Consider the following 121896-nt stretch of genomic DNA (forward strand, 5'->3'; position numbering starts at 1 on the left):
TTCAGCATGGGTTATGAAAGGCAAATTGAATTTGACAAATTTATTTACCATTTCGAGGATGCAATTAATCTTCCCGCTAACCTTTCTTGCTGCTGCATGGATATACCAGGCTGCTTCTGGAAACGGAACACTGATCAATGTGCATGGGGTTTCCCAGCGGCTGCAGTGACACATGGCTCAGTGGGAATGTCAGATGTAACAAGTAATGGAAGTCAGCAGATGCAATGGATTTCCGAAAGGCCTTTAATAATCTGAGGTAAGGGCAGCACAATAGCTCGGTGGGTAGCACTGCTGACTCACGGTGTCAGGGGCTCTGGTTCAATTCCACTGTGGGGTCACTGTCTGTGTGGAGTTAGCACATTGTCTGTGTGGGCTTCTGCCAGGTGCTCCCATTTCTTCCCTCAGTCTAAAAATAAGCAGGCTAGGTGAATTGGCCATGCTAAATTACCCTTAGTGTTCAGGGATGTGTAGGTTATGTGTGCTTGCTGTGGAAACTACAGGGAAGGGTTGGGGGATGGGTCTGCGTGGGATGCTTTGCGGAGGGTCATTGTGGACTTGATGGGCCAAATGGCCTGTTCACACACTGTGTGGGAGTCTGTGAGGTGAGAGTGACCGCCATTGGCATCAAGGCAGCAGTTGACAAGTTATCAAACAGCCTAGCAAAACTGGATCAATGGGTGTTGGGGAAACCTCTCCACTGATTGGAGTCATACCTGGTACAGGGGAAGATGGTTGTGGTTTTTGGAGGTCAGCCATCTCAACTCCAGGGCACCTCTGCAGGAGTTTCTCAGGGCAGTGTCCTCAGCTCAACCATTTTCAGCTACTTCACCAATTACCTTCCCTCCATCATAAGGTTAGAAGTGGGGATTTTCTCCGATGATTGCACAATGTTCAGCACCATTTGCAACTTTTCAGATACTGAAGCAGTCCATGTTCAAGTGCAATGTGATCTGGACAATATCCAGGCCTGGGCTGACAAGTCGCAAGTAATATTTGTACCATACAAATGCCAGGCTATGACCATCTCCAATAACAGACAACCTAACCACTGCCCCTTGAAAAGCAATGATATTACAATCATTTAAACTCCCACTATGTTCAAACTGAGGTTGACCATTGACTGGAAACTGAACTAGACTCACCACATAAACACAGTGGCACAGTGCAGCAGTACAGTGGCTAGCACTGCTGCCTCACAATGCCAGGGACCTGGGTTTGAATCCATCCTTGGAGTTTGTCTATGCTCCCTGTGCCTGTGTGGATTTCCTCTGGATACTCTGTTTTCCTCCCACAGTCCAAAGATGTGCAAGGCCATGGGAAATGCAGAGGTACAGGGATAGGGTTGAGGGTGTGGGTCTGGGTATGGATATTCCTTGAGGATTGATGTAGACTCAATGGGCTGGATGGCCTGCTTCCACACTGTAGAGATTCCATGATTCAACAACAACAGGATGGGAGCTAGAAATATCGTGGTGTGTAACTCATCTCCTAATTCTCCAAAGACTGTCCATCATTTACAAAGTACAAGTCAGGAATGTGAGGGAATGCTGCCCACTTGCCTGGATGGGTGCAGCTCTAACAACACTGAGAGGAATGGCATTATTTGTTGATGCTCTGATTGCAACTCCTCCATTCAGCCCAGGTCAGTCTCCAGCAGAACCTGGAAAGTATCTAGACTGGAGAGGCTGTATGTGTCACATAAAACAAAAGAAAGCCCAGTCACTATTCTTAATTAGGAGCAGCACTGCCACCACTGTGTCCTGCATCACAGCCCTCATCACTGATCAGTAGTTGAACTTGACCAACTACCTCAACACAATGGCCACCAAAGCAGAGTAAAGTCTGGATACTCTGTGAAAGGTCGCTCAGCTTCTGCCCCCAAAATAAGCCTCAATGCCATCAATATGGCAGTCAGGAATGTGATGGAATGAAGGTAAAGTCATTGTCCTATTGGACAACAAGGTAGCTGTCTCATTACAGAAAGGCAATTGGTTGTGGGGCACCATACCTCAGGTAAGGGGAGAGGGTCCTGCATCGTAACCTCAGTTGGTGCAGGAATTGAACCCACACTTTTCGCATTGCTCTGCAACAGGAACCAGCTGTCTCCAGCCAACTGACCCTCCTATCCATAACACTCAACTAAACCTGTGCGCAACTGCAACAAAACGTTAGCTGCCCAACACTTTCCAGGATAGAACGATACGCTTAACCGACGCACTGACGCTGTGCCTAATATCAACCTTCACCAGCTCAGTGTGTACCATCAGCAAGATGCCATGCAACAACTCACCAAGGTCACAATGAGAACAATTCCCTCTCTTGCAAAGCTTGCCACTGAGAAGATCAGGGCAGTAATGTTATGACAAAACTACCACAGCCATGTTACTCTCCACATCACAAACCATTCAGACCTGTAACCACCGTTCCTCCTTTGTTGCTGGCTCAGTTTCCTGGAATTTCCCACATGGTGGGAGCATTTTCACTGCACAGACTGCAGGCATTTGTGGGAAAGGTTACCAGCCTTTCAAGGCAACTAAGGGAGGGGGCAGTCAATACAGATTTGTCAGCATCACGTACGCCGCAAGGTTTACTTTTGTAAATAAAGTGGCACAAGTTAGCGTGCATGAAATCTGTCTGTCAAGTCAAATACAGAAAGAAAAATCATAAGCTCTGCAAATATGTCAAACTATCTTCAAGGGCTGGATTTCTTCAATAAACAGCTTGCTAGTGTCTGCAGAAGCTATGCTGTAGAAGAGATTGTGGCAGGATGTTGTGGGAAGATTTGGCATCAATTGAAATGAATTTATTAAGTGCAATGAGGTGATTTAAAAATTGAAATTCTTTGCTGGTTGAATCCTTTCAATCTCAAGTGCCTTATCTTTCTAACTCAGTCATATCCGTGCATCACTCTTCCCTGGGTGCTCCATCAGGGAATGAGGCCAATCATTCTGGATGGCTGAGCATTACATGAAACAAGTTGTGCTCTTTAGTAACTCTCCCTCATGTATTGAATAAAGAAGCAATCATTTAGTGCTGCTACTGTCTAACTCATTCTTGCCTCATTCTATACTTGGCTGCTTACATCAGATCACTTACTGCATGAATAGTTCAAATTCCCCAGGGTAAGTACATTACATTGCTTCACAAAGTTCTCTAGATTTTTCCCACCTGTTTTCCTTTATTTATTCATCCATGGGAAGTGGATACCACTGACTAACCCAGCATTTATGGCCTGTTCTGACCCAAATTTGTCCAGATGGCAGCTGAGCACCAGCTACGTTTGCCATGAAGATTAAAGCAACATGAATATTAAAGTCACTATGACTAATGCACTGCTTTTTGACATGCCCCGATCTAGTCTCTTTCCCTCCGAACAGCTACTGCTTGGGGTCCTTTAGACTATTCACACCAGTGTCTTCCTTGTGTTGTTAGTTTTTACCTGCACCATATGGATTTTACATTCAAGATCATTTCTTGTTATTGTACTAATTCCATCCCTAATCAATAACGCAACCTCACCAGCCTGCGCTTCCTGCCTGTCCCTTTGAAAAGTCATAAATCATAGAAATATGGAAAACAGGAGCAGGGGGAAGCCATTCAGCCCTTTGAGCCTGCTCTGCCATTCTTCACAATTATGGCTGATCATCTAACTCAACAGGGTAACCCTGCTGTCTCCCCATAGCCTTTGATTCCATTTATCCCAAGTGCTATACCTAGTTGCCTCATGAATACATTCAATGTTTATGAATAGCTGTGTTCAAGTAAAGAAGCATTAATTTTAGCCTTTTTACCCAATTATTTCCCTGTTGACCCAATTTGCTTTTTTTTCTGTTTATATACACAAGATACTGTGAGCATCACATCTGAGTATCTGCCCTGAAAATTAACTTCAGTGGAAATTTCAGCTGTACCCAAAGACCAATTTCAAATGCATTTTTGGGTGCAATTTCCCTCAAAGCAGAAACTCCATTCCAGTGTTATAATAACTAGCCCATACTGCGCTGGGCGTAAGAGATGCAATGTAGGACATGATGAATACTTTACTGACCGAGGACTGTCCTCCAACCATTTATTGAGCATCACACAGAACAGTGCTGAGAAGCCACATTACAATACAGGCTTTGTTGAGCAATTTTTGAACACAACATAATTTTGCGGATGAAAGAATGTTGTTGTTCATTATCACTGGTGCCAAATGAGTCGCTTCCTTCTGTATAATTAATGAGACTTGGCTCCTGCTCGTGGTTACTGATGACAATTATTACAAGCTGCTGCTGGGGGTGGGTGCAGGGAGAGGGGTTGATGTGGATAATAATTGCAGTTTTTATGTGGAGCTGAAGAGAAGCCAACTAACTGCAAGAGAAAATCCAACAGTTCTCAATTCCCTATGGGCTATTTGCAGCAATTACTCACGTGGCTTTTAGTTTTAATGAATAGGCAGTTGTTTGGTGTGATTGTGTGCATTTGTTGGTTCAGCAACAGAATTACAGGTTTAACAAATCCAGAACTATCCACAGCTAAAAAAAAAAATCAAATGTAGCACAACACTGGTCTGTGTGCATTTCAGATGGAAGCAAATTATTAATGTTGCCATCCAGCTGCTTTCTCACACAGTTAGATTATAATCAGAACCGTTAGTGCCAAAGCTACATTTTACCGCCAGAAGCAAGTCCGCGGGTAGCTCACCTTAAATGTTTCTGAGGATCTGGATGTGACATAAGGAGGATATGTCATCTCCCCAGTACTAAGTCATAGAGTCGTATAACACAGAAACAGACCTCTTGGTCCAACCAGGCCAGACCGCTCCTGATCCCAAACTAAAGTAGTCCCACCTGCCCACTCCTGGTCCATATCCCTCCAAACCTTTCCTGTTCATGTACTTATCCAAATGTCTTTTAAGGATTGTAATTGTGCCCACATCCACCACTTCCCCAAGCAGTTCATTCCACACGAATCACTCTCTGTGTAAAAAAGCTTGCCCCCATCTCTTTTTTAAAACTCTCTCGTCTCACCTAAAAATGTGCCCTTAGTCTAAAATTGCTCATGCTAGGGAAGACACACCTCCCATTAACCCTATCTACATCCCTCATGATTTTGTAAACCTCTATATGGTCACCTCTCAACATCCTACGCTCCATTGAAAAACGTTTTGACTGCCCTGCTATAAGAAATACGGAGTTAAATTTGAAAGTATGCAAAGAAGATTTATGAGGACCTTGCCTGGACTAGTAGGCCTGAGTTATTGGGAGAGGTTGGCCAGGAAAGGGCTTAATTCTTTGGAACGTAGGAGAATGAGGATGACCTTATTTATAAAATTATGAGAGGCATAGATAGGATGAATACCTATCAAACCTTTCCTTAAAACTCAAACCTTCCGTACCCAGCAACATCCTGGTAAATCTCTATTGAGCCCTCTCCAGCTTAATAATACCCTACCAATAACTAATGGATGACACTGAACTGTCTCAGAGGACACGCTGAACAGGGAGAGAGATCAACAGCAGATGCTCAATATGCCTTTAAGTAACATGCTCATGATACCATTTCTGTAGAATGGCATGTAACCTAATGGTGTTAAGCTCACAGTCTCCATCTTACTGGGTTCTGTTCTCCTGCAGCATTGAGGGAAGTGTGTTTCCAGCACGCCTGAATTGCTTCACTTGAGCCCAGACTCCCAAGTGCTTGTGATTTTAATGTTTATTGGTAGGTACCAGGCCCTGTAATATTTGATTTTTTTAAATTAGAGTCATGGAGCAATGCAGCATGGAAACAGGCCCTTCAGCCCTAACTAATCCATGCTGACCACGGTGCCCAGTCAGCTAGTTCCAATTGCCTGCATTTGAACCATATCCCTCTAAACATTTCTCATCCATGTACCTATCCAAATGTTTTTTAAATGTTGCTATTGCACCTGCCTCAACCATTTGCTCTGGCAGCCCATTCTATTTACGCGCCACTCTCTGCATGAAGTTGGCCCTCAGCTCCTTCCTAAATATTTCCCCTCTCACCTTAAACCTATGCCCTGTCGTTTTTAATTCCCCATTGCTGGGAAAAAGACCATATGCATTCATCCTGTCTGTGCCCCTCATAATTTTATACACCTCAATAAGGTCACCTGTCATTCCCCTACATTCCAAGGAATAAAGCCCAATCCTGACCAACCTCTCCCTATAACTCAGGCCTACTAGTCCTGGCAACATCCTTGTAAATCTTTGCACGCTTTCCAGTTTAACTATGTCTTTCGTATAACAGGGTGATCAAAACCGCATGCAATATTCCAAGTGCGGCCTCACCGATGACTTATAAAACTGTAACATAACATGCCAACTCCTATACTCAATGCCTCGACAGGTGGAAGCCAGCATGCTAAATGCTTTCTTCACCACCGTGTCGAACTGTGATGCCACTTTCAACAAACTATGTATGTGTACCCATAAGTCCCTCAGTTCCACAACACTCCTCAGGACCGCACCATTTATTGCATAAGTCCTACCTTGGGTTTGACTTTCCAATGTGCATCTGTGTTGAATTGCATTTGCCAACTCTCAGCCCACTTCCGCATCTGATCAAGATCCCTCTGTAACTTTTGATAACTTTCCTCGTTATCAACGATACCTTCTGATTTTGTATCATCCACAGACTTACTAATCATGCCTTGTACATTCACATCCAGATCATTTAAGTAAATGACGAGTAGCAACAGTGCCAGCGCTGACCCCTGCAGAGGTCTCCTGTACTACTGTGTAGTAGATAGTGTGCACAGATCTTACGACCATAACAATTCATGAGACTCAAGCCATACACACAGTGTTTAGAACAAAACAGCCAAGGGGCCGTGTTCTTCAAAGGCAGAAAACTACCACAACCAGAGAACCAGTCACAAACACCTGAGTATCAGCAAAGGTTTCTAAGACATACAATCATCCCTGGTTGTATGAAGCCATTACTGATCGCACTGTTACGTTGTAAAGGAACAGAAACCAGCTCAAACCAACAAACAATGCACCAACATACACACTGACAATAATGATTCTGTGATGATGCTGAGTGATTGCAATCAGTAGCCAGACAACCAATTTGCTAACCAAGGGTAGTATGTACCTCTCCTGATAGCTCTAAGATCACCAGTTCAGGATGAGTTACCAAACCTCTGAAATGTTATACCAAATTTTGAATTATTAATCTTGTTGTGTCTGTACAATTGTTGAATTCATGATCTGTGCCTCTGCACAACTATGTATATTTGCTGAGATTTCTTTGGGAAAAGGGGAATTCCCAAAGAAATCTCAGCAGATATACATAGTTGTACAGAACATAAATTCAACAATTGTACAGACACAACGAGATTAATAATTCAAAATTTGGTATAACATTTCAGAGGTTTGGTAACTCATCCTGAACTGGTGATCTTGTACCTTTAAAGGACATGTCCATGATGTTTTCACTGTGTCACTGCAACTTGTGATCTAATGGTATAACGTTCACAAGCTCCATCTTATTGATTCTGTTTTGTTCCACATGATAAGCTTTGGGAAATGTATTACAGTATATCCGAATTGCTTAGCTTGAGTCCACAAACGCAAGCACCTAAAGGTATCAGTAACTGTCAGAAAGGTTCATTGCATTCTTCTGAACTGGGCGATCAATGTCTTATCTTCATGTTACAAGACAAATGCAAATAACAAAGCATGATTGTACTAGACCAGTTAATGATGCCACATCATGACATTGTGACATCCTACACTGAGAGGTCATGGCCAATGTTGGTACCAAGAACATAGGTAAAGTGAGGGATGAGAGTCTGCAAGCAGAAAATGGTGAGTTATGAAATAAGTTGAAAAGCAGGACCTCAAAGCTGGTAACATCATGATTATACCCAGTACCAAATGCTGATGAGGTCAGGAATAGGGGAATTGATCAGATGAATACATGGCCTGAGATAGGGTATGAGGGAGGAATTTTGGTTCCCGAGGTTTTGGGAGTGATTATGGGGACAATGGGACATGCTGGATGGGTTACACCTCAGCCTGTCTAAGACCAACATCCTCAAAGGGACATTTTCTCGCCAGAGTATAAACACAAGTGGCTGGAGGATGGGAACCTGAGTGGGGTGTCACAGGAGCAGGAAGGAACCAGAGAGAGAAATAAAAGCTAGAAAAATAGAAAGTGAAAAAGTAAGGTGGAGGAAAGCGAGTTTGGCATCAAAAGGGTCATAGGCCAAAAAGGACAAAAATGTCAAAACAACAAATTTAAAGGTACAATATTTGAATATCCAGAAAATTTGCAACATGGTAGAAAAACTAACAGCACAGTAATTGTATCAGAGATAATGGGGACTGCAGATGCTGGAGAATCCAAGATAATAAAGTGTGAAGCTGGATGAACACAGCAGGCCAAGCAGCATCTCAGGAGCACAAAAGCTGACGTTTCAGGCCTAGACCCTTTATCAGAGAGCTCTCTGATGAAGGGTCTAGGTCCGAAACGTCAGCTTTTGTGCTCCTGAGATGCTGCTTGGCCTGCTGTGTTCATCCAGCTTCACACTTTATTATCTTAGCACAGTAATTGTAAATGGGTATGATTTGATGGTGATTATGGAGACATGGTCATAAGGTCAGTGAAGCTGAGAACTGAATATCCAGGGGATATTGAATATTTAGTAATGTCAGGGAAAAGGGAGAAAAGAGGTGGGATGGCATTGTTAGTAAAGGATAAAACCAGTGTAAAAGCATGGAAGGATATTGGTGCAGGAAAGCTAGCTGTAGAATAGGACTGGTGGGCCTAACTAGCAACGAAGGACAGAAAGCATTAGTTGGAGTTGTCTATAGCTTTCCAAACAATTAGGTAGGGAACAGAATTAAAAAGAAAATTAGAGAAGTATAAAACAAGGCTGCTGCACTAGCCATCGGAAAAAATATACTCCCGATATAGACAGGACAAACAACATTAGCAACAATACTCTGGAGGATGAATTCTTGGAACATGTGCAGAAATATTTTTAAAACCAGTTAAGAGCTGACAAGTGTCCTTGGGAAAATGCCCTGATATTTGAGATCCACTACTCCGGTCATCACAACTTATAAAACTTCAGGCCAGCACCATCTCTCAGCCCTTCCTAATCCACTGGATATCAGCAAACCTGTTCACTTCTGGAAACTGAAACCTTTTTAACATGATGGTAAACTAGAGCTCATCTCAGTGGGTACACCTTCCTCTCACACCAACAGTGCTATCTACAGTATCTCTTCTGCTGTAACTCTAACTGTTAGAGCTGGGAGAAGGACTAGCAATATGACTGCCAGCATTTCCATTCACTAGGAAACAAGGAGCCTCTCTCTATTGTTAAGATGTAGGAACTGACGTAGGCCATTTGGGTCACTAGATCTGCTCTGCCGTTTAATGAAATCATGGCTGATTGGATAATCCTCAACTCTACCTTTCTGCTATATCCCCTTTGTACATGTTTCCCTTGTCGATCGAAAACCTGTCTGTCTAAGCCTTGAATATACTTTAATGACCCAGCCTCTACAGCCCTCTGTGGTAAAGAATTTTACTGATTCACTACCCTCTGAGGCGAAAACATTCTCCTCATCTCAGGCTTAAACAGACAACTCTTTACAATGAGATATTGCTCTCTGGTATTAGCCTCTCCCACAAGAGGAAACAACCTCCCGCAGTCTATCGAGTCAAGCCCCTAAGAACCCAATATAGCTCAATATGATCTTCTCCCACCCTTTGAAAACCCAAGTCCAACCTCCTCAACCTCTCCTAATGAGAAAGTCCTTCCACACCTGGAGTCAGCTGAGCGAACCTTCTTTGGACTGCCTCCAATGCTGGTATATCTTTTCTTACATCAACTATCACAGTATTCCAGCTGTGGTCTGACCAGTGTCTTGCACAATTTTAGTAAAACTTTTATACTCTATTCTCTTTGAAGTAAAGGTCGACTTTCCATTCACCTTCCAATTACTTACGGAGCTTAGATACTCATTTTTGTTTGTGATTTATGCACAGGACCCCAAATGCCCCTGAGCTGAAGTTTTCTGCAGTGTCTCCCCATTTATGTAATATTCCCCTCCTCTATTCTTCCTGCCAAAGTGCTTTAACATCACATTGTCAAACATTATAGTCCGTCTTCCAGGCTTTTTGCCAAATCTTTTAATCTGTCCATAACCCTCTGTAGGCTCTTTGTGACATCTGCTTTCCAGTTTTTTTTGTGTCATTGGTAATCTTTGCAATAGTACATTCATTTCCATTATCCAAATTATTAATATATTGTGTAAGTAATTAGCCCAGCACTGATCCCTGTGGCACTCCACTAGTTATGGATCGCCATCCTAAAAATGAGCACCTCATCCAACACTATGTCTTCTATTAAGTAGCTAATTCCATATGAATTCTAATATACTGCCTCATGCACTCTTGGGCTCTCATCTTAAGCAGCATTGAGTGTAACACGCCTTTTCAAAATGTGTGTGCCTTATATAGCTGTTGACCAATGGAATTCACTTCCCCAAATGAAGCCAAGAGGATATGCCGGCAAAGGCACTGTGCAGATCTTGTACTGCTGTATACATCTCAAACAGTTCTACTTGCATCTTTAGAGTTAGCTCAAATGTTGGTAGTAGAACATAGAACATAGAACATTACGGCACAGTACAGGCCCTTCGGCCCTCGATGTTGTGCCAACCTGTCATACCAATCTGAAGCCCATCTAACCTACACTATTCCATGTACGTACATATGCTTATCCAATGACGACTTAAATGTACCCAAAGTTGGCGAATCTACTACCGTTGCAGGCAAAGCGTTCCATTCCCTTACTGCTCTCTGAGTAAAGAAACTACCTCTGACATCTGTCCTATATCTTTCACCCCTCAATTTAAAGCTATGCCCCCTCGTGCTCGCCATCACCATCCTAGGAAAAAGGCTCTCCCTATCCACCCTGTCTAACCCTCTGATTATTTTATATGTCTCAATTAGGTCACCTCTCAACCTTCTTCCACTGAAAATCAAGCCCCACTATTCTCAGAAAGATGAAAGATTCTTATGTTTTTATTTAAAAGTGTGCAAACTCCCCAGTTTATATGTCATTCACACCCAGGTTGACAGGAAGCATAGCCAGGTTTCTGTCCTTAACAAGAATAACTATTCATTACAAATACACTGTTGCAAAAAAAATACAAACTCTAACTGTAAACAATTATGAACTGACAGCATATAACTTTACTATTACGGCTTTAATTTCTTTATGAATGTCCCTTTAGACATATACAAGCAGGGGAGAAATCATGGGTGTCATGGGCAGAGGGCAAGGCAGTTCAGTGGTACCTGTTCACAAGTTGACTGAGATGGTTCATGTGTTGATCAGAACACTGCTTCTGATCTTCTTTCTCTGGATGCTTTCACTGGTTTGCAGGAGGCACAGGGTGACCTGCTCACACTTAAAGAAAGGATTTCTGACTCCTTAATTAAATGCATGGTTTATACGAACTGATGAAAGAAAAATAATCTGTTTTTCTTCAGGCTTAAAGTGACTTCTACTGCAGAGAACAAAAAGAACTCCTGAGCAAGAAGAGATCTGGTGGCTGCTCCCTGACCTCTTCACAGTCCCAAGCTGTTCAGTCTCCTGGGAACCAATCACATAGTTGTAGTCAGGTAGAAGTCCTTTGTCATGAGTAACTGGTTACTAATCCACAGACCAATCAGCTACTTGTTGCCTGCTGAATTTCTATGCGTACACACACTTTGCTCCAGTGTGTTTGCACTTCTCCTGCTACTGCTTCAACTAGCTGCTGTGTAAACAGTGCTTACAATGATTGCCATGTCAGTTGCTTTGAAAAATGTGCCGTAATTCTTCAACAATCCTTGGCTTCCGGAACAGTTTTTTTTTCTGCTGACTTTAGCCCACAGTCAGAAATGCAAATTAAAAAGACACGATCTTTAGAGCAGAAATATGGATATTATTTTGTGAATCAGACACAGCTTAGGCAGAAGCAGAAATACTTGTCGTTGCAACTGAGGAGTCAGGAGGGAACAGGGAGAACTTGAGAAGGCAAAGGATGAGGAATTTATCTTCACAGGGCAATGAAGTATGGAGGAAAATGTGACTTCCACCAAGTTTGATAAGTACCTGAGGGAGAATGGAACAGTAATCCATGTCAATGGGGTTAGATGAAGAATGGTGAAAGGAGGCTTGTGTAGAGTCTCTGATTGGCCAGCATCTGCTGGTAACAGTCCATGAAGCCTTTATCAAACTAACTGGCTCATGATTTGACAAGCTGTCTCAGTGCCTGTCCTCACATTTAGGCTGCAAATCAGAGAAGCGCAATCCAGATTTCAAACCTAACAACTAATAAAACATCAATTCTATTGTAATCCATTTATCACAGTCTTTCCCATTTACCTAATGCTTCGGTATCTCTTTAATCTTCGACTGTGTGTGCAGACTGTGAACAGGGCCCACTGGCTGGAGGGCAAGCTTCAGTCCTCAATGTCAGACAACATCTGGAGAAGACCCCCAGCATCACTTTGAACACTCAATGTGAACATGTTTTCTTCCTACACCCCTAAAAATATAGAAATGTAAAGGGTCATTTTTTAAAAAATCATTTTCTTATTTCTTCTTGGAATTCTGGGCCACCTCATCAATGCTGATCTAATCTTGAGGGCAGCATTGTAAACCTGCAGCAGGAATAAATTTCATTTAACAAGGCAGCACTATCAGTACCTGCAGCACTCACTTTTTATCCCTAGAGGGCAGTGGTAGTTTAATTTCTTCTAAATCCTATCAGTGCTGTTCAATCATTTCGACAGCCATTTCAACAGAATCATCATTCGATGATTCAAGGTAGTAGAAGAATATTGCAAATTGGGGAAGGTTTCTTCAACGCTTCTGATGATATTTTGACTGCTGTCCCCTTGCCTAGCAATTCTGCAGGGCAAATTAATTCAAGCCATTTTAGGGTTGATTAATTCCAGAGAAAATACTGCAGGTCCCACCTCCAAAAGGTGATAAAAGATGCACTGCGTCAGTCAGAGTGAGATAAGGTTCTGCTGGTGGCTACATTACCATCCAACCTCATGCTTGCTGAAGTGGAGGCCACTCACACAGGATAGCAGATAAACCCCGAGGCTAGTCAACCTGTGCACTTGCAGCCAGCACGAGTAAAATTTAGAGCACCATTAGATTTACAGGCAAAATCTGTGCCTGCACACTGACTGCCTTCAAAAGAGAGACGTTGCAAAGTACAGTCAAGGCATATATTCACGAAAGGGAAAGGCAGGGCAAACAAATCCAGAAACAAAACCAGAAATTGCTGTAAAAACTCAGCAGATCGTGAAGAGAAATCAGAGTCAACGTTTCTGATCCAGTGACCATTCTTCAAACCCTTCCAATCTGAAGAAGGACCTGAAACATTAATTCTGATTTCTCTTCACGACCTGCTGAGTTTTTACAGCAATTTCTGGTTTTGTTTCTGGATTTGTTTGCCCTGCCTTTCCCTTTCGTGAATATATACCTTGACTGTACTTTGCAACGTCTCTCTTTTGAAGGCAGTCAGTGTGCAGGCACAGATTTTGCCTGTAAATTAGAGTTAATGTTTCAGGTCCTTCTTCAGAATGGAAGGATTTGAAGAGTGATCGGAAATGGTAGCTCTGATTTCTCTCTACAGATGCTACCAGATCTGCTGAGTCTTTTTTCCAGCAATTTCTGTTTTGTTTATAATTTCCAGCATCTGCAATTCTTCTGATTACTTTTATTCTCAAATAAATCCAAAGCTTCATGGATGATAAAAGAGAAAAAGACCAAGATGAAGAAGAAAGGTAGTTATAAATTGAATTGAATTAGCTTTATTGTCATATACTCAAATGAGCACAGTGAAAAGTTTGTAAGTATGGTACAAAGTTACCTAGTTATATTTCTTCGTTACAGAATAGAGAAATGAAAAAAAAGTTATATTACAGCTATACACAGTACGACCATTGGCCAGAAAAAAACTAGAAGCAAAGTTAAAAAGACATATATCACAGTGTCCCTCCAAAGGCTCTCTGCAGCAGACCAGCACTTGGGGAGCCTCCATTTCATTTTCCACACAAGGCCACTATCCCTACTCCTGCTCTGGACCAGTCCCTGGTCGCTATGCCCACTCCGCACTGGGCCACTGGTTGCTGGCGTCCCCATTTCGGGCCTTTGGTCACTGGCTCCAGCCTCTGGCATCTCTGCTGACCCTGCTTCGAAGGCAGGGAATCAGAGGCAAGATGTCTGAGGCCGAGCAAAGGGTGGAGAGAGGGAGAAAGAAATGAAGAAAAAGAAGGAGAACAGGTAGAACGGAGGGTCTCCACCCAGAGAATCCTACTCCCCCACCATCTTACCGAAAGACTGATGCTGGGTGAATAATACGAGTGAGAGACAGACTGAATGTTTGGTTCTTGGGCCCAATTATATCCCATCTATGCGAATGAATTGGGTGCAGGGATAGAAAGTACTGCAGTCAGATTTGCAGATTACACTAAGTTAGATGGGAATGTAAGTTGCAATGAAGAAATAAGAAATTTATAAATGGATATAGATAGGTTTGCTGAATGGGCCAAAGTTTGGCGGATGGAGTTAAATGTGAATGCGCATAAGGTTCTCCAATTTTGTCAGAGAAAGGCAACTTATTATCTAAAGCTGCAAAGAGGTCTGGGTGTCCTTGAGCATGAATCCCAGAAAACTAGTGTGCAGGTACAAAAGCTAATGAGGAAGTAGCGAAGTGTTCCTACAACAGTGCAATGCCTTAGTGAGACTGTGTCTGGAGTACCACGTCTGGTCAGTTAGGTGGGGCGTAGCTGCATTGGAATGTTCAGAGGAGGTTCCCTAGACTCAGTCCAGAGATGAGGACCTTGTCTTAGAGCAGTTTGGACCTATGCTTTCTCAAGTTTAAAAGAATGGGAGGAGATCTAATAACCAAGCTCCAATAAAATAGTAAAGGGGATTGACAAAGTTGACATAGAAAGGATGTTTCCTGACGAGGGCAATCTAGTATGCAAGATCATAGTTTAGAATAAGGAATAGCAGATTTAAAACAGAGATGAAGAAAAATTATTTCTCTGGAATTCACTACCACAGAGTGCAATGGATGCTGGGATATTGAGTAAATTTAAGGAGGAAATAGACTGATTTTTAAGAAGTGATGGACTGAGGGATTATGGAGAATGGCCACAAAAGTGGAATTGATGCAGAGATAAGATCAGCCAAGATTGCATTGAGTGGTAGTGTGGGCTTGAGGGGCTAAATTGCCCATACCCTTTCCTAGTTCTTAGGTTTTATTTAACTCCGTATTAAAAATCTCCATGAAAATTACCCATTCAATATAACTCCCCTATTCAAGAAGGGACACAAAAAACAGATAACCAGAAGCCAGTTAACTTGTTGGTAAAATTCTGGGCTCTGTTTTAAACAAGGCATTTAGAAAACTCCAGTGCAATCAGGCAGGGTCACATGGTTGTGCAATAGGGAAATCACATTGTCTGTTTCACTAGAGTTCTTTAAGGAAGTGGCAAGACATGTAAATAAACGGAACCTGTAGACCTGATGCTCCTGGATCTTCAGAAGGCAAGATGCCATATCAAAAATTCCTGCTCAAAATAAGAGCACATAGTTAGAGCATAGCACATGGGCGTGGTGAGAGTGTTGCTTGGTTAACAGAAAATAAGAGAGTAGGCATAAAATGGTCAATTTTTTGTTGGCAAAATGCAGCAAGTTGAGTACCACAGGGCTTAGTGCTGGGGCATTAACTATTTATAACCGATGTCAATGACTTGGATGAATGGATAAAATATTTGGATACAAATCTGTAGATAATACAAGGATAGGTCAGAAAGTTGTGAAGAGTCTGTAAAGAGATATAAACTTGTGAGTCAGTGGGCAAACATTCAGCAGATGGAGTATAATGTGAACATACACACATTGGCAAGATGGCGAGCATATTATTTAAATGGTGAGGCACGGCAGAACATTATGGCAGCGAGGGATCTGATACATGAATCACCTTACAGATACAGCGAGTGTTAGAACATAGAACATAGAATTCTACAGCGCAGTACAGGCCCTTCGGCCCTCGATGTTGCGCCAACCTGTGAAACCAATCTGAAGCCCAGCTAACCTACACTATTTCATTATCATCCATATGTTTATCCAATGACCATTTAAATGCCCTTACATTGGTGAGTCTACTACTGTTGCAGGCAGGACATTCCACGCCCTTACTACTCTGATTAAAGAACTTACCTCTGACATCTGTCCTATATCTATCACCCCTCAATTTAAAGCTATGCCCCCGCACGCTAGCCATCTCCATCCGAGGAAAAAGGCTCTCACTGTCCACCCTATCTAATCCTCTGATCATCTTTTATGCCTCTATTAAGTCACCTCTTAACCTTCTTCTCGCTAACGAAAACAGCCTCAAGTCCCTCAGCCTTTCCTCTTAATAAATCTCCTCTGCACACCTTCCAATGCTCCCAAATCCTTCCTATAATGCGGCGACCAGAACTGTACGCAATACTCCAAGTGCGGCTGCACCAGAGTTTTGTACATCTGCAACATGACCTCCTGGCTCCGAAACTCAATCCCTCTACCAATAAAACCTAACACACCGTACGCCTTCTTAACAACCCTATCAACCTGGGTGGCAACTTTCAGGGATCAATGCACATGGAAACTGAGATCTCTCTGCTCATCCACACTACCAAGAGTCTACCATTAGCCCAATACTCTGTATTCCTGTTACTCCTACCAAAGTGAATCACTTCACACTTTTCTGCATTAAGCTCCAATTGCCCCCTCTCAGCCCAGCTCTGCAGCTTATCTATGTCCCTCTGTAACCTGCAACATCCTTCCACACTGTCCACAACTCCACCAACTTTAGCGTCTTCCGCAAATTTACTAACCCTTTGTTCTACGCCCACATCCAGGTCATTTATAAAAATGACAAACAGCAGTGGCTCCAAAACAGATCCTTGCGGTACACCACTAGTAACTGAACTCCAGGATGAACATCTCCCATCAACCACCACCCTCTGTCTTCTTACAGCAAGCCAATTTCTGATCCAAACCATTAAACCACCCTCAATCCCAAGACTCCATATTTTATGCAATAGCCTACCGCGTGGAATCTTGTCAAACGCTTTACTGAAATCCATATACACCACATCAACCATTTTACCCTCATCCACCTATTTAGTCACCTCCTCAAAGAACTCAATGAGGTTTGTAAGACACGACCTACCCTTCACAAAACCGTGTTGACTATCCCTAATCAATTTATTCTTTTCTAGATGATTATAAATCCTATCTCTTATAATCCTTTCCAACACTTTACCTACAACTGAAGTAAGGCCTAACTGGTCTATAATTACCAGGGTTGTCTCTACTCCCCTTCTTGAACCAGGGGACAACATTTGCTATCCTCCAGTATCCTGGCACTATTCATGAAGATAATGACAACATAAAGATCAAAGCCAAAGGCTCTGCAATCTCCTCCCTAGCGTCCCAGAGAATCCTAGGATACATCCCTTCTAGCCCAGGGGACTTATCAATTTTCACACTTTCCAGAATTGCTAACACCTCCTCCCTGTGAGCCTCAATCCTGTTTAGTCTAATAGCCCGTATCTCAGTATTCTCCTCGACAACATTGTCTTTTTTCTGTGTGAATACTGATGAAAAATATTTATATAGCTTCTCTCCTATCTTTTCAGACTCCATGCACAACTTCCCACTACTGTCCTTGACTGGCCCTAATCGTATTCTAGTCATTCTTTTATTCCTGACATACCTATAGAAAGCTTTAGGGTTTTCCTTGATCCTACCTGCCAAAGCCTTCTCATGCCCCCTCCTGGCTCTTCTTAGCTCTCTCTTTAGGTCCTTCTTGGCTAACTTGTAACTTTCAAGCGCTCCAACTGAGTCTTCATTCCTCATCTTTACATAAGCCTCGCTCTTTCTCTTGACAAGAGATTCAATGTCTTTAGTAAACCACGGTTCCCCCGCTCGACCACTTCCTCCCTGGCTGACAGGTATGTACTTATCAAGGACATGCAGTAGCTATTCCTTGAACAAGCTCCACATTTTAATTGTGCCCAGCCCCTGCAGTTTCCTTCCCCATCCTGTACATCCTAAATCTTGCCTAATCGCCTCATAGTTGCCTTTCCCCCAGCTATAACTCTTGCCCTGCCGTATATACCTATCCCTTTCCATTGCCAAAGTAATCGTAACCAAACTGTGGTCACTATTACCAAAGTGCACACCCACCTCCAAATCTAACACCTGACCTGGCTCATTACCCAGTACCAAATCCAATGTGGCCTCACCTCTAGTTGGCCTATCTATATACGTCAATCCTGCACACATTGAACAAAAACTGACTCAAACTATAGTGTTTCCAGTCAATATTTGGAAAGTTAAAGTCCCCCATGACAACTACCCTGTCTCTCTCACTCCTATCGAGAATCATCTTTGCAATCCTTTCCTCTACATTTCTGGAACTTTTCGGAGGCCTATAGAAACCTCTCAACAGGGTGACCTCTCCTTTCCTGTTTCTAACCTCAGCCCATACTACCTCAGGAGACAAGTCCTCATCAAACGTCCTTTCTGCCACCGTAATACTGTCCTTGACTAACAATGCCACACCTCCCCCGATCTTACAGAAACATCTAAACCCCGGAACCTGCAACAACCATTCCTGTCCCTGCTCTATCCATGTCTCGGGATGGCCACAGCATCGAAGTCCCAGGTACCAATCCATGCTGCAAGTTCACCCACCTTATTCCGGATGCTCCTGGCGTTGAAGTAGACACACTTCAAACCAGCTTCCTGCCTGCCGCTACACTCCTGCGACCTTGAAACGTTATTCATGACCTCACTACTCTCAACCTCCTGGACACTGGAATTACAATTCAGGTTCCCATCTCCCCGCTGAATTAGTTTCAACCCTCCTGAAGAGCAATAGCAAATATTGTGCCCCCACCCAGGATATTGGTACCGCTCGGGTTCAGGTGTCGACCATCCCTTTTGTAGAGGTTTCACCTACCCCTGAATGAACCCCAATTATCCAGGTATCTGAATCCCTCCCTACTGCACCATCCCTGCAGCCACATGTTCAACTGCTCTCGCTCCCTATTCCTCACCTCGCTAGCACATGGCACGATTAACCAGAGATAACAATTCTGTTTGTTCAAGCTCTAAGCTTCCACCCTAGCTCCTTGAATTTCTGCCTCACATCCCCATTCCTTTTCCTACCAATGTCATTGGTGCCTATATAGACCACGACTTGGGGCTGCTCCCCCTCCCCCTTAAGGATCCCGAAAACACTATCTGAGACATCATGGACTCTGGCACCTGGGAGATTAAGGTGGCAAACAGAAAGTTAGTGCTTATTGTGTGGTTAAGAGAATATCGAAGTATGGAAGTTTGCTGCAGTGTATCAAGGATTCGGTTAGAGCACATCTAGTGTACTGTGTGCAGTTTTGATCTCCTGGTTTAAGAAAGAACATAACTGCAACAGAGGCAAGGCAATGAAGGTTCTTCTCTTCTGAGGAAAATTTGGACACTCTATGCTTGTCATCATCAACAATCACTCACTAATGGGTCTCACTGTCCACCTTGGAAGCTCTGTGTTGCTCAGAATGAGGTCAGTGGATCTCTGTGTGGCTGATGAACCCGATCCTAGAGCCACCTCTCCCCCAACATGTTTAGCAGGTGTTTCTGGGGGATGGAATTTGCCTCTGGCCGTGTGATAATTGAAATTCCTCCCTCTGGTTCCTTTTCCCTACTTCCTCCTGCTGACTGCTGTTCTTAAAGAATTGTGTCTGTTCGCAAAGGAGCTTCCTCCAAGCCTGTTCCTCCTGAGCGAGAGTCTCCAAGGCATTAGTGTCTATGTTGCATTACTTGAGGTATTACTTAAGGGATACGTTTCGTTGGTCCTCCTCTCATTCGAGTGCCTCCCTTGAGTTGGGCAAAGAAGATCTGCTTTGTCAGATCTTAGATATTATAAGCACCCAGTGGAGATGACTGATTTCTGAGACAAACGCAGACGACAAAGTATAGAGCTGGATGAACACAGCAGGCCAAGCAGCAGCAGAGGAGCAGGAAAGCTGATGTTTCAGCTCTGGATCATTCTTCAGAAAATATTCCTACTATCCCTGAGATAAATGTGTTGTCTTATGAGAAAGAGTTGGACAGGCTGGGCTTGTATCCATTGGAGTTTAGAAGAATAAAAGATGATCTTGTTGATAAAACATGAGCATGACAGGGTGAACACTGAAAGAATATTAATCCTTGTGGCAGAGACTATAACAAGGGACATAGTTTAAAAGTGAAATGTCTTCCACCTAAGATGTAGGAGTATGTTTGTTTTGTTTCTCCCAGAGAGTTGCAGAGGCAAAGCCATTGAATCATTTCAGGGTTGAGTTGGATAGATCTTTCACTGACAAGGGAGTCGAAAGATTTGTGTTGGATTGGTGGGGCAGCGCAGGGTTAGGATCAAGATTTTACCATGCCATAATGCCATATATTGTGGTAGGAGAAAATAACTTAGTAATCTAATGACTAGAGGCTGTTGTCTTAAACATCAGTTAGTTTATCCCACGATGGCAACTAGATGTAAGTTACATCGGTATATTGTCACTGAGATTAAGAGGGAGAACTCAAGGCCAGATTTTAAGTCTTCATGGTCCAAACTCTTTTCCTGCCTGGATCCATTTGATATTATCATATTGGGAGGTGCTTGATGCACTCCCCAGCATTAACTCTTTCATGCCCTTACACCCTTATACTATGTAAAAGTAAAAGTGAAAGCATATAATGTGGCGAAGGGCAGTGGGAAATCAGAGGATTGGGAAGCTTACAAAGACCAACAGAGGGCAACAAAAAAAAAACAAATAAGAAGGGAGAAGATTAAATATGAGGGTAAGCTAACCAGTAATATAAAGGAGGACTGTAAGAGTTTCTTTAGATATATAAAGGGCAAAGGAGAGGCAAAAGTAGACATCGGGCTGCTTAAAAATGACACTGGAGAGATAATAGTAGGAAACAAAGAAATGGCTGAGGAACTGAATAATTACTTTGCATCAGTCTTTATAGTGGAAGATATGAGTAATATCCCAAAAATTCAAGAGAGTCAGGGGCATACTTGAAGTATGGTGACTATCACCAAGGAGAATGTGCTGGAAAAACTGAATGGCCTGAAGGTGAATAAATCACCTGGACCAGATGGACCACACCTTAAGCTCTGAAGGAGATAGATGAAGAGATAGTGGAAGTGCTAGTGGTGATCTGTCAGGAATCGCTAGAGTCAGGGAGTGTCCCAAAGGACTGGAAAATCACTAATGTGACACGCCTGCCTGTTTAAAAAGGGAGTAAGGCAAAAGATGGAAAATTACAGGCCGATTAGCCTAATCTTGATTGTGCATAAGATTTTAGAGTCCATTGTGAAGGATGAGATTTTTGAATACTTGGAAGCGTACGGTAAAATAGGGTAAAGTCAGCATGGTTTCACCAAGGGGAAGTCATGCCTGACAAATCTGCTAGAATTCTTTCAGGAAGTAATGAGCAAGTTAGATGAAAGAGAGACAATGGATGTTATCTACCTGGACTTCAAGAAGCCTTTGACAGAGTGTCACACAGGAGGCTGCTAAGTAAGATAGAGGCCCATGGTGTTAGCAGCAAGGTGCTAGCATGGATAGAAAATTGGCTGTCTGGCACCAAGTGGGGTAAAAGGGTCTTTCTCAGGTTGGCAGCTGGTGACTGGTAGTGTTCCACAAGGGTCAGTATTGGTACGGCAACTTTTACTTTATACATTAATGATCTCAATGAAAGAACTGTGGGCATTCTGGCTAAGCTTGCAGACAATACAGACATAGGGGGAGGAACAGGTAGTATTGAGGAGGTGGGGAGGTTGCAGAAGGATTTGGACAGGTTAGGAGAGTGGGCAAAGAAGTGGCAGATGGAGTACAATGTGGGAAAGTGTGAGGTCTTGCACTTTGGTAAGAAGAATAAAAACATGGACTATTTTCTAAATGGGGAGAAAATTCAGAAGTCTGAAGTGCAAAGAGGCTTGGGAGTTCCAGTCCAGGATTCTCTCAAGGTAAACCTACAGGTTGAGTCAGTAGTCAGGAAGGCAAATGCAACTTTGGCATTTATTTTGAGAGGACTTGGAATATAAAAGCACTGATGTATTTCCGAGGCTCTGTAAGGCACTGGTCAGACCACATTTGGAGTATTGTGCGTAGCTTTGGGCCCCATATCTCAGGAAAGACGTACTAGCCCTTAAGTGGGTCAGAAGAGGTTCACAAAAATGATCTCAGGAATGAAAAGCTTAACATATGAGGAACATTTGCGGACTGTGGGTCTAAACTTGATGGAGTTTGGAAGGATGAAGAGGGATCTAAGTGAAACTTACTGCATACTGAATGGCCTGGACAGAGTGGATGTTGGAAAGATGTTTCCATCAGTAGGAGAGATTAGGATGCAAGGGCACAGCCTTAGAGCAAAGGGAAGGCCTTTTAGAACGGTGATTATGAGAAACCTCTTCAGCTAGAGAGTGGTGCCACTGAAGGCTGTGGAGGCCAGGTCAATGAGTATATTTAAGACGGAGATGAATAGGTTCTTCATTGTTAAGGGGATCAACGGTTACGGGAAGAAAGCAGGAGAATGATTGAATGGCAGAGCAGCCTTGATGGGCTGAATGGCCTAATTTCTGCTCCTACGACTTATGGTCTTATAGTCTAAATGGCAAGGAAAGGCCTAAATAAATAAATGAGTGGGCTAAGTAAAGTCCAAGACAACGAAGTAAACAACATGGTGAAACAGCCCATAGCATGTAGTAATGAGCTGTCTAGACAGGTATAAGTTAAACAAGTAACCGAATGTCCCAAATGTAGATCAAAAGATGAATTCTAGATAAGGCCTTATATAATGTTTCCACCTTAACTTTGGCCCTAAGACAGTTTACCTTTTTTTTTCTGGGTTTTCTCAAGCGTCCCCAAATTATGGCAGATAAGCAAAATAATCTTCCCCACTCAAAGTTGCCTTCATAAAATTGTCTCTCTGAATGAACATAACTGCATTTCTCCCACATGTTCTACTCTCACACATTACAACACATTCACTTCCAGTAGTATACACCATTGTTAGAATACAGACCAATTGCTAAAGAATGGGAATACTTCATGAATTCCTAACCTTGCTCACTCCTACTCTGCATTGAACATTCTGTTGCGATTTCATAACTGTACAAATTTATGTAAATGTCCCCAGATAATGAAGGCAGATTGCACTCATTAAGGAAACAAATTGGCTGGTGGTCTTCCATACATTGTTTATCTGCTTTAATATTCACATGGTAAAGTGGCACTGTGTGCTTTCTGAAAGAAATGACCAACTTTCTGCTCCAGTACAACCTATGAATGGATTAAAATATGGATTCTGTTACAAAAAATCGGAGCAAGTACCTGAAGCGTGATATGTTATAATATCTATCTTGGCAACCAGAGCTGTGGAGTATTTATCAGGTGGATGGAAAGCGCTGGAAGTGTGTTGATAAACCTCTACCTCCCACCTTCATTGGAGTAAAGAGGGAAAGAAGACATGAGTGATGTCACACAGATTTCCAATTCATTATTACCCATTTAAACTATCACACAAAGTTAAAATCTACCCATGTGCAGTCCAAGAGCTCTATATAGACCATAGAACATAGAATATGGAACATAGAACAGTACAGCACAGTACAGGTCCTTCGGCCCATGATGCTGTGCTGACCTATTACCCTACTCTAAGATCAAACGACCCTGCATATCCTACATTTTAATGTCATCCATGTACTTATCCAAGAGTCGCTTAAATGTTCCTAATGCATCTGACTCCACTACCACAGCTGGCAGTGCATTCCACACACCCACCACTCCCTGTGTAAAGAACTTACTTCAAACTTGATCTTCCAAGATGAATCACATCACACTTTTCTGGGTTTGGTTCCATCTGCCACTCCTTTGCCCTGCTCTGCATCCTGTCAATGTCCCATTGCAACCTACAACTGCCCTCCACACTGTCCTCAACTCCACCAACCTTCATGTCATCAGCAAACTTACTTACCCACCTTCCACTTCCTCATCCAAGTCATTTATAAAGATCACAAACAGCAGAGGTCCCAGAACAGATCCCTGTGGAACACCACTGGTCACTGAGCTCCAGGCTAAATACATTCCATCTACTACCACCCTCTGTCATCTATTGGACAGCCAATTCTGCATCCAGACAGCTAAATTTCCCTGAATCCCATGCTTCCTTACTTTCTGAATGAGCCTACCATGGGGAACCTTATTAAATGCCTTGCTAAAATCCATATACACCACATCCACTGCTTTAACTTCATCAACATCTTTTGTCACATCCTCAAAGAATTCAATAAGGCTTGTGAGGCATGACCTGCCCCTCACAAAGCCATGCTGACTATTTCTAATCAAACTGTGCTTTTCCAAATAATCATAAATTTGTCCACCAAAGAAGTAAAACTGATTGGTCTATAATTCCCAGGATTATCCCTATTCCCTTTATGAATAAGGGAATAACATTTACCACCCTCCAATTATCTGGTACTACTCCAGTGTACTGTGAGGATGCAAAGATCATCGCCAAAGGGACAGCAATCTCTTCCCTCGTTTCTCATAGTTACTTTGGGTATATCCTGTCTGGCCCAGCAGACTTATCTATCCTCATGTTTTTCAAAATTTCTAGCACATCCTCCTTCCTAACATCAGCCTGTTTTAGCATATCAGCCTGTTTCACACTGTCTCACAAACATCAAGTCCCTCTCACTGGTGAATAAAGAAAAGCCTTCATTAAGGACCTCCCCTACCTCCTCTGACTCCAGGCACAAGTTCCCTCCACTATCCCTGATCGGCCCTCCCCTCACTCTGGCCGTCCTCTTGTTCCTCACAGAAGCATAGAACACCCAGGCATTTTCCTTAATCTTACCCACCAAAGCTTTTTCATACCCCCTTCTAGCTCTCCTAAGACCATTCTTCAATTCTTTCCTAGCTATCTTGTAGCCATATAGACCTCTGCCCAATCCTTGCTTCCTCAACCTTAAGTAAACTTCTTTCTTTCTCTTGACTAGATGGTTCCTTCACCTTACCACCCATTCCTTGCCTCGGTGGGTCAAACCTATCCAGTACTCATAGCAAGGGCTCCCTAAACAACCTCCACATTTCTGTTGTTGTATTTTGTTATGATCATTACTCCTCAAGCCAGCTTGAACTCATTAGTTTTCACTGCGCAGATCAGGATTTTAATGGTTTAGATGATGGCTGCTCTGTTATGTTTTGACCTTTTTCACTACAATGACTCACAGGTTTCCATCAAATACAACCTGATATGTTCCAATATTATTTACAGGCTGTTGTGTGTTGCTGCGTCCTCTGTGAAACACTGCATCCGCATTTGACTTCTCCTGCTGTAGATCAACTCACTCTGCAAACCTGAGCTGTCTCTAGCAATAGCAAATCTGAGCAAATTTCAGTTGTTGAGTTTCGATATCCAAGATAATGGGAGACGATGGTGGCACGGTGGTTCAGTAGTTAGCGCTCCTGCCTCCCAGCACCAGGGGCCTGGGTTTGATTCCACTCTTGGGCAACTGTCTGTGTGGAGTTTGCACATTCTCCCCGTGTTTGTGTGGGTTTCCTCTGGGTGGTCTGGTTTCCTCCCACAGTCTGAAGGTGTGCAGGTTAGGTGGATTGACCATGCTAAATTGCCCATAATGTCAAGGGATGTGTAAACTGGGAGGATTAGACATGGGGAATGTAGGGTTACAATGATTAAGTGGGATGCTCTTTGGATGTTTGTTATGTCCATGATGGGCCGAATGGCCTGCTTGCACACTGTAGGGAACAAGCCCGAGGACACCCCACAGTATTTCACCATCAATCAAATTCTCATCCATCACCAGTCTCTACCTGAGCCTGTGGAAAGCTCAGCAAGGAGGATTAAACTGCAGCACTGAGCACAAGCCGCAGTCAGAGAGACAGAGGTAAAAGAGTCAGAGATAATGGGAACTGCAGATACTGGAGAATCCAAGATAATAAAATGTGAGGCTGGATGAACACAGCAGGCCAAGCAGCATCTCAGGAGTGCTCCTGAGATGCTGCTTGGCCTGCTGTGTTCATCCAGCCTCACATTTTATTATCGAGGTAAAAGAGTGTCAGCAGTAACTTCAAAAGCAAGGGCACAGTGAGGCTGCTGTGAAACATAAAAGGGGAGGAGAAAGCTCAGATCTGAGTGATCATTTTAATAAAAGTGTAACAACACAAGGAAATAGCACAGTGAATGACGGGTGAGTTTCTTTGTTCTTTCTCTCTCCAAAGGATGGTATTGCAGGGAACTTAGCATTGCCACGGGGGCAGGTATGGCAGGGAATGAGTTAATACAAATATTAAAGCAGAGCAGGTTCAGAGGCATGAATTAAAGTGAAATATAATAGCCTAATCATAAAAGAGGGACTTTGTTTAGATTGTGGATAGGAAGCTGAGGTCTTTCACAATTCCTGTCCCTGTGGGAATTTCAGGACATTTCATGCATCTTGGGGAATCACACATCGGAAGTGTCTCACCTGTTTGAGCCACAACTTATTATGGATTTTCCGAAAAGGGTGATCAATTCCCAGATCATATCACAGGCAGTAGGAGTTCAAGGAGCAGAGGGAGACTATTCAGCTTCTTAAGATTCCTGTACCATTCAGGAACCTAACAGGAATCTGTCCAACTCTGCCTTAAAAATATTTTCTGATCCTGCTTCCTCGGACAGAGCATACTAAAATCAAATACCCTTCTCAGAGAAAATATTTCTTCTTATCTCTGTCCCAGAAGTCAATCCCAAATTTTAAAACAATGTCCTTTAGTTTTGAACTCAGCCACAAGAAAAAACATCTTTTCAACGTCCACTTTGTCAAGAACATAATGAATCTTGTATACTTCAATTAAATCATCCAACATCCAGGGAAAACAATCCCAGTCTAATTTAGCAGGTGGGAAGAAAAGAAGGATATTGTTTAAACGGTGAGGGATTGCGAGAGGGATTTGGGCGTCCTTGTGCATGAATCACAAAGGTTAGTACATCAAATAATTCAGGAAACTAATAGAATGTTACCCTTTATTATTAATGGAATTGAATAGTAAAATAGGGAAGTTATGTTTAGGGCACCAGTGAGGCCACATTTGGAGTACTATGCATAGTTTTAGTCTCATTATTTAAGGAGCAATGTAAATATATTAGAAACAGTTTAGAGAGGGTTTCCTCAACTAATATGGGAACAGGCTGGTTGTCTTATGATACAATGTTGTGTAACCTTTGTACTAAAAATAGTCTTTTTGTCTCTGTCTTAAATTGGTGACCCAGTCCACTCACATGTCTGACTTCCAGTATGAGCAAGTACATCACACTCCAAACCTGACAGACAATCCTGAACTGGTTGTCAATGTAATTATTCATATACAGGGGATTATTTAGCAATTGTTGTCCATTTGTGGAATTATATCTAATGTTGGGCGCACTTTGGCTTTTGTAAGCATAAGCCTGTTCAGTATGATCATTAACATGCTTGTTACAATCTGCCAGCCTTTGAGATATACAGCCTTTAGTGGCTCACGGCAGCAGGGACCTGGGTTCAATTCCAGCCTTGGGTGGCTGTCTGGTTGGAGTTTGCACAATCTTCCTTGGTCTGCAGGGGTTTCCTCCAGGTGCTCTGGTTTCCTCCCACAGTCTAATGATGTACAGCTTAGGTAGGTTGGTCACAGGAAATACAGGGTTACACAGGTGGGTCTGGGTATCGGCTGCTTGGGGGGGTGCTGTGTGGGCTTGATGGGCTGAATGGCCTGCTTCCACGTTGTAAGGTTTTCACTTACTTGGCATCACATTGGCACTGAATTTCACATGCCACATTATTTATTTGCGAGATAAGCAGGACATGTTTTTGGCTTGATGGCAGTATCCTGTTCACAGTAAAAACTATTTGCATTGCAATTGTGTACTAGAATGTGAAACAGCCAGCTTTACCTGCTGATCAGATGTTAGAGATTCCATGCTTGTCTGAGGTAGACTTGTCAGCACCAAAAAATGACAGCCTTAAACCTATTCATGAGCTTGCACAATACAAAGGAAGGAATGATCTGATCAGGGCAACCACAGGATGGACCTTATTTCAGTATCAAGCGCATACAGTGAACAAATGGCTTGAGCCCTATTTATCAGGTTGTTGTTAAGACCAATCTAAAGGTGCATGGAATTGTAGGAATCCCAAAGTGTATACTGACCGGGGAGGGTATGTTTGTGGCGAACAGTGTAGAGAACCCCTTGGCTGCTCTCTCAATTGGGACATTGAGGAAAGAGAGATCATTTGACTGCTGCAGTTCAAACAGAATATGGAGTCTCTTACAACATTAGATTACAGAACAAAGAAATGTCCTGCTCTTTCATAATTTTGACAATTTTACCTACTCCAGACTGAAAACAAATGAACATCTTTGGCTACCCTTTGACAATACGGAGATTTCCCGGGGTTGCTATTTAAGGAAGGCCATTCATTTACATTGTGCCTGTTGTGTCCTCAGGTCACCTTTGAGGATTTCCAGTCAATGAGCTACATGTAGCCTCTGTCAAATAAGCGACTATAGCAGCTGAAGGAGTGATAGCACCTAATTTAGTTGCACCGCCTCCACAAACTGATTCATACTCCAACATTCCTATCGATAACCCTCGCTAACCAGCATGACCTACTGAGATAGTCGTCCAGATTGCAAAAACTAAAATGGAAATAGTCTAAAGATGGCTCTTGAAGCTTTTCAGGATATTTCTCAGTAAGAAACCTTGGATCAAACTGACAGCCCTTCAAAAAGAAAGAACAAATTTGAACCAGGAATTAGGGAAGCACAATCTGGATTTAGACATGGAGAAGGTACAAGAGAGTGCATATTAAATCTGAGGCCAATGTTCGATAAATATTGAGAAATAAACAGGAACATTTATGTTGTGATAGATTACTATTACAACAGAAAGTTAACAGACGTGTTGCTAAAATGTGTCATTGACAGTAAAGGTGTAAGATTTACCCACAGCCTCCATTAGGATCAAATAGCAAGCATCAGGCTAGAAAATGGACAATCAGACGAAGAGAGAAGCACAGATCAGAGATAATGGGAACTGCAGATGACTTCAAGATAACAAAGTGTGGAGCTGGATGAACACAGCAGGCCAAGCAGCATCTCAGGAGCACAAAAGCTGACGTTTCGGGCCTAGACCCTTCATCAGAGAGGGGGATGGGGAGAGGGAACTGGAATAAATAGGGAGAGAGGGGGAGGCGGACCGAAGATGGCTAGAGGAGAAGATAGTGGAGAGGAGAGTATAGGTGGGGAGGTGGGGAGGGGATAGGTCAGTCCAGGGAGGACGGACAGGTCAAGGAGGCGGGATGAGGTTGGTAGGTGGGAAATGGAGGTGTGGCTTGAGGTGGGAGGAGGGGATAGCTGAGAGGAAGTACAGATTGGGGAGGCGGGGATGAGCTGGGCTGGTTTTGTGATGCAGTGGGGAGACGGGACGAGCTGGGCTGGTTTTGGGATGCAGTGGGGGAAGGGGAGATTTTGAAGCTTGTGAAGTCCACATTGATACCATTGGGCTGCAGGGTTCCCAAGTGGAATATGAGTTGCCATTCCTGCAACCTTCGGGTGGCATCCTTGTGGCACTGCAGGAGGCCCTTGATGGACATGTCGTCTAAGGAATGGGAGGGGGAGTTAAAATGGTTCCCGACTGGGAGGTGTAGTTGTTTATTGCGAACTGAGCTGAGGTGTTCTACAAAGCGGTCCCCAAGCCTCTGTTTGGTTTCCCCAATGTAGAGAAAGCCACACCGGGTACAGTATATTGCATTGGCAGATGTGCAGGTGAACATCTGCTTAAATGGAAAGTCATGGGGCCTGGGATGGGGGTGAGGGAGGAGGTGTAGGGGCAAGTGTAACACTTCCTGCGGTTGCAGGGGAAGGTGTCAGGTTTGGTGGGGTTGGAGGGGAGTGTGGAGCGGACAAGGGAGTCACGGAGAGAGTGGTCTCTCCGGAAGGCAGACAAGGATGGGGACGGAAAAATGTCTTGGATGGTGGGGTCGGATTGTAGATAGCCAGGCCGTGTACCATCACCAAAATCATCCAACCTGTAAACACAATAAATAATCTCGGGAATTGGATGTATTTCCTGGGATATAAACTGGATGCAAAAACACAACAAACTGGTGGCCACTGACAACACAGAACTACTTACAGATTCAGAGGAGGACCTATGACATATGTAGATCAAGTAAAATCTCAAACTTGAGAATATAGAATCAGAAGGAAGAACAAAACAAAAGTTGCAGTTAGAAGGAAAATTTGGAAGAAACTGGAGGGAAGATTGAAGTGGATGGTGCCACCCTGGAACAGATACGTTTGTCTATTTAGGACAAATGATGACAGAAGATGGCAGACACGATGCAGATGTTAGAAAAGAGACAGCTGGAGGTAAATTTGTGAAGATGAAACATGTGTTAACAACAAGAAAATTCAAACTTACACTGAAGGAATAGCTCATAGGATGCTACGTCCTCTCCACTTTCCTGCAAACCTCAGAACCTGGACGATAAATAAAGACCTATAGAAGAAAATAGAGACTTTCAACACGTTTGATATTAAGATACATGCTAAACATTCCACATACAGACCATAAACAAATGAAAAGGTGCTTGAAATTACTACAGCAAAAAGAATTTTTAAAAAGTGATATTCAAACAAAAAAACACAGTAATGCAGTCATATGATCAGAGCAGAGATCGGGTCTGGAAGGTAGAGCGCATGGCAAGAGGAAGATGGGGTGACCTGGATTCAAATTAGCTACAGCATGGGTGGTACAAAGCAAAGGATGGTGACTCGCCCCAACAGTAAATCTTCTCCAAGCGGTAGCAGAGGTGTATATTTTTACCACGCCTTCGACTCCCATCTCCAACTGCCCTCAAAAGCTGATGATAAGGTCCCTGCACTAGTAACTCAGGGAGCTTGGCTTATGGGAACACGGGTTCAAATTTCAACATGGAGCTGGTGAAATAGATATTCAATTCATAAAGGGTCTCAGTCATGGTGACCATGAAACTATTATTGGTTTTCACACATTTCCATTTGCTTCATTTATGCCCTTTTTGGAAGAAAATCTTTCTCCAGTCTGAGCTACACAGGAATCCAAACCCTGAGCAATGAGGTTGGCTCTAAACTGCTTTACAGAGGAATTAGGGATGGGCAACAAATGCATAGGTCAAACACAACAACCTAGCTATTCTAAAACCATTTTTCAGCACTTTGTCATTAGCCTTGAATACCGTGGCAGAAGTGTACATTTAAATATTAAATAAAAACCAAAAAATTTGGAGTTCTGAGGAATGGTCACTCTAGCCGAAACGTTAATGCTGATTTGTCTCCACAGCTGCTGCCATACCTGCTCAGTGTTTTCATCAATTTATGTGTTTGTTACATCTAAATACTACTGAAGTGTTGTAGAAACATAGAAGCTAGGAGCAGCAGGAGGCCATTCAGCCCTTCAAGTCTGCTCCGCCTTTCATCATGATCATGGGTGTTTGTCCAACTCAAAGGCCTAATCCTGCTTTCTCCCAATAACCTTTGATCCCATTCACCCCAACTGCTCTAAATGCTTCTCTATAAACTCCTTGATAATGGATTAAAGAATTTTCCCCACCAACAATGTTAGGCTTACTGATCTATAATTGCCTTTTGTGCCTCTACCTCCCTTTTTGAATATTGGAGTGATATTAGCCACCCTCCAATCTGCAGGGACTGTTCCGGAGTCTATAGAATCCTGGGAGATGATCACCAATGCATCCACTATTTCTAGAGCTATTTCCTTAAGTACTCTGGGATGTAGATTATCAGGCCCTGGGGGATTTATTCACCTTCAATCCCATTGATTTTCCCAGCACCATTTCTCTACTAACATTGATCTCCCTCAATTCTTCCCTCTCATTAAATCTTGCATTCTCCAACATTTATAGAACATAGAACAACACAGCGCAGAACAGGCCCGTCGGCCCTCGATGTTGCGCCGGCCTGTAAACTAATCTAAGCCCATCCCCCTACACTATCCCATCATCATCCATAAGCTTATCCAAGGACTGTTTAAATGCCCCTAATGTGGCTGAGTTAACTACATTGGCAGGCAGGGTGTTCCACGCCCTTACCACTCTGAGTAAAGATGGTATGTCATTTGCCTTTTCTTTTGTGAAGACAGCACCAAAGCATGTATTCAGTTCCTCAGCCATTTCTTTGTCCTCTATTATACATTCGCCCGTTTTCTGTTCGCAGGAGACCTACATTTGTCTTCACCAATCTTTCTCTTTGCGTACCTATCGAAACTCTCAGTGTCCTTGTCATCCCTGAAGCTTACTTTCGTACTCTATTATCCCCTTATTAATCAATCAATGCTCTGAGGGTTTCTGCCTCTTGCGAGCCGTGAGTTCCAGATTTCCCACTACGGTCTGGATGAGAAATGTCACATTCCCTCTAAACCCCCTGCCCCTTCCAATGAATCTATGCCCTCAGTCATCGTTACCTCCACCACCTGCCTATGTCCCTCAGAATTTTACACACCTCAATCACCTGGTCCCTCTCAATCCTCTCTGCTCCAAGGAAAACAAGCCTAGCCTGTCCAATCTCGCTGTATAACTGTAACTCTCCAAGCTCAGGCTAGTTCTGGGAAATCTCTGCACGTTACAACTGCACCTCAGATGAGCGCCACAGAGACCCAGTAAGGGGTTAAATCGCCGATAAGGGGAGGGGGTGGGTGACTGTGTGATTTTGGGCGGCGGAGGGGGCGTGTCGGGGAGGAGGTGAGAGCGGCTCAGTACCTCTGTCTCTCATTCATTGAAGCGGGCCGGCTGTCAGCGAGTGGGAGGAAGGAGATCTTCAGTCCCCAAGGGAGACAGCCGGCTAGTCCGGGGGGGAAAATAATCCTCACTCCCGACCACAAGCTGCTCACAGCTCGCCATGCCCTGGAGAAAGTTGCTGCCGCCCCCTGTCTCGGTTTCCCCTCGCTGGATGATGCCCCTCTGCCTCTCCACAGTTGCCCTCCTGCTGCTGGGGGCGGCGGTGCTGCCCCTCTGGACCCCGGGATCGGGGCTCGGTAGCTGGCAGCAAGTGCCGGGGGAAGTGGGCTCCGCTGCTGGCAGGAGGAGGGTGACTGGGCCGGCTTGGAGCCAGAGCGCGGAGGGCAAGACTGGGGCTTGCTGCTCGGGATCCCCCTTACAGGGCAGACGGAAGGTGAGTGGAGCTAGCTGGGGGTGGGGGGAGAAAGGCAGGGTGCCGGGCCCCGGAACTCTGTTTGCAAACTTTATAAAGTCGTGCATAGTGCACCCATTACAGAGGGCGACGTACAAACGTTAAGTAGCAGAGAGCGAGGGAAAAAGTATCAATTAGAGCAACTTCTCCTAGGAGGTTGCCCCTTCAAAGTTAATCCGAGCTTTTCTTATTTCAAAAATATACCTTATTCATAAAAAATATCTTCATATACATGCATACTAGAGCAGTGTGGTTCTGTACAGTCTCTGCATATAGAAACAAACATTGGAGTTCGACTTGCCCTGCAGTTCGAACAAACAAACCTAAGTCATTTCTTACTACTGCAAGATACTGTTTACATAAACTAGAGGCACCATGAAGGTCTGATAAACTGAATAGAGCCCCAGTGTACTTTGGCTGAGACCTCAATCAGTGGTCTTTCCCCACTGCGCAATCTTGGGACAGCTGCCCCAGGCTTTACCGAGTCCCTCAGCACGTTGTCTTGGACCTCGGAACGTGCCGGTCTGCGACACTCAGCCGAGGTCCGCTCCCTGCTCTGGAAAACTAACATCCGAGCTCAACCGAGCCTTCAACTTCAACTGCTGCCCGGGATCGAGAATACTGGCTGCTGCTAGACTGGGACGCTTTCTCGGGCTTCACCCATTTGCATTGTTTATTTTTAAGGTTTAGTGAATATCGAGAGCAAATATGCGAGTTCTGATCCAACTATATCGTAACCACAGGCTTAGAGGGGCTGAACAGCCTCCTGCTTGGGGTGGCGGTGAAATATTTAAGCGAGCTGCTGAGGAAAGGGGACATGTGAAAGGCTTGGTTAGGTGTTCGATGAGTGCCAATGTGCCTATTGCAGGGCTAGCGCTCACTTTCCGAACTTTTAAAGTCGAAATGCGGAAAAGGAAACCGTGAACCAAGTGCTGCATTAATTGTACTTCCATAGACTTATTGATGGATTAATGCAGCATGCCTTTCTGAACATGTAGTAATGTGAATGAATTTGTGTGACTGAGGGTTGACCCTTTTGTATCACTGATTTATACATACTGGGCCCTCAGGGCTCCCTGTTGGTAACGATAGGGTACAGTGGGGTTTTTGTTTGGGGTTATGGGGTGTAACACTTGTTTCTCTGGATGTGCTTTGTGGAGATGCACTCACTCATGCATTTCCATCATGCCAAGTGTTTGCATTGACGCTGCACACATTGTACAAGGTAACAGCACACTTGCTCCGTGTTCACATATACATCACCGAAAGGTTTGCAATACAGTCACGATGCCCCTTTATAACTCAGGTGTTTTCCTTGGCACCTGACGTGGACAATGAGGTTTAAATTTGAAACAAACTGTAAAACAAGCATTAGTAGCAAGATCCTGAATGATTTCCCCCGTACGGTGAACAAAACATACACCTGCCATTTGGCTGGCCAGAGCCATCAGCATGATTAATACAGGCTTCGGTGTCAAAACGATTTCATGATTAAATAAGGCACCAGAGCATTTAGGGTAGTTAAGGCAGGATGGAGTGTTTAATTACCTAAACCAGCCTGGTAGAAAATTGAAATAAGTTAGAAAACTTAATCCTTTGCGGGTATTGACATTTCATGAGACTGCTGTGTCCATTCTAAGCTACAAATTGAACTGATTTTTCTCATTACCAAGTGTTCCAGATTGACGCTAGTAATCTCTTTATTTCTGGAGAAGTTAATTTTCTGCAGATAAGGATGTAAAAGGGGGTCCGTCCAGGCTGTAAAACTTTGCTTTATTATTAGCTCTTGGACAACTTTTGACTTTTTAAATTTCGAAGCTTCAATGAGGCAGAAATGTGCACCTTCCATGGGTAAGCACCAGCAATCTGGCGATTTACAACGCTGTGGGGGCAGAGGTAACCCTTGTAGGTCCATGATCTCCATATCAACTATGGCTGTCAATGTGGCACAAGCACGAAAACTTCGTTCTGGATTTAGCCCCAGTGTGGTTTCTCAACACATTAAAGCCTGTTTCTCAACAAATTGCTTTTGCTGTTACAGCATCTTTCATTCCAAATCTGTCTCGCATATTAGCCACTGGTCACATTTGGCTGATTAAGAATCCAGATGTGTTACGTTCAATTTCTGATTAGTAAATAAGAGATGAGTAATAGACTCCATCATTGAGCGATTGATCTCAATATTCATTCACTCAGTCCTTTCATGTAGACTTAACCATTTGTCTGTAAGATAATCAGACAGAAATCAGCGCGCAGTCTACTTTTTCGATTTATTTTGAAGCCTCTCCTTCCTTGGTCACCCATTCCTGCAGACAGAGGGATCCAGGATTCCCAGCACTGGCAGTAACTTCAGCTGTGCTCCCATTCAAATACCAGCTGTCCACACCAGCCCTGCAGCGTTGTTTAATTGTCCTGGATTGAGGGTAATTGGAAACCACTTTGCTGATGGAGAGTCTGCAAATCCTAGTGGATAGGAGTTAGGCCTGGGAAGATGAATTTGCAGAGGCTGCGGTTTCCCTGAAATAGTTTAGCTTTGCCCTGATGCTGCTGTCAGTGTAAACATGCCCAAAATCTGGTGAATGAAAGGGAATGGGATTTTTTTCAAAGCTAATTGTTTCTGAGTCGCTGCTTTGCTGTTATTTATCGAACTGCTCTTAACAGCACGTATCAAGGCCATCGTTTCTGGATAGAGAATTTTGAGCTCGGTTCAGATTGGGCACTTCCTCCTGGGAAGGAGACATTCATCATCCCAATGGGGACTTTACGGGCACTTCCATCCTCCTGATAACACCTATTTAGAAGATATCATGCTTGCAGGACCGTTATGCCTTATGACACATGATTGCGGGAAATTTGTCAGGAAATACTCCGTTTCTGTAACTTCAGCAGGAGCACCATTTACATTTGGGTTCCTATGAAGCTTCCAATGGATATTTTATTACTCGTTTATGGGGTAGGCTTCCTCTGGGAGGACAAGCTGGTTTCTTATTTATCTGAAGTAGAACTAAAAGTCCGGAGGCCCAGATTCATGCTCGGTCACCTCAGCAGCTGGTGGAACTTGTATTCAGTTATTTCGCCTGGAATTGAAAACTAGCCTCAGAAATATTGACCGAGAAACTATATTTATATTTTGTAAAAATTCGTCGCCCTCACTACTGTCCTTTACAACAAGTTGCTGGAAAAGCTCAGCAGGTCTGGCAGCATGTGTGAAGAAAAAATCATCCGAATTAACGTTTAGGGTCCGATGACTCTTTTTTGCCTTCATAGATGCTGCCAGGCCTGCTGAGCTTTTCCAGCAACTTCTGTTTTTGTTCAGAGATATCAAGAACTGTAGATACTGGAGTCAGAGACAACAGTGTGGAGTTGGAGGAACACAGGCAGCATTAGAGGAGCAGGAAAGTTGCCGTTTCAAGTCGGGACCCTTCCTCAGAAATGGGGGAGGGGAAAGGGTTATCGGACCCCAGGAAGGTGTGAATTGTACTGAGGCTGAAGAAGGGTCCCGACCCGAAATGTCAGCTTTCCAGCTCCTCTGCTGCCTGGCCTGCTGTGTTCGTCCAGCTCCAGACTGTTAGTTCTGTTTTAGTTGCCGATTTACAGCATCCGCAATTCTTTCGGTTTTATGTGTGACCCCAGAACCACAGCAATGGAGTTGGCTCCAAACTGTTCTTTGAAGTGGTCTGGCAGGTCACTGTTTCTGGGTGAGGAGTAAATGTTGGCATCGTCAGCAACATCATAATCCCATTAAACAAAACAAAAAGGCCCTCCAGAAGTTAGAGGTGAGCCAGCTGCAGGAAATAAGAGTATGTAATTTAGTGTTTTATGTTCAGACAGTCATTGGGACTTCAGCTCTTCCTGCACAGACCCTCCTGTCACACAGAGAGGTCAGAGTGCACTCTTCATGTACATCAGCATACACGTTCCTGAAAATGTGAGCTCTAGGAATTCTCCTCTGGATGTTGGGAATGACTGGCTTTCTTTCTGTTTACACTTCCAGAGGGTTCTGAAGAGATGGGGAGATGGAGAACTGAGCAATAGGACAGACGGGTCGAGGGGGCTTGGGCATGGTTTCAAGACCAACCCCAGGAAGGTGTGAAGTGTACTGAGGCTAAACTCCAGTCTCTCTCTATCTTGTTACATGTTCCTCGCCTGCTTGGCCTGGCTGCCCACTCCTGATACAGGATTCCCTGGGCCAGCTTCCGACAATGCTTGTGGAGGCAGGTTGGGAACCTATATAATCCAAGGAGGGAAATGTGGCGATGGAGCACTCAGTGCATGGGGTAATTGATAGAGGGCCTGGAGGGAGATTATTGCACTTACATTTGAAGAGCTGCAAGTATATTTTTTTAAAAACACATGTCAAAGACATGGTGAACTGGTCTCTGGTACTGAGCAAGAGAAGCTGGAAGATGAGCGCAGCTCCTTGAGGGGAGTTGCTGTTTTCCGAGGTATAGAATCACTGACTGTCACAGTGCAGAAAGAAGCTATTCGGCCCATTGCGCCAACTCATAAAGAGAGCTTCACTACCTTGTGCCAAACCCCTGCTTTCCCCCGATACCATAGTACATAAACTTTTATTCAAATAATCATCCAATGCCACCTTGAATGTCATAAGCATTCCACGCCGTACCTACTCACTGTGTGGGAAGAAACATTCTTTCTCACATCAACTTTGCTTCACTTTAAATCTATGTCCCCCTGTTCTTGTTCCTTTCGCGTGCAAGGACAGCTCTACCTCCCCTACCACCCCAAATCTACTCAGGGTTTTGAAAACCTCTTCCAAACCACCTCTCAGCCGCCTTCTCTCCAAGTGGGACACTCCCAACCTCTTCAACCTATCCCTGTAACAAGCTTCTCATTCCTGGAACCATTCTTGTATATCGCCTGTGCACTCTGTCTAATCCATTTGCATCTTTCGCATAATGTGGTGTCCACAACTCCACACAGTACTCCACCTGAGGTCTAACAGGTGTGTTGTGCAAGCTCAATATCACCTTACTGCTTTATACTCTATACCTCTGTTAATAACACTATAACACTGCTGGTGCTGAAGAAGGGGTGGGGGTCAGGTCTGACAGAGGATGATGCCACTTACTGATGCTCAAAGCTTTGGTAACGGCTGTGGTTACTGATAGCACAGAGCAGGTACATTATCCTTCTGCTCTTATTCGGTACATGTCCCTCTTGTGATCGTAACAAGGTTTGCCAGTTGCCCTGATCTGGTCCAATCAGGGAGTCCTGGCGGACCAATATAAACAGGAATGTAAGCAAAATGGGACTATGAATACCTGACTGTATGAGAGAGAATGCCGTTGTCAAAGGCTGTGCACTTGTGAATAAGGGGCCATCAGTTATGGAATGTTGGCTTCAGAGTTATTTCAGCACCCTCTGTGAAATGCCCTGCCAGTAAAAATAAAGTTGTGATTAGAGCACATTAAGTGACAACCCAGTGCCACTGAGAATTGTATCAGCTATGTAGTGATCAAAGCTTAACATTGCCATTCAATTTGGAATAGTTTCTGTTGGAGTTTCGAAGCAAATTTCATAAAAGTTTTTTTTAAAAATGTGTGTAGACAATAGGTTAAAAGGAAAGATTTAGGTTCTTTTGGAAGACTGATATTTGACATTTATCTTTTGTTGTAACGTTTTTCCATTAAATAATTAAGTTACACTTAGGATGGGATTGTGTGTCTCAAGGTTTAGATGCATGTCTCCTTTTCCAGCAAACATCTAGCCCAGAGGGAATGACAAAATAAATTTCCATAGCCAGAATTTTAAAACACATGTAGTGGTCTCCTTGAATCGATCAGATCACTTTGAATATTTCAAATTTCTAACACTTACAAGAAGATACAATCACAAAACCTATTCTTTTTAGTTTAGTGTATTGTCTCTGTCTCTTACAGCTCCTGTGATTTCCAAAGTGGCTCCATGTGTATACCAGACTTCAGGAATTAGAAGAAGTAGTCACTGTCTGTTCTCAACCCCAGGGGAGACAGCAAATTGATAGGGCCTCAGTCGCTTATCCACAGGGCCTCAGACAACTGAAAATAATTGTTGATAAGCCACATGTTGTGTTTGGCCTTTCAAAGGAGCATTTTTCTTACGTTTTGACTTTATTTAAATTCATTGCTGAAAAATTGCCAAGCAAGGAAGAAAATTTCCAGGCAAGAAAGAAACAGGATGTCGGGGCTGACATTTCAATGCCCTGTCTTGCAGTGAACGATGAGTAGATTACCCTCACATACATTATTGTGGTTTGAGCAGAAAATTCCCATATCTTTTAATGAGATAGTATGTTCACTTCCAGCAGACAGCCAGTGAGTGCATTTGCACTTTGCAGAGCAGGATGAAAGTAATGCAGTCCTTTGAGGTGGTAGAATTTGAGGATTTGAAAGCTGCTACCAAATGTGCTTGACTGCAGTGCATCTTGTAAATGGCACGTGCTGCTGTTGCTGTGTGTAACTAGTGGGTGGAATGAATATTGAAGTTGGTGCATGGGGTGTCAATCAGGCAGGCTGCTCTGTCCTGGATGGTGTCAAGCTTCTCGAGTGTTTTTGGAGCTTCAGTCATGCAGAGAGGTGGGGAGTGTTCCATCACATTCCTGTCAGTGGAAGAGCCAATAAGGGCACGGTAGACTGAATTCATATTTAGAAGAAGGTTCAGTTCTGAAGATAAAGCCTAACAAGGCACCGTTTACTTTGAAAACCACTTATCAAATACAATATGGGCCAGAAATAAATTGCTAACAGTTCTGCTTTGATGGAGGTATTTATGTTACCCTCTGGGTCTTGTACGAGCATTGATGTTTGATTAGTTCCAGAATGCACATAGCAACACCCAACATCAGGTGGCATGAATTTAACATAATTTACAATGGCTTGTGTTGAATTAGACATTCATTAACATCTACATCCAATTAAAGAATGCTGCTTAATCCAGGGTAACAAGCTCTTTCCAAGACATCGCTCAAGAGATTTTGCAGATTCACCTTGAAGCCTGCATTTCTAGTGAAATATCTGAACAAAGAAATCATTTGAACTTCTCACGTTGCCCAAGGCTCAACCCATTCAAAGCTTTCATCTTCCAAACTTCTTGCGAGTGGGTGTGTGGATTGGGGTGAGAGGAATCTGGTGCTTGTCACTCATGGTTCAGTAACCCAGAGCATTCTCGAGAACAGTCCTCAAGTAAAAACATTAAGGAACATGCAGGTTTGGACTGACGAGTGGCAAGTAACATTAGCACCACACAACTGCCAGACATTAACCATCTCCAAGAAAGCATCTGACGAGCTTATCTTGACATTCGATGGCTTTACTATCACAGCCCCTCTCAATGTTCTGGATTATCATTGATCAGAAAGCAGGTCAGAGATTCTAAATCTTGCAATGAATAACAGCATTTAAATCCTCAAAGCCTGCCAATCATCAAAAAGGTACTGGTCAGGAATGTGATGAAATGATCTCCACTCTGCTGCATGAGTGAAGCTCCAACGTCACCCAATAAGATTTACATTTACATCATGCTTATCATGACGACCAGACATCTGAAAGCACTTTGTAGTGAGGTGTCCTACCTCTCTGCAGTGTAATAATGTAAGAAGCATAGCACTCAATTTGCACACAGCTCACATATAGCAATGTGAGAATCACTATTTGATGGTGATTGCGGGATAAACAGTGGCCAGGACATGAGGGATAACTGCACAGTTCAGCTTCAAAATAGGATGATTGTATGTAATATATGTACTTAAACAGGTAGATCGGGTCTCAGTTTACATCTAGCATGAAAGGTAGTGCTTCCAACAGGCCACTCCCAACCTCTTCAATTTATTGTAACAAGTTTCTCATGCCTGGAACCATTCTTGTAAATCACCTGCACACTGTCCAGTCCATCCACATCTTTCCTATAATGTGGTGCCCATGACTGTACACAGTACTCCAACTGAGATCTAACAAGTGTGTTGTATAAACTCGATATCACCTCACTGTTCTTGCCCACTGCACTGGAGTTTCAGCCTTGATGTCTATGACTCAGCCCTGGATGGGACTTGAACCTGCATCTTGCATATTAGAGATAAGTGCACAAAGCAGACGGCAGGACCAATGTTCCAGGATATCCTGGTGATGTTGCATGGTCATTCAGCAAAAATACATCGCTGTTTGTGTTTTTCTAATTCCTGGTATCGCCGTATTATCTCTGCGTTCAGCAAAAACACATTGTTTCGTATAAATGACTTGACTTGATACAAGTATAAAGTGCTTCTAAATATATAAAATTTTGTTCGATTAATTGTTGATTGCGACCCATTATAAGAACACGATCATAGTGGAGATTACATCTGATCCCAGTTTCATTGTTAAATCCATGAGTGTGACACCATTCCTGTTGCTGACCTGGTGCCACGCCTGCCTTGCTTGCTTTACTCAAAAGCTTGCTCCTCCCTCCGGAAGGGGAAGAACGTCTTCCCATGAGGCCTTAGAGCCTCCAATGTTACATCTAAGGAGACATCACAAAGATGAGGAGCAGCCTTTGAGCTCTATTTTGTCAATTATTTCTGTTGTACACACCCTCACTCTCTACAACCAGAAACAAGCAACCACTTAACATTACTCCCACTCTAACACAAAGTAAAAATGCTGCTCTATGCTCCGCTGGAATGTTTTCTAACCTCCTGAATTGCCTATGCTGCTCCTAATTGAGTATCATCTGCAAACCTAGAACGATCATTTCCAAATCAGTTACAAATATGGTGAAAAGTCCCGATCACCGGGGAGATTGTGCTTGTCGCATCTTGCAGTCTGTTTCCATGCTTGCAACCAAACCCCAATCTCAATGTTCAAACCACACACCCTTCTTTTTGCCAACTTTATTTTTGTGGGGAACTGTATTGATTCCTTTCTAGAAATTCATACCAGCAACATCTACAGTAACTCATCTGTCTGGCTCTGTCACTAACCTCCACTGGGTCTCCATGTGTGTTTTTAAAAAAATGTAGAAATGTGAATACTTTTCTTTCAGTCAAATGCCATCTACACCACCAGCCAATTCAAAAGCCATTAAAGTGAGCATTTATGTTAAAAGTAAGATTAGCTTAAGTTTGCTTTTAGCAAGGAGAAGATTCTAACTGGCATCTAGATGAGTGACATGATGCACGATAGTTCAAGGTGGGCATGGAGAATATGGCCATACTCGGAATTAGAAAAACATGGCCATTATAAAACATTAAGGGCTGTCACACTGAGAATATTTCACCAATGTTTGTAATGGCTTATTCTATTTTGTGATGTTAAAATCAGTCCTTTCACCCATGAAGAGACACATGGAAAACTTGTTAATTGTCATGTTGATGTTTGTGGGCTTAGCCTCTCTGGCATTGATTACATCCTTCCCATCAATATTGTGGAATTGAGGAAGTGATGCAGATGCAGTCAGGGGACACCGATGGATAGGACCAGAGTATCTGCTTTGGTATAGTAAGCAGAACAGGTCGCAGTTAGTGTTGAGAAGGTAACAGTTTTGCTTTTGAATTGAGGTGCGCAGCCACTACTGAGTGCAACGAGCTTCATTTTAGTCAAATCAACCAGGAGTCAGCATTGTAGCTGTTGAAGTTAAGAAACCAAACAATGATATAGTGCAATCACAATCAATTATCTTCCTGATTTATCACAATACTGTCTCTTGCTCAGAAAGACAAGAACATTTTCAGATTTTTCTTTTTCCTCTTCCAACACTGAACAGCAGCAAGTAACCTTTCAGATGGATGACGTGTAGAACCCTACATAGTGTGGTAAATGAAGGAAGCATTTGTTTCATTCAAAGCACTGATATTTACAGCCTCTACAGTCTAAAGGACAAAAAGCTACAAAATCCTTTGAACTCATTGTCGTGCAGCCCAACTACAGAAAGTGATCAGGCTTTCTCCTTTCCTGTCAGTGCCAGTTCATGCTGGAGACAGGCTCAGTGCACATTTCTCAACCGTCAAACTTCCCAAAGTGTTTGGTCAATGAAGTACGTTTGAAGTGGATTCACTGTACTAATGTAGGGAATACAGCAATATGGAAAACAGCTAAGTGATTATAACCAAATAATTTGTTTTTCATGATCGCGGGATAAATATTTGGATGTTCTTCGACAATACTGACGTGAGATTGTCTGCTCCCACCTGAGCGGCATGACCTTTTTAATCTGAAAGTTAGCACCTCTGACAGCGCAGCACACCCTCAATATGCACAAGTATCCCAGCCAAGTTGCTGTGTTGAACTTTTGACTTGAGCCCACAGTTTTTGGACAGATGCCTTACCAACTGAGCCATAGCTGACATAAGATAACCAAGTGTGAAGCTGGATGAACACAGCAGGCCAAGTAGCATCTCGGGAGCACAAAAGCTGATGTTTTGGACCTAGACCCTTCATCAGAGAGCTGACATACTTTGGGGTACATCTTCTCCCACCTGCAACAAGGCCACTGAGTGCACATTAGGAATACCCTTGGCTGTTTTACCCTTCGCCAAATGCGGAGACATGTGAAGCACCCTTAACCCTTCCTCCTCTCAAAGTGGTTTGGACTTGATTATGATTACTTGGTCTTTCCCAGTCTGTGGGGCTCAAGGTCACCGTGAGGCCAGTATCCAGTAAGCTATTCAAGGAATAATTCTTCCTGTTTTCTGTACTGTGGACAAGGAAGACATTTCTGATTCTTAAACCTGAAGGCTGCTGATTTGTAATCTGTCATTACCTGTGGGTTTATAAAGAGCTTTAATCAATACGGCGTCCTAGGAAAATGAAATGATTAGATTGTGCTTCATCAATGGCCGCAGATCAAATGGAAATGCAGCTGATCTGCTTCAAAACAAGTGGGTCTTTTTCACAAGATCTGTGTAGGAGAGAGACGGGGGAGGCAAATTCCTATAAATGTATAATTGAGTTCATGAAAAAATCATTTAAGATTTCCCGTGGGATGGGTGACAGTACCATTCTTTTGTATTGAGTTTATTTCTATGAGACACATTTTCCTCTTTTTTTTTTGTTAGTGCCTTTACTCAGCTTTAAAAATAAGCCACTTGATATTGAAAAAAATGTATCCTTTCTTATTTTGGCTGAAATGGGAACAGAACTAATTTAAAGTTAGACTATTGAAGAATTACTACACTTATTGAAAACAAGTAACCTAGCATTCACTGTGAATGCTGTTAATAAAGATGTTGTTTCAAGCAATGGGGAAAGCCTGGTTCCAGATGAGCTGGAACCAGGATGTCTGTGTAAATGGAGATTTGGCTGGCAACAAGTGGCTGATAGACATCGATGTCTATTTCACAGACCAATCTCCTCCCTGGCAATAACTATATGATTGGTTCTTGGGTAGGTGAATGATTGGGAGAAGCCGCTGAATGGCTAGAAGTAAAGATGCTGTTCTTTCCTTCTGTAGTAGAAGACACCTCAAGCTAGAGTACAGCCAGTTTATTTCCCCTCAGTGGCTGCAAACTGATTTATTAAAAGTAATCAGTCAAAACTGTGTGAACCAGTTACTCTGAAAATCAAATGGAAGTACCTGGAGAAGGAAGATTGAGAAGCAGCATCTGGTCTGCAGAAGAGTCATCTCAGCAAAGCAAACCTTGTGGAGAGAGACCACAAAGTGCCTCCCCGATCTTTTCTTCCATCCATAACACCCATACTACTTTCCTGCCTGTAAAAGCAGAAACAGGGATTTGCCAGTCACTAATACAGGACCATGAACCTTTGTGAAAGTTTGCTGATTTGATTGTTACAGTACAGAAAATGGCCCTTCAGCCCATTAAGCCTGTGCTAGTCATAAACAACCACGTAAGTATTCTAATACCATTTTCCAGCACTTAGCTCATAGCCTTGCACGCCTTGGCATTATCACAAGTGTACTTCTAAATTATTTTTAAATGTTATGATACATGATGCAGAGTTCCAGATTGCCAGTCTCTGGGTGAAAACAACACCGCCCCCCCCCCTCACTTTTTAAGATAGTAAGAACTGTCGATGCTGGAGTCAGAGATAACATGTGGTGCTGGAGGAACACAGCAGGCCAGGTGGCATCAGGGGAGCAGGAAAGCTGACGTTTTGTGTCAGGACACTTCCTCAGAAAATGAAGGGTCCTAACTCGAAACATCAGCTTTCTTGCTCCCCTGGTGCTGCATGGCCTGCTGTGTTCCTCCAGCTCCACACTGTATTATCTCCCCTCACTTTAAATCTATGTGACCTGGTCATTGATTCCCTCCCAGCAAGGGGAAAAGCTTCTTCCTTTCTCTGCCCCTCATCTTTATCATGCTTCTCCCACCTCCTCAGTCTCCCTGCTATAAGGAACATCACCCCAGTCAGTCCAATCTCTCTTGATGACTGAAACTCCAGCCCAGGCAATATCCTGGTACATATCCTCTGCACACTCCCCAGTGCTATATCACAACCCCCCTCCCCTGTAATGTGGATTCCAGAACTTCATATAATACTCTCGCTATGGACTTACCAATACCCTACACAGTAACCCCACCCCCGTAACCTCCCTGCTCTTAAACTCTAGCTCTTGGCTAATAAAGGCAAGTATCCCATGTGCCTTCTTAACCTCTTTATCTCTCTGTCCTATTACTTTTAAGGGACCAGTGAACCCACACACCAAGATCCCTCTGATCCTCAGTACTTCCCAGACTCCTGCCCTGGGGAAGATTCATTTGCAAAATTAAAGCATTTGGGATTGGAGATGATGTGCTGGGGTGGATTGAAGACAGGGATGCAGACAGGAAACAGAATGGGAATAAATTACTCAGAGATAATGGGAACTACAGATGCTGGAGAATCCAAGATAACAAAGTGTAGGACTGGATGAACACAGCAGGCCCAGCAGCGTCTTAGGAGCACAAAAGCTGACGTTTCAGGCCTGGACCCTTCTGAAGAATTCACAATCTATGTTAATGATTTAGTTGAGGAATATCCAAATGAAACCAAAGGACTGTGGATGCTGGAAATCTGAAACAAAAACAGAAGTTGCTGGAGAAACTCAGCAGGCTGGGCAGCATCTGTGGAGAGAAAGCAAAGTTAATGTTCTGGGAAGTTCTGAAAAAGGGCCATTGGACCTCAACCACTAACTATGCTGTCTCTTCAAGGCTGCCTGAGCAGTTTCACGTTCTGTACACCTCTGTGCCTTCTGTTTACAGGCGTAGGTATCTACCAAAGCCTCCCTCTTTCTGTTTATCTGGTTCTGTATAAGCCTGGATTCGCTGGGTTTATTGGTCCCACCTTATCTTTATTAGAACACATTGGCTCTGCGCTCTCCCTGCTTCCCTCAGAAGATGCCCCACTGCTCTGACACAGATTTACCGAAAAGTATCTGCTCCCACTCCACTCTGGCCAAATCATATCCGACCTTACAAAAATTAGCCTTCTCACAGTTTAGAACTTTGATTTCTGAGTTGCTCTTAAATTCCCTCTGGGTAATTAGAGATGGGCAACAAATGGGCAGCCAATGATACCCACATCCCACAAACAAATAAAGGAATGATATTTGCAGGCCATGCATATGCTTTAGAACTTTTGCTAATTGTATCCTACTGTCACAGTGAGTCACAGGAATGTTGTAGCACCCAGACCATGTTGGTTGAAAGGTGGCGTGTATCAGTCGGGTCTCTATGGAAGTTTATCTGGGATCAATGGCCTTTGGAACGGTGTGGTATGAGGAGGAGGTTACTGGGGTGCGAGACCTGGGCCTGGCAAGGTGGGGAAGGGGTTGTGTACAATGGTGGGGTTGAGGAAAGTACCGAAGAGATGAGAGGGTGGGCAAAGGGGCATGGGCTAGTCATGTGGGAAGAGCCTGAGTGTGGAATGGGGGGGATGGAGGTCAAAGATGGGGGAATGACCAGCCTAAAGAGTAATGACAGTTCCACCATGTACTTTAGTTTCATTACTTTGATATTCTGGAAACATTAGATAAACTACATTTAAAAAATCTACTCTTCATTCCACCTCCCCCCAACCTCGGACAGTAAAAACAGATGTTTACAGCTGTGGAGAAATGTAGTTGCTGTCTTCCAAGGTTAGCTCAGTTCTTGTTTCCGAGCGTGAAGAGATTGGGTGGCCAGCTGACAGGGTACAAACGGACCAATGATGAATGATGTCAAGAGTTGCCCAAAGGGTAATCCTTCTCAAAACTCTGCCAGATGGAATTATGGAATTGGCAGTGGTTGGAGCGAATCAGGATGACTGCATATTCTTGGCCGTTACTGAGCTGCTGATGGTAAATCTGTATCAGTTACCCTCTCAGCTGCACATAAGGGGTTCCATGACATTATTCAAAGTCAAATTTGGGATTTCTCTCCAGTATTCTGAGTAATACCTTCCCCTCGGTCGACCTCAAGAAAAACTGACTGATCAGTTGTTTGCTGCATTTCCATTTGCGGGGGCCTTGCTGAGCATAAATTGCTGGCAGTAATTACAGCCGAATGAATGACTTCAGAGCAGAAAGCCACTCGGCCCCTCAACTTCCTTTGCATTCAGTCAGACTGTATTGTATCTCCATTTCTTTATTTGCTTGATAATCTTCCACCCATCTTGCTTTTCTAGAATCTATTTACCTCTACCCTGAAAATATTTAGTCTATTTCTGCTACCGGTGGAGAGTTTCAAAGACTCATGCCCCTCTGAGAGAAACAATATTCTTTTCATCATGACCTTAAATGGGCAGCCCCTGTTTTTAAACAGTTTAGATTACTGAATTTAACTGAGTTTATGCATCTTTGGAGAGAACCTTCCTACTTCTGAAGTATGTGTAAAAGAAGTTATTAATATGCACCACAGTTTTATGTCATTTGTCTCCCGTCAACAAGGAGATTGAGAATGACTTGCTGTAGCCATAGCATCAAACATGAAGGTATATTTGCTGATTTAATGCAACAATGTACTCTTCATATAATGCAGTAAATGCTCAAAATCTAGCTTTTCTAAGCTCTGAAATTTGAATTTGAGATTTTCTACTCAATTTTGTCAGGCTATGTTTACATTTTTTAAAACCGTGTCAGCCTCTGTGCAGTTGGAACCAGGGAACATCAAGAGCAGGAAGTATTGAGTTTTACGCTAAAGTTGCTACAGCCATACCAGACCATAGGGCTGCTCTGCCATTGGAGAGACACACCTGGTGATAGCTTAACCTGACGGTCACCAAACCTCGGGTGAGTGGAAGAGGTTGAGAAGGAGAATGCTTCATTGTAACCTCAGTCTGCATGGGGGTTGGAATCACTCTGCACCACAAACCGGCACTCCGGTCAACTGAGTGAAATCAACCCTACTGTTTCCTCCAACAATGGGTTCAGTTTGGAGATGACAGGATTCATTCTGAATCAAGGGTTTCTCTTTCGTTTTATGCACACCTCTGTATTATAAATCACCAAACCTTCCTTATTAACATTTTCATGTCTCCTGTTAAACAAATTGTTTCTATAGCAATGGCTATAGCAACATTATGCTGCCAGTCACTTTTGGCTAATGATGGAGGAGTGAATGACAGAATTTCTCATTGAGATAAGTCACAGCAACCATGGTGTAGAGCTGCCCGAAACAGCTACAAGAGAGACGCTGAAAGTAGTGGGAGCTCAATCAAAGACTCACGTGCCAATCTCAGTGATTGGTAAAACCGTGTCTCCATGATGAACTGACAGTTCCATTGAGAGAGAACAGTAGAGCCTTCAATATGACTTCACAGAAAAGCCTTTCCAAATCAATCTCAGTGACAGCGCACAGTAGTGTAATCTGAAATTTGAACCATGTCAACTGTCCAATTTGTATGGGAGGTCACAGATTATTCCAGCAACCATGTTGGATTAGAAAGAAGTGGAGTCAACAGAGCTCATACAGTGCAGAAGAAAACCATTTGGTTTCTGTCTCAGCTTCAAAAGAGCTTTTTAATTAACTCTGCTGTACTCTTTCTGTATTGCTCTGAAAATATTTTCTGTTCAATGTGCATCCAATTCCCATTTGAAAGCCATTATTAAATCTGCCTTCACCATCCTTTTGATTAATTCATCCCAGCGCATTATGGCATCCTGCAAGAAAAATGTTTCAACAAACTGCATTTTAATACTTAGTTCTGAAGCAAATAATTTGCACTCCAGAAATGATGGAAGCAAGAAGATGCTTCTGTTCACTACGATATATTACAGATCAGTGCAACTGATGTAGCTCTGCATTATCAAATCCCAAGCTGTAGAGTGTAATGTTCTGTGTATCAAGCCAATTCCAAATGCATTCTTCTCATGGTTCCACAACTTAGTGTTGATGTTAACATCTTTTGGCTTGGGAATGGTTTCACTTTGCAGGAATGATTTGCTCAATAGAGGTTTGGATGGGAAATTAAAAATATTGGTAACTTGTATGGAGAACTGGGACACTATGAAGTATGAAATTCTCATGTGATATAACAGATATGTAAAATCGCTAAGTAATTCAGTACCATATTTTGAAAATTTAACTGTAATGGAAACTGCAAAGCAAAGTCACTAATCACTTAACAGCCATGAGAACTGAGTTACAAACAATCATTGATTTATATATTGAATGATCGATGAACTGAAGCTTTTGCACACAGTAATTGCAGCCTGTCTTCCCTTTCTAGTCACGTCAATGGCACATTGAACTCCAACCCTGGGTCAGTTCATACCACTCACTGGAGGAGGAGGCTGCTCGGTTCCTGGCCTATATCAGCAGTTCTCAGGTGGGTCAGCTCACAGATACTTTCAACTAACATCAACATGCTCATTGCTGCATCCATCGGCAAAAGATGAACAGGAAAGATAGAGCAAGTTCTATTAATATAGATGCCTCTTGTGACCTTGAGGTTTTGAGGTTCTTCACTAGAGAGAGAAATTTTTAAGTTGCAATGTAAGGGAATGTGGCACAGTTTGATACAGCAGACAGGTGTACTCCTTCACCTGCTTTAGATTATTTTAATGACTTTTGCTGCAGGCAGCATTATCAGTTCAGGCAGTATCATACCAACCCCTGCTGTTTGTGGCAGTACGCTTCCTGTATCTGGGAGAGCTTTAGCATTTTTTCTGTTCTGCATTGAGCTAGCTGCAGTGACTACAACAAGTGGACTGTCAATAGATGGCCTCCAACTGGCTGTTGGTGAGTGAAGGGAAGGGCCTGCAGACTGAGTGGCTACACACTGGGGCCTAAGAATTGGCTATATACGAGGTGCTGTGGGCTGCTGCTGTCGCTGACCATGAACTTGCTGGTCTGGTTTGGCTCCAACCTACAATAGGCATTCATCGGGCGTGAATTACCCTGAGATGGTGCTGGTGAGCTGCCTTCTTGAAACACTGCATTCCAATTGGTGTAGGGACTCAAAATACCTTTAGGAAGTGAATTCCAGGATTTTGATCCAGTCACCGTGAAGGAATGGTGATATATTTCCAGGTCAGGAAGGTGAGTGGCTTGGAGGGAACTTTCGAATGGTGGTGTTCCCACGGATCTGCTGCCCTTCTCCTTCTAGATGGAAGTGGTCACAAGCTTGGAAGGTAGTCTCTAAAGAGCCTTGGTGAGTTCCTGCAGCCCATCTTGGGGATGGTATACATTGCATCCACAGTGTATCAGTGGGAGAGTGAGCAAGTGAGTGTGGAAATGGTGGGCAAGGTGCCAACCAAGGGACCTGTTTTACCATAGTTGGTATCCACTACCTTGAGTGTTGGAACTGCACTCATCCAGGAAAGTTGGAAGCATTCCATCACACTCCTGATGTGCCCTGTAGATGGGAGACAGACTTTAGGCATTAGGAGGTGAGTTACATGCTTCAGAATTTCTAGCCATTGGCTTCATATTGTCATAGAGACATACATCACAGAAACAGACCCTTCAGGCCAAATCGTCCATGCTGACCGGCTATCCTAAATTAATCTAGTCCCATTTTCCAGCATTTGGCCCATATCCCTCTAAATCCTTCAATCCATGTACCCATCCAGATGCCTTTTAAATGTTGTAATTGTACCAGCCTCCTCCACTCTTCCAGCAGCTCATTCCATACAAACGCCAGACTCTTGTATGAAAAAGTTGCCCCATAGGTCCCTTTCGAATCTTTCCCCTTGCAGCTTAAACGCCTGTCCCCTAATTTTAGACTCCCATAACCTGGGGAAAAGACTTTGGCTATTCACACTATCCATGTCTCTCACGATCTTATAAACATTTATGTGGCCACCCCTCAGCCTCTGATGATCCAGGGAAAATACCTCTGGTTCATTTTCTGATCAATGGTAACTCCTAGAATGTTGACCATGGGGAATTCAACGATTGTAATGTCATGGAATGGCAAAGAGAAATGGTTAGATTTTACTTTCTTGAAGATGGTCATTGCTTGGAGAGAATGTTACTCGCCATTTGATCAGTGCAAGCCTGGATATTGTGTAGGTTTTGCTGCATTTGATAATGAACTGCTTCAGTACCTGAAGTGTCATGAAGGATGCTGAACATTGTGCGATCGTTAGCAAACGTCCCCACTTCTGACCTTTATGAAGCTTACTGAACAGAGTGGGTCTGGCAGTCAGAAACATATTGGCTTTAATGTGAGCAGTATGACAGGTAAGGCAGATAAACTTATAGCTTGGATTAATTCAAATAACTATGATGTTGTAGCTATTACAGACTAGAAGGACAAGACTGGAAGCTTACTGTTCTAGATTTAGATGTTTCAAGTGATGTAGAGAGGGATGTAAAAATGGAGGGGATTGTGTGAATGATAAGGGAAAATATCACAGCAGTACTGAGGGAGGACACCTTGGAAAGTTCATCCAACACAACCATATGGGCCGAACTCTGGAATAGGAAGGGTATAGTCACTATGATGGGATTTACTACAGGCCTCCCAACAGCCAACATGTGTCAGGGGAAAGATATATAGACAGATTTTAGAAAGATGTAATAACAACAGAGTTGTTGTGGTGAGTGATTTTAACTTGCCCTACATTTCCTGGGAATTGCTTAGTGCCAGGGACTTGGATGGGGATAGGTGTGTTCAGGATGGTTTTGTGAAACAATACGTGAAGAGCCCAACTAGGGAAGGGACCATGTTAGATTTGATATCCAGGAATGAGCCCGACTAGGTGATCCAAGTTTCAGTGGGGGAGCATTTCGGGAACAGTGATTGTAATTCCGTAAGTGTTAAGTTACTTACAGATAAGGCTAAGAGCGTCCTTGAGTGAAATTAATAAATTGGGGAAGGCTAACAATGACAGTGCTAGGCAGGAACTGGGGAATGTAGATTGGGGACAACTGTTTGAGGGTAAATCCACAACTGGCACATGAGAATCTATTAAAGGTCAGTTGATTTAGATTCCATGGAGCAAGAGGGTAGCCACAGAAAGGATAGGTCCACTCGAGGACAAAGGAGGGAATATATATGTGGAGATGCAGGTGTGGGAGAGGTCTGTGCCAGATACTTTGCATCAGCATTCACAACAGAGGACATGGGGTTGGTGAGTCTCGGGAGGGACATGTTGATATTCTAGGGTATGCCAATATAGTAAAGGAGATGGTGCTGGATGTTTTGAAAAGCATTAAGGTAGACTAATCCTCAGGTCCTGATGGGATCTATCTCAGAATACTGAGGGTGGAGAGGAAGGAAATTGCCAGGACCTAGTATGAAATCTTTGTGACCTCTTCAGTCACAAGAGAGGTAAGAGGAATAGAGAAGAGCCAATGTTGTTCCTTTGTTTAAGATGGGCAAAGAGATAATCTGGGAAATTAGTCGTGAGCCTTATAACAAGGGTACAAAAATATTGGAGAAGATTCTTAAGGACTGGATTTATTCACATTTGGAAAAATACAGACTTAATAACAATAAGTCACATGGCTTTGTGTGGGGGAGGTTGTGTGTCTCAAACCTGATTGAGTTTTTTGAGGAAGTGACAATGATGACTGATGTCGACAGGGTGGTGGATGGTGTCTACATGGACTTTAGCAAGGTTTTTGCAAAGTCCTTCATGACAGGCTGACACAAAAGACAAAGTCACGTGACCCTGGTGAGCTAGTAAGATGGATACAGAACTGGCTTGGTGATATACTGTGAGTAATGGTTAAATTGTGTTTTATGATTGGATAACTGTCCCTAGTGGTGTTTCACAGGGATTGATGCTGGAATCCCTGTTGTTTGTAGTGTATACCAATAATTTAGAGGAGATTTTAGGTAGCCTGATTAGTAAGTTTAGGGATGACACAATGATTGGGGGTGCTGTGGATAGTGAGGAGGATTGCGAGAGGATATAGCAGGATATAGATAGGCTGGAGACTTGACCAGAGGAATGGCAGATGGAATTAAACCCATACAAATGCAAGGTGATGTATTTTGGATGAGCTAAAGCAGGAGGGAAGTATACAGAAAATTGCAGACCTCTTACTAGCTTCAACATACAGAAAGACCTGGGCATACATGTTCATAGTACCCTGAAAGTGGCAATGTAAGTGGATAAGAAGGTAAAGAAGGGATCTGGCATGCCTGCCTTCATCATTTGGGGGTATAGGGTGTAAAAATTGGCAAGTCATGTTGGAATTGTGTACAACTTTAGGCCACATTTGGAATTCTGTGTGCTGTGCGTTTGTTACACTACCAGAAGGATGTGGGGGCTTTGGAGAGAGTACAGAAACGGTTTATTAGGATATTATCTGAATAAGAGTTTATTTGCAATGAGGAGAGATTGAACAAACGTGGTTTGTTTTCACTTGAACATTGAAGGCTGAGGAGTGTCCTGATAGACGTTTACAAAGTTCTGTGAAGTAAGGATAGAGTAGATAGTTGGAGGCTTTTTCCCAGGGTAGCAATGTCAATTACTAGAAGACACAATGTGGAGGGTGCCAATGTTGGACTGGGGTGGACAAAGTCAGAAGCCACATGACACCAAGTTATAGTCCAACAGGTTTACTTGAAATCACAGGTTTTGATGCACAGCCCCTTCATCCAGGGAACTCGCCTGCTCCAAAAGCTTGTGATTTCAGATAAACCTGTTGGATTATAATCTGATGTCACGCGGCTTCTGACTTAGAAGACATAGGTTTAAGGTCAATGGTGGTCAGTTTAAAGGAGATGTGAGAAGCAAATTCTCTACAAAGAGGGTTGTAAGTGCCTGGGATGCACTGCCAGATGAGGTAGTAGAAGCAGATACAATAGCAATGTTGGAGGCATCTTGACAAATACATGAATAGATAGCGAATAGAATACAGACCATGGAGAGGCAAAAAGGTTTTAATTTCAAAAGGCATCATGTGTGGCACAGGCTTGGTTGGCTGAAGGGCGTGTTCCTGTGCTGTACTGTTTTGTTCTTTTTGTTCATGTGGAGTTAATGAAATTGGCTGCAGACTGGTGTCTGTGATGCTGGAGAGATCTGGAGGAGGACAAATTGTTGAAAACTGGCAGACGGCTTCTAATTATGTTACTGTGTGTCCACCAAGGATTAAGGCTGTGATTAATAATGTACTGAAATTATGCATTTTAATTAGAAACAGCTGACCTTGAATATTAGAGATTCTACTATGAACTGTGTTAATTAAGGCCTACAGATCCCATAGTGCTTTTCAGCTGTATTTTCATTCAGATTGGCTCGACACCCGTTTGCTCTTTCTAATTAGATTATTTGTGTGAAACCATTTTGCGTGGTGCATGAACTTTCTCCAGATGGGCTACATTACTGAGCCAAATCTGATTTGTGATAGAATGTACCAGGCTGGAATATTTGGCCCCTTTCTCCTTGTTTCCACAGGCCACTTCCCGCAGACCTCTGTCCGAGGCCACGAGGAATGAGGGGATTTCTGGAATCTCCAAGTGGCTGAAGCTGTTTTTACCAAAATCCGAGGGAATGATTCTGCAGGGAAACAGTGTCCCAAATTATTCTGTCACCTCTGTGTTAAGGGAAGGGAGTCGCTCCTCTCAAAAGTTCTCATGCAAAATGAATTTGACACAATCACAAACAGTTCCTTGGAAACACCCAGATTTAAAAACAAAATGCCTTTGCGTATGTTTTGCTGAACTGAAAGATAAACCTCTCCAGCATTTGTACTTTACCTTTGATGAGAGAAAAGTCCATAATTTGGCCAATATTTTAATCATGTAGAGCCTACCCAAGTACTAGAGTTGAATTTGGAAGTATTCTTAGATTGTTATGACAACACTTGGCTAAAGATAAGATAACCGGAAACAAAAGGGCAGGAGTAGGCCATTCAGCCCATTGAGCTAGCTGCACCATTCAATATGACCATGGTTGATCTTCTACCTGAGCACCATGGTTCTGCTCTATATAAATGTACCTGTTTCTTTCTTAGATATATTCAGTGGGTTGCCCTCCACAAAGTTTTGTGTTGGTGAATTCCACAAGGTTTTGTGTCTTTACTCTTGAGTCTGAAAGCGGTCCCTGATCTGGGAATGTTGTGGGTTGTCAATAGCTGTCCACAGCTGACTGTGCTCCAAAATCTCAACCCGCAACCTAGCCAGTTACAGACGAGGGAGATTTCACTCGATGGAACTGAGTGCTGACCACTGTTTAGATCATCAGGGAGGGGTGATATACAGAGCTGGTCACAATGAAAAACAAATTGTCTTTGTGGGTCTCGTCGCGACTGAAATGTTAGATGTTTCCAAACTGAAAGCTCATTAGGGGATTCAAAGCAGGTCTGACAGGCTAGACTGCTCGGATTCTGTAGTTGGGAATTGATGGTGGGGTGGGGGTGTTTTCTGCCTTAAGGCTGTCTAACAAGAGTGGGCCTCTCTCCATCCCTGACCTGACCATAGTGACCCCTGACTGTGGCAACTCATGCAGTCCAGCCCCTAAGTCTTTGCGTCTTCCCCACCCACTTCCACATCAGGCATCTTTCCACTCCAGGCTCTCACCTCTTTGTTCAAAGGGCCCTGATGGAGTCCAAAGTGGGAGTACAACTTGAAGTTGTGTCCTTGTCTTTGGAAAGAGAGGCCACCTTTGGCCTGTCAAGCACAGCAACTGAGCGAGTGCCCTTCAACCTACATCCATGGCCTGCAGCATGAGGAACACCAATTTAAATAAGGTACATGATACTCTAGGCCCAGCCATGCATCACCCCATTGATCTGCGACAGTGTTCTCCAGATCAGCACAAGCAGGGGATGGAGGCTGAGCCATGGGAGGGAAATGGAAGTGAGGACTCTTGTCCGAGCCGGCCCATTTATTAGTCACTTGCGTCCCAATAACTAAGGGTCTCCTGGCACAGGTTCAGGTGGATCAGTCTCTGGCTGGACTGTCACAGGTTCCAAAACCCAGAGCAGGCCTAACAAGAGCATCTCAGCAGTGAAAGGGATCTATGCAATTCCCCTCTGTCTGTGCCGACACCACTGGGATATCAGAGACGTGCCATTCGCCAGCCTTTATCTCGTCCCGTGATGGAAGCTTCAGATCACAATAATTTGAGACAAACTCAATAGTCAATTGGCTAAATGTAATAAATTAAGTGTTGCTGACATAGCGTACACAGGCCTCCCAGAAATTATTTGATACAGTGCCACACAACAGGCTTGTAATCAAAATTGGGCACAATTTCAAAACTTGCAGAAGCGACAAAAGGTGGAAGCATGTAATCTGTGAGGAGGAGTATAGAACTTCAAAAGGACAGACAATTTGGAATGGGCAGATATGTGGCAGGTGAAGTTGGAGAAGGGTCAGGTGTTACAGTTTGATAGGAAGAAATGGAGAGGAAATGTAAACTGAAGGGTGTGCAGGGGCAAAGACACCCATGTGGGTATGTACATAAGCAACTCTGAAGCATCTCTGACAGCACCTTCCAAACCCATGGCTTCTACTACTGAGAAGAACAAGGGCAGCAAATACATGGGAGCATCACACCCTGGCAGTTCCCTTGCAAGCCAGCCACCATCCTGACTTGGAAGTATATCACCTCTCCTCCACTGTTGTTGGGTTAAAATCCTGTTACTCGCTCTCTCTCTCTCAAACAGCATTGTGCGTGCACATAAGTATGGTGATACCATTTCTCCTTATGAAAGTATTAAGTGCGATTGGGTCTGGACTTTAAGCAATAGGTCAAAGAAGTAAAGTGATATGTGAAGAATCTCTCTCCATGCAAATGAGTGATTTGTGTCAGGAATGCATTGCCAGTGAGTTGGAGGCACATTTGATTGAGCATTTCGAAATGCTCAAAGACGGTCACTGAAAAAGAACAATGAGCAGGGCTACAGGGAAATGGCTGAAGAATGGCAACAAGTGACATGTTCATTTGGAGAGCTAGCATAGATGTAATGGGCTGAATGGCCTTATTTTGCGTTAGAACAATTGTATGATTCCGTTCAGTGAGCCTGCAACGGTAGTAGATTCGTCAACTTTAGGCACATTTAAGTCATCATTGGATAAGCATATGGACGTACATGGAATAGTGTAGGTTAGATGGGCTTGAGATCGGTATGACAGGTCAGCACAACATCGAGGGCCGAAGGGCCTGTACTGTGCTGTAATGTTCTATGTTCTATCTCTTGTCTCCATTTGCTTGTGGTAACTCTGTTTCGAGATGTGAAGAGAACAGGCCACAGGACAGAAGCATGATGGCAGTGGCCCGGAAATCTTGTAAATAGATCTGAATGAACATCTTTTTCTGATCGGACACCAGCATCACATTGATAGAGTGGGCAACTGTGTAGCTGAGTGAATTCTTCTGTCTGACTAAAGGGTGATGTTATTTCCTTATGAGTGCCATCGATGGTACCTTGTATCTGAGAGAATCCAGCTAGAACATCAAACCTGAGTGCTTGCTCCTTCCGGTCAGTGCCTTCTCCAGCAAATTTGGCATGAATGCCAGTCCTACAAACAAGCCACTTGCCAAATGTATTTATGGGCCACAAACTCTGAAATACTGTGAAGATCTCTGATGCAGTCCTGGAGGAATCCACAAGCAAAGAAGCTGAGGGACATGATAAAGCCTCTGGGAAAGGCTTGCTGATAGCTAGTTCCTTCCAGCTGGTTGCCAAGCTCAGCCATACCTGCCGAGCCACTTTGATACTCCTGAGATGTTCGTGTTTCAGGAGATCGAGGAGGCTAATTTGCCGCTCAGTGCTGATCCCCTCTTGCCCTCACGACAGTTGGTCCATGAGCATCAGGCTGTTGCTGTGCGAGTCTTGATGCATGTCTGACAGCAGCAATGTCCCAAGTAACACATACCACCGAGATTGATCTGATAGAGCAGAGCCTCAATTGCAATGTGCGTAAAGTGACCCCTTCTCACAAGGGCTGTGAATAAAACCCTTCCTGCAAGCAGATCAGAACATCACTGCGAATGCTGAATATTTATTGGCATGTATCCCTGACATGGGCTCATCAGCCACTTCAGGTGCTGCTTTCGGCCATAACTTACAGCTCAGCAAACCTGTGGAGTTACATTCCTCAGCCGGTGTTAATGTTGTAGTGATTAATGAATGGATACGTTGAAATAGACTATCTGCCCCTCTCAGGAGAGAGCTATCGCTCACACTCTGCTTGGTGCCACATGGTCAGATATGGAAGTCCATGGGTTGGAGCCAGTTTCCCATCACCCTCATTGTTCGAGAGTGTTGCCTGCATCGAAGCTCGCGCACTCAGTCACCTTTACTCCTGCTGACCGATGAGTTGAGTTTTATGAAATAATCATACAGGGACATTACTCTGTTCTCTGAGGTGGTGAGATGGGGAAGTAAATGAATGAGTTGGTGCTAGCTTGGTGCATTTCTGGGTGACTTTTAAAAAAATTTTAATCAGCCTGTTCAGATGTGTTAAAGTTTGAGTTAGGGACACCATCATAACTCAACACCCACTGCCCCCTGGGTGAGCTCCTTGAACTGTCATCGATTAAGGACCTTTTAAAAAGTCAACTAAAGGCCTCAACTCACCAGCCGTCCCTTCTCAACCAGCAACCTGCTTGCTGGGGAACGGGGTATCCAATTGCCCCAGTCTAGGGGTAATTGTGGGCATGGAGGATGCATAAGGTGTTTGACCTCTGTAAAGCTGCCCCTGCCTTTGCCTCTGAGACCCTTGGTCCTCCTCCTCCCTCAAACACCCTCAATGACAAGATGACAACTGACTAAGTCTCACCCTGAAGGGTAGGCCTGAGCTGACGGACTTTAAGACCCAGAGGCCACCAAAAACAACAATCTCCCAGGGTACTTGAATTTTCTGATCAGGAACATGTGCCGAGTTAAAGTTGACAAGGACACTCCCCTTCTGGGAGTTTTTACAGGAGAGTGAAATTCAGATGAGGTGTGAGTGCCTGTTGCACTGTGGTGGCTCTCTTGGGATCTGTGAGGTGCTCATGAACAGTGCTGCAGACGAAGACTGAAACTTTGATTTTAAGGAAGAAACCATTTCATTACAGCACGGATTAAGAATGAGTTATTCCAACCAGCTGGAAGCTGAAATTGTAGGGAGTAGATTCCGGTGACAGAGTCAGCCTGAGCGAGTGCCTTCACATCTGCACAGTGTCAGCTCGGTGTGGCGTGCTGAGTAAGAGATCTCACTAACAAAGATCCCTGGGCCCAGTGCCATCAGCTGAATTGAGCATGTGTCACTTGGCTTCACACACTGGGAGCAAGTTGGCTGGAACCAGCCCATATGCCACGTATAAACAGGTAGGCAAACTATCTAACCTCATGAAACTTCCTCCTCCATTTTATTAGACCTTAGCTGACCCTTTCCTCAACTCGACCTGCCTGCCTTTTCTCCCCAATGTCTGTTTCTCCCCCTACCTGACAAATCTCCATTTGAATAATTGAAATGGACACTGTAGCAAGCTGCAGATTGTGAATGAGAAGGTGAAAATATTGCTTTCTCGAAGCTGGCACAGCTATATCTAATTTTAAGATTAGAGTCAGATAGCCAGAGAGATGTACAGCATGGAAACAGGCCCTTCGGTCAAACTCGCCCATGCCGACCAGGTATCCGAAATAAATTTGTCCCATTTGCTAGTATTTGGCCCATATCCCTCTAAACCCTTACTATTCATGTACCCATCCAGATGCCTCTTGAATGTTGTAATTGTACCAGCCTCCAGCACTTTCAAGCAGCTCATTCCATTCACACTCCACCCTCTGTGTGTGAAAAAACTTGCCCCTTAAGTCCCTTTTTAACTCTTTCCCCTCTCAGCTTAAACATATGCTTTCGAGCTTTGGACTTCCTTAACCTGGGAAAAGCCCTTGTCTATTTACCCTGTCCATGTCCATCATGATTTTATAAACCTTTATAATGTCACCCCTCTGCATCTGACACTCCAGGGAAAGTAGCTCCAGCCTATTCAGCCTCTCCATATAGCTCAAACTCTCCAACCCTGGCAACATCCTTGTAAATCTTTTCTGAGCCCTTTTGAGTCTCACAACATCCTTCCTGTAACAGGGAGACCATATTTGCATGCGGTATTCCAAAAGTGGCCTAACCAATGTCCTGTACAGCCACAACATGACCTCCCAACTCTCATACTCAATGCACTGACCAATAAAGGCAAGTATACCAAATACTGCCTTCACTCTCCTATCTACCTGCAACTCCACCTTCAAGGAACTATGAACCTGTACTCCATGGTCTCTTTGTTCAGCAGGACTCCCCTGACTCTTACAGCACAGTACAGGCCCTTCAGCCCTCGATGTTGTGCCGACCTGTCATACCGATCTCAAGCCCATCTAACCTATACTATTCCATGTACGTCCATATGCTTATCCAATGACAACTTAAATGTACCTAAAGTTGGGGAATCTACTACCGTTGCAGGCAAAGCGTTCCATTCCCTTACTACTCTCTGAGTAAAGAAACCACCTCTGACATCTGTCCTATATCTTTCACCCCTCAATTTAAAGCTATGCCCCCTCATGCTCGCTGTCACCATCCTAGGAAAAAGGCTCTCCCTATTCACCCTATCTAACCCTCTGATTATTTTATATGTTTCAATTAAGTCACCTCTCAACCTTCTCTCTAATGAAAACCGCCTCAAGTCCCTCAGCCATCCCTTGTAAGACCTTCCCTCCATAGCAGGCAACATCCTAGTAAATCTCCTCTGCACCCTTTCCAAAGCTTCCACATCCTCCTCATAAAGTGGTGACCAGAACTGTACACAGTACTCCAAGTGTGGCCGCACCAGAGTTTTGTACAGCTTCAACATAACCTCTTGGTTCCAGAACTCGATCCCTCTGTTAATAAAAGCTAAAACACTGTATGCCTTCTTAACAGCCCTGTCAACCTGGGTGGCAACTTTCAAGGATCTGTGTACGTGGACACTGAGATCTCTTTGCTCATCTACACTACTAAGAATCTTGCCATTAGCCCTGTACTTTGTCTTCTGGTTACTCCTACCAAAGTGCATCACCTCACACTTGTCTGCATTAGACTCCATTTGCCACCTCTCAGCCCAGCTCTGCAGCTTATCTATGTCTCTCTGCAACCTACAGCATCCTTCGTCACTATCCACAACTCCACCGACCTTGGTGTCGTCTGCAAATTTACTAATCCATCCTTCTACACCCTCATCCAGGTCATTTATAAAAATGACAAATAGCAGTGGACCCAACACTGACCCTTGAGGTACACCACTAGTAACTGGTCTCCAGGATGAACATTTCCCATCAACTACCACCCTCTGTCTTCTTTCAGCAAGCCAAGTTCTGATCCAAACTGCTGTATCTCCCACAATTCCATTCCTCCGCATTTTGTACAATAGCCTACTGTGGAGAACCTTATCGAATGCCTTGCTGAAATCCATATACACCACATCAACTGGTTTACTCTCATCTACCTGTTTGGTCACCTTCTCAAAGAACTCAAGTAGGTTTGTGAGGCACGACCTTCCCTTCACAAAACCGTGCTGACTATCCCTAATAAATTTATTCTTTTCTAGATGATTATAAATCCTATCCCTTATAACCTTTTCCAACACTTTACCAACAACTGAGGTAAGGCTCACTGGTCTATAATTATTACGGTTGTCTCTACTCCCCTTCTTGAACAGGGGAACCACATTTGCTATCCTCCAGTCGTCTGGCACTATTCCTGTCGACAATGACGAGTTAAAGATCAATGCCAAAGGCTTGGCAATTTCCTCCCTGGCTTCCCAGAGGATCCAAGGATAAATCCCACCCGGCCCAGGGGACTTATCTATCTTCACCCTCTGAAGGATTTCTAATACCTCTTCCTTGTGAACCTCAATCCCACCTAGTCTAGTAGCCTGTATCTCAGTATTCTCCTCGACAACGTTGTCATTTTCTAGAGTGAATACTGTTGAAAAATATTCATTTAGTGCTTCCCCTATCTCCTCTGACTCCACACACAACTTACCACTACTATCCTTGATTGGCCCTAATCTTACTTTCGTCATTTTTACGCAGAGAGTTGTGAGAGCATGGAATGCGTTGCCAGCAGCAGTTGTGGAAGCAAGGTCATTGGGGTCATTTAAGAGACTGCTGGACATGCATATGGTCACAGAAATTTGAGGGTGCATCCATGAGGATCAATGGTCGGCACAACATTGTGGGCTGAAGGGCCTGTTCTGTGCTGTACTGTTCTATGTTCTATGTTCTATGTTCTATTCTTTTATTCCTTAAATACCTATAGAAAGCCTTAGGGTTTACCCTGATCCTATCCGCCAACAACTTCTCATGTCTCCTCCTGGCTCTTCTGAGCTCTCTCTTTAGGACTTTCCTGGCTACCTCGTAGCTCTCAAGCGCCCTAACTGAGCCTTCACATCTCATCCTAACATAAGCCGCCTTCTTTCTCTTGACCAGAGATTCCACCTCCTTCGTAAACCACGGCTCCTGCGCTCTACAGCTTCCTCCCTGCCTGACTGCTACATACCTATCTAGGACACAGGAACTTTTCCTTGAATAAGCTCCACATTTCTAATGTGCCCATCCCCTGCAGCTTCCTTCCCCATCCTATGCTCCCTAAATCTTGCCTAATCTCATTGTAATTGCCTTTCCCCCAGCTATAACTCTTGCCCAGTGGTATACACCTATCCCTTTCCATCACTAAAGTAAACATAACAGAATTGTGATCGCTATCACCGAAGTGCTCACCTACTTCCAAATCTAACACCTGGCTGGGCTTATTACCCAGTACCAAATCTAATGTGGCTTCACCCCTTGTTGGCCTGTCTACATACTGTGTCAGGAAGCCCTCCTGCAGACACTGGACAAAACTTGACCCATCTATAGTACTCGAATATAGTGCTCCCAGTCAATATTTGGAAAGTTGAAGTCCCCCATGACAATTACCCTATCTCTCTCACTCCTATCGAGAATCATCTTTGCTATCCTTTCCTCTACATCTCTGGAACTATTCAGAGGCCTATAGAAAGCTCCCAACAGGGTGACCTCTCCTTTTCTGTTTCTAACCTCAGCCCATACTTCCTCAGTTGACGAGTCCCCAAACATCCTTTCTGCAACTGTAATACTGTCCTTGACCAACAATGCCACACCTCCGCCCCTTTTACCATCTTCTCTGTTCTTACTGAAACATCTAAATCCCGGAACCTGCAACAACCATTCCTGTCCCTGCTCTATCCATGTCTCCGAAATGGCCACAACATCGAAGTCCCAGGTACTAACCCATGCTGCAAGTTCACCCACCTTGCTCCGGACGCTCCTGGCGTTGAAGTAGACATGCTTCAAACCAACTTCTTGCTTGCCTGTGCCATCTTGTGTCCCTGAAACTTTATTTCAGACCTCCCTACTCTTAACCTTTTCTATACTCGAACTACAATTTTGGTTCCCATCCCCCTGCTGAATTAGTTTAAACCCAGTCGACTAGCCTTAGCAAATCTCCCCCCCAAGGATATCGGTACCCCTCTGGTTCAGGTGAAGACCATCTTGCTTGTAGAGGTCCCACCTACCCCAGAAAGAGCCCCAATTATCTAAGAATCCAAAACCCACCCTCCCTCCCTCCTGCACCATCCCTGTAGCCACGTGTTCAACTCCTCTCTCTCCCTATTCCTCGCCTCACTGGCACGTGGCATGGGCAACAAACCAGAGACAACAACTCTGTTCATCCTAGCTCTCAGCTTCCATCCTAGCTCCCTGAATTTCTGCCTTAAATCCCCATCTCTCTTCCTACCTATGTCGTTGGTGCCTATGTGGACCATGACTTGGGGCTGCTCCCCCTCCCCCTTAAGGATCCCAAAAACATGATCAGAGACATCACGCTCCCTGGCACCTGGGAATCAACACACCAACCGTGAGTCTCTCTCGTCCCCACAGAACCTCCTATCTGTCCCCCTAACTATGGAGTCCCCAATGTCTACTGCTTTGCTCCTCTTCCCCCTTCCCTTCTGAGCAGCAGGGACAGACTCTGTGCCAGGACCTAATCATGAAGTGTACAAGTCCTGCCCTGATTTGCCTTTCCAAAATGTAACATCCCACATTTATCTAAAATAAAGCCCAACTGCTGTTGCTCAGCCCATTGGCCTATCTGATCAATATCCTGTTGTACTGAGGTAACCTTCTTTGCTGCCCCAACACCTCCAACTCTGGTGTCATCTGCAATCTTACTGACTATACCTCCCATGTCCACATCTGCATCATTTATATCAATGATAAAAAGCAGTGGACCCAGTGCCGATCCTGTGGCACACCGCTGGTCACAGGACTCCAGTCTGAAAAGCAACCCTCCACCACCACCCTCTGTCTTCTACCTTTGAGCCTGTTCTGTATTCAAATAGCTAGTTCTCCCAGTACTCCATGTGATCTAACTTTGCTAACCAGTCTACCATGAGGAACCTTGTCGAACACCTTACCGAAGTCTATGTAGATTACATCCACCGCTCTGCCCTCATCAATCTTCTTTGTTACTTCAAAAAAACTCAATCAAGTTATGAGACTAGATTTCCCATTCTCAAAGCCATGTTGACTGTCCCTGTCAGACCTTGCCTTTTGCAAAGACATGTAAATTCTGTCCCTCAGGATTCCCTCCAGCAAATTATCCACCTCTGATGTCAGATTCACCAGCCTAGGGTTCCCTGGCTTTTCCTTATCACCTTACTTAAATAGAAGAACTGCATTAGCCAACCTCCAGTCTTCTGGCACCACACCTGTGGCTATTGATGATAGAAATATCTCAGCAAGGGGCCCAGCATTCACTTCCCTCTCTTCCCACAGAGCTCTAGGCTACTCCCAACCTGGTCCTGGGGATTTAAGACGTCCAGCATTACCACCTCTGTCATATGGATTGATCCTTCTTATTCTGTACTCTCCCACCCAAAGCCAATGATCCTCCATAGAAAAGATATGATTGCAATGCCCTCCTGCTGGATGCTCATGGAGGAGGCTGGATGCTTGTCTGCTTTATCTGTTAGATTTATTTTCTGGGAAGGTAGGGGTGAGACAGAGGTAGGCCCATCAGGCTGTAACTGAGTTGATGACTGACCCAACCTGATGGCAGGGCCATGGGCTGCTACAGCTGCCTCTGTTATTGTCTGTTTACTCATTTATAATAATGAATGCCAGGCCTTCAAACAGTCCCCTTCATTTCCCACCATGAACTCCATGAAGCTTCTGGTGCACCTCATCATATTCCCAACCCTCTGTGCTCCATCACACCTATACACCACCTCTATGTCCTACAGGTGCACAGTTTTGGGCCCCATATCTCAGGAATGATGTACAGGCCCTGGAGCAGGTTCAGAGGAGGTTCACGAGAATGGTCCCAGGAATGAAAAGCTTAAGATCTGAGGAACGTTTGAGGACTCTGGGTCTATACTCGATGGAGTTTAGAAGGATGAAGGGGGATCTAATTGAAACTTACAGAATACTGAATGGCCTGGACAGAGTGGGTGTTGGGAAGATGTTTCCGTTGGTAGGAGAGACTGGGACCCAAGCACACAGCCTTAGAGCAAAGGGAAGTCCTATTAGAACGGAGATAAGGAGAAACTTCCTCAACCAGTGAGTGGTGAATCTATGGCACTCTCTGCCACAGAAAGCTGTGGATACCAGGTCATTGAGTATATTTATAATGGAGATAGATTGATCCCCTTGATAATCAAGAACCTAAGGTTATGGGGAATAAGCGGGAGAATGGGGTTGAGGAACCTAAAAGCCATAGCTGGTCGATCAGACTTGATGGACTGAAAGGAGCTGAAATTAGGCTAATGTTTTATGGCCTTATGGGTATCATCAGTAGCCTCTTACCCTGTACCTGTAATGGACAAAACTCCGCAGCTTCACTTTTACAATGAATGTAATGGTAAGTTAAACTTCCATCAACCTTACTGAGCGAACACAGAATGTTGGAGAAACTCAGCAGGTCCAACAGCATCTGTGGGGAAAGTTAATGTTTCTCATCCAGTATGATCTTTTCAGACTTCAGTTTGAAGAAGAGTCACATCAGACTCGAAACATTAACTCTGCTTCACTCTCCACAGTTGCTGCCAGACTTGATGAGTTTCTCCAGCACACTCTCTGCTTTTGTTTCAGATTTCCAGCAGCTGCATTATTTTGCTTTTTAATCTTTAGAGGGGTGTCATTCAAATGCACTTCATAATGATAAAAATCTTGTAGAACCCAAACAGCTTGAAGGAACTTTAATTAAATGTATATAACTATTCGCTGTGACGTGCCCTGATTGGTACTGATCCTTACTACCTTGATAGCATTCTGATGAACCTGGAATGTACCTCCTTCCAAGACTGGAGTATTGTCCCCAAACTGTAAACTGAATTCAGTATTGAAGATGTGGCCTGACCAACTGTGTGTACAACTGAATGATCGCTTCCTCACTTTCTCCGCCCCAGTTCTCTTACAATGAAAGGCAACATTCTGTTTGCTTTTGCAATCATTACTTCCACTTAGTGTTAGCCATGAATGGTTCATGTACGTGGCATAAGTCATGTTTGACAAACATTACCTTTCAAATAATTGAGGAACTCCATCAGCTCTCTCCTTACAGACAACTTGATGAGCTTGGGTTTCTCTGCTAACATTGGCTGGGAATATGGTTTTAAAAAAAAGACTTTATCCATACTGTCACCTCCTTACCTCATCCAGGCTTTTCAATTTCCAAGATAACAAATTCCAAGCTGAGTTTCGGGTCCAGGAGACTATAGTGCCCTTTTCACTTGTAGCTTGTTAAACACCTTACTATTTTCTGTATCACTGAGATGATAGTGTTAGTTTGTCTATTGCCAATGGCACGGTGCCTTCTACCCTTGCCCAATGTTTGACAGTTAAGCACATTTCTTGGTTGCGTTGGGCGCCTACAAAGTGGCAGGGAATGCAGCGGACACTGTCAGAACTGAGCCCTGCCTGGTCTCCAGGTACATCCCTCCCCCAGAGCTCGTGTGTGCCCTTTACCTCTGATCACAAGCTGCCTGTATGTGCGCCTGCACAAAAAAGGTAGTCAACATGGCAACACTGAGAGCATTTGTTGCTGAAGTGCCACCGTACTGACTGGGATAGTTTGGCAGGCATGCTATGGATGTTGTAGGTGTCCAGGTGGTTGCTAGGTGGGCAAGCAGCTCTGAGATGCAGCCTGTGCCAATCAGTGAGCTCAGAGCTGGACTATAAACAGAGGCATGTCCTTGCAGCAGTCCGTCATTGCTGCTGAGAGCCTGTCCTTCCTGAGCATCCTGAGTGATTGCAAATGCCAGAGGGCACACTGCAGGCCCGAGGGGTGCAAGATGTCTGTGCTTCTGCTGCTTGCCACTAAACAACATGGCGGCCCTCGGAGCAAGTGGTGAGTTGAAGTTACCCGCTCTGAGTTCCAAATTGAGAACTTACGAATCCAGCTTGTTTGACAAGTTGATATGACAGGAAGCTGAATATTAATGAAGCGAAGTTGCAGTGTTTAACAAGCTATAATCCCCCCTCGACTGGCAACTCACCACTGTCGCCCAGCGAAACTATAAAGGACGGAGCAAGATGCCCCTAATATCGAGATAGACTTCCATGGGCCAATTCTCATCCAGTTCTGCCACAAATCTTGCCATTGCTCAGACCCCCCTTGTGTCTAATTTTTAAAATTGACTGGAAGTTCATAACATGATGTGCTGCACTGAACATGACAATAGCAAATGGGAAAAGTTCACTTTTCATTTAGAGTTTCTACAAACCATGACCATGGTTAATTACTCATAACAAAAGTGCATGTCATTTGAACACATCATTGTGAGAAGACACAAGGCTTAACATCAATCACTCAGTATCTGTCCTTTCTCAAAACTCCCCACGACCCTCCCACAAATCTACAACAGCAATGTGACTGTGACTTCACTCTTGAGGGGTGAAGCGATTTCTCACAGTGACATGTGGGACTCACTTTCAGGCACGTTGCTGGATTTTAGGAATCTGAGGCGGTTGATCAGACGTTCCCAAACATTTTCTGTTGAGTTTTCCAATGCAGCTGGAGAGTTAACATCTAAGTGGACAATGCTGCAGGTAACAACTGCGAACATGGCAAATGCAAGCTGATCACAGAAAAATTTACAAACCCCCAGCAGTGTTGCAGATTGCAAGAATTGATAAGGAATGCTGTAAATGCCCGGACAACCAGCAATTGCAGTCTGGAAGCTGGAATGCTTTGAAGATCTTTTGGAACCACAACCGCCCCCGTCCCTTCTAGATAAGAAAGGAGGCATGGGAAGTGGGAATTTTGAGGTTCAGTACCAACCAAACTGAGTTGGCAGGGCGCCAGGAGAACATTAAGCAATAGTAAAACCCCTGTGAATGAAGAGATGTCGAAATATCAAGGTGGGTATGGATCCTGCAGAGGAAAATCAAACAGCAGTTTGATTGGAGCACAGGACTGACTTGGGGAACTGTGTTCCTGAGTGCGTGTGCTACGTTTTCTGATTTAGATCTGGAAATAGGGGCTTGAGGCACGAATAACACTCTCCCTGCACTCGGAGAATAGACCCGTCTGCAAATATTTGTCTGTACTACTCTGCTGACTGTGATGAATCTGTTACATGTAATCCTAGTCAGTGTCTGCTTGATGCCAAAGTGGTGGAAAAGACCCACCAATATACACAGTGCTGATGTAAATTGTCCACAGCGTTTTTTCAATTAGGTCGCTGACAGAGACAGAAAGTTTTGATCATATCGGTTTGATCTAGATTCAAACTTGGCTCCCAGAAGTGGAAAAGGGGGAGGTCTTAACTCACTTTGCTGTTTAACCCCAAGTTCAAAAATGAAGAAGCAATGATATAGGAAGGTAGACTGTAATTTCAAATCTAAAAATCATTAATAGGAAAGTCTAAATGCTTTGGCATGCCAGTACATAATACAGAGCACAAGTTCCTACCTTCTTTTCAAAGTTGGCCAACACGTAATACAATTAATCATTTCATCCAGTTACATGAAATTAATGACATATGCATGTCAGAGCTGACAGCTGGCTGGCCGTTGTGTAACCCTGTTTTTAAAAAGTAGAGACTGACAGAAAGGAAATGGAAACAGATCAACAACAACAGGCAGCAGGAAGTAAGGCTGAGCTTCTCATTGAAAGGACCCCCCCTTGACAAAGCCACAGCTCAGCTATAGGGAATTTAACTGAATAAAACACTGAGTCAAGAGGGAAGTTTTGGTCTGTGTCAGGAGCTCACTGACCACCCAAAAGTGCTTGTACCTGAGGTTAGCCGAGAATGCAGGCTGCAGAGTTTGGGACATGTAGGCCTCCCTTTGACATAAGTTTGAATCTAGCAACAGCTGGACGTAAAGGGGTGTCAGCAACATGTGAAATGTCTTAAAGTGAATAAGTGTGAAAACACACTGCCCTGTGCACCTCAGAAAGCTGGACAATAGATGAAGGCCTATGGGAGAAAGCAGAGGCTTTTGAAATGTGGATGCTAAAATGGATACTAAACATTCTATCTACTGACTCATACTGAATGATGTGGTATTTGCATTTTCCAGGAGCAAAAAGAACCATAATGTAACATCCCGAAAAGACAATGTCAGTATTCCGGCCATTCAGTCAAAATTGTAGATGTTCCTTGTGGAGGGTGGCAGGAAGAGGGCATGGTTTGGGCATCACTGGATGGTATTAGTTGCAGAGCGATTCCAAATGAACTACGGCGAATGTCTGACGATGGTACAAGACAGACAGACCAGGCAGGTGTAGGTAGATGCCCTGATTTTAACTTGTCCCTTGCCTGGCAGAAAATGAGGACAGTAACTTAACCCTTCCGAGCTCCCTCTCTTCCCACCAGGCCCCCATGTAACCCAGCTTCTTTAGTCTCTGGAATGTGTTGCAACAGTTAAGACCATTCTGTTGCAAATTTGATATTCCTGAATAATTGTATGGCCCCAAACTTACTGACCATTGAGGAAGTGAAGTGCAGAGTTGCACAATTGGACAACAGGACAGGACCTCACACTGCCTGTGTAATGCTAGATACGAAGGGAAAAATATTCACTTTTCTTGAAAATTAGGTGGAAGAATTTTAAATCATAATCTTAACAGTAATGACATTACTCTTCCCAGAAGGAGTCACAGCCAGTGTTTCCATTCTTCAAACCAGCCTGCTGTAGTCCAGCTTAATCCAGATAAGTTTTCAGTGGATACAGTACTTTTCCATCAAAAGGGTCTCATTCCCCATGTCCAGCAGGAAATATGAACTTACATACAAGGTGCCCAGTCAATGCGTAACATGCAAGGATTTCACTATGTTGCTCAGCAGAGGGCTAATATTGCCTATTCTGGACACTTTTGTGTTAAGCTGAGCTATCTGTGGAAAAGGAGTATTCAGGGATATAAGGAAGCTAATAGTGAAAGCAAAATCTTGAAGTCAGCCAAAATCAACGATCCGCAATCAGTTCAAAGAAGGTTAAATAAACAAACCAACCAAATCATATTCTTTGAAAGCTTGTAAACTTTATAGAATTGACACTAAGGTAGACCATTGACCCACTGTACAGGTATAAACTCTTCCGTAGAACTCTCAAATCCAAATCAATTGCCTTCTTCTTTCTCCTTATTCTGCTACACCCTTCCTTTAAAAACATCTTTAAGGGGCATAGATAAGCATTTGAGAGTCTGTGCCTCTCGACTATCTTGTGATAAAGCATTCCAAGTTCAAAAAGTGCAATTGTGTACAATTCTGCTAACTCCCTTCTTCATTCTCGTTAATTCCCACCATTAGTTAATGCCATTTTTGGTCTGTGAACAACTGGGAACAAACTTTGGTTGCTTAACTTCTCAAACACTTAGAGAAATCTGAAACACTGTCCAATCTCTTCTCCCCTTGTTAATCCTCTATATTCAAGTGAAAATACTCCTACATTTAAACTATGATAAAAGCAGAAAACGAGACTCAAAAATTGGACTCAAAATGTTCACTCTATTACTTCTGAATCAATGCTGCCAGACCTACTGATTTTCTCCAGCAATTTCTGTTCTTATTTGCAATATCCGGCTTCTCCACAATAACAGTGTCTCCCTCTTAAATCTCCCCCTAACTTTCCTCATCACCTGCACAGAACTGCAGTCCCCTACCCCAGACACCATGCTAGTGAATTGTTTCTGTACCGTCTGCCAGCCTTGGCATTTTACCAAGAGTAGTACCTGGTAACCGAGAACTCTATAATGATTTGCTTTCATTTCTCTGTACTTTAAAGAGAACAAAATTAATCATTTTTGCTGTGAAATAAGTATTGTCACTCTGTTACCATGAGTGTAAATGAAACATCCATTCTAGTCTAGAGATGGTTAATTGGTGCTGAGCCATAGTGTTACTGAGGCCTGCGGAGAATTCTCATTGTCATTGAATCTGGCAGGTTTGTAGGATTTTATGAACCTTGTGTATTGTCCTCACTGTAATCATCACATCATTATTATACCCTACGTGCAACATGGCAAACAAGTGGACTTTGTGTGTTGTGCCATATTCCCTTCCCAAAATAACCACAGCATTTGTTTCCTGGAGAGCTGGTTGAAATTCGTGTTTGTGGTCCATCAGCACTAGCACTCTAGGTTCCCAATTCTAAAGGGACAATTGCCAAAAAGAACAGTACATTTGGCCAGATGCTTTGAATTTAACATTTTGTAAAAATCATTGTTCCCCATATGAAGCGGTATTCATTCAACAGTGCTTAAAAACTACAATAACTTTTTCAACGTTATTTCTCAAAGGAATACTTCAGGCCTCTTTATCTTTCTCTCTCAATGGAAGGAGCAGTGTTGACAGTGGTATTTAACTGTAAAGAACCAGGAAGTAGACACACAACCTTAGCTTCGGGCCTACACTGCATTGAAAGGAAAACAAGGCATGGAGAGTTACCAACCCGCAGATTCTACATGCACTGAAACCCCATGCCCCAGAGGCAAAGCTGGACTTTCTGAAGCGGAGAGGAAACAGTCCCAAATGCTATGGATTCCACAAATCGCACTGGAAATGTTCACTCTGCTTCCCACCCCACAGATGCTGCCAGATGGGCAGGGTTACTGCAGCACTTTGTTTTTGATCTCAAAATGTCATTGTGACTGACATTCATGTCAGGGGATTCCAGATATTGTCACTCCAAAGGCTGCTACGTAGCTGCTGGAAATATTCCACTATTCCAGCGCAATCCCACTGTAACTGCACCAGTGCACTCCCACTATAACATTCACCAGCGTACCCCCACTTTAACCTTCTCCAGCACACTCCCACCAGAACCTTCTCCCGTGCCCTCCCACTATAGCCTTCTCCCATGGCCCCCCCCACCTTAACCTTCTCCAGTGCCCCCCCACCTTAACCTTCTCCAGCGCACCCCCACCTTAACCTTCTCCAGCGCGCCCCCACCATAACCTTCTCCAGCGCCCCCCAACCTTAACCTTCTCCAGTGACCCCCACCTTAACCTTCTCCAGCGCCACCCCCAACCTTAACCTACTCCAGCGCGCTCCCACCATAACCTTCTTCAGCGGCCCCCCTACCATAACCTTCTCCAGCGCGCCCCCACCATCACCTTCTCCAGCACCCCCCCAACCTTAACCTTCTCCAGTGACCCCCACCTTAACCTTCTCCAGCGCCACCCCCAACCTTAACCTTCTCCAGCGCACTCCCACCATAACCTTCTCCAGCGCGCCCCCACCATCACCTTCTCCAGCACCCCCCCAACCTTAACCTTCTCCAGTGACCCCCACCTTAACCTTCTCCAGCGCCACCCCCAACCTTAACCTTCTCCAGCGCGCTCCCACCATAACCTTCTCCAGCGCGCTCCCACCATAACCTTCTCCAGCGGCCCCCCCCACCATAACCTTCTCCAGCGTCACCCCCAACCTTAACCTTCTCCAGCGCGCTCCCACCATAACCTTCTCCAGCGCGCTCCCACCATAACCTTCTCCAGCGGCCCCCCCCACCATAACCTTCTCCAGCGGCCCCCCCGACCTTAACCTTCTCTAGCGGCCCCCCCACCATAACCTTCTCTAGCGGCTCCCCCACCATAACCTTCTCCAGCGCGCCCCCACCATCACCTTCACCACCGTTCTCCTACTAGAATGCCTCCACTGCACTCCTATTATATCTTCACCAGTGTGCTCCCACTGTAACTTCACTGGGGGTCCAAAGGGAGTGTCATACATTGGGCTTTATTCCAGCATCATATTGGAGTTTTTCCAATCGTTAATTGGAAACAGAACCTACCTCCTCAGTGTAGGTGGGACAGAGATTGCCTTGCATTAGGAATTCCCATTTTCCTCATCTCAGAGGAATGAGACGTAAGTTTGGTGTAAATAGTAAAGTACGGCTTCACCGAAGGAACTAATGACCCCTCCCCAGCCCAGCCCAGCTCCTTGCCTCTGGGCTCTCCCCCGGCCTCAGAGAGCCTGCTGGTTTCTCTAGGAACACACATTTTATGAACCTTGTATGTTACAGGGAAATGTAAGAATGTGTAAAATCAATACATTTCTTCCCGCAGTCAATCTCAAGTACATCCTGTGGGCAATGTCCATTTCTCTGTAACTCCTGCAGATTTCAAATAATGTCTTCCTTTCCATTTGCTCACAGATGTGGTTTGGTGTATTCCCAATGTCTTGAGGCAGTTGCAACAGTGTGGAAAGGAGTTGGCATTGTGTGGAGGTCCCAACACAGCTGATTTGGCTGGGAAGTTGAAACCTCCCATGGGCGCTTACTCGGAATCCGGGACCCTCTGGAAAAAGTCTCCGACGCAGGGACTTGAGAATGGTCCCAATGCTCATACCTGAGTAATTAACAGGGGAAATTAGAGGAGTGAATACTTGCTCTAACTCCCCTAGCTAACTGTGAAACTGAACACTGGTAACCCTCCCCACTCACTCCTGACCATGCCCCTGAACCTTTAATTCCCCCCAACTCCCGCACCTACCCCCTCTGACCTGACTCATCCAGGTTCCAAGGTGTGTGTGTGTGTTTCTGTGTGTGTGTGTGTGTGTGTGTGTGTGTGTGTGTTCGCCCGCGCGCTCTCATGCCAGTGCGCAAATGACAACATTTATTGGAAGAAATGTTGCAATCTGCTTGTTTATAAACTCTGCCTTGCTGATCCATGAAGACAAGGCTCTCTGTTCTAGTAGTTAAAAAAAACTCTCAGATCATGAAGATGAAAGCTTGTTTATTTTGTTATTCCCAATCAGATGAAAGAGCTCACTTGCTCCTCTGAGCCTGAATATTCCAATATTTGTTTTCACTAAGAAATTCTTTGTTCATGGATTGTGAGTAGACCTTTAATAAATAAGGCATTGGTACTGCAGTACAGCAAATGTTGCTCTCTGTTCACTTCCAGTGAGCTATCTTTTCTTGTCAACTGGCCAGTTAACTTCTGTTGTCTCCTTGGGCTTCAATGCATCCATTGAAAATGAACAGTGTAATCTCATTACTCCCAGATAAGCCTAATAATTATCTGGGAGTGCATCAAAGGCAATCTCACAATTCCAATGACCTTCATACATTGCTCAAGCTTCAGTTTCATAGTTTGCAATGTCATCGGAGTTGTCTGAATGAATTACTGATTTGTACGTTAGACGTTATCTTTGGAATAGAAACAGAGCAACATTGAAGTGACTGGCCATTTTTGGTTGCATTTGGTTTTCATTTAGCAGACGAAGTTGCATTTGAATCCATATGGTTAACTTCCATTTGATCTGCTTAGTTGTTGTATAATCTCATCAGGCATCAATAACAGTGGTGTGACTGCCCACATGTGTATGAAAAACAAATGTTTCCGAGCCAACTCTGTTCCCATGTACAGGGAGGAAGCAGAGGCTGGCTCCCACCCATGGCAGAACCAGGTGAAGACTCAATATGTTAGGTCTCTGCCCTGAATATTTTGTCCTGAGATCAACTCAAGTCTCCCTGAGGACTCCCGTAAGCCCGGGAGTAACCGTAAGCTCGCCGTTCATGCTGTAGCGAGGCAATGTGTTGGTATGTCCTCAATCCTTTCTCCCAAACTTTTCCTCTGCCCCCACCCCCCAACTTTTTCTCTACCACCTTATCCTTGGAAACAATCTCTGGCCACCATCTGGTGTTGTGCCTGATCTCTCTCTCTGTTTGGCCATTTTCTTACATGCGAGTGATGTGCTCTCAAACCCTTTTAAAAATAATCATTAACGGTACTATATACATGTAAGTTTGTTGTTGGTTTGTTTGGTGCCTTTACTTGGAAAAGGTCATTTGCAAAGGCAGGTACATTGTGGCGCTTTGTCTTCCTTCATCCTACAGCTCCAGTTGGGGATGAGTCAGGCACCACACAACCACAGTTCCCCTTGCCTGACCTGGCCTGAAAGCCTCCAGTCCATTTGACTGGGCCCACCCTCTCCTAACGCCTGGATCTTGCTGGAAAGCTGTATCCAGTTTGCGAGCATTGATCCTGTGAGGGGGGTGGAGGTAACTGGTGGAGGTATTCATTGACATCTTCAACCTCTCCCTCCTACAACCCCCCCACCTGCTTCAAGAAGACCACCATCATCTCCGTATCCAACAAAATGCTGGTAGCTCTGGCCTCACTAATCATGAAGTGCTTCAAGAGGCTGGCCATGGCCCATATCAACTCTAGTCTCCCAGCCTGCCTCGATCCCTGATCCTGCACTCATCCCTGGAACATCTGGACAACAAAGACATCCACATCAGACTCCTGCTCGTTGACTATGACTCTGCCTTCAACACCATTGTCCCCTCCAGACTGATCTCAAAACTCCATGACCTCGGTCTTCACTCTGCCCTCTGCAATAGAATCCTTAGCTTTCTGACCCACAGACCCACAGTCAGTGAGGATAGGTAACTGCCCCTCCTCCACAATAACACTCAACACTGGAGACCCCTCCAAGGATGTGCCTTCAGCCCCCTACTCCACTCCCTGTACACCCACAACTGTGTGGCAAATTGCGAATGAACACCATCTCCAAGTTTGCTGATGACACCACCATAATTTGGTAAGGCCTGGGTTTCTTGCCCCCATTTTGAGTTGCTCCTGAGAAACCTGTGATGGCTTGATGAACCGCATTCCTCAGGGAAATGCTCTCAACCCAACCATCTTCATCTGCTTCCTCCTTTCATCAAGTCATAGGCTCATTGTCACTCAGTGGTGATTTTAGGCACCATCAGGACAAAGCAGCCCACTTCTTTATTACTACACCCACAAGCATCCACTCCCTCCACCACCAATGCTCAGTAGCAGCAGTATGTACTACCTACAAGATGCACTGCAGAAATTCACCAAAGTTCCTCAGACAGCACCTTCCAAGCCCACGACCTCTTCCATCTAGAAGGACAATGGCAACAGATACATTGGAATACCACTAGATGCAAATTCGCCTTCAAGCCAGTCACCATTTTGACTTGGAAATAAATCATCGTTCCTTCACTGTTGCTGGGTCAAAATCCTGGAATTCCTTCCCTAAGGGCATTGTTGGTCAACCAAGTGAATTGCAGCTGTTCAGGAAGGCAGCTTACCGCCACCTTCTCAACTTGGATTGGGCCCAACTATTGGTGCCCACATCCCCTGAATGAATAGAAATAGTACCTTAATGTTGGACTGCTATCATGTTCGAGAAAATCAGAAGGTTTATTTCCCTGTAACAGTAGCAAATAAGTTGGGTTTTAATGAAAGTTCTGCCCTTTAATTATCACTTTTTGCTGATGCCTGCTGTCTAATTCTAGATTTCTTTATAGCTGAATTCAAACTGCCGTTGTCAGATTGGAACTTGAGATTTCAGGTTTATTAGTTTAAGCCCCTGACAAACTGACATAGCCACTGCTCTTCACTGCGCTGTAGTAAAGGGTTTGACTTTACAGGCTGGTACTGAGGCTGGTGTTTCTTCCTGTCTGAATTGGCTGTGCACCCTCAGAGGAGATTGATACATGTGTCACATCTCTGTGCTACAGAATGTTCCCAATTCCTTCAAACTGCAGATGAGGCAGTCGAAGTGTATTTGGAGTGGGTTGGAAACTGGAGTTTGGCCACAAGCTTATTTAATGACAGAGCAGGGTGAAAAGGGCCAAATGGCATCCTCCTATTAATTTGTATATTTGTATGTTCATACATCATCGCAGCTTCAATGTCTAAATCTGACATATAAGCACTGATTCGCTTTTGTCACTGTACAGATTTCCTGTGGTAAACCAGATGAGGAGATTGGCAGTCTGGAGCTCACCCAGGAACCATGGCCTATTTGCCTGGACAGTGCTTTTCACCTTGCTCAGCAGATCCACAGAAAACAGTGCAGGGTTTACTCAATCGGGTGAGTATGATTCTGAGCAGTCCGCTGTTCTCATTACATGTCCATAAGACCATAAGATATAAGAGTGGAAGTAAGGCCATTCGGCCCATCAAGTCCACTCCGCCATTTAAATCATGGCTGATGGGCATTTCAACACCACTTCCCTGCACTCTCCCAGTAGCCCTTGATTCCTTTTGAGATCAAGAATTTGTCGATCTCTGCCTTGAAGGCATCCAACGTCCCAGCCTCCACTGCACTCCGTGGCAATGAATTCCACAAGCCCACCACTCTCTGGCTGAAGAAATGTCATCTCATTTCAGTTTTAAATTTACCTCCTCTAATTTTAAGGCTGTGCCCACGGGTCCTAGTCTCCCCACCTAACGGAAACAACTTCCTAGCGTCCACCCCTTCTAAACCATACATGTCAGCGATAGCAAGCTCTATTCAGCAATAACAGCCCACATTGGACCTGAAGATGCCTAACTAATGACCAGAGTGGGGAAGAAACAGAGAATTGTCATTGAAGAAGCGGGTGAGAGTGTTTGGGTTTCCCTGGTAACACTCTGGTCTCTAGAGACTGAACGTTATGGGTTCCACTGCCGATACTCAAGCAGCAAGCTGACATTGATGGAGTGCTGCACTGTCAGAGGTGCTGTCCTTTTGGATGAAGTATTAAATTGTGGTCCCTCAGTAAACCCTGTCGGGTGAATGTAAAAGATGTTTTGAAGCGAATGGATGTCCTGGCAAACAATCATCCTCCATCCAACACCAATAACAAAAATAATTTTCAGTTCACAGACTTCTTTTTGTAGGATCTTGCTTTGTGCCAACTTGTTAGTTTATTTCCTGCATTACAAGTGAGAATGCTTCATCCGCAAGAAAGCACCTTATAAGACAAAAGGCCATGAAAGGTGTTAAAAAGTGCCACATTCTATAGAGTGCACCTTTGACATCAAGGGGAGTCACTCACCCCTCACTTCTGGAATTCAGCAGCTGTGTATGGTTAGAGGAGGGTGAATTTAATAACAATACAAAAGTTCATTATGCAAATGAAATGAAGATAAAATGAACCAAACTATTCAGATCTAATGCAGATTTAATGATTCAAATCACACAATAAAATATAATTCCATTGACATCTCTTGACAGCACTCACACCAAAGAGAATCTCCTCTGCTATCACCTCTATAGACTTAATTTAACTGTGGTTTCAGCTCCCAGGCTGGAGAATCTACTAGCTTGTTCTAGAACATTCACAGACCTGAGCTTAAACCTTCTCAGTTGCAAGAACCTCTTCAAGGTTTACCCAAACACTTCGCCCTGGAACTGTTGTTAAACTTGTTGCTCTGAGGGAATCAATTTTTAACAAATACAAATTACTTTCTTCCCATCCCAGGAACAACTACATTATATATCCATCTTCAGCTAAGAACTTTACAAAACTGCTTCAAACTGAAACTAAAACTGAAAGGTTTCTCTCCAGCTACGGGCTCCCCCCACCCCCCAAATTTGTATGAAAAACCAGTCCAGAATCTTCCATCAGAAAGCCCAGTGTGTACTATATTTACTTGTAATCTCTCCATTAGTTCTTAGAGGCTATCTCTATCAAACTGTTTTCAATAAAAACAATCATGGCAAGAGAAAAGCTTATTAGTTAATCATTAATGCACTTCAGACATGCAGAAAACCCACATGCCACCAGGTCAAAACTCAGCAGTCTAAACAGACAAATCAATGCTATCAATATTGGTTGGATTCATTTCTTATACTTCAAATGGAGATCCAGTATGACCACTGTGTTAATTTCTAAGTAATGAGAAAGTGTGATTCAGTGTGATTCCTTTTGAGAAGCTGGGGCATTTCTTGGATTTCTACACCAGGCAGAATATATTTTTCAAAAGTGCGGTTAAGAACTGGCTGAAACTACAGGGTACTGGTCTTTCTGCAACTCCCCTACTGAGAGGCACAATAGTACAACCCTACAGGACTTTCTAATGGCAATTACCAGTCACAGGGCAGCAATTAGCTACAGCCAACTCCACGACACCACCGAATATGCAGTGAATAGTTCATGTTCGATAGCAACTAAAGCAGCCAGGGTATAAAGGAGCCTGGTACCACAAATGATAAGTGAAACACTGTGGCAGGTGAGTTAACAGTGCAGCTTGAAATGAGTTTATACGTGTTATGATTCAGTCTGTGTGACAACTGATTGCAGTTTCACAATTGACTCACAGGGTAACACAAGGTCCCTTAGCCTGTGAGTCAGATGTACATCCTCCAGATTATTTCCAGGCTGTTTTTAGTCTGTCAGTATCAGCTCCTATTTGTGTTAGTAACCTCAGCTGACTGAAGTGAGCAATGAATTCCAACAATGCAGAGTGTAAACTTTGGCCTTTGCCAGGGTGAGTGTTTGCAATGAAACAGATTAAAAATACGGCAATCCTTAAGTGGCCCAGAAGCTTTCCTTGCATGGGCTACTGGCAACAGGGGTAGGGCTACCTCCTACAGGAAGTATATCCATTAGAGATATATGCCCCCTACCCCAGTCTCTCAGACCAGACAGCCCCCGTACCCTCACAGCCCTTGCTGCTTGATACCTTGACCTAGCTCCAGCAAAGCCTTCACAAGCAACAGTGTTTGGAGTCCAGTTGTTCACAATCTACACCATTGATGCGGATGTGCAGGCCAAATATAATATTTCCAAATTTCCTTATGACTCACAACTGGGTGGTAACATGAGTTATGAGGAGAATATGAAAAGATGAATTATATAGACTGATTTAATGGGCACAAACATGACAGGCAGAATGTAATGAAAAGGCAGGAAAAAAGGAAATGCAGACAGGCCAGACAGACTAACATGAAATGTGATATTCTGCTATATCACCTACCTCATCTTCAGTCACTGTCTCTATGTCATGAAGTGTGTGTGTGTGTCAGTAACATCAGTAAGCTCAGAGCCCAGGCTATGAGTGGACATCTGTGTTGTCCTAGCCTTGTTAACAGTTTGTGTTGTAAATAAACCTCACTAAACCTGATTTACCTGCCATGTTTGTCAGATGGGCTAACATTGAACAAGTCACAAACCCACATCATGGAATATTTCTTAAATGGTGAGAAATTGAGAGGTGCTGATGTCCCAAGGGACTTGAACGTCCTTGATCATTAATCTCTGAAAGCCCACACGCTGCTGCAGCAAGCAATTAGGAAGGCCCATGGAATGTTGGCTTTTATTGCTTGGGGATTTGAGCCCAACAGTAGAGATGTCTTGCTGCAGTTGTAGAGGATCTTAGTGAGACAGTACCTGGAGTATTACTCACAGCTGTGGTCCCCTCACCTAGGAAAGGACATCAGTATCAAAAAGTAAGGAGAATGTAGGTCCACCAGGCTAAATGTCCTGTGAGGGAAGGTTGAGGAAACTGGAAACATGTTCCCTAGAGTTTAGAGGAACAAAACCTGATCTCATCAGAGCTTGCAAATTTCTCACAGTGTAGGTCTGGGCCACCACACAGTCAGAAGGGTGTGACTGCACTAGAGAGGGTGTAAAGGAGATTCGTCAGGATGTTGCCTGAGATTAAGTGCTATGAAGAGAGGTTGAACATGATCAGGTTGTTTTCTTTGGAGCAGAGAAGGTGAGGGGGCAACTTGATGGAGGTGTGTTAGATTACAAAAGACACAGGCAGGGTGAGTAGAAGCAGCTGTTCCCTTTAGTCAAAGGGCCAATAACAAGAAAGGATAATTTTACAGTGAAAGGCAGGGGGTTTGGATAGGATTTGAGAAAACGCTTTTCACTCAGAGGCTGATGGGGTCTGGAATGCACAGCTTGGGTGGGTAGATGACATGAGAATCTTCACAATTTTTATAAAGCACTTGGATGAGCATTTGAAGTGTCATAACATTCAAGGTTGTGGGCCCAGTGTGCGAAAGTGGGACTAACGCAGGTGGTAGTATACTTTTGATGGTAAAGACTTGATGGACTGAAGGGCCTGTTGTGTCCCATATCATTCTATTACAGGTAGATGTTCAAATGATATTTCCCCAGGAAGGGTGGGCAGGGGCTGGTCTAGAATTAGTCTCAGAATAAGGGGACAAAGATGAGTTGGAATGTCTTCACTTAGAGGTAGTGAATCGTTGGAATTTTTTCCACTGGGATCGAGGCTCAGTCATTGCAGTCAGAGATCCCTAGGTTTCTAGATATTAAAGATGTCAAAAGATATGGGGAAAGTGTAAGGAAAATCCTTTTGAATGAGATCAGTCATGACCTAACAGAGCAGGCTTGATGGGCTGAATGGCCTGTTCCAGCACCGAGGTTCCATTTGCTTCTTTCTCTTGGGGATTCAGTGTAGTTCCAGCAATGGCCACCACTGGAACCAGGTGCTGCTGGGATTGCATCCGAATAGTCGATGGATGTGGGGCAGCAGGTATCAGTGGGGTAACAAGGTGTAGAGGTGGGGGAACACAGCAGGCCTGACAGCCTCACAGGAGCAGAAAAGCTGACATTTCGGGTCTGGACCCTTCTTCAGAAATGGGAGAGGGGAAGGGGTCTCTGAAATAAATAGAGGTGGGGGGTGCGGATGGAAGGTGGGTAAAGGAGCAGATAGGCGGAGAGGAGACGGATAGAGCAAGGAAGCCGGGATGAGGCTGGCAGGTAGGAAGTGGGAGTGGGGGTTGGTCAGTGAGTTGGGAGGAGGGGATAAGTGGGAGAGAAGACAAGCAGGTCAAGGAGGCGGGGGCGAGATGGGCTGGCCTTGGGATGAGGTCAGCGGTGGGGAGATTTTGAAGCTTGTGAAGTCGACATTGAGACCATTGGGCTGCAGGGTTCCCAGACCAAATATGAGGTGCTGTTCCTGCAACCTTCAGGTGGCATCATTGTGGCACTGCAGGAGGCCCAGGATGGACATGTCGTCTAAGGAGTGGGAGGGGGCGTTGAAGTGGTTCGCGACTGAGATGTGATGCAGTTTGTCGCGAGCCGAGCAGCGGTGTTCCACAAAGCAGTCTCCAAGCCTTCACTTGGTCTCCCCGATATAGAGGAGACCACATCAGGAACCACAGATACAATAGACCACATTAGCAGATGTGCAGGTGAACAGCTGTTTGATGTAGAAGGTTTTCTTGGGACCTGGGATAGGGGTGAGGGGTGGGGGTGTAGGGGCAGGTGTAGCACTTTCTGCGGTTGTAGGGAAAAGTGCTGGGTGTCGTGGGGCTGGTGGGGAGTGTGGAGCAGACGAGGAAGTTGTGGAGAGAGTGGTCCCTCCAGAAGGCAGATAAGGGTGGGGAGGGAAATATACCATTAGTAATGGGGTCAGATTGCAGAAATGGTAGAGAATGATGCATTAATTGGCTGGTGGGGAGGGAAATGTTACTCTCCTGCCCCTGAAATGACTGGAGGGGTTAGAGTCACACCATTTCAGGGGAGATTTAAGGTCAAACCAAAATGATGAAATACATTGGTTGAGTAAGTAAAGAGAACCCAGTGTAATAATATATCAGTAACCATTCAATGCAAAATCAAAGTGATTGGTGAGAGAAACTACAGAGAGATGCGGAAACAGTTTTTCACAGAGTGAGGGCTAGACTTTGCAGGGTGCCATGGTCCTGCTTTTCCTCACGTCATCTCAAAATATTCCATCAACCTGGCCCTGTACATCTGGACCTGGGACTGAGGGTGGCACCTGAAGGTGTAAACTGCAGGACTGGTCAGCTGGGCAGAACTTGGCTAATAGCACTCAGCATGGCAAAATGTGAGGTAATGTACTTGGGGAGGGCCAACAAGATAAGGGATCACACTATAAATGGCAGGATCCTGGAAAGTACTAAATTCAGAGCGACATAGGTGTACAGACCCACATACCTCCAATGGCAGTAGGGGAGACAGATAAGATGGTTAGGAGGACATATAGAATACTTACCTTTATCAGGCAAAGCATAGAATACAAGAGTACGGGAAGTTATGCTGGAACTGTATAACATGCTGACTCGGAGCCCTGTGTGCAGATCTGGTCACTGCATTTATAGGAGGGATATGATAGCACTGGCAAGGGTGCAGAGGAGATTTGCCTGGATGCTGTCAGCACTGGAGGGTCTGAGAAACAGGGAAAAGCTGGTGTGGTTTTCCTTGGAGCAGCATAGTTTGAGAAGGGACCTGATGGAGGTCTGTAAGATTGTGGGGAGTGCACACATGGTGGATAGGAGGGTTAGTAATAGAGGGCTCAATAACCTGGGGACATGAGTTTAAGGAAAGAGTTCGAAGGCTAAAAGGGAAGATGAGGAGATATATTTTTCACCCAAAAGGTGGTAGAAGTCCAGAACTCACTACCTGAAAGCGTGGTTGAGTCAGAAGCTCTTGTAACGTTTAATCAGTGTTTAGATGTTCATGTGCATTGCCATAGCCTCCAAGATTCTGAGTCAAAAGTTTGAAAATGGGATTGGTGTGTAAGCTGGCTGGTTTGGACACAGTGGCAGAATGACCTCCATCTGTGCTGTACATGCCTAAGAGTCTATTTCTGCATTTTTGGTGCTTCATCTTTGATTCAATTTTCCAGGAAATCCCTGTTGGAATGAAATGACTTTTTACCTGACATTCCCCCCACCCAACTCCTGCACAGAAATTTGACCCAAAGTGTGGCTCCTTCCCGTCCCCCTGTCACACAAACAGCATCAATCCCGCGTGTCGTTTCCTCCCCATCCCCCTTCCTTGTACTGCAGCTAAATTCCTAGACACTAGTTCTCCTGCAATAATAACACTCAGTGATTTGTGTTTGCTGTGGAAAACATTTGACCTTCAGCACAGGGTGAGGCCAGTCTGAAATGCTCAGTTATTTTCCGAGATTTCGGATAAACTAACTTGACTGAGGTTGGGTGCTCCAAAGGACAGGAAGCAGTGATAAGCAAAATGCAATAAATCTGCAGATGGAATTTTTTTTTGATTCCATCTTAGATTTAAACTCAGGGAGGACTACTCTCAGTACAACACCCTTTCTGAACATGAAAAATGTAAATGAACTGGCACCGAGCTGCACAGTGCTGGACGCCACCGAGGTTGAAAGCAAATGGATCAGCTGGATTGGGAAGGAGAGGGCACAGTGACAGCAACACAGTCTGGATTTCAGCCAAAAAATAAAGGAGCAGAATTAGGCCAATCAGCCCATCGAGTCTGCTCTGCCATTCGATCATGTCTGATATGTTTCTGAGCCCCACCTCCTGCCTTTCCCCTGTAACCTTTGATCCCCTTACTAGCCCAGAACCTACCTAGCTCTGCCTTTAGCGCACTCAATGACTTGACCTCTTGCTTTCTGCAACAATGAGTTCCACAGAGTCACCAGCCTCTGGTGGAAGAAATTCTTCCTCATCTCAGTTCCAAAGGGTCATCCCTTCACTATGAGGCTTTTCCCTCAGGTTTTAGCTTGTCCTGCGCGTGGAAACTACTTCTCTGTTTTCACCCTATCCACGTCTCTCACAGTGCTGTAAATTTCAGTCACTTCCCGCCTCAAACTCCGTGAAGTACACACCCAGCATTCTCAACCACTCCTCATATGACAAGCCCTTCATTCTTGAGATCATTCTTTTAAACCTCCTCTCAACCCCCTCCAATGCCAGCACATCCTTCCTTAGATACAGAGCCCAAAACTGCTGACGATATTCCAGCTTTGTTCTGACCAGAGCCTTATAAAGCCTCAGCTGTACATTCCTGCTCTTGTCCTCTTGAAATGAATGCTAATATTGCATTTTTCTTCCTAATTGCCAGCTGAACCTGCATGTTAGCCTTAATACAATCCTGAACTAGGACTCCCAAGTCCCTTTGTGCTTCAGATTTCTGATGCCTTTCCCCATTTAGAAAACAGACCATGGTTCTATTCTTCTTACCAAAGTGCATGACCTCACACTTTCCCACATTGCATTCCAACTGCCATTTCGTTGCCCACTCCCCTAACCTGTCCAAGCCATTCTGCAGCCTCCCCATCTCTTCAACATAACCTTTCCCCACCTATCTTTGTGTCACCTGCAAACTTAGCGACAATTCCCTCAGTTCCTTTGTCCAGATTGTAAATGTATAACATGCATAGGTTGTGGTCCCAACACTGACCCCTGCGGAACTTTACTAGTCACTGGTTGCCGTTTTGAAAAAGACCCCTGTATCCCCACTTTCTGCCTTTTACCTGTCAGCCAATCCTCTCTCCACGCCAGTACCTTGCCCCTAACACCATGGGCTCTTATCTTATTTAGCAGCTTCCTATGTGGCACCGTGTCAAAGGCCTTCCTGATTTTCAAATTGATCATATCCAGTGGCTCTCCTTTGTCTAACTTGCTTGTTACCTCCTCAAAGATTTGTCAGGTATGCCCGCCTCGTGACAAAACTCTGCTGACTCAGCCCTATTTCACCATGCACTTCCAAGTATGCTGCAATCCGATCTTTAATAGGGACTCATCAACAATTGAGTTCAGGCTAACTGGTCAATAGTTTTCTATCTTCTGCCTCCCACCCTTCCTAAACAGGGGTGTTACATTAGCCATTTTCCAGTCCTCTGGGATACTCCCTGACTCCAGTGATTCCTAAATGATCACCATCGATGCATCTACAATCTCCTTCAGAACTCTGGGGCATAGTCCATCTGGTCCAGGCGATTTATCCACCGTCAGCCCTTTCAGCTTCCTCAGCACCTTCTCCTTAGTGATGGCCGCTACACTCATCTCTGCACCACCACCCCCACCCCCACCTCACCAAATCTCTTGAAGTTCTGCTATGCTGCTGGCGTCTTGCACTGAGAAAACTGACGTAAAGTACCTATTCAGTACCTCAGCTGTTTCTTTGTTCCCCTTTACAATTTCTCAAGTCTCGTTCTCCAGTCGTCCAATGCCCACTCTTGCTGCTTTCTTACCTTTTATATATCTTCAAAAAAAACCTCTTGCAAACTAATTAGCTTGTTTACCTTTATATTTCATCTTCTCCATATATTGCTTTTTTAGGTATTAGTTGTTGGTGTTTAAAGGCTTCCCAGGGCTATGGCTTCCCACTAATTTTCTCCAACTTGTCTGCTCTTTCTTTTGCTTTTGTGGTGTCCCTAAGGTCCCCTTTCAGTCATGATTGCCTTGTCCTGTCCTTAATATATAGCCAATCCCACCATCCTGTCACAGCTGCCTCTTTTCTGACTCTTAAAGCATTCCTCTTTGACTCAGCTTTTGATTACTGCCAATGCCTCCTTCTTGTATTTAGTCTCATTTTAGATTTTATTTGATCTCACAAAAATCAAAGTCGTTTATTTATAAGGGCCCCATCCATTACAGGGTGTGTTTGTTAATTAAATATTACAATCAGTTCCTACATGTTAAACAGCCTTGGAGGGAGGGCCTGATTTCTCAGATAGGAGCAGTCAGCGGTTTAATGTCTTTTGCTGCCCTTTTAGAGAAATGAAATCATTACCAGCTGCTTTCCACAGCTTCATTCAGAAAAACAGCTTTCTCTTCCCACTTTCTTTCACTGAGCCGCTGAATGACCACTGTTTTGTCGGAGCTGGGACGGGACCCTGCAAACAAATCCACAGATTTACCGAGTAAATGTGATGCTGACAGAAACACATAGAGACCATTCAGCCCTTCCTTCAACCCATTCTGTTCAATTATTTTTGACATTTACCTTGTCTCTATTTACCAGAGAACGTTGGAGAAACTCTGTTGGCCTGGCTGTGGCTATGGAGATAGACAAACAGAGCTAATGTTTCAAGCCCAGTTTGATGTCTTCCCCCAAGGATGGTGGAGTCAACATCAATGAATAGTTAAGGCAGAGCTAGATAGCACTTTGCCTGATATGTGAGTCACCAAGGATGGGGGTCAGTGAAAATGTGGAGTTGGGACCATATTCAGATCAGTCAAAGCCGCACTGAATGGTCAAGCAGGCTTGACGGGCTGAATGGTCTTCTCTTGTTTCTCATTTTTACGTTGCCCATTGGCACCTTTCACGTCCCACCAGAGAAAACTGTCAGGGTTTAAAGTCTTATCCAAAAGGTAGCACCCCTAACAGCACAGTACTCCCTTAATAACTGCACTCCAGTGGCAACATGTTGGTGTCTCCAGAGGGAGGTGTGGAACCTGAGAGGGACAGGAAATATATCTTGAATATTGGAAATCATTTCTATTATGCAACGGTCATGTTTTTAGATAGTGTTGAGCCAAACCAAACTAGAATTCAGTTCTGGTGTTTTTATGTCCGCAGTTCACCGTGTTTAATAACAGCTGTGATACCTCAGCTGCAGGGAAAGGGTTTTAGTGAATCGTTGGACAGATTTGCTTACTTGAAATTTTGATTTAATGCAATAGTTACTGCGTAGTATTATTCCAGACACATGACTTCTTCAACTCTTCACCTTCTGTCATAGACTAGGGAGTGAAGACAAACGTTTTGAAGTGGAAATGGCCAAAGCTGGATGTGAGGTTCACTATTTTGATCCAAGTATCAACGAGGCCCACATTCAGAAGAGTGCAGGTCACTGGTACCATCGCATGGCAATCGACTGGAGAGACCCCAACCCAGCTGTCATCGCCCAGAAACAGCACAGAACTACCAAAAGGTTGGCCACTATAATGAGCGAATTTGGTCACAGGAAGGTGAGTCTTACTGTTCACTGAATAGGAGAAAGCTCCTTTCCTTGTGTTTTTGATCATTCTTAGGCCACCTCTGGGTTACGAATAGATTCCATTTCTGAATACATTCATAAGTTGAAGCGTACGCACGTACAATACAAAATAGCTCTTTGTAAGTATGAGAAAACATTCGTATATTGAATTCTTAGAACTAATATTAATATGGGATCTTGCTCGTAACTATGAGTGTTCTTAAGTCAGCAGTTTCTAAATCAGGGAACCTCCCCCCCGCCCCACCCACCCCACCCCAGTATACTTATTTATTTTTATTTGCAAAACTGTGACTAAAACTGGAGCCGTATCTTCTGCTCCTACTCAGGTGGCAGGTTTGGGAGTAGGAAGGGAATGTCGTTAGGCAGGGTCTGAAGAAGAGTCATTAGATTTGAAACATTAACTTGGTTTCTTTCTCCACAATGGCAGCAGACCCTTGGAGTTTTTCCTGCACTTTCTCGTTTTAATGTCAGATTTTTGACCTGTGCTGCAATTTGTTTGTATTGGTTACGCAGAGACACCTTCTGTCCTCCACCAGGATGAAAATCTGGTCAGGAAGGTAAGGGAGGCCAATATGTGGCCAATTCAGGCCTGAATGAAGATAGGCCCTTACTATCACTGATGATGCTGTAAATATAATGAAAGTTTTATAGTGAAGGCTATGGCACCATTGCATGGCAATCAACTGGAGAGACACCAAACCAATTGTCATCGCGCAGAAACAGCTCAGAACTACCAAAGATTAGCACCAAGATGGCGGCTGTACTAAAACATGGAAATATTCTGGGGCCAATCCCTAATGACCTTGGCCATTTTAACCCCAGGGCTTGTTTAAATGTCACTGTTTTCTTTTTGTTCTTTCCCAGGGCGTGGGCATTACTGCCTTAGGTAGCATTTGTTGCTCATTATTAATTGCCCTTGAACTGGGTGGCTTTCCAAGACTATTTCAGAGGGCAGTTAACAATGATCTATGTTGCTGTGGGTCTGGAGTCACATAGAATCCAGACAGGGTAAAGGCAGGGGATTGCCCTCCCAAAGGGCATCCTCAATTAATTTTTAATGACTGTTTCCATAGCTGCAGTCTTTCAATTCCAGATTTGATTGAATTTAAACTCCAATGATTTCCTGAGGTTGGGTTTGCACCCATGCCGTTGAGCACTAGCCATGGGCTTCTGGATTACCAGTGACATCATCACTGCATCATCATTTTCTCCTTAAGCTGTGACAGTTTTTGTTATTGGTTCAGTAATATCCTTTAGGAAAGGGAATCTACTGGTCCTGCCTACATGTAACTCCAGGCCCACAGCAATGTGGTTGACTCTTAGCTGTCCCTTCAATAGGCCTAGCAAGCCTGTAATGAGAGGACAATCCTATGAGGATAGACCAGACTAGGCTTGTTGCCATTGGCACTTAGGAAAATGAGGTGTTATTTGACTAAAGTGTATTAGATTCTGACTGAACTTAATAAGGTGGAGGTGGAAAGAATCATGTGGGTGAACCTAGAACTAGGGGGTGCTGGTTTAAAAATAGAGGCTGCTCTTTTCGACTGGAGAGTTAGTTTCTATCAGGAGGTGGTGTGACTTTGGAACTCACTGTCCCAGAACATGGCAGAGGTGGAGCCACTGAATATTATTTTTAGAGAAGGATTCCTTTAAGGCAGGGGAATCGAAGATAATATGGATTTCAAAATGAATGAGCCACGATTTTATGGAAGGGCAGAGCAGGCTCGTGGGGCTGAATGGCCTACTTCAGTTCCTATTTTGTGTGTTCTTAGTTCAAGAGTAATTCAGGGCATGCAACAAATGGTGACATTGTCAGCAACACCCAGGTTCAACGTGAGAATAGATTGAAAATGAAATTGGAAATTTTGAACGATCAGAGTATTTTGAGAGAAAATAGCAGTGTTACTGTTATATTAATATCTGCCTGGAGACAACAAACATTCTCACAGTTTTGGTGCCTGCACTGATTGCAAACATATGCAGTATTATTTTGATTAAGAGGCCAACACATGATTTAGCTGGTGATATGTCCTTAGGCACTAGCTGGTTGTATTTGGAAACAGATGGGTTTGAGCTGGGGAAAGACATTTTCATGAGATCAGAGAAAGTGAATGTCAGTTACGTCACCTGACATTCGTCCCTGTGGAGGAACGTGGTCAGAAACACTGGGTAAATGGTGTCAACACTGTTTATTTACTTCCTCTAGATTCCACTGTACAGCGGGCCGACTCCTGGGAGTCAGGTGAAATATCCTTCTTTTAGTGAGTACCATTAAGGGAATGAAAGTCTTACCGTTTCAAAGTGTTGACAACCCAGGCCAAGTTTGGCACAGCCTGGTGCAGACCAAAGCTCTTGCTGTTGTGGAAAAGTGTCCCTCACCGAACCATTTTCTCCATTCCCTGCACCAACGTTCCTGTGATCTGCAATTAGTGCTGGAGCAGAGGCAGTTTCATATTCTGGGTCACTGCCCATAAATACTGCATTTGGGCCCTTGCAATCTCATATGACATAGGAGCCCATATGGTTAGTAGACAGAGGAGACTTCTGTCTCAGTTGTATGAACTGATTTTGACATCTGAAATAAAGAATAATCAACTCATTACACTGCCCCATTCCCTAGGTGTCAATTCACCACAAAAGTACCAGAGATAATGGGAACTGCAGATGCTGGAGATTCCAAGATAATAAAATGTGAGGCTGGATGAACACAGCAGGCCAAGCAGCATCTCAGGAGCACAAAAGCTGACGTTTCGGGCCTAGACCCTTCATCAGAGAGGGGGATGGGGGGAGGGAACTGGAATAAATAGGGAGAGAGGGGGAGGCAGACCGAAGATGGAGAGTAAAGAAGATAGGTGGAGAAGGTGTGGGTGGGGAGGTAGGGAGGGGATAGGTCAGTCCAGGGAAGACGGACAGGTCAAGGAGGTGGGATGAGGTTAGTAGGTAGCTGGGGGTGCGGCTTGGGGTGGGAGGAAGGGATGGGTGAGAGGAAGAACCGGTTAGGGAGGCAGAGACAGGTTGGACTGGTTTTGGGATGCAGTGGGTGGGGGGGAAGAGCTGGGCTGGTTGTGTGGTGCAGTGGGGGGAGGGGATGAACTGGGCTGGTTTAGGGATGCAGTGGGGGAAGGGGAGATTTTGAAACTGGTGAAGTCCACATTGATACCATATGGCTGCAGGGTTCCCAGGCGGAATATGAGTTGCTGTTCCTGCAACCTTCGGGTGGCATCATTGTGGCAGTGCAGGAGGCCCATGATGGACATGTCATCAAGAGAATGGGAGGGGGAGTGGAAATGGTTTGCGACTGGGAGGTGCAGTTGTTTGTTGCGAACTGAGCGGAGGTGTTCTGCAAAGCGGTCCCCAAGCCTCCGCTTGGTTTCCCCAATGTAGAGAAAGCCGCACCGGGTACAGTGGATGCAGTATACCACATTGGCAGATGTGCAGGTGAACCTCTGCTTAATGTGGAATGTCATCTTGGGGCCTGGGATGGGGGTGAGGGAGGAGGTGTGGGGACAAGTGTAGCATTTCCTGCGGTTGCAGGGGAAGGTGCCGGGTGTGGTGGGGTTGGAGGGCAGTGTGGAGCGAACAAGGGAGTCACGGAGAGAGTGGTCTCTCCGGAAAGCAGACAGGGGTGGGGATGGAAAAATGTCTTGGGTGGTGGGGTCGGATTGTAAATGGCGGAAGTGTCGGAGGATAATGCGTTGTATCCGGAGGTTGGTAGGGTGGTGTGTGAGAACGAGGGGGATCCTCTTGGGGCGGTTGTGGCGGGGGCGGGGTGTGAGGGATGTCTCGCGGGAAATGCGGGAGACGCGGTCAAGGGCGTTCTCAATCACCGTGGGGGGGAAGTTGCGGTCCTTAAAGAACTTGGACATCTGGGATGTGCGGGAGTGGAATGTCTTATCGTGGGAGCAGATGCGGCGGAGGCGGAGGAATTAGGAATAGGGGATGGAATTTTTGCAGGAGGGTGGGTGGGAGGAGGTGTATTCTAGGTAGCTGTGGGAGTCGGTGGGCTTGAAATGGACATCAGTTACAAGCTGGTTGCCTGAGATGGAGACTGAGAGGTCCAGGAAGGTGAGGGATGTGCTGGAGATGGCCCAGGTGAACTGAAGGTTGGGGTGGAAGGTGTTGGTGAAGTGGATGAACTGTTCGAGCTCCTCTGGGGAGCAAGAGGCGGCGCCGATACAGTCATCAATGTACCGGAGGAAGAGGTGGGGTTTGGGGCCTGTGTAGGTGCGGAAGATGGACTGTTCCACGTAACCTACAAAGAGGCAGGCATAGCTGGGGCCCATGCGGGTGCCCATGGCCACCCCCTTAGTCTGTAGGAAGTGGGAGGAGTCAAAAGAGAAGTTGTTGAGTGTGAGGACGAGTTCCGCTAGGCGGATGAGAGTGTCGGTGGAGGGGGCCTGGTCGGGCCTGCGGGACAGGAAGAAGCGGAGGGCCTTGAGGCCATCTCCATGCGGAATGCAGGTGTACAGGGACTGGACGTCCATGGTGAATATGAGGTGTTGGGGGCCAGGGAATTGGAAGTCCTGGAGGAGGTGGAGGGCGTGGGTGGTGTCACGGACATAGGTGGGGAGTTCCTGGACCAAGGGGGCGAAAATGGAGTCCAGATAGGTGGAGATGAGTTCGGTGGGGCAGGAGCAGGCTGAGACGATGGGTCGACCAGGGCAGGCAGGTTTGTGGATTTTGGGAAGGAGATAGAAACGGGCCGTGCGGGGTTGGGGAACAATGAGGTTGGAGGCTGTGGGTGGGAGGTCCCCTGAGGTGATGAGGTCATGAATGGCGTTGGAGATGATGGTTTGGTGCTCGGGTGTGGGGTCATGATCGAGGAGGCGGTAGGAGGTGGTGTCGGAGAGTTGGCGTCTGGCCTCGGCGATGTAGAGGTCAGTACGCCATACTACCACTGCGCCACCCTTGTCTGCGGGTTTGAACCCCGCCCACGGCCGACGGAACCCCGCCCACAGCCGACGACATCATCGCTCCGCCCACAACCTCCACAGCCTGCAACCCCAGAGGAGACAGCCACCCTGAGCCCTGCCGAATCTTCACCATCCCCCCAGACCTCCCACTGACTGAGGACGAACGGTCAGTCCTGAGCAAGGGGCTCACCTTTGTCCCCCTACAACCACACATCAACGAATACCAGTCACGGTCGGACACAGAGCAGTTTTTCCGCCGTCTTCGCCTGCATGCCTACTTCTTCAACCGGGAACCCAACCCTCCTTCCACTGACCCTTTCACCCGCTTCCAACACAAGTCCTCCTCCTGGACACCACCCCCAGGCCTCCTACCCTCCCTCGACCTCTTCATCTCCAACTGCCGTCGAGACATTAACCGCCTCAACCTCTCCACCCCTCTCACCCACTCCAACCTCTCCCCCGCAGAACGGGCAGCCCTCCGCTCCCTCCGCTCCAACCCCAACCTCACCATCAAACCCGCAGACAAGGGTGGCGCAGTGGTAGTATGGCGTACTGACCTCTACATCGCCGAGGCCAGACGCCAACTCTCCGACACCACCTCCTACCGCCTCCTCGATCATGACCCCACACCCGAGCACCAAACCATCATCTCCAACGCCATTCATGACCTCATCACCTCAGGGGACCTCCCACCCACAGCCTCCAACCTCATTGTTCCCCAACCCCGCACGGCCCGTTTCTATCTCCTTCCCAAAATCCACAAACCTGCCTGCCCTGGTCGACCCATCGTCTCAGCCTGCTCCTGCCCCACCGAACTCATCTCCACCTATCTGGACTCCATTTTCGCCCCCTTGGTCCAGGAACTCCCCACCTATGTCCGTGACACCACCCACGCCCTCCACCTCCTCCAGGACTTCCAATTCCCTGGCCCCCAACACCTCATATTCACCATGGACGTCCAGTCCCTGTACACCTGCATTCCGCATGGAGATGGCCTCAAGGCCCTCCGCTTCTTCCTGTCCCGCAGGCCCGACCAGGCCCCCTCCACCGACACTCTCATCCGCCTAGCGGAACTCGTCCTCACACTCAACAACTTCTCTTTTGACTCCTCCCACTTCCTACAGACTAAGGGGGTGGCCATGGGCACCCGCATGGGCCCCAGCTATGCCTGCCTCTTTGTAGGTTACGTGGAACAGTCCATCTTCCGCACCTACACAGGCCCCAAACCCCACCTCTTCCTCCGGTACATTGATGACTGTATCGGCGCCGCCTCTTGCTCCCCAGAGGAGCTCGAACAGTTCATCCACTTCACCAACACCTTCCACCCCAACCTTCAGTTCACCTGGGCCATCTCCAGCACATCCCTCACCTTCCTGGACCTCTCAGTCTCCATCTCAGGCAACCAGCTTGTAACTGATGTCCATTTCAAGCCCACCGACTCCCACAGCTACCTAGAATACACCTCCTCCCACCCACCCTCCTGCAAAAATTCCATCCCCTATTCCCAATTCCTCCGCCTCCGCCGCATCTGCTCCCACGATAAGACATTCCACTCCCGCACATCCCAGATGTCCAAGTTCTTTAAGGACCGCAACTTCCCCCCCACGGTGATTGAGAACGCCCTTGACCGCGTCTCCCGCATTTCCCGCGAGACATCCCTCACACCCCGCCCCCGCCACAACCGCCCCAAGAGGATCCCCCTCGTTCTCACACACCACCCTACCAACCTCCGGATACAACGCATTATCCTCCGACACTTCCGCCATTTACAATCCGACCCCACCACCCAAGACATTTTTCCATCCCCACCCCTGTCTGCTTTCCGGAGAGACCACTCTCTCCGTGACTCCCTTGTTCGCTCCACACTGCCCTCCAACCCCACCACACCCGGCACCTTCCCCTGCAACCGCAGGAAATGCTACACTTGTCCCCACACCTCCTCCCTCACCCCCATCCCAGGCCCCAAGATGACATTCCACATTAAGCAGAGGTTCACCTGCACATCTGCCAATGTGGTATACTGCATCCACTGTACCCGGTGCGGCTTTCTCTACATTGGGGAAACCAAGCGGAGGCTTGGGGACCGCTTTGCAGAACACCTCCGCTCAGTTCGCAACAAACAACTGCACCTCCCAGTCGCAAACCATTTCCACTCCCCCTCCCATTCTCTTGATGACATGTCCATCATGGGCCTCCTGCACTGCCACAATGATGCCACCCGAAGGTTGCAGGAACAGCAACTCATATTCCGCCTGGGAACCCTGCAGCCATATGGTATCAATGTGGACTTCACCAGTTTCAAAATCTCCCCTTCCCCCACTGCATCCCTAAACCAGCCCAGTTCATCCCCTCCCCCCACTGCACCACACAACCAGCCCAGCTCTTCCCCCCCACCCACTGCATCCCAAAACCAGTCCAACCTGTCTCTGCCTCCCTAACCGGTTCTTCCTCTCACCCATCCCTTCCTCCCACCCCAAGCCGCACCCCCAGCTACCTACTAACCTCATCCCACCTCCTTGACCTGTCCGTCTTCCCTGGACTGACCTATCCCCTCCCTACCTCCCCACCCACACCTTCTCCACCTATCTTCTTTACTCTCCATCTTCGGTCCGCCTCCCCCTCTCTCCCTATTTATTCCAGTTCCCTCCCCCCATCCCCCTCTCTGATGAAGGGTCTAGGCCCGAAACGTCAGCTTTTGTGCTCCTGAGATGCTGCTTGGCCTGCTGTGTTCATCCAGCCTCACATTTTATTATCACCACAAAAGTACTATTGGTTTTTATTATTAAGATTTCCACAATAAAATAGTATAATATGTTTTCTTACTAACATCTGTGCAGAGGACAGCTGGGATCACACATGACCTTTGAAGCTTTCAGCCAAGAAATGTTATTGCTGTACACAAACTCCCTGTGCTTGTAACATCCTGTGAAGATGCCACTCTGTATTTACAGCATGTTGTTTTTCCAATACTAAAGGATGTAAGTGTTTGGTAAACTCTTATAGGAAGGTTTCTGAACACTGATTGCAAACAATGTAACAAGCTCAAGCTTTGAGTTCCTGGGGATCATGCTGAATCATGAATTATCATGTCCATTAAAGCAGAGGCGTTAAAGAAATCGGTGTTGCTAGAAAGGCAAATGTTTCATCCCTAAGTGCCCTTGAAATGAGTGGCGCACTGAGCTATTTTGTACAGCTGTGGATCTGGAGTCGTACACAGAGGTCTACTACATAGCAAACGATCCTTTGGCCCATCGAGTCTATACCAGTTTAAACCACTACCTAACTATTCTACTGCCACTTTCCAGCACTTGGCCCAGAGCCTCGTAGGTCTTGGCATTGCAAGTGGCGATGACTCAAAGAGTCTGCAGACGGATATAGACAGGTTAAGTGAGTGGGTAAAAATATGCCATATAGAATATAACATGGGAAATGAGAGATTATGCACTTTGGCAGGAAGAATAGAGCAGCTGAATATTATTCAAATGTAAAAAGACTGCAGAAAGCTACAGAACAAAGAGATGCGGGAGTCATCATCCACAAATTATAAAAAGCTGGTTCCCAGGTTCAGCAGGTAACAGGGAAGGCAAAAGGAATGTTGGCCTTTACTTCAAAGGGAATGGAGTATAGAAACAAAGAAACAAAGAAACCTACAGCTCAGGGACAGGCCCTTCGGCCCTCCAAGCCTGCACCGATCAAGATCCACTGTCTAACCTGTCATCTATTTTCTAACAGTCTGTGTCCATTTGCTCCCCGCCCATCCATGTACCTGTCCAAATATATCTTAAAAGACGATAACTTGTCTGCGTCTACCACCTCCGCTGGCAACGCGTTCCAGGCGCCCACCGCCCTCTGTGTAAAGAACTTTCCACGCATATCTCCCTTAAACTTTCCTCCTCTTACTTTGAACTCATGACCCCTAGTAATTGAGTCCCCCACTCTGGGAAAAAGCTTTTTGCTATCCACCCTGTCTATACCCCTCACGATTTTGTAGACCTCAATCAGGTCTCCCCTCAATCTCAGTCTTTCTAATGAAAATTATCCTAATCTACTCAACCTTTCTTCATAGCTAGCACCCTCCATACTAGGCAACATCCTGGTGAACCTCCTCTGCACTCTCACCAAAGCATCCACATTCTTTTGGTAATGTGGCAACCAGAACTGTACACAGTACTCCAAATGTGGCCAAACCAAAGTCCTATACAACTGCAACATGACCTGCCAACTCTTGTACTCAATACCCCGCCCAATGAAGGAAAGCATGCCATATGTCTTCTTGACCACCCTATTGACCTGCGTTGTCACCTTCAGGGAACAATGGACCTGGACACCCAGATCTCTCTGTTCATCACTTTTCTCTAGGACTTTTCCATTTACTGTATAGTTCGCCCTTGAATTTGATCTTCCAAAATGCATCACCTCGCATTTTCCCAGATTGAACTCCATCTGCCATTTATCTGCCCAACTCTCCAGTCTATCTGTATTCTGCTGTAAGAAGTGGGAGGGTTTGCTAAAACTCGGTCTAACCTGGGAACGTGGCATGTTGCCTTCCCTCAAGGACATTGATAAACATTATAAATCAATTATAGCTCTATTGTTAAGCATGTACCCAAATCATCTTCATCACCTTTTCATCCTAGTCTTTCACTGTTCTTCTTCTGTTACTCTCATCCTCATGTTCTGCTTTTTTAGCTGTCTTTCTTTTCCTTGATTCTGTTCTGAGATCATGATGACAGCTGAACAAAACACTTTGAACTTTGAATTGTACATTTCTTATGTTGCTGAAACCAGAAAGATAGTGGCAGTGCTACAGCGCTGAAAGGAACAAAAACTAAAACCTGCATTTCAGTAGCGCCATTCATAATCTCAGCACATTTGAAGTGCTTTAAGGTACTTACCTATTTCTGAAGTGTAGTCCCTTTTTTATTTCAAAAATATACCCTATTCTTAAAACAAAAGATATATGTAATCACGAAAGCAGTTTGGTTCTGTACAGTGGCATATGAAGAAGACAAACAAATATTGGAGATGGACTCTATCCAACAAACAAACCCAAGGCGTTTCTTACTTATGCAAAATTATGTTTACATATATTTACCTCCAGCCGAAGGACAGTGGTCTTTCCCCACTGTGCCTTGGCAGGCAGCTGCCCCAAGCTTTAGTGTGCCCCTCAGCACGTAGATCTGGGCCTTGGACTGTGCCAGTCTGTAACACTCAGTCACGATCAACTCCTTGTTCTGGAAGACCAACAAGTTTCAGGCAGACCAAAGAGCATGTTTCAGCAAATCGATGGCTGTCCACGCACCTCCAATCGACGCTTGCCTTGTTGTGTGCCCCAGGAAACAGACTGTACAGCATAGAGTCCTGTGTCACAGAACTGCTTGGGATGAACCTCGACACAAAGTAATGCATCTCTCTCCAGACTATTTCTGAAGTGCAGTCACTGTTGTAGAAACCTGATCACCAGTGTGTGTGCAGCAACCTCTCACTAAAAGCAACACAGTAACGTCCAGAAAAATCTAGTTTTGTGATGTTGGGAGCTGAATGAATACTAGTCAGGCTGCTTGGGGTGACTCCACTGTTGTTTTTCAGAATAGATCCTTCAACTATTATCCACAGGAGAGGGCAACATTTCGAATAAAAACACCTCCAACAGGCAGCATGTCAGTATAGATTTTCTGCTTGAGTGTCGAGCCTTCAATCTGAGGAGTAAGATGTCACAAGCAGAGTCACTGCTGTTGCTGGATCCCTCATGCCTCACTTGTTGAACAACTCTCTCAAAGTTTCAAAGGGCAGATGTAATGGGCTCCATCAGCTGGTAATCCAGGCGCTGCTCTTGGAGGTGCCGAACAGACATCTTTCATGCATTTTCATTATCTGGCCAGATATTTTCCCTTAAAGCTTTGCCCTGTTAAATAGCTCACCTTTAATTCTGAGTCTGTTAATTACAAATGGCTACTGCACACTCAAATAAGAATTTAGTTTGATGGCAGTTTATAAGTTAACCAACATAGAAGGATTATTTTGGAGAAGGAATTCTATGTAAAGGCACATACGTAAAAAGATCAATTCAATGTTTTATCATTAAACTAAAATATAAAAGGAATAACTACAGTAAAGGTATAAATCAAGCTCTGTTTAATCTGTTTCCTTGTAGACCAACCTATTACCATTGTAAGCCATTGTATCTGAATTAATATTTCAGAAATAGAATGTACACTGGAAATGGAAAGACTTGCAGGGTTGTGAGGAGAGAGTAGGAGAACGTGTCTAATTACAAGAAAAACTTGTATACTACACACGCTGGCATGTGTTGCTCATTCTATGCTGTATGCGTATATGATTCCTGCCTCGCTCTATGAACTCATTCTAATTGTTGAAACGGCCAAAAGAAAGCCAAATGTTGGTTTACATCACCCTGGAGGAATGTACGTTATGTGGGTGCCACAGTAAGAGCTGGCTTGCATTTATTGAATGCAAATTATTTCACTTGCTATGCCGCAGGAGAAACAATCCAGCGCTGTAGCTGTAGTTTGGTGTGTTTTTATGAATTGAACAGTTGATAGCATGACTGTCACCATGGAGACAGGAGTACAACCATAGGAAATGATGGACGGGCAAAGACCACCTGGCCACTGAGGCTGTCATGTGTTGCCACCATGAACATTACAATCCTCAAAGCCTTCCCATGCACGAGCTCTCCCTGGAGTAGTTACAAAAAAATCGAGAATGTGCTTTAGGACAATCGAGTGCGATATCTGTAAATTCCCCTCAAGAGCCTTAATGTTGATTGAAATGAGATCCAAGAGACCACAGTTCCCATGAGGCATGTTAGATGAACCAGTTTGTAAGCTGGGACTCCAGGTACACTGAGAAACTTGCCTGGCTCACAATTAGGATTGAAAGTTTCAATGACTTGTACTCATTGCACGAGCTAGCCTTACAGACTGACATCATTTGCTGTACAGAGAAAATACTCTCAATACTTTACATGCATCTCCTGGTTCTCCCTAACTTATCGACCCAGACTCAGTCTAGTCCATCTGTTCACCTAGAACTTTTTCCTAATAACTCTCCAGTATATTCTTCCGTAAGGTGGATTGACTTTTATTAATTGAGGATATTAAGGGATATGAATCAGCTCTGTGTAAATGGAATCGAGGTACAGATCAGCCATGATCTAATTGAAAGGTGGGACAAGCTGCATTGCCTGTGTCTGTTCTGATGGTACAACAGTCCTTTTTCCAAACTTTTGAGATGGTCTGGTGAAGGTGTGACAGAGTTAAACTCCTGGCCATACAAGTCACAGTCTCAAGATGATTTTCTTGATTGTTGCTTACAGAAAAAGCCATTTACAGATAGATGTCTGTTTTTCCATGTTATGTGACAAACTAGGGACTGCTTGGTCTGGCTACAATTGAATGTTGGCACAGAACGCTGAGGAGGAAATAAAAACATTGTGCTCATTGCAAAGCTGTGGCTTGGTTTACATTCTCTGTGATGAGAAACTGAACTCTGATTGGCTGGCAGGGAAGAAGTGATTCAGTTACATCAGGTTCTGACCAAAACTGGGTTTCTTGAAAAGGATGGAGCCTCAGCCTGAGACTCCAGTCACTCTGTTTGGATGGCTGATCCTACATTCACTGGAAGGCACAAGCAGTTACAAGCACAAAACTGTGGTGATTGTGGCCATTGCAATTTAAGACCTAGTTGAGTTCTTTTGCTCCCGATTTCTTTCAATTCCTTTGGCGTAGATCTTCCACAGCAGATTTGTAGCTCTTTGGGAGATTCTGTCCAAATGTGCAGTTGGCATAGATGATCCCATTCTTGCATTGGCTCTCGGAAAGGCTCATGTCCGACTCATTTATTATTTCATGCCCTGCAGATTTTTTCTTTCTCCTTGCTGGATTATAATTATCCAATTTACTTTCAATGTTTATGACTAGGCAATGCATTTCAGGTCACTGGAATTTGCTGGCTAAGGTAACGGTTCTGTTCCTCTCCCTCTTGCCCCTCCAGGTTCTTTGATGGCTGGTCTGCCTATCAGTGGGAGCATATCTAAACCATTTTCTTTGGCCAATTACATCAAATCCAGCAGAGTCTATCTGTCACCCAAATAATGAGGGTGTGCAGACTGGTTTCTGTGGCCCTTGTGCTGAATCAGGTTTTCTCTTTCTCTTAATTTTGTTTGTGGGGGTCAGTGACTGAACCAGCATTTATTGCCCATCTCTAATCGCCAAGAGGGCAGTTCAGATTCAACCACATTGCTGTGAGTCTGGAGTCACATGGAGGCCAGACCAGGTAAGGATGGCAGTTTCCTTCCCTAAAGGACTTTAATAAAGCAGATTTTAAGATTTTTATTTTGTTTTGAAAAAAGAACACAATCACTTGCTACGGGAATGGGAGAGGTTTGAACCCACAGCCCAAGTTTCCTGTTTGCTGGTTTTGTTACCTTACCCCTACCTCCCCATACTTGCTTGTGTAAAATCTGAGTTCTCTGAAGTGATGAAATGAAAGAAAAACTTCCATTCCTAAAAGTGCTTCATGTGACTTCAGAATGTCATCAAGCATTTCACAGCCAATGTGTTATTTTTAAAGCAAAGTCACAGGGTTGTAATCCAGGCAACGTGTGCACAGCAAGTCCCATAAAGCAGCAATGAAATAAAGGGCAGTGAGTTTTAGTGATGCTGATTGTGGGATAATTGTGGCCAGGGGACTTGTAAAATTCCCTTGCTGTTCCCACTTCAATGCCGTGGACTCTTCTACATCTGCTTTAATGGGCAGAAAGGGATTCAATTTTATATCTCATCGAAAGGACAGAATGTACAACAGCACAGCAGAGGTATTGTACTGGAGACCCAGAGGGAGGATTACAAGCATGACCATCAGACTCTGAGTCAGCCAGGTCTGACGCTGTATGCTGTGACTGGGCAGTACCTCGGCGAGTTATTGAACTGAAACACCCATTTTATACCCAGGCAACAACTCCATGTGTGGGTAAAACATGTCAACTTTAATGTTGTGAGTGAATGATCTGGACCAACACCACTTGTAGAACATTTGAAATGACTGGAGCTGGATGTACAAAACTGTGGTGATTGCGGGCCATTGCGTTTTAAGACCCAGTTGAGATTTTTTTCCCCCTGATTTCTTTCAATTCCTTTGGCGTAGATCTTCCACAGCAGAATTATAGGGAGATTCTGTCCAAATGTGCAGGTGGCATAGATGAAAGAATTTTGCTAAAAGAATGATAGAAATCTACAGCAGAGGGAGGCTGTTTAATCTGTTAATCCTGTGGTACTCACTGAAGGAGTTGTTCTGCAGATCTCAATCACTGAGGAAGAGTCGTGTCAGACTCAAAACATTAACTGTGTTTTCTTCCTCCACAGCTGCTGCCAGACCTGCTGATTTTCTCCAGCATTCTCTGTGTTTCTTTCAGATTTCCAGCATCTGCAGCCTTTTTGATTTTAATCTCACTTTCCTGTTCTATGTCCATTGCCATTCATTTGTCCTAAATTGCAAAACCACTGTCCAATCTTTCTCCCACATCTGTTTGTGGTCAGGCATTCTGCTGAGCTTTTCTGAGTCTGTATGTTGGTATTGTCTGACAAGAACAGTTTGGGATTGGGATTTCCCGTATTCCAAATGGCTGTTACAGCTCATATGTGCTCTGGCCAGTTTGGCTGTTGTCGGACACTGTACTATGTGGCCTTGCACTGCAGGAGAAGTCACTCTCACATCTGCAGCAGGAGACTTGACTTCACCAGAGCCAGGGCTTACCCATTCCCCATCTCACTGAACCCAGTCTGTTTCCAGGCATCAGGCCTATCTTGCATGTATAGAACAGATGCCAGCACTTTAATTAGGTGTCATTGGGACTCCTCACATGCATGTAGCAACTTAGCCAATACAACTGGCTACAGAACCTTTTTGTCTCCCAAAACTAATTTCTTAAAATTTGACTTAAACAGTTCATTGGCCTCCTTATGCAAAATGGGCCTTTAAGTTTGAAATTTTCCCACAGCTCCCACGGCCCATAGTCAGCTCAATATCAAGATGAGGACACACTGGCGCCCTTGTATCCAGCTTTGCTGAGGGAGTGATGGAAAATGTATTGTACAAGGTCATTTCCTCTTAATCTCATTGTTATAGAGATAGTGACCCTAACTGTACAGGACAGGGAGACTAATGCCAGCAAGACTAATCTAATAAACAAGGCAACACATTTTCCACTGAATCTTTGAAAAACAACCTAGTATGATGTTCCTAAGAAGTAAATGTTTAATCAAAGTTGTTTGACAGCACATCTCATTTTGAAGCTGCACCAACACAATCATTATCCTGTTATCATTCTGCAGACGTACAAAATGTACATCTCCAGGAGCTGGAGAGGGGCAATTACTGAGAGAGTATTTTTGAAGCTGTCGGATTGATGTTAAAATAACATTGGTGTGGATGTTTTGGAACCTGGACAGGGTTTACCCCAAGACAGAAATCTGCGGAGTGTAAACAGAGCGTTTTGTTCTCGCAAAACCCTCAGTCCTGTGAACTTGCTGGGACTGGCAGCTCTAGGCCTTTTCACAATCTGCCCCCATATGGTAGCTGCACATTACCATCTGCTGGAGCGCGGTGCTGACAGGTATCACCCAGTGCCCGGTGAGGAAGTCAGATGCAGCAATGTCAATCGCCACAATTCCGCGTCACTTCTCTTCCCTCAGCACACATGGCTGAGCAAGCTCACCCACTACCCTCCTCCTTCCCCATGGCACCAGTGTTGTTCACAGTATCTTACAAGGTGGGGGGGTGTTCAAGATTGTACACCATGTTACTTAGTGAAAGACATTGGTGAACTCTCTGTCAGTCTCTCAGCCTTCAATGGCAATAGAAATCTAGAGGGATGCAAGACAGTCTATTCACTGCTAAACAAAAAAAAAGAAAGATCTACAGATGCTGAAAATCTAAAAGAAAAACAGAAATTGCTGAGGAAACTCAGAAGGTCAGTCAATTATTGACTACTCCCCATGTTGAATGACTGCACAGTGAGGTCTACACCATGATGTCTGTGTTGTCTGTTTGTTTGAGGAATTTAAAATTAATCCCATTTCCCTGCTCTCTCTCCAGTATCTTTGTACCAGATATTTCCTGCTTTTCCCTCAAAGGTGGAAATGAATTTTGTAAGAATCTCTTGGAATCATTATTTTAACTATCATCATGGGACATAGATATGAATAACTTGGGTATAGAATGTTGAGCTGACAAAGCTTGGATCCAGGGCTTCCTGCTTCGTAGGTAATGTTCTATTTCCAAAGGCCATGATTACTTTATTCTTCACCTGAATACCTTATGGTCTCAGTATGACTGCTACCCCAATTCCTTCTTCAAGATCTTACTGCAAACCATCTTGCTTTGATCTTTCTTTGCAATTATTTACAGGCTGAAGTAATCCATATGCATTTTTAATCACTTTGTCAATTTACTTATGCAGACACCAAAGTCTAACTGGTTATTTGCATTTGACAAAATTGCGCCATTTAATGCCCAGTTTTCATTTACCAAAGTCCTCTGAATGTGCACGTCTTTACATTTATCCACATTGAATTACATCTGGCATGCTTCTAACCCATTTCACCATCCTGACTATGTCACCTTGTCATGTGCGACTCTCAGTTACCCAGTTTTACAGAACTTGAACTCAGTGAGCAGAGAGATACAAGGTCAAAACTTGCCGTCCTTCACCCATCAGGATAAATGCAAGAAAGTCACAAATCAAGCGATCACATCAACTTGTATAGGAGGAGGGAAGAGTGCTGATTGGTTGATTTGCTGCCTTTGATTGGCAATATCTGTGCTGACTGGCTTATTCTGCTCCTCTTTATGCAGCTGTGATACAACAGGAGTCCCCGGGTCCTACTGTAGTAATACTGCATTATCCAGTCAGGATTGAAACATTGCCATCAAAGTCTCTGCTGTTCTGACCTGTGTTTCTTTCGGCAAACTAGGATACCTCGCATCTGGACCAAGTGACTTTCCAACTTTAAGTAATGTATTACTCTTGGATATGTCTTCCCTGTTTCAGCCCGGCTGTAATTTATCTCTCTTCTTTCAGGAAGACTCGTACAATGTAGCTCATCCTAAACACCTTAGCAGTGTTCTTTACCTCCATGTGGGGATTGTCCTTATGTCATCATTCTCAGCTTTAGGATTTAATTTAATTTACTGGCTAATATTTTCCCATAGCCTCTTGCTGCCTTTCACATTTACATGTTCGATTCCACCTTGTATCTTCCCTTACCTTAGGTGTATAACAGTCATTTTGACCTTATCTGGGGAAGCAGCAGCGAAATGTAACACAAATGGAACAGAATCCTGTGCCCTGTAAAAATGATTTGTGATCAGAACTGTTTCTGGGCCTTGATTCACCTCCGCTCCCTCCTTCTCAACTAGCTGTTGGGGCACCAACCTCAGAGATCCTCAGAAAAATGCCAGCTCAGGCTCTGCTGCTCAAATCAGGCTGGCAAGAGATTACCTGAGGCCACGCACAGAGTCATAGGGGCCGGCAGCCCCAGCAGGGCAGTCATTGCATTGCTGCTGTGGGATGGCAACTCAAGGGCACCTCCACCTCAACATCCCCAGTGCAAGATAGTTACTTTAGAACAGTAAAGGACAGGCACAGCTGCTCAGTGGGGGAGAGCCTGCCAGTGCGGTGGGCAGTGGGAGCTCCCCCAATACAGAGGGCAGTGGGAGCCCCCCAATACAGAGGCGAATGGGAGGAGACCACAATGGCAGCAGGCAGTGGGGAGTTATTAAGCATAAGACGACCACCACCCCCTCCATGACAGCTGCCAACAAAACAGCCCCAGTGGCTGTCTGTGCCAATCAGTCCATAAATATTATTGATGCAGATTAAGTGTCTGTCATTGCCAGGACAGGTCAACTCTGCCCATGCTGATCACACTGGCTCACTGACCCAATCCTTCCTTCAGAGTGGGACCAGGAAGGTTCGACTAATCATACGCCAGTGATAAGGAACAGATTGGAGCTCATACAGTAGATTAGATTCCCTACAGTGTGGAAACAGGCCCTTCGGCCCAACAAGTGACACTGCCTCTTGAAGCATCCCACCCAGATTCATTCCCCTATAACCCACACACCCATGAACACCACGGGCAACTTATCATGGCCGATCCACCGAGCCTGCACATCTTTGGACTGTGGGAGGAAACCGGAGCACCCAGAGGAAACCCATGCAGACACGGGGAGAATATGCAAACTCCGCACAGACAGTCGCCCGAGGCTGGAATCGAACCCGGGTCCCTGGCGCTGTGAGGCTGCAGTGCTAACCACTGAGCCACCGTGCCGCCCTTAGTAGAGAGGAACCAGTTATAAACTTTGTAATGTAGGCCAATTATAACTGACAAATGGCCCTTGAAGCCATCTTAATCATTGTGATTGTTAAGTCTTTTAAAATAACAGTTGTCTCAATGTACAGAAAGTCACATATTGCAGAATTACTGGGTTGTTTGTAAGTTGTTTTATGTGGTGATTTAATCCTATGAGGTTCAGAAACATTATGTGTACAGGAGTGGTACTGTACATTCTCCCTGGGGTGGAGCTGTTTGTACACAGATCCGATTTCTGTGGGCCAGTACCTGATTGTAAACTGGCAGTGACAGAGAGCTCAGTGCTGTTGATTGATCCCTGTGCTTCAATCGTATTAAGTTCGTAGGAGGTTGAGTACCTCTGTGACTTCCAAAGTTATGCTATTCAGTTTGATAATACACTGAACAGTGAGGCTTCTTGTTCTGTCCACAATGTTCTCAAGTTAAATCTCTCGAGCTTAACCGAGCTTCCAGGGCATACAAAGCCCTTTACATCTGGATTTGTGACAAACCCACACAAAACAAATCATCTCAGCTGATAGCTGAATCAATGCTATGTCTAAAGCAGGTGCTTCGACTCGGAAACAGCTCTGGAGAGTTCCGCATGAGTATCATCATTGCCTTTTGTTTCATTGCTGAGTCTACATTCTCATCCCCTCGGGAATAGAGTGCATTTAAGGTAGTAGAATTGGGCTCTCCACCCATGGGTTTGCAAAAGGAAAATCTGATGAAATTTCCAATCCTGATTTACTACCTCAACAATTATTCCTTGTGCAACATTACGTCATTATCACATTACATTTCCATCATTAGAACAATGAGCACATCACCAGCTGTAAAACACTTTGAGGCATCCTGATCTTGTAGAAGGTGCTACCTTATTTTCTGTATAATCTACAATTTAAAAGCTGTAAAATGGTCTGGATTCCAGTTAATTAGGCCTCTGAGCCTTTCAAGCTAGCTCTGCCACTCAGTTAGATCATAGTTGACCTAATTGTCAGTTGACCTAATTGTCACTTTAAATCTAGCTCCCCCTCCCCACTATCCTGATAACCTTTCATCCATTTGCTTCAAAATCTATCTCCTACTGTCTTAAAAACATCCCAAGAAACTGCTTTCACTATCTTTTCAGGAACAAAGTGTACAAGCCGATAGCCAGAGACTTTTCCCCAGGGCAGGATTGACTGCCACGAGGGGTCATAGTTTTAAGGTGTTAGGAGCAAGGTATAGAGGAGACGTCAGAGGGAGGTTCTTCACCCAGAGAGTTGTGAGCGCATGGAATACTTTGCCAGTGGTAGTCGTGGAAGCGGAGTCATTAGTGACATTTAAGCAGCTGCTGGACATGCACATGGACAGCAGTGAATTGAGGGGAATGTAGGTTAGGTTATTTTATTTTTGGATTAGGATTATTCCACGGCACAACATCATTGGCCGAAGGGCCTGGACTGTGCTGTACTTTTCTATGTCCTATGTTCTATGTTCTAAATGCACTTGGCCATTTGAGAGAAACATTTTCACCTAATCTGTTTTAAATGAGTGAGCATTGAGTTTTCAAGAGTGACATTCTAAATTCTCTTACAAGATGAAAAATCATCTTCACAACCACCCTGATCTTGAGCAGATATTTCAAACCCTGGGACAGGGTGGGCGCCACAGCTGCTCCCTCTTAGCTTCAAACAATGGTATCAGTCTCCCTGAATAGACTGCCCCCTGCTGCACAGCTTCCTATACCATAGTGCCACGGGCAGGTAGCTCATCCTCCTTGCAACGCTCACTCTCTTCGAGACAAGCTTAAAGAACCTCAATCCTGTTGGAGATAGCAAGAACTGCTGATGCTGGAGTCAGAAATAACACAGTGTGGAGCTGAAGGAACACAGCAGGCCAGGCAGCATCAGAGGAGCAGGCAAATTGACGTTTTGGGTCATTACCATTCTTCAGAAATGGGGGAGGGGGATGGGAGCTCAGGAATAAATAGAGAGAGGAGGGGTGGGGCTATCCTGTTGGATATTTGCAAAGCCTGAGGTTCATGCATTGCAATCCTGTGTGGGTCCCTTGCCTGCCTCACTTGTGGTCACTGTCTCGTCGCTGAACACTGACTTACCAAGGCAGATGACCGAACCCAGAAAGGTGTGACTGCCTCCTGGAATCAGGAACCCGGGCAATCAGTGAAACTCTGTGTCCCCTGGTCTTCATTTTCAGCAGCCTGGCAACGATTCATCTCTGTCTCGCCTAGGCTGTTGATAAAAGACACAGCTGTGGTGCTGTGTGACAAAATATTCCCATTTCCATGACATTCAGCTAAGAACATGATTGAGAAAGAGCATTCCAACGCATGCAAAAAATTTTACAACCTACATGTATATTTTTGGAAGTGCCATCACTGTTGTAATGTGGAAAAAGTGGCAATCAATTTGCAAACAGAAAGGAGGAATCAATCAAATATCCTGCTTTCGCGTCATTGATTTTGGGATAAATAATGGCCAAGACTTTGGGGAGAACTGTTCTCTGCATGTGGACATGCCTGCCTTAGCTAAGCAATCATACAAAGTAGCCCGATAGTGATTATAAGCACAGCAAGGGAATTCAGAAACCACAGGCACAGTGTCACATATCGCCACAGTGCGGCTGGCTCTCAGTATTGCTTTGGACTATCAGACCTGATGCTTTAATTTTGCTGAATCCTGGATCTGGACTTCCGATGTAGGCACAAACATAATGCCAACTGAGTGCCAGCTGACATGTGGAATCATGTCTGCACTGGTCCATGGATGTGAAATTAAACTTCAGCAACTTGTCTTATACCCCACCCAGTGTCAGCAGGAGGAAAGGCGGAGGAGGCTGGAACGGCTGGAAATTTGCTGTTGCATGTTGCAATTGAATTTCAGGCCCTGGAAGTGCTTTTCCTACATGTCTGCATCCCCTATTGAACGATACATAATGGGGCAGAGAAATTGCCTGCAGTGCATGCTCCACCCCAGTGTAGTTGGCAAGCCTGGCACAAGATCTAAAAAGGGTTTATTTTGTAGTTGTTAAAAAATCTGTCTTGCTTATTATAAAATGTGGCGTTTCTCTCCTGTAATTGTTATTTTTCATATTTCCCACTTTTCCTTTTCCTCTATCTTAAACTAATCTTACTTTGTCTCTTATTTTATTTTCTGCACCTAATTTGGCTTTAAATCACCCACTTTCTTGCTGTATTGTCCCCTCTGTTTGCTTCCTTGGTCCTTAAATTTTAATGGCTAAGGAGATGGACCACTATACCCAGAGTTCATGAACTCTCAGATGTATCATTGCCCTCGCCATGCCAATGCTAATTTCAATTTCACATTTCCAACAATTTGCGTGGCGAGGAAATAATACATCCCTAGAAGGCAAGAAGAAAATCTGCAAGAAATCCCAGCTTTGCAATTTCTAGGCCAACTTGTGCCTGACTTTGTTTCTGGTACAAAATCACAGTAGGAAGGAGCCAGAATATCTGTTTCCTGCCTGGCTTCCTTCCTGTGCCAGGTTGTTAATGTTGCAGGACTACTGTAATTGTACAGAAAAACCTATAGCAGGGGCTGTTTGTTTGCTTCCTGAGTTGCACTATGTTTCACCAGATGCCTGTTATAATTTCTCGCCTGTATTTACATTTTGTTTCTGGTGCCAGCTCTAAGCTTTAGGTATGTATGGGCAGTCTCCAAAGAAAAACTATTTAACCCAAGAGAGACAAAATTAAAAGCGCTCCTCAATTTTTACCTTGTGCAATCTGATATCCTTCAGGAACATAAAAAAGAAACAATGCTAAAGGCTCTTTACTGTTCTAGTTAACTATTTAATCTGTTTAGTGTATAGGCTTTGCATCTAGTGTAGCTGATTGAAAGCACTTGGAAAACAAAGATTCCAGTAGATGAAGACACTTCTGTTAATAGATGACAGATAAATTGGGTTTTGCTGGGAATTAATGAAAAATTTCATAATACGTAATGAACCTTTTTGGCTTCTTGGATGGCCTAGTATTTTATTTCCCAGTAAATGCCATTTTCTCTCTTTTGACACTACTGATCAGCACTATCACTTCTCCATTGTAAATTATTTGAAGTGTATGTACTTTTCCTGAATCAGAAATCCACAATTTCTCTCTGTCCAGATCAAACGCTGCTCTTTCCTATGTTTCTGAATACGGCTGGATACAGTGCTTTGTAGCTGTTGAGTGTCCTACAGGCACAATAATGATAAAATGATTAACCCGTGCTTCTCTCCACAGTTTGTGGCACTGTTGCTGTAACAGTCAGCTTGGAATGCTGATTAAGCACAGCTAGTTGTAAAAACGAGATATCGGCCTAGAAAATATAGGAGCAAAAACAGGCCATTTAACCCATCCAGTAGGATCCACCATTCAATGAGATTGTGGCTGATCCGATAATCGTCAACTCCTGCCGTTTTCCCCATACCCCTTACTGATTAAAACTCCATCTGTCTCAGCTTTGAATATATCTTATAATCCAGCCCTGAATGTATTTAATGGCCCTCTGCGGTAAAGAATTCCATAGATTCCCAACCCTCTGGGAGTAGAAATTTTTCCTCATCTGTCTTAAATGCGAGGCCCCTGACTCTGAGATGATGCCCCCTGGTTTCTGCACACTCCCACAAGGGAAAACCACCTCTATGTATCTAGTCTGGCAAGGCATCTAAGAACCTGCGTGTGTTGGAGGGGGTTTGAGGGCGGTATGGGTGGGTGTAGGGGAGATTTGGGTGTGGCTGAATGACCATATCTGGGGGTACAGTGGGTGCTGGAGAGTGTTGACCTGCCAATTCCCATCAGCATCCCGTAAGATAGTGTGTGCTATTCCTTTGAAACCACAAGCATCAATGCCTGACCACTTCAGTAGGTAGTGATCCAGTGCCATCCCTGAGCTGGAATTTGGAAGATAAATCTGATCTACCAAATCATTCCGAACATACTTTAACACTGAATGTACATTGTTGGTGAGTGTCAGTACCACTTTGAAAATCATCAACTTTACACAGTGCCTTAGAAAACCTTGTGTCTTTCACTGAGCTACATTGAAAATCCTGTCCTTCATACAGCCAGCAAAACCATAACTGAACGGTAACTCTTTCAGTCAAATGATGTGATGGGCTTTTAACATCGACTGGCACAGAAGTTGCACTGTAGTGTACTTTATGACAGCAGCTTCCAAACCTGTGTCATCACTTCCTCGGAGGACAGGAGGTGCAGACACCACCAACTGGACATTCCTGTCTAAACCACACATCCCTCTGACATGGGAAGATATTGCCGTTCCTTTGGTGTTGCTCGCTCAAAGCTCTGGGATTCTCTTCCTTACAGCACCACGGGTGTATTCACACAACACGACTGCACCACCTTGAGAGTGGCCAACAACATTGGCCAAGTCAGTGGCACACACTTTGGATGAATGAATTTAAAAAACTGAGGTTAACTGATAGTTAAAAGAATGCAGTTTCTGGTTTCCTATGGGACAAGCCTACTCCACTGATTGACCCTGACTGAGGCACAAATGCAATGGATTCACCATTACTTATTTCTATAACCAACCCCGGCAAGGCTGGAGACCGGCAGGTTCATTTTAATAGATTATGTGTTTTCCCTCAGTCCATTTTAAAATTAACTTTAAAATTCAAGAGCGATTAAGAGTAAATCATAATGCCACTGAAGATGATTCAATATCAATTGCAACTCTCTGCCTGTTTCAATATGCATGTTTATTCCAACTTTGAGCTCTTGTTAATTCGAGACTCCGCTTCAGTCAGTCCTCCCTGGATATGGTATAGTGCTTCAGTGTTTGATGGGACTTGAGAGCCCTGTGTTATTGAATAGATGGTCTGGTTCCAGATCGTCCCATGAAGTTCAGTATTAATGTATTTCAAGTTTTTTCAGACATACCTCTGGATTGCAACTGGGAGGAAGTATAAACAACTTTCTCTTTGGGAAATAGACATCAAAATTTCATTACATTACATTGCAAATAATATTCAGTTAGTGGACTTTGGTACAGAAGAGGCAAATACTGCTGATATCTTATTCTGTTCCTTTCTGTTGTTTGTACAGATGTGCGTACATGTTTGACTCAAAGTGCCAAGTTGTTCTTTCACAGCAAACACTCTTCCAAATTGACTTCCTGGCTTCAGTGACGATTGTTATTTTAAACCCTATCACATGAGATGGTTCTGCTATTTTAAACTTCTATTCCCAAAAGCCTAGAAGGTTGAGGGCTGACCTAACTGTGTAAATGATCAAAGGATTTGCATTGGGAGATATAAAGAAATTGCTTCCTCTGGTGCCTGAGTGGTACAGTCTTCAAATTTGGCTTTTCAGAAGTGAAATTAGGAAGCAGCCTTTCACAGAAAATTGAGGGGAGTTCTGAAATTTGGTCTCAAGAGGTTCTTGATGCTGGCACACTTTAAATTTTCAAAATTGATGGGCTTTTGTAAACTAAAACTATTGACATTTATTCGACCAATCTTTGTGTCATCAGCAAACTGTGCTCCCATTCCTTCAGGACCTTTATCCAAATCATTGATATACTATGTAAAGAACTGAGGGCCCAGCCCAGACCCCTGTGGCATATCACAGATGACATGCTGCCATCCCGATACAGCAGACAGCTCACCCTAGTTTCCCAGTCTGGGCTCAGCTACCTGACTTGCCCACAGGGAAACAAGTGATCAGGGAGGTGGCAAGTTGAGGACATGAATGAACATTAATTGACAATTTAAGGGCCTTTAGTGCTGGCAAGTGGAGGAAGCTGCTCATTAGTTTGGTAGTGGGTTGGCATGAGCACAAGTCTCCTGCCTAGCTCGTGGTCCAGACCACTGCTAACATTGACTCTGCTAAAGTTTGTGTGGGTCACTGTCGCTGATATCTGTTTGGACCTGATTTCTCACCCTCCAACATTGGCAGAGCATGAGAGGGAAGAGGGTGTCATGGAGACCTCAGACAATGTAAGCTCTTTCTTCACAGAGTATTTCTTCCTTTGTATTTTGCCGGATATTATAGAGTACAGTCGTATTGATGTATTTCTCATGGTTTGGAACCCCGGTTTGTTTCACTGTCAGCCGATGACTTTGCCAGTCTCCTGCTGTAATTGGCTCCAGCATCAGGTTGCAGGCGTGAGGCTGCTGCATACTGTCTGAGGCTAATGCAAAGTCGTGTTGACACTTGTCTGGAAGTGGGTCATTAGGCTGTGCGTAACTTTGGAGATGAACCTAGGACCAAGGTTACAAAACAGGACCCAATGTGCTCGAATCAAAATGTGGAGCTGGTGGGGGTGGGGTTGGGGTGGTTTATGTCACTGAATTTCTAGCTTAATCTCTGTGAATCTACTAAATCCTGACACATTTTAGGGAAGTCAGAATAAAGATGAGTCAGCCAGAATTAGGCTGGTAAGACAACAAGCCAAACCAATCATCAGGCAATATTCAAAGGCCACCAAGAAATTTTCCCATTATCATCCACTGAACTGACATAATTTGATGTGATTTAGATTTTTTTTATTTAGATTTAGACTTAATGTCATGAGTACTCAAGTTCAGAGGAACAGTGAGAAGTGTATAATGTCACATGACACAGTGCCATCTTAAGTACAAAGTGTCCAGGTACAGTATCATAAGAATAAGGTAGAAGGAAATAGAGAACAAAGTTAAAAGTTAAACATTACAGATCTTTCTAGTATCAAGTAGACCAATAAAGGAATAAGCTAAAAGTCTTTTTAAATGGAGAAGCGAAATAACTGACCCATGTTTTGAGATAAAACACTTTTTTTAAAAATTGGGAACAAAAGCAGAAGAAGTTGCTGGAAAAACTCAGCAGGTCTGGCAGCATCAGTGAAGAAAAATCAGAGTAACATTTCAGGTCTACTGACCCTTCCTCTGAGGAAGGGTCACTGGACCCAAAACGTTAGCTATAATTTTTCTTCACTGATGCTGCCAGACCTGATGAGCTTTTCCAGCAACTTTTGCTTTTGTTCCTGATTTATGCCATCCACAGTTCTTTCAGTTTTAACATTTTTAAATGGCTGTGTTAATGAGTCCTAGTGTGGCTACAATACTATTATTCCATGCCTGGGGCCTGGACTTGAATCCAGTTCAGGTGATTAGGTGGAAGTCTGACGTCTGACTGCTGCTGGCACTCGCCGTGGAATGTGTTGAGGAAGCACAGAACTGTCCAGAATGTGTATTGTCAGTCAGAGAGGCAGAACATTGGCCAGTGCAGAGAAGGGAAGACACTGCTGTAGCCAACACCATAAATTAGAGACAAGCTAGTGGCTGGGGTAAAACTGAGGGAGGGAGCAGAGGGCACCAAATGTGGAGAAGCATTCAATTTATCAGCACTGATATCAGTCACTAAAGACACAGAAATAAATAGCTAACCTGCTGGATTCAAGGCAAATAAGTAACTTGGTTAGTAAATTACACATGAATTAACAGGCAAATAATACTTGAAATAAAAAGAAAGCAATTTCACTCCTTATAGTCAACACAATACACACTCTACCCCTTGGCTGCTGCTTCCACTGCTTAGCATGATAGTCTTGTGTTGTAGCTGCCGCTCCTGACCTGCTTAACGCAATCTTTACTGAACCATGGTTGACTGTCCCTTCTTGGTAGTAATGGTGAGGTGGGGATAAGCCAGACAAAGTGGTTACAGATTGATGATTAGGAATGGATTAAGCACCCTGCTGGGTCGGTATAGATTGGGAATCAGATTGTTGGATATCAAAACAATAGAAGAGCACATGTCTCTGTGACACTCTTTGTTTTAATCTATGCATGGTTCTGGACTGCAAAGTTAAAGATTCTTGGATCCCTTTTTTTAGGAAACGCAAACCATTCCAAAGCTTTTTCACTCTATGAAAAATGACAATTTTCCATTGTATAGGATAATATCTTGATTGCATAGTAAATTTTGTAATAAGTCGAGGAGAGGTTGACTGAGCTTGGACTTTTCTCTCTGGAGAGAAGGAGGAAGAGAGGTGACCTGATCGAGCTGTACAAGGTAATGAGAGGCATGGATAGAGTCGATAGCCAGAGACTTTTCCCCAGGGCAGGACTGACTGCCACGAGGGGTCATAGTTTTAAAGGTGTTAGGAGGAAGGTATAGAGGAGACGTCAGAGGGAGGTTCTTCACCCAGAGAGTTGTGAGCGCATGGAATAGATTGCCAGTGGTAGTCGTGGAAGCGGAGTCAATTAGTCACATTTAAGCGACTGCTGGACATGCACATGGACAGCAGTGAATTGAGGGAATGTAGTTTAGGTTATTTTATTTTTGGATTAGGATTATTCCACGGCACAACATGGTGGGCTGAGGGGCCTGTACTGTGCTGTACTTTTCTATGTTCTATGTTCTAAATGCAACACAAGCACAAGACTAGCATTTCTCACCATCAGCATATAACTGCGCAGCTCTACAAAATGCTTTCCTTCATTCACTCAGAGTGGGTCAGGGGTCATAGCCGACAATAGCTTTCATCTCTTATTTTCATGGAAACAGTTATCGTTAGTAAGGCATACTTCTATAAACCTTCTCTCACCAGTTTGTGACAGTTCAGTTGTTGGAGCTTTCACGAAATCTTTTTAACTGAGCAACAGCAATCCAGATCATCATTAGGCCACTTCTGGAAAATAACCCAGTTCTTTAGCATCTCTGATTTATCCATATAGCATTCCAGGTTTTAGATCTCTTTAGCGAGCTCAGACATTACCTCCAAGAGCTCTTCTTCCTTTTTTTTGTGACCCCCTCCTGAAGATTTGTTTCTTCTCACAAGAATTCAGCATGTTCCTTTTTCTGTCTCTATTTGTTTTCCCTTTATATCTGGAACTGTCTGCTTATCACCCTATTCCTTCCAACTCTACCTTCCTTACAGTAATAACTCCTTTTCTGTCTTTTCTATACCTGATTGCATTTTTGTCTCTTTATTTCCTTCTTGTTGGCACTGCTTCCATGTTAAGAGTCAGCAGGCCACACGGACCAGTATCTCCTATTCACAAAAATTCCAATTGATCCCTTTACAATTTTTGCAAACTCTTAAACATTCCTGTTAACCATTCATAAAAGCACTTACAGATTTTGTATACATTTATATGAAATTATGATTTTTCTATGGTGAAAGGCTGTCACAATTTATTCACTAAGGATGTTGCAAAGTGGTTATAATGTTGATTGAGGGATAACTAACTGTTGGCTGATATGTTGGGGGGATTCCACTGCTTTTCTTCAATGTACCTGGTGTGGTTTTGAGTCCAGTAGCTGGAACATCTGGTCTTGTCATTAGAAAACTGACTTCTCTGTGCTCCAGCTTCTTAAGGTCATTAAGCAGGCCTAAACACTGTTTTATTGCTCGTGTGAGTAGCAGTTATTTCAGAACCTGTGTCCCATCAAATCTGTTTTCTCTTCCTAGATTGATGTGCTTAAGGCAGACATCGAGAGTGCAGAGTGGAAGATTCTGGAAAACTTAATTCTGGAGAATGTCATTGAAGAAATCGGACAATTAGTTTTTGCAATCCATTTACACTGGCCTGGGTTTGAGATTAGTGGGAATGATACCGATGTTGTTCGGTATTGGTACAGCCTTCTGAAGGAGCTAGAACTAAGGAACTTCAAGCTCTTCCACAGTTATAAGGATTTAAATAAGCCACAAATCTTCCTACGAAAGCAGGCTTTCAATGCTAGTAGCAGCTACGTACTAAGCTGGATTAATACCCAGTGGAGATAATATTTAATGAGGAGATAATGACTAGTAACAAACTGCACAGCCCTGTCCGTATATTTTGAGGACAGAACGGGCATTATACTAATGTCGTGACTTTCAAGTGTTAAAATTAGACCCTATGAAACATCAAATGATTTGCTTCAGGGAAAACAATCAAAGATCAGCAACGTGAGCCTCCCTCAGGGCAAAAAGAAAGGAAGACCTTTCAGAGGAACAGTTAAAGTTATGAATATGAGATGACAAGGTGTAGAGCTGGTTGAACACAGCAGGCCAGGCAGCATCATCGGGGCAAGAAAGCTGACATTTCGGGCATGGACCCTTCTTCAGACTATGGCTGTTTATGACCAGAGCTTACGTTGATGCTGTGGCTTTCTGCAGACAGTGAAGTGACGAGGGTCAGTTTCTGATTTGAACATTACTGAAACTGATACCTGTACAGTCATCGTGACTCATGTACATATATGGACAAGCTCAGCTGTGAGACATATCGGAGGTCAATGTGGAGTGTGGGTACTGGAGAGCCCAATCTCAGGGTGGACAGTCACCATCATCGGTGACAAAGCAATATTTACATTTCTATTTGTTAATGTAATATTTAGGATAATAAATAACTTGCCTTCTCTGTATCTGTCAGGAAATGTTTAATTTATGAATAAGAACTGGTAGTGTTTCACCCACCTAAAAATAATAGAAATAATTTAGAATTACATAGAACATAGAACAATACAGCACAGGAACAGGCCTTTCGGCCCATCATGTCTGTGCTGACTATGATGCCATCTGCCTGCACATAGTCCATATCACTCTATTCCCTGCCTGTTCATGTGTTTGCCTAAATGCCTCTTAAACTTTGCCAAGGTATCAGCTTCTACCGCCTCCCTGGCAGCATGTTTGAGGCACCTACTGCCCTTATGTAAAAAAACTTGCCTCACACATCTTCCTTAGACCTATCCCCTCTCACTTTATATCTATGTGTCCTACTATTTGACATTTATATTTTGGGAGAGAGACTCCAACTATCCACCCCATTCATGCCTCTCATAATTTTATATTCTTCCATCAGGTCACCCCTCATCCTCCGATAGTCTGGCAAAAACAAAGTTTGCCCAACCTCTCCTTACAGCTAATACACTCCAATCCAGGTAACATCCTTGTAACCTCTTTTGCACCATCTCCAAAGCCACCTCATTCTTCCTGTAGTGTGGCTTACCAGAACTGCACACACTACTTCAACTGTGGCCTAACTAATGTTTTATACAAACTGCAACATGACTTGCCAACTTCTATACTCAGTGCCCCAAATGACAAGAACCATATGCCTTCTTTACCATCTTGTCCACTTGTGTTACCACTTTCAGGGAATTATGGACTTGCATCCGAAGATCCCTGCATACATCAATGCTCCTAAGTATATTGCCTTTTACTGTATACTGTCCTCTTGCATTTGACCTCCCAAAATTCATCACATCACATCTGCTCAACTTTCCAACTTGATCCATATCCTGCTGTATCTTTTCTCACTATCCACAACTCCACCAATTTTTGTGTCATCTGCCAACTTACTACTCTGACCACCGACATTTTTATCCAAATCATTTACATATATTACAAGTAAGAGAAGTCCTAGCGCTGATCCTTGTGGGACAATTACCCTCTGTTTTCTACCATAGAATGATAGAATCCCTACAGTGCAGAAAGAAGCCATTCTGCCCATCGAGTCCACAACCGCCCCCACCGAGCAACATCCCACTCAGGCCCAATGCCCAATCTTATCCCAGTAACCACTTCCCCTCCCATATCCCGTGGCTCACCCAACTAACCTGCACATCCCTGGATACTACAGGGAAATTTAGCATGGTCAGCCCACCTAACCCACATATCTTTGGACTGTGTTAGGAAACTAGAGCACGGGGTCGAAACTCACGCAGGCACAGGGAGAACGTGAAAACCGCACACAGTCACCCAAGGCTGCAATCAAACCCAGGTGTAGACCAAACCAATTTTGAATCTAATTTATCAACTCACTGTGAATCTCAATTGTCTTAATCTCCTGGACCAGCCTACCACGAGGAACCTTGTCAAATGCTTTAGTAAAGTCCATGTAGACAACATTAACTGCCTTACCCTCATCGATCATTTTTATTACTTCCTCGGAAAGCTCAAATTGAATTTGTGGGACAAGTCCTCCTCTGCACAAAGCCAGGCTGACTACCCCTAAAAAGTCCACTCTTTCCAAATGCAAGTAAATCTTGTTCTTAAGAATCTTCTCCATTAATTTCTCTATCACTGATGTAAGGCTCACTGGCTTATACTTTCCTTGATTGTTCCATTTGCCCTTCTTAAATAAAGGAACAATATAGGCTAATCTCCAGCAGTCTGGGACTTTGCCTGTGGTTAAAGAGGATACAGAAATCTCTGTCAAGGCTCCAACAATCTCCTTACTTGGGTGACTTATCTACCTTAATGTTTTTCAAAAAGTGCTTCACATATAGTGAAATCGCTTAAATTGCATTTATGTTTATTAAAGCAACAAAGCCAATATTGTATCCAGCACTGAGATGAAGGACCACAATCTAAATAGAAGTTTAGACAGGAGAATAGGGAAAGAAAAATTACTTTCTATGGCTGCAGAGTCAGTGAAGGGGGTCATATCAATTTAAAACTAATACTGTTAGTGAGAAGGATTGGAAAAAAATATTTTAATATGGGGATTGGAAGTGAATGCTTTGTACAGGGAGCAATTTAACAGAACGTAAGACACAGGAGCTGGCATAACCATTTGGCTTTTCATCCCAGTCCGCCATTCAATTAGGCCTGAAATGACCTGGACAGCATAGTGTATTCTTTAAGGAGAAAGTGGATAAATGATTGGAAGAGAGTAAGATGCAGAGATATTGGAAAGGTCAGAAACTGCACAATTGATTTTGAACTCCTTCAGCTGAGAGCTGGATGATATAATGGGCCAAATGTCCCAATTTTGTACTGTAAATTTCAGTGGTTCAATTCAAGATGTCTTGTGGTGGCTGGCTGTGTGTTAGTCAGGATGTGAAGAGTGTCATGGCCAAGGGTCAGATCTCGAAGTACTTGGACAAATATTCATGTGTAATTCTAAAATGTATTTATTTTAATGTGAATTGATGCAACTGAAAATGGCTGCAATGTAAATTATGTAAGTAGCTGCCTGGAGAGACAAAATCCACAGAATGTCAAGCTTACATCTGTGAAGGGAACTTCAAACAACAGCCCTTCATTTGGGAGGAGAAGGAAGGGGAATTGGCAAGATGAAACAGACTGGACGGTGATCTGTTGTGGCTATGAAGATAAACGAGGGTTCATACGTTCGACAGCAAGGAAAACTGCAAAATTATGTCTCAAACTGCAGGCACACTGTGTTTTTTCAATCTGCAGGGTACACAGGACAATGGTTAAAAAGCCAGTTTGTACTCTACAGGAGTAGACTGATAGCACAGAAAGCCAGGGTGTGGACCAGGCTTGGTTTGAGCGTTAACAGGCTATACAGGTCACAAGAGAAGAGTGACTCCTGTGTTGCAGGTAAAAGAAGACCCTTTCTCACTCTGAGTGCTACAAGTATGTAAAAAGGACAACAAAAAGACTCTCTTTCACCCTGAAAACTGGAACACAATCACAGTCAAAAGGAATCAGATCTACAGAATCTCAATCAGTCAGCAGAATCGGGGATCATAAAACTGACCATTCAACACCCAAGGCCAATGTGACTGGAAACCTGCAACATCCTCTTCATAAACAAGTCAGAGACTGATCTGTATTTTTTAATGTTATCTTTTGGACTCACCTCTTATTTATAATCTATGTGTTGTGTTCTTGCATTCATTAATGAATAAACATACTCTTTTCAGGAATTGGTTAAATGACCTCCTTTTAAAACACAAGCTTATTTGGGTCTAGAAGTCTTCACAAGGGAAAGGATCCTTTTTAAATGAACATTGTAGGGGTGGGGGCTTAAAGAAGGGGAGACAGTTCATCTGTCCTCACCCAAAGCTTAACAGTTTTGGGGTATCCTGTCTGGAATCAGTGAATTAGGGAATTTAGTCCAGAGTTTGGTTGTTACATAAGAACCGTCAGCCCCTTTTAAAAGTCACCCACAGCATTTTTATCTGAAACAGCAGACAGGGATTCAACATAACTTTTTAACCAAGCAATCTCTGGGACTTGGATCCATACTGTTAGGGGTCAGGGGTGAGAGTGCTACCACTAAACTGAGTGA

The 121896-nt window shown here is 44.3% G+C and overlaps 1 protein-coding gene across 3 annotated transcripts; it reads left to right on the forward strand.

Annotated features, from left to right (window-relative positions):
- The first annotated feature begins 32969 nt into the window (after positions 1–32969).
- Positions 32970–121522, forward strand: LOC125452291 (probable methyltransferase-like protein 24). Of its 3 annotated transcripts, XM_048530524.2 has the most exons (5): positions 32970–33357; positions 49995–50093; positions 77885–78018; positions 88371–88599; positions 117339–121522. In XM_048530524.2, exons 1-5 carry the CDS (start codon positions 33085–33087, stop codon positions 117651–117653), a joined length of 1050 nt encoding a protein of 349 aa, XP_048386481.1. In that variant the 5' UTR covers positions 32970–33084; the 3' UTR covers positions 117654–121522. The 3 variants fall into 3 exon arrangements, with proteins under 3 accessions (XP_048386481.1, XP_048386482.1, XP_048386484.1); XM_048530525.2 differs by lacking the exons at positions 32970–33357; positions 49995–50093 and adding an exon at positions 59621–59989; XM_048530527.2 differs by lacking the exons at positions 32970–33357; positions 49995–50093; positions 77885–78018 and adding an exon at positions 80036–80144.
- The last annotated feature ends 374 nt before the right edge of the window (positions 121523–121896 follow it).

Source organism: Stegostoma tigrinum, chromosome 4 (genome assembly GCF_030684315.1).
Source record: "Stegostoma tigrinum isolate sSteTig4 chromosome 4, sSteTig4.hap1, whole genome shotgun sequence".
Lineage (NCBI taxonomy): Eukaryota > Metazoa > Chordata > Chondrichthyes > Orectolobiformes > Stegostomatidae > Stegostoma > Stegostoma tigrinum.

Coding starts and splice junctions, on each gene's coding strand:
- LOC125452291 (XM_048530524.2), top strand. CDS start 33,085: ATGCCCTGGAGAAAGTTGCTGCCGCCCCCTGTCTCGGTTTCCCCTCGC. Junction 50,094..77,884: donor CCTATATCAGCAGTTCTCAG/GTGGGTCAGCTC, acceptor GTCACTGTACAG/ATTTCCTGTGGTAAACCAGA. Junction 88,600..117,338: donor GCGAATTTGGTCACAGGAAG/GTGAGTCTTACT, acceptor TTCTCTTCCTAG/ATTGATGTGCTTAAGGCAGA.